General features: G+C 36.4%; 10 protein-coding genes across 14 annotated transcripts; 2 read left to right on the top strand and 8 right to left on the bottom strand.

Moving 5' to 3' along the window:
- Positions 1 to 24,001: 24,001 nt before the first annotated feature.
- On the bottom strand, positions 24,002 to 31,322 carry LOC126710608 (protein trichome birefringence-like 10). Of its 2 annotated transcripts, XR_007649697.1 has the most exons (5): positions 30,543 to 31,321; positions 28,865 to 29,254; positions 25,736 to 25,894; positions 24,495 to 24,998; positions 24,002 to 24,379 (listed from the first exon to the last, which is right to left on the bottom strand). XR_007649697.1 is itself a non-coding variant. In XM_050411159.1 (4 exons), the coding sequence occupies exons 1-4, from the start codon at positions 30,995 to 30,997 to the stop codon at positions 24,623 to 24,625; spliced, it is 1,380 nt and encodes a 459-aa protein (XP_050267116.1). In that variant the 5' UTR covers positions 30,998 to 31,322; the 3' UTR covers positions 24,002 to 24,622. The 2 variants fall into 2 exon arrangements, 1 of the variants encoding a protein (XP_050267116.1); XM_050411159.1 differs by having other exon boundaries at positions 24,002 to 24,998; positions 30,543 to 31,322.
- A 10,055-nt stretch (positions 31,323 to 41,377) lies between these two features.
- On the bottom strand, positions 41,378 to 46,081 carry LOC126708866 (F-box protein At2g27310-like). 4 transcript variants are annotated; one of them, XM_050408846.1, is made up of 3 exons: positions 45,793 to 46,080; positions 43,764 to 43,837; positions 41,378 to 42,636 (listed from the first exon to the last, which is right to left on the bottom strand). In XM_050408846.1, exon 3 carries the CDS (start codon positions 42,628 to 42,630, stop codon positions 41,503 to 41,505), a length of 1,128 nt encoding a protein of 375 aa, XP_050264803.1. In that variant the 5' UTR covers positions 42,631 to 42,636; positions 43,764 to 43,837; positions 45,793 to 46,080; the 3' UTR covers positions 41,378 to 41,502. The 4 variants fall into 4 exon arrangements, with proteins under 4 accessions (XP_050264803.1, XP_050264806.1, XP_050264805.1 ...); XM_050408849.1 differs by lacking the exon at positions 45,793 to 46,080 and adding an exon at positions 45,742 to 45,778; XM_050408848.1 differs by lacking the exon at positions 45,793 to 46,080 and adding an exon at positions 45,533 to 45,775.
- Positions 46,082 to 70,882: 24,801 nt separating this feature from the next.
- Positions 70,883 to 71,508, bottom strand: LOC126709850 (outer envelope membrane protein 7-like). The gene has a single exon (XM_050410206.1). It carries the CDS (start codon positions 71,425 to 71,427, stop codon positions 71,200 to 71,202), a length of 228 nt encoding a protein of 75 aa, XP_050266163.1. The 5' UTR covers positions 71,428 to 71,508; the 3' UTR covers positions 70,883 to 71,199.
- Positions 71,509 to 73,288: 1,780 nt separating this feature from the next.
- On the top strand, positions 73,289 to 75,737 carry LOC126710098 (L10-interacting MYB domain-containing protein-like). The gene is made up of 2 exons (XM_050410477.1): positions 73,289 to 74,788; positions 74,875 to 75,737. The coding sequence occupies exons 1-2, from the start codon at positions 74,624 to 74,626 to the stop codon at positions 75,505 to 75,507; spliced, it is 798 nt and encodes a 265-aa protein (XP_050266434.1). The 5' UTR covers positions 73,289 to 74,623; the 3' UTR covers positions 75,508 to 75,737.
- A 1,119-nt stretch (positions 75,738 to 76,856) lies between these two features.
- LOC126708266 (olee1-like protein) lies at positions 76,857 to 78,524 on the bottom strand. The gene is made up of 2 exons (XM_050408067.1): positions 78,359 to 78,524; positions 76,857 to 77,188 (listed from the first exon to the last, which is right to left on the bottom strand). The coding sequence occupies exons 1-2, from the start codon at positions 78,522 to 78,524 to the stop codon at positions 76,857 to 76,859; spliced, it is 498 nt and encodes a 165-aa protein (XP_050264024.1).
- Positions 78,525 to 80,309: 1,785 nt separating this feature from the next.
- Positions 80,310 to 85,044, bottom strand: LOC126709245 (small nuclear ribonucleoprotein SmD1b). Its single transcript, XM_050409390.1, has 4 exons — positions 84,878 to 85,044; positions 84,655 to 84,731; positions 80,706 to 80,897; positions 80,310 to 80,593 (listed from the first exon to the last, which is right to left on the bottom strand). The coding sequence occupies exons 1-4, from the start codon at positions 84,889 to 84,891 to the stop codon at positions 80,529 to 80,531; spliced, it is 348 nt and encodes a 115-aa protein (XP_050265347.1). The 5' UTR covers positions 84,892 to 85,044; the 3' UTR covers positions 80,310 to 80,528.
- Positions 85,045 to 92,461: 7,417 nt separating this feature from the next.
- On the bottom strand, positions 92,462 to 93,961 carry LOC126708925 (probable aspartic proteinase GIP2). Its single transcript, XM_050408932.1, has one exon. The coding sequence runs from the start codon at positions 93,931 to 93,933 to the stop codon at positions 92,614 to 92,616; it is 1,320 nt and encodes a 439-aa protein (XP_050264889.1). The 5' UTR covers positions 93,934 to 93,961; the 3' UTR covers positions 92,462 to 92,613.
- Positions 93,962 to 111,228: 17,267 nt separating this feature from the next.
- Positions 111,229 to 112,777, top strand: LOC126709841 (probable aspartic proteinase GIP1). The gene has a single exon (XM_050410190.1). The coding sequence runs from the start codon at positions 111,378 to 111,380 to the stop codon at positions 112,701 to 112,703; it is 1,326 nt and encodes a 441-aa protein (XP_050266147.1). The 5' UTR covers positions 111,229 to 111,377; the 3' UTR covers positions 112,704 to 112,777.
- Positions 112,778 to 121,703: 8,926 nt separating this feature from the next.
- On the bottom strand, positions 121,704 to 135,020 carry LOC126709537 (uncharacterized). Its single transcript, XM_050409825.1, has 6 exons — positions 134,854 to 135,020; positions 134,573 to 134,776; positions 122,802 to 123,113; positions 122,301 to 122,462; positions 122,002 to 122,085; positions 121,704 to 121,920 (listed from the first exon to the last, which is right to left on the bottom strand). The coding sequence occupies exons 1-6, from the start codon at positions 134,881 to 134,883 to the stop codon at positions 121,813 to 121,815; spliced, it is 900 nt and encodes a 299-aa protein (XP_050265782.1). The 5' UTR covers positions 134,884 to 135,020; the 3' UTR covers positions 121,704 to 121,812.
- On the bottom strand, positions 131,003 to 133,066 carry LOC126709536 (uncharacterized). Its single transcript, XM_050409824.1, has 3 exons — positions 132,181 to 133,066; positions 131,617 to 132,095; positions 131,003 to 131,539 (listed from the first exon to the last, which is right to left on the bottom strand). Exons 2-3 carry the CDS (start codon positions 132,082 to 132,084, stop codon positions 131,024 to 131,026), a joined length of 984 nt encoding a protein of 327 aa, XP_050265781.1. The 5' UTR covers positions 132,085 to 132,095; positions 132,181 to 133,066; the 3' UTR covers positions 131,003 to 131,023.
- Positions 135,021 to 144,179: the final 9,159 nt, after the last annotated feature.

Genomic DNA, 144,179 nt, shown 5'->3' with positions numbered 1-144,179 from the left:
ATTTTTGTAAGTGGGCTAATGAAATTAAGATCCGAAAATTTGTACCTCAACATTAGTTAAACTAGAGCTCTCATTAGTGAATAAATAAGCAATTTTAGCTATAATAATATATTCCAATAATTACATTACGTGGATTGAGAAATTTAAGCTTAATTAACGAATTCACATTATGTTTGAGAGTTTTTCTTAGGGAATTTATTAACAAGTCATAAAATAAATACAAATAGAAAGAAATTAGAATTAAAGAGAGATTAGAAAGAAATAGAAAGGATTATGGTGTTTTTTAATATATATATATATATATAAATTTTTGTAGGAAAACGCCGCTATAGGACTTTAAAACGTCACTGTAAGGCTTAAAAACGCCACTATAGATGAAATTTTTTTTTGCAAAAACTCGAGTTTTAAAGACTCGAGATGCTACTTTTCTTTATTGTTTCAAACGTTGCCTAACTAACTATATACAATTCTTTTGGACTGCTATTTTGCACATTACCTCGTTGCCCCCCTCGTGCCGATCCATTTTGTTTTATTTATCCCATTTTTGTCTTTGAGATTGGTGCCGATAAAATTTTGTGTTTGGCCATCGATTTAAGACTCACACTAAAACTATTTGAATGTTGCATATAAAATGAAAGACAAGGTTGGGCTAACAGCACTTACATGGGGTGATATTGTTGTTGTCCGCTATCTCTGGGCTTTCACAGTGTTGAGACTAGAATGATTATCACTGGTTGTTTTCCTTAAACAAAAGAAATTCTTTGACTAATCGTTGTTGCTTAAATTTAGACTACATATTATTTCCAGTAACGAATGGCCATTTGGATTTTGAAAGAACGGCAAATTGTTTGAGGAAAATGGCAAAGGAAAGTTTGGTTTTATGCATATATTATGACCAAGTGGTACAGAATTTTCAAATTGATGGTGCAGGTGTAGCATCACTGAAAGTCGTTACATTGAAACCCTAATGTGTCCATCAATAAGGGTCTAGTGAGAACGTGCCAAGAATATGATTAGCGACCCTTAAATTATGTGATTGACGATGCATTAATTTGTAAGACTTATGTAGTAGTAAAACTCTGTCAAATTATTCCATTTTATGGTTTAATGACACTGTAGAATAGGCTATTTGTATTTGGTGAATTATGCCGTTCATAGTGCCTAACATTCTGTGGTCCAATGCCCTTTTACTGTAAATAAAGGAAGATAACCACCACCGAGAAAGACAAACTAATGACACAAATCAACCAAGACAAAGAACTATTCTAATGACAATGATGGAAAAACCAATGAGACCCACCTATAAAAAAATGTCATAAAGTTTAACGACCCAAGGAAAAGCGCTAGTCACATTTGCGCTATACCTCAAAAGGACTAGTCACAATTGAGGCTCCTTGTAGTTGTTAATAAAGCTCAGATCTACCCAGTAAATACCCGATGTGGGACTCATCACACACCCACACACATCACACAATCAATCAAATTGGGGTATCACAATCTCCCTCACTTAAATCTCTAACGTCCTCGTTAGGGTCCACTTTGTGGGGTAGTGTCTTTGAGCCCACACAGGATTACCGAACCTGGCTCTGATACCATATGTAACGACCTAAGAAAAAGCGCTAGCCACATCTACATTATACCTCAAAAGGACTAGTCACAATTGAAGCTCCTTACAATTGTTAATAAAGCCCAGTTCAACCCAGTAAATACCCGATGCAGGACTCATCACTCACCCACACACATCACACAATCAATCAAATTGGGGTATCACAATCTCCCTCACTTAAATCCCTAACGTCCTCATTAGGGTCCACTTTGTGGGGTAGTGTCTCTGAGCCCACACGAGATTATCGGGCCGGCTCTGATACCATTAAAATTGTCACGTCCCGAACCCAACTATAAAGATAGGCACATGACAACCACCACACGCTTATAAAATAAGCTCCTTACAAGTGTGCAAGGCCTTCTTAGTAACTAAAATTTATCCTCAAAATTAAATCAATCAAATCCAAAATACCTAAACAATTTCCTTATGAATAGATCTCTAATATTTTAATAGGAACAAAAATCCAAACCTTATGTACATAATGCCAATTGGCCAATAAATATAAAACTATTCGAAGACAATTCAATTCCAAAATCACTAAGCTTCTTTTCTTGTTCACAACACAATATCAGAACTTCTAAAACTTATTATTCTTCATAATCTGAAATTGGAGGGGAAAAAGGGATGAGTTGACAACTCAATAAATAACCAAAATCCTAATAAATTTTATCAAGCAATAGATCTATAAAGTAATCAGATGCAATATGAGCCTTCAGAAGTTATAATACGCTATGGGTTTTCAAAAATTACTAAAGAAGTTTCATAGTCTTGAAATAATAAGTTGCAAATAGATCACATACTTTAATCTTACAAATATATCATAGATAGTATAGAAAGTAGTCAGTTTTCCATATATCAAAAGTTATAACTTACAATAGGTTCCAAAAATACATAAACAGTTTAAGTGACTCAAAATAGTTGAATGTTCAAACGTGATTCATATTCTTAACAATCTTGTGACTATGGTCACGTTATATCCTTGTGACTGGGCATTAGAGTATCAATGAATAACCCTCATTGGTTTGGATATCAGAGTACCAATGAATAACCCCAATTGGTTTAGGTATCAAAATACCAATGCATAACCCCCATTGGTTTGGGTATCAGAATACCAATGAATAACCCCCATTGACTGGGTATCAGAGTACCAATGAATGACCCCCATTGGTTTGGGTATCAAAGTACCAATAAATACCCCCCATTGGTTTGGATATTAGAGTACCAATGAATAACCCTCATTGGCTGGGTATCAGAGTAAATTCATAGTTAGATTATCCATAATCATATATAAGAATTCATAGTTTCTACCAAAAATATATCTTATTCAAATACATATATATAATCATATATTCAATATTCAAATCTATTTGTGATATTTCTATAATTCTTTACTTTAAATCAATATAGCTAAAAAAACAATTAAATAAAATAAACCTTATATTCAATGCTCATGTATATTTGTGAAAATTCTTTACTTAAAATCAGTAATACAATAGAAGTAAAATTGTAACAACTATAAACAATTTTCAGTAATTAAAATCAATTAGGATAAGGTTACTTACCTCAATCCAAAGCCTATTCAAAAATCCTTGCAGTTTCCCAAGACCAATCCAATGTAAACCTTTTAGCAAACTAAATAAAGAATTTGCTCCAAACAAATTTGTCACTTAGATCCTTGGACTTCAAATCTCAATGCCATCCAACACCACAGAGACAACAAGGCAAAGATGCTTTACACGTGAAAATACTAAATTCTTGGAAACCTTCAAATAATTGGTATTGGCTTCATCTTTTATCTATCAATAAGGAAACTTAATGACAAGTCAGTACTGCCCAATAGTGGCCAACACACATCTAGTTACATTGCCCTCAATAAGAATCATGGAATAAAAGTGATGTGCTTTTAGTGGTGAAATTTTGCTTAATTGGACATATACTAGTTGGCTTCTTAGATAGGAGAAAAGATGAGGAGGGGGGGTGGGGGGGGGGGGGGGGGGAGGGTGGACGGCAACTCCTCTTAGAAAATCTTTAGGCGTAAAAAGCAAAATACATAGGGTGGCTAGGGTTTACATGATACAATTAGGGTATATATATTGCTAACTTCAATATCAGAAATTACTAAATTACCTCTAAAATAAATCTCCTTTTGTTTATTTATTTATTTTTTGAACCGGGTATTACAATATTATGATGCCCCAATTTGATTGATTTTTTAATGTGTGTGGGTGTGTGATGAGTCCCACATTGGATATTTACTAGGTTGAACTGTACTTTATTAACAACTACAAGGAGTCTCAATTGTGACTAGTCCTTTTGAGGTATAGCGCAGATGTGACTAGCGCTTTTCCTTGGGTCGTTACATATGGTATCAGAGTCGGTCCGATAATCCCGTGTGGGGTCAGAGACATTACCCCACAAAGTGGGCCCTAACGAGGACGTTAGGGATTTAAGTGAGGGAAATTATGATACCCCAATTTGATTGACTTTTTTATGTATGTGGGTGTGTGATGAGTCCCACATCGGGTATTTACTGGATTGAACTGAGCTTTATTAACAACTACAAGAAGCCTCAATTGTGACTAGTCATTTTGAGGTATAGCGCAGATATGACTAGCGTTTTTCCTTAAGTCGTTACATAAAGGCTTTATTTTGACAAGAAAGAATTAAAATTCAAGAAAGGAAGAGACACAGAGAGATGGGTTTTCCTCCAAAATTTATGGTAGCCATAATTGCAATCTTTTGGCTGTGCAGTATTGCAAGATGTGTCCCAGACACTAATGTCACAACCGTTCTCTGCAACAGTGGTGTGTATTCTCAAGGTGATCCTTTTGTTACTAGTCTCAACTACGTTGTTGCAGAACTAGAGTGTTACACCAACATACAAAAACTATGATTACTACAACATATCACCTTATCCTAATGCATTTGCCTATGGTCATGCCGCTTGCAACCTAAATATTACAAGCTCAGATTGCACTACTTGTCTTACGGCTGCAAAGACGGTCATGTTTGGTACGTGTAAAAGCCAGATAGGTGCTCGCGCAGTGCTCCATGATTGTAATATAAGGTATGAGCAATACCCATTTACTGTTTAGAAAGATGGGTAACCAATGGTTTATACTTCTATGTAGCATGTTTCTTATCTGCCACGAAGTGTGTGCAACGTTGTCCTTTTCAATTGTGCTGAATGCTCTACTCATCGTTGGCTAATGGGTTTTCTCACTTCTTTCTTTTCATTTGGTTTGGGATTCTTACAGAATGTGTTGTATTTATCCATATAAGGCTATAATGCATCCAAGTCTTAATGCATTGATTGCTAGTGCCTAGTGATACAAAATAACTAGTCGGATAGCAATCCATAACATTAGATCAAAGTCAACTGTCACTGGCAGAATGATTATAAGTTTTTTTTTTTTTTTTTTTTTTTTATTTTTTTTTTTATATATATATATATAAAGATATTTATATTGAAATTTAAAAAAAATGAACAAAAAGCATGTTATGATTGACTACAGATTAAGCAATAGAGAGAAGAAAAGGATGAGAAGAAATTGTTCCAATGTGAGGCCAATGTAGTGCCCTCTCTTTCCTTTTTCCTACCTGCCAAATTAAAGAAAAAATGTTACACAAGAGTTTGTGAAAGCTGAGAGGATTTAAACTGATCAAACTCAAATCTATGTTATATCCTAAAAGGACTAGTAAATTTATAATTAGGACTCGTAATTACTTATACTAGTCGTATACCTGCACATTGCGCATGATAATTTTTTAGGATGATTTCATTAAATATTTTATTAATACTATAATTTTAGTTATTAACCATTGGTTTTTCATTAATATTTAAGTTAATAAAAACCTTAGATATACCTTTTTTTTACCTTTATACACACACACATATAGTGAATCTTTACACATACCTTTAAGAAAACTCTTTATATTCCACTTTTTTGGATGCATAAAATTATAGACTATTTTTCTCAAAAAAAAAAAAAAAAAGTTATAGACAACTACTCCATAATGATAGTGACTAATTAATTTTATATATATATATATATATATATATTTTTAGTGATCTCCTTTGTAACGCTTCTTACCATTATCATATATTTACTAACTAATGATTTGCATAACAAAGACGATAAATGAGAGGTAGCATTGTTTATTAGATTTTTGAAAGTAATAGTATATGAAAATTATATATATATATATATATATATTATAAATAAGGTTAAATGAAATGTCGAAAAATGGATTTTTAAATTTTCTAACTTTATTTCTTATGCAATTTCTACTACTATCAGAGAACATCTCTTTTTTAGTTATGATTAATATGGTTTCCATAGTTAGAGTTTGATTAATTTTTAATTTAAATTTAGTACTATGATTGTATTTAATTGTTGATTGTTGATTTAATTTTTTAAGTGAATTTAAAGGTTTATGTTATTACACTGTAAAGTTTTTAATGTTCTCCACACGGTAATCTCTATTTTATTTTTTACTTCTCCTTACAACCTCTTTGTTTTCCAATCAACAATTACTAATTGATGTTTGGTTTTTTTTTCTTTATCTACTATTTATTACTTTGTATTGGTTTTTTTTTTCTATACTCTCTCTCTCTCTCTCTCTCTCCATTGGCAACCTATCGTTTTCCAAAATTTGATGAGGATTCTATGACATTAAATAGGCATTATTAGTTTTTCTTTTTTTTAATTTAGTGTTTCTACCTTGATTTTTTTGGAATTTCATTCTTCCTTTGATGCATTGGGTGTGGGAATGAGTGCTTCCCTAACATTACTCCACTTAATGTGGACAATTTCATTTATTTAATTTAGGCAAAATATTATATTTTTAAATTTTTTAAAATAAAAAAAGGAGTGGAAATATAAATAATTTAATGATATATATGGGGGATGTGGCTGAATTTAAATGTTAAAGAAAATGATATGAGAAAAAAAATAAAAATAAAATACATAACAATAAACACTAACTTATCCAAATAATTCTATGTAATATAATTGTGGGGGCCAGTCAATCAACAGACCCATTAAGGTCAAGATAATTGATCTGAGGATGCAAATTCGTCCGAGGAGGCCCAAGTCAGGTCGTAAGGGTAACTACCGAGGGGGGGATAGTCAATATCACGAAAGTAGAGTTCCGTATTCATCCGAGGACATCATACTCCTCGGCAGTATGCGTCTGAGGACGATCAGGACGCAGTCTTGTTACAATCGGACCTCGGAACTATGTCACCACTGAAAATGGGATAACAGACCAAGGGTAAGAAAGAAAAGGCAAACAAATATCTATAACTACAGCTGCCTCCGCATTAATTGCCTTTTAACCAACTCTCTGGCCGCATTAATGTGGAGGTGATACCTGAACAGTAATGAAGCAGTCTTACAGCTACCCATAGGAGGTTCCAGGAGGCGCTAGATGGGACAGAAAGAAATCCTCCAAACCCAACCTACACATGTGCGGTGAAGATGGAACGAAGGGGACAGTATATAACATGAAATAATAACTTACACAAAGAGGTAGAGACAAAAAAGAAAATAGAGAGAAGACAGAACAAAAGAGAAAGAACAACTTAGAACATCACTAGCTCAAAAAGAGACTCATAAGGACCTCAATTTGAATCCATTTATAATTGCGTGGTGAATCGTTTTTCTCTTGAAGAGTTAATCTAGCCCTCGCATACCCACGCTCTACAAATTACATTGTTTGGGCTATTTACGTACGAACCCAATACTATTTCGGGGTCGTCACGAACCGAGTCCTTACAATAATAATAGTACATTCTTATATACTATTTTTAATTATTTATAATACAATATGATAATATTTAACAATCAAAGTCATAAAAAAAAAAAACACTTAAAACACAAAACTAAATCCCATCGACCAAAATAGAGTTCTAAAGAACACAAAACTTTATCAAGCTAAAATAGAGATGCAAGAAAAATAAAAATAAAAATCTACCAAAAAATTGAGGGAGAAAGAGTGGGAAATAACCACTTTTTTGTGTGAGAAAATTATGTAAAGAATCTAAGAGTGAATGGCAAATTTATACTAAGAGGATGATAATAAAAAGAAATAAAATAAAGGAAGATAAAAGGAAAGAGGAAGAGTGATATCAAGGTAGAATGTTTGGGGAGATGAAAAGGTAAAGAGAAGGAGGAAGGTTGGAGAAAGTGTAAATGTTAAAAAAAAAATGAGTACAATTTGATGAGCACAATTTTCTTTTATTTGAATTTACGTAAAATATTACATTTTTTATTTTTTAAAACAAAAGGAGAGAGAAAATATAAATAATTTAATAATAAGGAGGATGTGGTTTAATTTTAATATTGAGTAAAATAGAAGAGAAGAAAAAAGATAAGAAAAATTAAAAGATATAACAATAAATACTAAATTATCCAAATTATGCTATGTAATGGAATACTATTTTATTTTTATCTACTATCTGTAATTTGTTATAATGTAATCGGATAAAATTTAACAATCAAAGAGCAAAATAATAATAATAATAATAACTTAAAACAAAAAAACTAAATTGTATCAACCTAAATTAGAGTTCTTAAAAACACAAAAATTTATCAACCTAAAGCGGAGATGCAATAAAAAATAAAAATCCACCAAAACATTGAGAGAGAGAGAGAGAGAGAGAGAGAGAGAGAGAGAGCCTTTTTGTGAGAGAAAACTATGCAAAGAATGGAAAAAAAGTGACAAATTTATAGTAAGAGGGAAGAGATAAGAAGAGACAAATAAAGGAAGATGAAGGGAAAGATGAATAACAATATTAAAGTAGAGGGTAGTGGGGAGATGAAAAAGTAAAGGAAGAAGAAAGGTTGAAAGAAGTGTAAATATTTAAAAAATAAGTGAATGTAAAAAAAAATTATAGGAAAATTGGAAATAAAAAAGAAATATATATATAGATGTTAAAACCAACAAAGATGAATATGTAAAGTCAATGATATATTTATATATATTTTTTTTGAAAAAAAAATAAATAATAATTATGTGGCGAATGATGTGACGATAAGGTGGCGCAACAGAAACTTAGCAGTAATAAATGTCACGCTTCAGCTTTTAGTAATATATAGATATAGATATAGATAAGTGAATGTAAAAAAAATTATAGGAAAATTGGAAATAAAAAAGAAATATATATAGATGTTAAAACCGACAAAGATGAATATGTAAAGTCAATAATCTATTTATATATATATATATATATATACATATATATTTTTTTTTTGTAAAAAAAAAGGAATAAATAATAATTATGTGGCGAATGATATGACGATAAGGTGACGCAACAGGAGATCAGCAGCAATAAATGCCACGCTTTAGCTTTTAGTAATATATAGAAAAAAATAGGTATAAATAATAAATAATAATTATATGACGAATGACATGGCGATGAGATGGCGCAACAAGAGCTCAGCAGCAATAAATGTCACGCTTCAACTTTTAGTAATATATGGATATAGATAAATGTCACGCTTCAGCTTTTAGTAATATATAGATATAGATATAAATATAGATAAGCGAATGTAAAAAAAAAAATTATAGGAAAATTGGAAATAAAAAAGAAATATATATAGATGTTAAAACCGACAAAGATAAATATGTAAAGTCAATAATCTATTTATGCAGGGCTCAATAATTTGTGACCCTGGCCCATTTTTACATTGGGGCCCAAGGCCCGAGCCGAGGAGGGATATAGCCGAGGACGTGTAATAAAAGTCCAAGTAGTCTTGAGACATAACCGATGATGATTTTGTCCTCGGTATATTCGAGGTCCTCCTGAAAGAAAGGGCAAGAATGGTATAGGAACAGTTTCGGGAAAAACTTAAAATATCTATGTTAATAGAGAAAGGATCGCTGGACAGTGTGACAACCAAGGACAAAGGGAAAGCTGCCATTACTGCCATTGAATACTCTGCACCTGACAGAACCATGCTCTTCAGCTTTTACAACCACCCCCAACCACTTTGGGTATGGGCTGATGGGACAAGTATCAGTCCTAGAAAGTCGAACCTACACGTGAACGTTGAATAAGAGATACAAGCTAATATAAAAGGGGAAGTAAGCGATCTGGGGAAGTGGCTGGGAAAAAAGGCCAAGAACCAGAGCCTCCCAGACCGTATCGAGGAGAAAGACTCCTCGAAGCGAACATGGCTTACTTTTGTGTGAACACCATGGTTAACCACCGACCAGTGACCAAGGCCTAGCCTTTCAAATCCACGCTCTACAAAATGATATTGTTTGGGCCCTCTTTACGTACGAACCCAATATCATCTTGGGGTCGTCACGAATTGAGTCCCTACAATTGGCGCCGTTTGTGGGAAAGGCTTGTGTGTTGGCACAAGCGGTAGGTTGAGAAAGTCCCCCCATCATTTCCAATAGCTGGTTGTAGTGTCCTAGCATAAAATTCCAGTAGGGGCTACGTTTCTTCAATAGGGACTACGCTTCGAAGCGTCAGTAGCGCGGATGGTTCTAGGGGCTTGGCCGAGGAGCTAATCCCCCTAAACTAAGGTCCCACGCCATAGCCGAGGGGTTAATTCCCCAAACTACTTAAAAATCAAGTTTTGGACAGAACCAAGGTATTGCATGGTTCTCGGACTCAAATCTATGGGGAAACCAACTACTTAAAAAAGCTAAGTTTTGGACAGAATCAAGGTATTCCATGGTCCTCGGACTCAAACTTATGGGGAAACCAACTACTTAAAAATCAAGTTTTGGACAGAACCAAGGTATTGCATGGTTCTCGGACTCAAACCTATGGGGAAACCAACTACATAAAAATCAAGTTTTTGACAGAACCATGGTATTGCATGGTCCTCGGACTGGATACCAAAAAAGGACCAAGGTTATGAAAGTCATCAGGAGGGCGGCGAAACACTCTAGTACTTGGCGGCCTGTATGGACGGTCCATTTTTGGATCACCCATCCTCGGATGGTTACCTCCTACACCGCACCGAGCATTCAGCTGTCATCTCAGCTAGTTTGGGGTATGTACCGCATTTTTCAGGTCGGCATTATTGTGCCGGACAGCTCTAATAAGTTCATAATAACATCTTTTTCTGAGCAAGGGTTTCGACCCTAAGTATCGTTTCTTCAGATCGGCATTATTGTGCTGGACAGCTCTAATAAGTTCATAATAACACCTTTTTCTGAGCAAGGGTTTCGACCCTAAGTATAGTTTTTTTAGGTCGGCATTATTGTGCCAGACAGCTCTGATAAGTTCATAATAACATCTTTTTCTGAGTAAGGGTTTCAACCCTAAGTATCGTTTTTTCAGGTCGGCATTATTGTGCCGGACAGCTCTAATAAGTTCATAATAACATCTTTTTCTGAGTAAGAGTTTCGACCCTAAGTATCGTTTTTTCAGGTCGGCCTTATTGTGCCAGACAGCTCTAATAAGTTCATAATAACATCTTTTTCTTAGCAAGGGTTTCGGCCCTAAGTATTGTTTTCTCAAGTCGGCATTATTGAGCCGAATAGCCCGATAAGTACAGAATAACATCTTTCTCTCAATAAGGGTTTTTGCCCTGAATATCATTTGTTCAAGTTGGCATTATTGTGTCGGATAGTTTCAATAAGCGCGGAGTAAGGTCTTTTTATTAACAGAGATTTCGGCCCTAAGCATTGTTTAGAATATAAAAATAAAAAGAATTCATATGGCAGTACGTCCATTCACGGCATAACCATTGCAAAAAAGATAGAATACACAAAATAAAGCAATGTTGACTTTTATTAATATAAAGAGGTAGTACAGCGTACAATGAAGGGTTTAAACAAGCCTATACAGGAAACAAATTACAAAAGCAAGAATAAAAAAAAAAAAAAAAAAAAACAAACAAACAAACAAACAACAACAACAACAAGTCTTTCTAAACTCTGCTCCAGTAGCAACCATATTGAGAGGAGGATCCCCTTTGATGGAAGAGGAGAAGAAAAGGAAGAAGTAAAAGCACCAGGATGGATCTAGTGATGAGAAAGAAGAAGAAGGGGAGGCAAAAGGAGGCACCAGTGAAAGAAGAGAGGAGGAAGCAGGGATACTTAGTCCCTACGTCAGTCCTGACTCCTAACACGCTGGTGCCATATTAGCTATGCTCATAGGAGAGTGGTTGGTATTGATGGTGAGCAACCCAAGCTCAATTGCACCAAAAGCTTGATGCGATTAGCTCCTACTTCGGATTTTGACTGAGGGAGGATGAGAAGTATCTTGAGTCTCTGCCAACCCTACCCTGACCGAGCCATCTTAAGTTTCGGAGGGACATGGTGCTTTTGGAAAGGATGTGGTCTCTTCACCCCCGCTTCTACCTCAGACATGTCACACTATAAGCTTTAACTATCTGATAAAGAAAACTTTGAGCGCAGCTTGAGGTTTAAGGCTTTAGAAAGGTTAAAGGGTCTTTATGCGAAGGGAATACCCTCTCATCTGGCTTCTTATATGGAAGGTAAGTTCAGTGGCATTTAATCCGTACAGATTTCCAAGAAGATCTGTAAACGAGATAGCGTTTGTTTAACTCCCCAATGTCATCTATAACTGTCAGATTTGATCGGCCTCGTAATGTAAATCTATTAAAGATGCGCCTCGTACACTGAAACGGCAGGAGCGCACCGTGTGAAAATCTAGACGAATGTCTCGTAACCCGACGCATTTCCTAAGTAGATCTACACCAACATTAATGAAGGGCAGAGCTAAACGAATTGTAATAAAGGCTTGGCATACCAAAACCCTCCTCTTTGACTAAGAGGTCGGACAGCAGGATTTTGAGGGGCTATTGTGGGGCCCAATAATTTATGGCTCTGGCCCATTTTTACATTGGGGTCCAAGGCCCGAGCCGAGGAAGGATATAGCCGAGGACGTGTAATAAAAGTCCAAGTAGTCTTGAGACATAGAACGATATAGGAACAGTTTCGGGAAAAACCTAAAATATCTATGTTAATAGAGAAAGGATCGCTGGACAGTATGACGACCAAGGACAAAGGGAAAGCTGCCATTACTGCCATTGAATACTCTGCACCTGACAGAACCATATTCTTTAGCTTTTACAACCACCCCCAACCACTTTGGATATGGGCTGATGGGACAAGTATCAGTCCTAGAAAGTCGAACCTACACATGGACGTTGGATAAGAGATACAAGCTAATATAAAAGGGGAAGTAAGCAATCTAGGGAAGTGGCTGGGAAAAAAGGCTAAAAACCAGAGCCTCCCAGACCGTATCGAGGAGAAAGACTCCTCGAAGCGAACATGGCTTACTTTTGTGTGAACACTATGGTTAACCACCGACCAGTGATTAAGGCCTAACCTTTCAAACCCACGTTCTACAAATGATATTGTTTGGGCCCTCTTTACGTACGAGCCCAATATCATCTTGGAGTCGTCACGAATTGAGTCCCTACAATTTATATATATATAAATATTTTTTTGTAAAAAAAATAGGAATAAATAATAATTATGTGGCAAATGACGTGACGATGAGGTGGCGCAACAGGAGCTCAGCAACAATAAATACCACGCTTCAGCTTTTAATAATATATATATATATATATATATTACCCAGTTCAATCTAGTAAACACCAGATCTAATACTTAGCACACGTCTGTTCAAACACACTTCCAATCTGATCTACATAATCTAGAATTTCACAAGTACTACTACTCAAATAACTAAGAGCTGCAGCCATGGGTCTGCAGCTATTCCTATCTTCAGATTCTGTCCAAGTGAGATACTAGAGCAACTGTTCTTAATCTGGGGTGTAAATGCTTGTATCTTTTGCTCATCAAAATTTTAGGTGATAGTCTTGGAAATTACATGGAATTTTGTTTTGCACAAAGTTTTGCTTGATATTAATGTTTATAGTATCAGTTATACAGACCATTTGTTTCGACTTCTTGGCAATTCACCTATAATAAAGGACTAGTGAACATGGTGTTTGATCTGGTTTTATCTCCTATCAATAAAGGATGCTGCACATGAAGATCTTTTCCTTGGCCTAAGATAGCTCCCCTTGATGTAAGCAATTTGTGTATTTCTGGATTAGAACTATAGATTATTATAAAAACAAGAAGATTATAGGTAACTTTAACTAAAAGCTAAGGCCACAAGGAAGAAAAAAATTTAGAACTTTCTTGCAGTGGATAAAGTTTATAATAGACCCAACAAATTCTATATAAAAATCAATTACAAGTAGAATGATATCAACCCACTGGAGACCATAGAAAATTCCTCTAAAGACTTTGTAGCTAGAAGGTATTTCGTTAGCAAGCCACAATAAAAATTCTATCAAACAGTTTCAGGGTCAATGCTAGAAGTAGACATGTTAAACTCCTAAACAGTCACTACTCCTTTCATATTATTACAATAATTGGTTCTTGAAATAAGCCTACAAAACTGATGCAGTGAATTAAATGCACGTCATACAAAACAAAAGTGACTAACCTGGAACGAACTACATTTGTAGAAAAACTGAAGTGTTCCATTCAAGTTGCTTGGTCTACAAATAAGACAATCCTCTTCCTTAAACTGCTAAGTCATCAACTATGTCGCAACTACTAATGATTTTCATTAAGCAATGCATTTCAATTTACCTCCCAAATAGAATTTTAGATATGTGGAAGCTAAAGACACCTCCATAATTCCAACAAAGCAAATCAATTAAGCAGCATTTTCATGGGTTTCAATTTGATCAGGCCACCTATATACTGCAGTATGTGTACTTTTGCACCTTGCACAAACCAAACTTTTTAAAGCTAACTAACTGCTATAAATACTCCTGGAAATTTACTGGTTCATTAGCCAAAGTACCATTTAGGTAAAACCCCATTCAAGCAATAAGAAAGTCTGGTATTTTGTAAAGAAGATTATAAGGACTCACACTGAAAAACAAAGAATCAATGGATACCATACCTATGCAGTTGTTTCATGATAAAGCTAAATGTAATAAGATGATATCTATAGCTTACTGAAACAGAATCCTCTGATGCATTTCTCGCGTCTCATGCTAGGTGTTACAGTAACTAGAAAGAAAGCAAAATGATTAATGTCATTAAAGGTCTTCTTCCTTTATCAGTGTTAGGACATATGTGAATCATGTTAGGAACATATGTCAATATAGAATTGACTAATCATTTGACAAAATGCACTTTACTTATAATTGGGTAGATCTAGGATGTGTTTAATGCTTTAAGAAACAAGGTTTCAAGTCCAAGTGTTAAAGCCATGCAAATCTGTCTAAGAATCAAGTGAAGAAGTGCTGGATTTTAAAACTCGACAGCTATCTCGATAGATAACATCTATTGAGGTTTAAAAGGTCGTTTAAGCCTGATGCTCGATAGCTGCTCGATAGATAAGGTATTTATCGAGATTTAAGAAAATCATATTTTCAGTTTTGATTTTCATCCAATCAATGTATAGATATTTGGGCTTTCTTTTCTCATAATCCTAAACATATATAAAGATTGTTTTAAGGGCCGTCACCGCTGATGCACATCAATGCAAAGTTTTTCACAAGCATATTGTGATCTGGAGACATATGCTCTAGTTCATCTTTTTCTTGAAGAAGCTGCTGCATTTGTACGCGATAGGGTTTTGTAACCAAGGAGCTTCGTGATCTTCATCGTGTGATGCACTGATGAACTTTGCAGCCAACATCCTTCTCAAGTTGATGTGTAAGCCGCTTACTGAGATTCGCACATCGAATTGGTTAGTCACGTACTAGAAGCCGTGTATTAAAAGGAGAGATTGTCACTACAGAACAAGTATAATTGGGTATTGGGGTAAGGGTTTAACTGTAGGTTGGTATAAGGTATTGGAATTCCTTTACTTGTAACTGCTTGTTATGATAATAGTGAATTCTCGGGAATGATGACTTTAAAATCACCTGATAGGGTTTTTGCCGTGTAGGTTTTCCCCATTCGTAAACAAATCACCGTGTCAATTTATTTTATTCTGCATATTAACTTAGTTGGTGATTTTTTTTGTTTTACCATGTTTATTGCATGCTAATTGAATTAATTAATTAACTTAGCTAATTAATTGGTTAATTCATCACAAGGGATCAATACATTCTTGGCCTATCAAGTGGTATCAGAGCAGACACACTCTGATTAGTTTTTAATCTTTGCTGTGTGATCCATTGACCCCTGCTTGTCATGGATAGAGAACAGTCTCTTATTATGCCTCCTTTATTTGATGGCACTAACTATGCATACTAGAAAGTACGCATGAGAGCTTTCTTGTAGTCATTAGATGAAAATGTGTGGCAAGCGATGGAGATAGGCTGGACCAAGCCAAAGGAAGCGCCAGCCGATTGGGATGATACTAAGATCAAGACGGCAAATTTCAATAGCAGGGCATTGAATTCTTTATTCAGTGTGGTCACGAATGAGGTATTCAAGAAGATATCCTCTACTGAAACTGCTAAGGAAGCATGAACCATCCTTCAGACAGCCTATGAAGGAACTAAGGCTGTCAAGGATTCGAAGTTTTAGAGGCTTACTATAAGCTTCAAAGGGATTAAGATGGAGGAGGATGAGTCATTCGATGAGTTCTATGTCAAGTTCAAGGACATAGTGAACTTAGCCTTTAATCTTAGGGAAACCATTCTCGAACCCAAGATTATTAGAAAGGTTCTCATATCTCTACTCGAGAGATTTCATGCCAAGATCACCGCGATTGAGAAATCAAAGGATATTGATAAAATTCCTTTGATAGAGCTGGTTGGCATTTGCAGACCTATGAGTTGAGTTTGACAAGGATAGGGGAATCTAGTAAGGGAAAAAGCATGGCATTGAAGGCCAAGAGTAGTGACACTGATGAGTCTTCAAACGATAAAGATTCTAAGATGAAATCCTATATCATCAAGCAATTCAAAAAGTTTATGAAGAATGCCAATGGTAAAGGATTTGACAAAGACCGCAAGCAGTCCAGTTTGTCTTAGTTCAAGAACCAAGACAAAGGAAAGAAGGAAGCTAGGGATGGCGGTCAATACACTATTCCCTCAAGACCAAAGTGCTTTGAGTGTCAAGGCTTCAGTCACATGAAACAAGAGTGCCCTACGTATCTCAAGACCATTGGGAAGAGTAAGGCATTTGCTACTACTTTGAGTGACACCGAGCTTGAAGATGATTCTAATAATAAGGATGATGGAATCCTAAATGCCTTCACTGCCACTGTAAATCCTACTGAGAGGATTGTTGAAGATGTGGATGAAGAAGATGACTTGGTGAAGTCAAAATTTGAGAAGATGGATGAATAGGATGACATCCACATAGCCTATGCAAAATTATACAAGGTCTCGGAAAAACATGAGAAGTTGTATAGGTTGGCCACCAAAAAGATCAATGAAGTGGAGCTTGAACGAGAAGAAATCTTCACGAAATTTGATGAAGCCAATTAAACCATTGGAGCACTGAGATTTGAGAATAATTTCTTGGCTGAGAAGATGAAGAAGTTTGAGGCGGAATTGTTTCAAGTCAGAGCTCAGCTGGAAAGGACTTCAAGTGCAAAGCTTGACAAGATGCTTAGTCTTTAGAAATTTGCTTCCTATTAAACCGGTTTAGTGTATGATTTCTCTTCTTCTAATATTGCTTCTACTAGTACTACTGTTTTTGTTTCACCTGCTAATAATGTTGATTTTGAAAACAATGATGTCAAAACTATTTGAGCTAGTGAGAATATAGACAATGGTAGGAGCACCCCTAAGTTTGATAAGAAAGAGATTAAAAACCTTAGGCCTAAGAAGGGAAACACTCAAAAGCCTAAATAGAAAAAGCAACATCTCTATCATCACTGTGGAGCAATTGGACATACTCGACCTAATTGCTATAAGTGATTAGCCACTCAATAGAGTAATAGTATAATCTCGTCGGGAAACCAAAATCAGTTTCCATCCTCCTTTGCTTCTCTTGGAGATTTACTCAAAGCCCTCATATTCCTTTCAAACTTGAACGGTTTCAATTCTTCCCCCTCACCATCGGATCAAGGGTTTGCAAAAAGGAAAGGTTCTTCCAAAGTGTAGAAGGAAAAAGGCTCCAAGTGATTTAGTCACTTTTTCTCTCTCTCCCTTTCTTGTTTTTGAGTATGTATTACTTGTGTGTTTTGCTTTCTTGTTTTGAGTCAATTTAGTTTATGCTTAAATTTGTTTAAAATGTTTTTGTTTGTTTATTTTCAATTTTGTTTTATTTTGCTTTTTATAATATATATATATATATATATATATTGAAAAATCATAAAAATACAAAAACAGTTTGTGTTTGTGTACATTGGTACTTGTGTACCTTGGTTGGCCATTGAAACAAATATTTTTTTGTATCTTTTGTAGCTTAGATGAGCATCCCTATGCACAACTAAGTAAGTGAGCTTTATGGCTCGTATTTGTGATAAGTAAGATTAAGTAATCTCTTGTACCTAATACTCATATCACTCTTTTTGATGGAAAGGACTGGAAAATCCTAAGAGAAATGCATAAATAACAATCTCACCACTGTTGCTCGCCAATCATGAAATGACATCTATATACTTCGACATAGCATAAGTGCAATTTCAAAAGCTTAACATCATTGGGTATTTTTTTTTTCTTTCTCTTATATACCCATGTATGATATGCTTAACAAAAGAAAAATATGCAAAGAAAATTAAAAGAAAAAAAAAATCAAAATGCTTTATATATGATTGCAAGCGTGTCTTATAGGAGATGTAGAGTTATAGGATGTACCCCAAAGATGATAGTCTCCATCAAGCAGTTATGATTATGTGTGAGTTAAAGTGATTTTCTCATATCTCAAATTGTCATAACATGTAGACACTTGTGCAATCTTGCGATATTTTTCATACACAACATGCAACATTCTTTGCTATTCTTGATACATGTGTAGGTATAATGTGATTTAGCCATCACAAGGAATACATGTGTTAATATATGTTCACTAAACAGTCTAGACTTGTTTTTGAAATAAAAATTAGTTAAACTTGTTTAGTGTGTGTATGTGTTTTGGATTCAAATGCTTGGCATTTTTCTTGATGAAAGATGTTTTGAGAGCTTAAAATGTTGTTTGGATCTTTGGTTGAGTAGCATGTTTGATTGCATTCATGTGTTTTTCTCTTCTTTGAAAAACTATTTTTAAGCAATCTCGACAACTGTTGGACATCTCTTGACAGCTAGACTATCTATTGAGCTCTTTAACTTCCTTTCTCGATAGCTGTTATCACAATCTCGATCCATCGAGATTCTTGAGACTTAATCTCAATAGTTTTTCAATAGCTACTTGATCCATCAAGGAAGTTTCTGTATGCTCGATATCTTCTCGATCCATCAAGGTCACATTGCTGTGGACACCTCTCGATAGCTCCTCGATAGCTTCTCGATAGCTCCTCGATAGCTTCTTGATAACTCTATCTCTCTTTTTTAATTCTCGATAGCTATCGATACCTCTCGATATATCGAGAAATTGAGATTTCTATAAAAAGGGTTAGCGCAATTCTTTTCTCATTTTCTCTGATTTCTCTTGATAGAAACTCTCTTCTCTCTCTCCTAAACACCTCAAACTAAACCTCTTCACTTACCCCACTTGATCTTTGGCCTAAATCAAGTTTTCTTCATCTGGTATGATCCTTTTTCTCTATTCTATCATGCATTTCATATTTATTGACCTAAGTTTTGGGTTTTTGAAAAGTTTTTGGGGGTTTTCAAGTTTAATGAGGTTTTTGTGAAATTTTTGGGACGGGTTTTTGTTTAAATGATTTTAAATCATCATGCATTGCATCACATATGCATTTTAACTATGATTCGTGCATTTTAGATGTGTGATTATTATGTTGAAATGATGTGTGCTGGTAGGTTTGGATTAAGCTGAGCCCATGATGTCTTTACTGTTGTATATCACATGCTCATGCGTTTTTCATGCATATGTATTTTCACTTCTTTATATTCTTATATTGAACTGTTTGGTGCTTTTCTTTTTGTCTCTTTTTCCCTTTCTTTCTTTCATTAGTTGCTCTATGGCACCTAAACAAAAATCCACTCCATCTCGAAACCCTCTTCATTCCAGGGCATCTTCTTCTTCTTCCCCCTCTGATTCTACTCCATCTTACATTCGGTTCCGTGATGATAAAGCCCGTAAGGACTTTTCGGAGAACTTTGCACGACGAGGCATTCATTCGGAAAGCCAAGTCGTTCTATTGGACTTTTTCGATACTGACCTTCCTACTATCATCTACAATAGGGGTTGGGAGTCATTGTGTGGCATTCCGATCACTTGTCCCTTCGTGATCATTGTAAACACAAATTTTTTCCAATTGTAGAAAATTAAACAATTGAAAAGAAATATGGTTTGCAAATAATAATTTGTATTGATGTATAATAAGTACAATCTCTATTTCAATTCTTTTACAAAAGAATACCCCCTGATTCTATCTTTATTGAATTTGATTCGAACAAGAATCTTCTTAACTTTAATTGGAATCTTCTTAACTTTAATTGGAAGATGGATTGATCGGTCTTCACAATAAATCTCTAGCTTCGAGCTTATTGGAGATTTATTGTTCTTCAACTCTTCGAATGTGAAGGCTTTAGGGTTGAAGTTCTTTGGGGTTTTAGAGGCTTGATCCATTGAGTTTCAAAGATTTGGGTTTGTTAAGGTTTATGGAGGCTTTTTAGCTTAATTCCAATAGAACTTCAAAGAACTCGAACAATAGATCTTCTTGAATTTGGTTGGAAGATGGATTGAACGGTCTTCTCAACGAATCTCTAGCCTTGAGCTTGATAGAGATTTGTTGTTCTTCAAGTTCTTCAAGCCCTTTGAATGTTCTTCAAGTTCTTCAAAGATGCTTCAAGTTCTTCAAAGATTCTTGAGACAGAATTTCTCCAGAGCTTGGACTCCTTGAAAACTTCGTGTCAAAAATGAGAGGGGATGTCCTCTCTTTATAGTGATTTCAAAGGATAAGTTCCACTATGGATTGATATGCTTGAAAGTATGTAGTAGGCTTTTGATTGGTCCAAATTCTTCTTAGAGATAATTATCTCTATTTATCTATTTTGATAAATATCATATTTTTGATAAAGATAATAATCAATAAAGATAAATAATTATCTCTATTTAATTTATTTAATAAAGATAATTATCTACCAATTTTGAATAGAAAATTTATCTTTATTTTATTTATTTACTTATTTTAATAAAGATAATTACCCATAAATTTTGATTAGGAAATTTATCTTTATCTTGTGGACCAAATGACACTTGGCAAATTTTGATATGCCAATGTGATGCCAATTTGGATAACACATGCCATCATTTGATTTAATTAATTTAATGACATTAATTCAGAATTTGCCATTAAATTTTGATGTGGCATTTTATAATTGGCTTAAAATTTTGCCTTCTACAATCATACAAGAGTTTTACTCCAATATGTACGGACTCGATTATTTAGTACCTCATTTTGTCACTCGCATTCAAGATACGCGCATCGTAATCACTCCGAATCTTATATCCGAGATGCTACATGTACCAAAGGTAGAGTTTGCTGACTATCCTGGTTGTGAGCGTTTGAGGACTGTGTTCAAAGACGAGCTCTCGTTTCGCTTTTGTGAGACACCCTTATCTTGGGGTGACCGTTAAATCACCCCTTGCTCGGGCTTTGCAAAAGGTCTGAGATTCCTTAACATGGTGATGACATTTATTCTCCATCCATTGTCTCAGTATAATTTTATCATAGAGCCTTATGCTCGATTTTTGTTAACCCTTCTTGAGGGACTCATTATTGATTTATCCTCTCACTTTATTCTATCCCTCATAGATGTCTATAGAAATACGGCTACCCGTGATAAGCTCATTTTTCCTTCAACTATCATGCGGATTCTCCACCATTTTTCTATCTCCTATCTCGAGTCTCCTCATTTTTCGGTTATGTGTGCCATAGACGCTGCTACCGTCAGACAAAGCGAGGCCCAGCTTCAACCGAAGCGGCCATGGACAGAGACAACGACTCCTTCAGCTTTTTCCGCTCCTTCCACATCCGCTCCTTCTTCATCGGCGGGTGGTGTGACCCTTGAGGCGGTCATGGTGCAGCTACAATGCATGGATGCTTGCCTTGACACACTCAGTGATGAATTGTGTCAGGTGAACACTCGTGACAGCCGTATTGCTTAACGGCAGGCTCACCTTAGTGGCTTCGTAGAGTCTTTATTTCCTTCTCCAGAGGCATCTAAGGATGAGGACGAGGACGATGATGGTGACTCCGATGATGATAATAATGATAAGGATGAGGATGCTAGCTCTTTCGGTGACGACACGATGACTGCTTGATTTACTTACCCTTTGTAATTTGTGACAAAAAGGGGAAGTAATTTTGGATATGAGAGTAGTCGTATATATAGGAGAAGAGAGATTTTTGTTAGGGGGAGTGTTTATATTTTGAGGAATGTAACGAGGACATATTTTTTCTTCTTTTCTTCTTTTATAGATACAGTGTTCTTACTTTGTGATAGTAAACCTTATACTTATGATATTATATATATATATATATATATATATATCTATGATGAGGTTGTTATTACAGTTCTTTCACCTATCATTTCATGTGTTGGTTCTTTTCTCTCTTTATGCACATGTTTCTTATATATTGTATGCAATCTTTTATTTCTATTTTACACTAAGATGTTGTAATGAGTTTTGCTTGAAGTATTTCAAAAAACAGGTTGTCAAAGTCTTCTTACCATAAACTTTCTTCTTGCAAAAATTTTCAAGAGTTTGTATTAGGATAAATTTTATTGTATTCAACAAGTGAGTATGAGTTGAGTGATTTATGACTTCTCTTATATGTTCATTTGTTTGTTGTGGTTTTGTTACGGATTGCCAAAGGGGAAGATTGTTAGGACATATGTGAATCATGTTAGAAACATATGTCAATATAGAATTGGTTAATCCTTTGACAAAATGCACTTTATTTGTAATTGGGTAGATCTAGGATGTGTTTAATGTTTCAAGGAACAAAGTTTCAAGTCCAAGTATTAAAGTCATGCATGTATGTTCAAAAATCAAGTGAAGAAGTGCTAGATTTTAAAACTCGACAGGTATCTATAGACAAATAGCATCTATCGAGGTTTAAAAGGTTATGTTAAGTCCGATGCTCGACAGCTGCTCGATAGATAGGGTATCTATCGAGATTTAAGAAAATTAGATTTTCAAACTGATTTTCATCCAATCTGTGTATAGATGTTTGGACTTTATTTTCTCATAACCCTAAACATATATAAGGATTGTTTTAAGGGCCGTAACAGTTGATGCACATCAATGCAAAGGTTTTTCACAAGCATATTGCGAACTAGAGACATATGCCTTAATTCATCTTTCTCTTAAAAAAGCTGCTGTGTTTGTACGTCGTAAGGTTTTGTAACTAAGGAGTTTTATGATCTTTATCGTGGGATGAACTGAAGAACTTTGCAGCTAACATCCTTCTCAAGTTGGTACTAAGAGTTGTGCATTGAAAGGAGAGATTGTCACTACAGAACAAATCCAATTGAGTATTGGGGTAAGGGTTTAACTATAGGTTGGTATAAGGTATTAAGATTCTTTTACTTGTAACCGCTTGTTATAATAATAATGGATTTTCAAGAGTGGTGACCTTAAAATCACTCGGTGAGGGTTTTTACCGTGTAAGTTTTTCCCATTCGTAAACAAATCACCATGTCAATTTATTTTCCGTTGCATATTAATTTAGTTGGTGATTTGTTTGTGCTACCACGCTTATTGCATACTAATTGAATTAATTAATTAGAGAGTTTTAACCTATGGCGTCCGCTCCTGATGATTGCTCTTTATCATCAGACCAAGACATCAATCAGTTTTTGGTGTAGGCGGGGATTGAACCCCAGATCTCTTATACAACCATCAGAGACTTTACCAGTTGAGCTAACTGGAACCCACAATTAAATTAATTAATTAACTTGGCTACTTAATTGGTTAATTCATCACAAGGAATCAATACATTCTTGCCCTATCAATCAGATTGAGTAGTGTTTAGCATTACAAAGAATATATTTGGTGCCCATTCTTCCTTCTTCACCAACATGAGTATTAGAAACTCATATTCTACTTTTACCTCAAAGACAGTAGTTATAGAGAAGCATAAAAACACAGTTGAAAAGCTCACATCCATGCCATACGACCTCCAATCCAAAAAGCATGCCAAAACAAGGGAAAGTGAAGGGGGGAGGGGGGGGGGGGGGGGGTGGGGGTGGGGGAGTGCAAGAGAACTCAAGATTCTTCTCTTGCCAAAAACACTAAGAAAGCAAGGGAAAGCAGGATACTTTAGGTTAGCATAAGATATTCTAAAACACTCAATTTTCTTTCGCTTCATACTTTCCATTAACAAAACGGATAGAAATGAGAACTGAATTTTCTAGTGTTAATATTACAAACAGGGAAGCAATTAGCAATGAAATTACAATATTTTTTCTAAATACAAAATTTAAGTAAGAAATATCAGCAACATTACACCTTTTTTTTTTCTTTTCTGTTCTTTCTGAAGAATTACATCATATGCCAAAAACCAAAAACCTGTATGTGTGTATATCTCTTCACAACTATCAAGTTTGCCTCAAGAAGGCCTCCTAAACACATTCTGACACTAAATTTTAGCACCCTCCTGTTCAAGCTATGTGTCTAGAGACCAAAAATGTGCCACCAAGCATTCCCTCAAAAAGCACCCAACATGACAGACATGATTCCTCAACAGTTAATGCATATCATCTGTTGACCAGTCACAGAATACATCAGTAAAGAGGGAAAAATCTTATCAAAAATAAGAATATATTGTATTTACTGGTTTGCAACAACATTTCCCAAATGCTGAGTCAAAACGTGCCTGTTCAACTGACCAGAATGGAGCTTTCCCCAACTCAGCTTTATATTCAATAATTTCACCGGTTGTCAAACAGTAACATCATTATAAGTTGAGTTCCTCTAATTGTGCTGATGTAAATTAGGAAGCTGTCATGATGGAGGTTGAGAAGGTTTTGTAGAATTTCGTCTCCCAAAGGGTTCCCTCTTGAGGAGAAGTGCATAAAGAAGTTCATTCCATGAATCAGGGACACCAGGCAGGCACCAATGGCTGCAGTCTTGACGGCTGAGGGAGGCTGGCCCAGTCTCAGGCCCTAAATAGTAAACAGAAGCATGGCCATCTTTTCTCCATAATGTCATGTTTGTTACTTTCAATAAATCCAATTTCATTACTTGTGGCTTGTTTGAGCGCTCTGTTAACACATCATAGAGAATTTTGAAATGGTTGTCTGAATCAGAAACTGGAAGTGAGCCAAAGTCAGGTAGTGTTTCTAAGTGACAACCACCACCAGAATTCCAATCACCGCCTCTGTTACATCCAGCCAAGTTTTCAGTTCAAAATCAAATTTTGTTATAAGTGATGAAAAATAACAGTCATAACTACCAATAGACATAAAGGGAATAAAAGCATTTTATCTCTTGTGGACTAAACAACGAATCTCAGAACTGGTAATATTTTTTGGAAGTTTTCACTGACACTTGTTCATACTTGGTCAGCTATGTGACAAAATATAACGGACGAAAGGATTTTTTTGGAAGTTTTCACTGACACTTGTTCATACTTGGTCAGCTATATAACAAAATATAATGGACGAAAGGATTCAGGTTGCCACACCCTAATAATTGGTAAGAGGATAATTATAACATCCCGTTTACTTTATTTGAGATGTATTTTTAAAGAGTCCAAAGCCACAACATATCAATCTGGAAAAGTCCTCCAGTAGAAATATTTTAGAATTAGCTACCTATGGAGATATCTGGAATTAGAATCTTTTGGTGTCACCAATCATACAAATGTTACCAGCATATGCTAAAACCACAACAGACCTCCAAAGCTAAAAATTCAAACTTCTTTTTTATTCGTAAGTAACACGTGCACCCAATGGGTTTTGAACCTGACCTCACCATCCACCCACACTTGTGAGAGGAGGAAGTGCAATTGGAGAAATATTTCATTGGCAATTCAAATTGAATTATTAGGTGATATGGAGGTAGATAATGAGACAAAAATCAAAGAGACTACCAGAAAAAGGTGACAAGGAAAACCTGAAATGCACAGTAGAATAGGTTCGGAAGAGGACATAAGTCTTGCTCATGTTTACTTGGCTACTAATCCAATCCATTACAGTCTCAAGCGATCGTCGGTATGCACTTTCAACACTCATATTCATCTTCACCTCCTCACCTTCTTGGAAGTAACAACCCCTAACAAATAAATACAAATATCACACATCATAATACAATTATAGCTTGAAGCAATGATGCCTATACATCAAGAGTAGATAAATCCCTGCAAACAATGACCTTCTGCTTTAACTCCTGAGTTTTTCAGTTTCATGAGGAATACATAACCAAATGTAGACTCTAATATTTATTGCACACAGAGCCTATACAATTTTGTTTTCAAAATCTCGATACCTGTAGCCAGAAATTCTTCATATACAGTTCCCAAAGAAAATTTTAGAACCACAAAAAGAGAGATGAGAAGAAAAGCAAAAGCAATGAGATAGAGAGATGAGATCAAAAGTGGCCTTGAATAGAGTTAAGCAGAGTAATAGGAATTTCTGTCCACTATTACCTATAATCTTGAGGGGGGGAAAGGACAGTTGCCAAACATTTGCCACCGTAGGTATCCCAATACTTTAGATGACAGTCCCTTGAATTAACTGTCAGTGCTTAATGCTTATAGTTTATGAACCATTACTGCTGCTAAAACTGTCCATGTTAATTGGGAGTAAAACTTGTATATCTTACATGGATGTGGTTTAGGGGGAAAATGTTGGACTTGGATTTAATTTTTGTTTTTCCACCGTTATTTTTCTATATTAGTGAATGGATTTTTTTTTGGATAAGTATATTAGTGAATGGTGTTCCAAGTGGATTCTTTGATGGTAATAGAGGATTACTATAGGGTGACCCTCTCTCTCCTCTTCTCTCTGTTCCAATTATAGGAAGTCTTCATAAAATTGGTTTCAAGGGCAATTGAAGGGTAATACGTAAAACAGATTCACCCTTATTCATACAAATGGGGAACCTTTGATGATATCACATCTTTTTTTTTGCCAATAGCACTCATCTATCATTATTTCCTTTGCATGCTGGTGTGGCTAATAGGATGGGAAATTCACAGGGATTTTCTGTGGGGTGGTACAGATGAAGATCACAAGTTCCATTTGGTGAACTGGTAAATGTTTTGCTCTCCTATGCAAAGTAGAGGGTTTAGAGATTAAAAAGCTTATGACTTTTTAACAAAGCTCTCCCACGCAAATGGCTGTGGAGGTATGTTGTGAAGCAGGATGCACTATAGAGGAAGCTAATAGATATTCTCCACGGCACCTCTCAGGGTGGTTGGTGCTTGTTTACAGCAAGGGAGGCTTATGGAGTGTGCTTATGGAAACATATTAGACTTGGTTAGGACAATTTTGTTAAATTTGCAAGATTTGAAGTGGAAGATGGTTCCAAGATCCACTTCGCCACAAGTTGCTTCACTTGGATGGTTTGGTTGGACCACTGCCCTAGGGAAATTTTTGACAATGGTCAACTTAAGGAGACATGAAATAATAGTTATGGACTAGTGTTGCATGTGCAAAGCTAAGAGTGAAGATGTGGACCATTCCATTCTACACCATCCAATAGCTCATGAGATATGGACTCTGAATTTCTGTCTCTTTGGGATTAGTTGAGTGATCACAAGTCAGTAGTTGCTCTCATGGCATGCTAGAAAGGAAACTTGATAAACAAGCTTCTGGTGAGATTTGGAAGTCAATTCCGATGTGCTTAATGTGAAGGGAAAAAAAAAGGAAGACAAAAAAGAAGAAATAGACACACTTTTGAGGGAAAGGAATGTTCAATTAAGCAATTCAAGTTTGCATTTCTCCAGTCCCTACCTTAGCGGACATCAACTTCTACCTCTTTTTTAAGTTTTAACACCTCCACTTTCATTGACTTAGCTTATAGGAACTTTACCCAATACTATTGAACTGTTCAAGAATGACTAGGGTTTTGGTAGGCAGCAAACATATTTGATTTATCGTTGCTAAGAGGTGGGAAGAAACTAACATCGAATCTGTCCTCAAGCTGAAAACAGCACCATGAACACTAAACATGAACAGTAACATGAACAATGACAAAATGCTGAGAAGATAAGCAATGGAGAAGAGAAAGGGAGGGGAAAAAAACTAAGGCCAACGTGTCTCTCATGATTAAACACTTAATTTTTAATCAACTCTTATCAAATTCTTAAATTTTCCTAGTAGAACTAGAAATCTTACTTGAACTAGTAAACAAACTTCTAGAGGCATCAATATGATCTTTAAAAGCATCATTAGAATCTTCTTTTCTTATCCCCTTTTTTCTTTGGAAATCATATCTAGCCTTAGCTAGTTTGGAATATGAAAATCAAATATGAAACTAGAAGCACATCTCCATCTAAGTCAGCCTTCAAAAACCATACAGGCAATATCTGTTCATGATATCCTCCTCATTATTTGCTCATTGGACTCAATAATTGAACTAGATTTTGAGGGTGTGCCACGGTATCAATCCTAACCTTTCCCATATTAAAAGTTTATACGAGGTCTAATGATGTTAGATTTATGAACTATCTTTTAATTGATTCCAACTTATACCTTTAATTTATAATTTCAAATTTACACCTTTACTGAAAAATTATATTGTATGCTAATGAACAGCACCAAAGAACCTTCTTTCCAATTAATTGTTTCATCTATAACTAACACAAAATAACGTGTGTGTCGGAGTTGACTCCCCAAGTGAAGTTATGGTAACTGAATCATATGTATCTTGGCACCAATCGTCCTTACCAAGGATAGAGTAGAGCTTCTTCAAACACATCTCAATGGTGCAAATTTACTTGCACTAGACTTTTTCTCATCCTAAATTCCAACCTCTATGGAAAATTAAAAAAAGATAGTCATATGCTTTTCTCTTACTAAAGTCACAAGCTAAGACCTTGATTATCAATCAAATTGCTAAATTTTAAGAAACCTGTCATTTAGCTTGTGGGTTTTCAGCCTTCTATTTAATTTTGTAGATTCATTAAATTTCTTCCTGATATCCATATCCCTATGTTGTTGATGGGAAATGAAAACAGATATGAAATGGATGCAATTAAACCAGAAATTAGGAAAAATTTATCGGATAGAATATATTTACTCTCTTATAGTCTTCCCATAATTCCACCAATGCCCAGCATTCAAAATCAGCACATCTGCATCTCTCCACTTGTTAGAAATCCAGTCAATTTTATCCACTTTCAGAGTTACCTTCACCTTTTTTGGAGAACCAGCAGGAGCCCGACCCTGAACTACTAGAAATGGAGATCTGTAGTATTCAACAGTGCAGTTGAAGTCAACAAATTTGAACACCAAGAAGCCCGAGTGCTTTGTAATTGGGTTCCCATTCACCTCATAGATAGAAGTCTTGTTAGGAACAGCAGAGGAGAGCATGCAGAGGAGGGACTCCCATTGGTTCCTTCCAATTGAGTCACCAACAAATACAACCCGCCTATTTCGCAGCTTTTCCAACATCTTCCCCGCAACAAATCTATTCTCAAGACAAAGGAGAGAACCACAAATAAGATTTTTAGAGAACCACATATAAGATTTTCATCTTCCAACAAACTAATTATGTCAAGAAAAAAATTCTTTGTACAGAAACAGTTGAACATGGGAAAAGCTTCATTTAAGCCACAAGGTTGACAATCCCAACACATATAAGAGAAATCACAAGGACTGAATTGCAACGCTATGAGATATGAAAAGGTTAGTATTAACTATTAATTGCATGTAAAATTGGAACATACTTCTACTCACACTTGAAGACAAACAAAATGAAGACAAAGAACAGTATCACTAAGATTGTTTTGGGCACATGAGTTTGATATAGGAGACTGCTAAACTAAATAACAACAACAAACAAAGCCTTAGTCTCAAAATTTTGGGGTCAGCTATGGGTCCTCAACAGATTAGTTAGGGGCGGCCATATGTATTATTTTCCTTCATTCTACTCTTTCTAAAGTCATACTCTCTATTACACCCTTAATTGGAATGTCTTTTTTTATTACTTCTACTAATGTAATTTTTAGTGTTCCTCTACCTTCTTCTACTGCTAAACTGAATGGTACCAAAAAAGGAAAAAAAAGAAAAGAAAAGAAAAAAAAAAAGGCCTGAATTGTAGCTAACTTACACAAAGGTACTTATAAAAATAAAATGAAACAAAAAACCTCACCACTTGAAACCAAAGCTGAAAGTTCACGGATTCAGATAAGCAACAGAAGAGAAAAAACCAACAAGCTGTACAGAAATCAAAATCACTCCAACAGAAAATTGCAAGGACACAATCAATCAATAAAACATAACTTATAGAGAGGAAACAATAGACAAAGCCATAATCCTGTATTAAGGCTTAGATAGCAGTACCAAAAAAAAAAACCTCTTCTTTGTTGCAGCTTAGAAAAAAGAATTTACAACACAACTAATTGATCATAAACTAATCCACATGCATATATCAAAATAACCATATCATTCCCGATTCTACACAAGTAGTTTTGACAGATTAAAGTTTAAAACAAGGGGAAAAAGACCAAAAACAAACAAACAAAAAAAATATTGAATTCCCTATTTGGCTCCAAAGGGAGTTTAGAGGCCTCCTCTTCACAATGGTCTAATACACCTATTACTTTACCTGATGCAAAATCTCCTTTCTTTGGAAAAACCAATAAACAACATGACATTCAAAATTTGCTTAATAATGATACTATTTCTTCTAAATTTTCTCAGCAACCAAACTGAAGCTAAACAAGAAAAAACAAAGAGATGAACAAGTACAAAACCTGGGCAAGTTGCAATCTTTGGGCTGCCAACGCCACATTGTGTAGAAACTATCAGGCCTACCATTCTCAGTGCACCTAAAACCTCCATCCAAGAAAGGACAATCCTGGGACTGATAGAGTGGATAGCTCTCATCCCAAACCCAATTCCCATCAAAGATATCACAGACATCACCAGCTTCATCAAGAAAATCCAGACTTACACTCAAATTGGCTGCTGCTGCTGCTGCTGCTGATGTAGAAGAAGATAATGGACCATACAAATTAAGCCAGGGGATTCCTCTAGCAACAGTGTGGTAATCCAAGTAATAGAAGCAACTAATGAAGAGAAGGGTGACCAGAAAGAAGCCAAGAATGGCTAGTGAAGGCTCAAGAGGGTTCAAGCGCTTAAATTTCTTGAAGATATCCAAGTGAGTCATCGTGCCTTCTTGGTCTTTAGAAGTTGTGCTCTTTGTCATCTCTTTGGATAGATGATTAAAAGAAAGATGCGTATGTTATAGAATGGTCTAAAGGGTGTTCTAAAATGTCGGTTTTAGAGAGAGAGAGAGAGAGAGCATTAATGTCTAAAACTGCTTTGCACTATAGGGATTCTTTTCTTTTTCTTTGGTTCAGCTTCAGCTATTGTCTTTTTTTTTTTTTATGAACAGCTTCAGCTATTGTCAAATACAAGAAAATGAAAATGCTTTTATAAACATTCAAAACGTTGCTGTTTTCTTCTTTATTATATAGTCTTGTAACTCAACTATTAAAAAAATAATTTTCAGAAAAGGAAGACAAAGTCATAATCTTTACCAAGAAAAAAAAAAAAAAACAAAATACAAAAAAAAAATCCCAGACTTCAGAAATCTTCAAATGTAAAAGAAAGCAATTATATATTATTATCTAAAAAAATTCAAATTATTAAAAAAATGATTTTTAGATTCTTCAACCATATAAAATCACAATTTTTAAAACAAAACGAGAACTTTATAATAAGTGATGGACACAGACAGAGCCAGTTACTACCAGTTTGTGAAGGGGAGTGAGAGAGAGAGAGAGAGAGTTTGAGGTTAGTTTAGTTAAGGGGTTTGGGTGTGGAAGTGGAGTTAAGAAAGTGGACTAAAATATGAGCCCACGACGAACACGCTACGGTGACAACGATATTGTGAGAAAAGAACATAATTATGTTGTGCCACCAATACCCTTTTGGAGTTCACATATTTATTTACGGCCCCAGATTTTTTGTGAAAATTAAATTATTTAGAGTATTTTTTCGTGCACATCTTTTTTTTTTTTTTTTTTTTTAACATAAAAATGGACCCTACTTGTGCCATTTGTATATGAAATCCATATTTTTGAAAAAACGGTAACTCTTTTTTATTTAGGCAAGAGAAGTAAAAAACCTTGTAATTAAGTTAGTTGTCACCTCTGTTGTTTTTTAAATGAGATATTAATGTTCAAATCCCCACTTTCTTCTACTATCAAATTAAAAAAAAAAAAATATATATATATATATATATATATGGGGGAGAGAAAAGTAAGATATTTACCCAATCAGTTCTTCCAATTTAGAGTTTTTGAAATTTTAAGGCTTTAATGATTGGTAGATAGTTTGAGGGTTTTGATAATTGTGTACTAATTTGTATAGTGATGTTATTGTACTTACATCCAAGTCATTTATTTCGATAAAAAAAGTCTTGTAATTTTATAATATTGTCTCTTTTCCTTTATGAGAAGAATCAATATTCAAAATTAATCATCTCTCTATTGTTGTCAGTTGTAATTATTGAATTATTATTTTTATATATAAAAAAGTCATTTATTTGTATTGTGATGACCTAATTGAGGATTATGATATACTTATTACCACCTTATCAACCATGACAATAGATGTGTGTTGCAAATAATAATGCTATCTCTAACATTTTATGGAAATAAATACAACCTTACATTTTTAAAATTTTATTGAGTTCCTTAAAAAAAGTATTGAGTTTAAAATTTAAATGAGCCTATATTTTTTTTAAAATATGTATATATTTTAATGAAATTTAGTTTAATTGACATTGCATTTTTAATGATGAAAAAATTATTCCATATATTTGATGTACTAAACTTCTATTTCATATAAAAGTACGTCTCATGAGAACCACTAGTAAGAGTCACTTTTATATGAAAGGATGTGAAATAGATTAGTTGTAGTTAATAATTTTAATACTGTTAGCATGTTTGAGTGTTTTTCTTTTTTCTTTTTTCTTTTAGACAATTTTTTTTTAAGTGTTATGTCCACAATATTTTCATAACAAATCATAGGTGGAAAGTTATTATTGGTTCTAATTTGAACTCAAAACTTAAATTACTTTTTTAACCATCCATAGCAACTAATAACAACATGCCACTTAGGATTTGTAATAAAAATATTGTGGACATAGTTTTTCTCTTTTTCTTATCACTTCCACTGGTTAGTTCAATATCCAAATGAGGATTAGGTTTGCAATAACACCATTGTTAACATTCAGATTAATTTTGAAGTAATTATAAGTCTTAAATCCACATAATTATGATTAGTTATATGGATATTTATACACCTTAAATAGAAACAAAACTCAAATAAAATAAAAATAGAAACAAATCTCTAAACTGTCTCTCTAACAGCCGTGTCTTTCCTTAATTTTTTTTTTTCAAATCTTCAACTCTATATTTGCCCCTCTCATATTAAATACCGTAGTCTGAGCACCTAACTCTTCCCATTTGGCCATATGTACTATTACATTTTCTTTTTTCAGTGCTCTTTATTTGCATATTTTATTCATTCTTATTATTATTATTATTGAATCTTGGCCATCCAAGAATTTCCTATATTTAGGTGGTAGTTGCCTAGATATTTATATGCAATAAATGCATTTCTAAAACAACAAAAACTTCAAATTAGGATTTGATTTTTCCAATTTATTTATTTATTTTGAGAACAAGTTAGAAATTTTCTTTCATGATTAGTTACATCAGCAGCCAAATCTGAAGTGATCAAAATAAGGAAATATTCCATGTCAATCTTTAAATTATATAGAATGCAAATTAAGGATGTAGATTTTTTTCTTTATGAGAAGAAAATTAAGGATGTAGATAGTTCTTGTACTTTTATGTAAGGGGGAAAGAATTATTTAAAATGTAAGTGCACTGTGCACAAACATGAGAGTAGGACAAAGAAATCAAATTCTTTGTTTACATTATATTATGGAAAATAAGATAAAAAGAGTAGGATTTATTTGACCTGGTTCTGATGGACAACATTTAAGGCACGTTTTGATTGCATTTTGGCAATGCGCGTCTGCGTTTGACTTTTCTTTTTTCTTTTTTTGGTGGAGAAGCGCATTTCAAGTTTGGCAGTGGGTTCCACGTACTATTTATGAGACTCACAACCTCTTTTTCAACAAAATTTTTAAAAAAAATAGATTTTACGATACTTTTTACATATTTAAAAATTATTTGGATACAATATTTTTAATTTTCAGTAAAATAAGTGGCATCTAAACGCATTAAGTATGTCCACATGTGACATGAAAAAGACGAAAAAAAATATAATGATATTTTGGGTGGCACGGTTATTTTAAATTTAAATTGAAAGTGGGGGACTAAAAGGAATTACAAATGTACATAATAATCCAATAATTCATATGTGAGCAGCATAATAATTTAAAAAATATATATAAGTTTAATTAGAATCCAAATATATCTTTAAAAAAACCCAATTAGAATTTAGTTATATGCTACTTTTTTTTTTTTTTTTTTTTGAGAAAATAGTTATATGCTACCTTGTTCACTAGAGTTATTTTAATTAGACAGCCCACTATCTACCACTCAAAAAATAAATAAATAGAAACCTAACCATTAAAACAATTTTTTTTTTCCTTGTTTTGTTACAAGGGTTGTCAAAATCACGATCTAGATCCTACTATCTTATGATTTTACGATTCCATTTGTCCAAAATGATCCAGATGTTCAAGATCAGTAGGATCGTATGATTATGATGATCCTAAACAATCCTGATTTTTTGTAATTTTCTTTAACTTGACAGAAGGCTCAGTTGGACCCAAATGAAAAATAACATCTTAATAGACCAAGTTTTGCTATTCTAATGTAGAGAGATAGAGTGTGTGTTGGACCCAAATAAAAAATAATATCCTAATAAAGTGTCATGTTTTGAGATTTTTGGCTTTTTCAAATGATGTTTACAAATGGATATAGTGATGTATGGTAATTATATCACATTGATGCAAATTTTTGGTTTTTTTTTTTATTTTTTTATTTTTATGAATGAATGTAAAATTTATGTGATTATTTAACATACTAATGTGTATTTTTTTTTCTCAAATAATGTAGAATCCTACGATCCAAGATCTATGATTTCATCTACCTCTCACGATCCTACATATGATCCTAATTTTGAAAACTTTAGCTACACCAATTAAAACAACTTCAAGGCCATAAAATATTAAAATTACTTCTAACCCGTTTTCCTTTAAACTGTAATATTAGATACAACATCAAAGCTTGCAAGAAACGATTCTGTGAAGAATCTAACCCATTTTACTTTAAGCCTGTACTATTTAGATACAAGTATACAAGGCTTGACTAGCAAGAAACGATTGTGTGCAATACTGTATTTTCAACCTAGTTGAAACTAATCCAAATGTGCCTATTAAAACTTATTTTTAACTCAAATATAAATTTCAATGAAAATTGTTACCACGTTTTAAAAAATTAGACTTTCCTTTTAAATGTATTTATATAATAAATCATTTTAATAACTTGTTTGAAAAATATAAACATCAGATAAATATACTACATTGTAATTATACAATTTATGTTAAAGAATAATATATATATATATATATATATATACACACTACCAAAAAAAAAATTTTAAGTAAGCAAAAGGCTAAAATGAAAAAATAAAAATTGAACTAACCTCTGATATGTATCTTTTTTTTTTAGAATCCTTTAATATGTATCTAAGTAAGTTTATTTGTAAACACGTCTGTGTGTATGGAGAGAATTAAAAACTAGCTTAATTAAAAGCAAGAGACTAAAAAAGAATTAAAAAAATGTATATATGTAATAACTAAAAATTAATTTGTGGTGCACTCAAAATGAGTCGGCCGAAACTGTTGAGGTTTTATATTTTAAGTGGTGGCCAAGATCGTGATTCTGCTTCTACTTCATAGAAATTCTGATATCCGAGTGCAATCTTGAAAGGTCAAAATAATAAATAAAAGGTCAGTAATGTACTAATAAATAAATACAAAAATTGATAATAAAAGATCAATCACTTAATCAAATCCCAAACATGCCTCATGCCCTCATTGCAACATTGCCTAACACCTTAAAACTCCAATAAACTAAAGAAAAAATAATAAGATTCCAATTGAAGATGCCGAAAAATCAACAATAAGTCACACGGTCCTCACGTGTTCGAAAAAAAACCTACACAACAAAAAGAAAAGACCAAACAGAGAGTACTGGTGTGGTGCTGGCCAAATACTCTTCGAATGTCAAGTTATAACTTCTTACAACTCTAGAATGCCAGAGTTGAGGTGAAATATGTGTACCTTGGTTAGTGAGGGTTTTGGAGTTTTTATAGTAATAGAGAGTTGACATCCCTTCCTTAGTTTAGAAGTTTTTTCCTTATAAGAGCCCTCATGAGCGTATTTTGCGGAATTCTTTCCTTGTAGGATTCTTTTTTTATTAACACTAAGTGTGGGATACAAGATATTTCCTTATACACGCATGCGTAGAGACCAAGTTAAGGTCAAGCTAGAACCGTTAGTCTTGTGCGTCCCCTTTAGCTTAGTGGCGTCAGCTTTTCATCTTCACCCCAAGTTGACCCCATTAGCTTGAAGCTGTAAACTCCCTACTGTTGTCATGTGTCAATGGATACAGGATTGACGGGTTTATCTAGAGCGTCACTCTACGCCTTTCCAGCAATAAGTGTTCATATTTACAATTTTATCCTTATCACCAATAAATTAAACAAATGTTTTTTCAAAGCAAAATGGAGAACACTGTGACTATTCATTACATACATAACGTGCCTCATTGGGACATTAGTCACGTTACCTAACAACCAAAGCTTTGGTAAACAAAATAAGATAATATGATCCCAATATAAATAATGTTGAGAGTTGAATATTAGCATTTGATGTGTCTACTATATTGTATATGTTATAGTAGATGCGAAAGAGTAAGCCTATGTTTACAGATGAAATCCTTAAAAGCTATATTTTTATCTTGTAAAAGTGTAGTACAAAACTCGTGTTATAATAAACCATAACATGTGTTACATATAGTAGACTAAACTCTAGACTTCTAATACAAGTAGGAAATTTATCTTACACACAAAGTAAGATTGGTTTGTACCAATTACGTTAAGTTAATATATCTAATATATTTTTAACGAATAAAAAATATAGTTTTAAAGGCAAAATGTAATTTGAATATTGTGATTATATATATATATATATATAGAATTTATAGAGTCAAAGCTAGATGGAGAGCTTTCAGTTTCAGCTTACACAGAGATTTGGCAATTAAAGAAATCATCCAAAAAATTTTATGACAAAGACAATGAGTTATATATTAGGTGATACCACATTGTCATTAACACCTCAATGTGCCTTGCTCTCATTTTCTAATAATAACGAATCCAAAGAAATGGTCGTTAGTGATATCACATTGTATTTACAATGAATCGTGCTTGTCTTGTCAATGTTTCTATAGTGCCTGCCAACCCAATCAAAAGAAAAGGATAGGGGAGAAGAATGTGGAGCATTTTTTGCATTATTGTATTTTATTTCTGTTTTCAAAACACTGATTTGAAAATTACCGACGTGTCATGTACTTCATTCTTCTTAGACTTACGTTAATTTTTTGTTGTTTTCATTTTGGTACTTTATGTTTTAACTTTTCATTTTTGGTCTTTTACGTTTGATTTCCTTCTCACATTAACCATGTCACCATTTCCGTTAATAATTTAGTTATACCAAAACCTTTACAAAAATAGTCAATCAAGATGCAATATAAGTGCCAGATAAGTGTTGTCCGTTAAAGTATGTCACCCATATAATGTTAGGTACCATTAGATTACTAGCAAAAATGAATGGTGAAACAAATATAAAAATGAAATCAAATATATAGGGCCAAAATAAAATTTTAGAACATAAAGGGATAGAATGAAAATAACCCAAAATTTTAGGAGTCAAACATTTACTTTATTATTTTTTCTTTTTTAAATTTTTGATACAAAACTTCTGTCTTTTTCTTACCACGTATTTTGGACCATCTTTTAAGTTGTGTAAATGAATTAAATTCTCATTTTGATATGGGATGAACAAGTGATTGATGTCGATATTTGAATATTTATTTAAGTAAGATTATGTTTAAAAAAAAAGACTTAATACAAACACCCCCTTGGATCTTGAAGCTGTCCAACTTTATTATAAAATAAAATTAAGTTATATGCAAGTTACCTTAAGATGCCCCTCACGATACTTTTGTCCGGCTTATTTTTAAAACAAAATAAACTATACCAAACCAACTTTTAACTTTTAAGAGTTTGTAACTTCAAATGTCATCCTAAAAAATAAAAAATAAAAAGAAGAAGAGGAGAGAGAGATAGTTTAATTGACTTGATAAAAGAAAATAATTCTCTTATTATAAAAAACAATAATGTCAAGCTCGCCATGAGTAAGACTCTTGATATAAAAGAATTCAAGATTGTCAAAATCGGGATCCTATGTAGGATCATGAAAGGTAGATGGGATCGTGGATCATAAGATTGTAAGATCCTATACTATTTGAGAAAAAAAAATATTGGTATATTAAATAATCACATAAATTATACATTCATTCATAAATTTGCATCCATTTGATATAATCACCATATATCACTACATCCATTTATAAGTATCATTTAAAGAGGTAAAAAACCTCAAAACGTGACACTCTATTGGAATGTTTTTTTTTTTTTTTCATTTGGGGTCTAATTGACACTCTATTTATTTACATTAGAATAAAAAAAAAAATTGGTCTATTGGGATGTTATTTTTTATTTGGGTCCAACTGAGTCTTCTATCAAATTGAAGAAGATTACAAGAAACCAGGATCATTTGGGACCGTTAGAACGATCCTACCGATCCTAAATGATAGCAAAAATTCTTGAAAGATCGTTTTGGGCATATGGGATTGTAAAATCGTAAAATTATAGGATCTAGATTGGAATTTTGACAACCATGGAAGGATTGAAATATTCTTGATGTATTTATCTTGTGACTCTTGTCCTTGAAAAAATGCCACTGAATCAATAATGGTTGATTTGAATCAATTGATTTAATTTTAGAGTGGAGGATTATTCTTCTAAACTTGCCTTAAGATAATTAAATGAACTAAAATTAGATAATAATAATTTATTTTTATTCTATAATTTTACATACACAAAAGGGTAAATTACAGAGTTACCATGCACAATATTTAGTGACACTTCAATTATGAATTTTCATTAACTTTACTAGAATTATTTGATAAATATCAAAATCATCCACCGAAAAAGAATTAGATAAAAATATTGTTTTACGCAGACATTTCCAAATATCTCTCTAATTTTCTTTTTATACGGCTCATTTGTGCATTAAAGTTAACAAAATTGACCACGTAGTTAATCTTTTGTTAAGTAATTAAGGAGAATAAGAGGCGTACATGAACATAAAGGCCTTATAAGTATAAGCCCCAAACTCACCCTAAAAGAAGCACTTTTATTTTATTTTTAGAAGCATCCCAAAAGGAGTACTCATCTCCCAAGGAAATGCTTCAAGTAGATAATCACAAGAGAACTAAACATAACAAAATAAAACATGGGATGATTCCATATTTTAGCTTTTAAGGGTATACCACATGGTGATGCTGATAACTATTTGTCCCAAAAATTCAAAAAAAGTATGGAATGAGTTGAAAATTTTATTCATTTCATGATGATCTTGAGATTTGTACAAGGGCTTGAATGATAATGGTGGTTGATAATAAAGTTCAATTTATTTATTTCAAAGCAGAATCAAAATGAGATTAGATTACATAGCTTTCCCTTTCAAAATTAAATTCGACCATCATTAATCTCTTCTTTGACTTTTTCTTAGTAAATTTATATTTCCAATTTGGTACATGATGGGTTAGTTCGTGTAACCAGGTACAATTTAGGTGTTAATTATCATGTGATAGTACGAACAAATGCTATACCAGCAGGGCATACATACATTTGGTTAAGTTGGTCGACCAATCTTTATATATTTGGAAGCCTAATGAAGGTTTTAGCCCAACATGATTCCTTATATTTTATCTCTTAAAAGTTTGTGTAACAAATAATAATGTTCAAACCATTTAAGGGGGCAAATTCTTGAATCACATAAAGACTCAAACCAATTAGGTGTTTGGTTCATGCACAGCATAATATAAAAGGAAATAGAGAGGGGTAAAGTAAAGAACAATACAGTCTACTATTGAATAAATGAAGTAAAATATAAATAAATAAATAAAGGTGAATTGCATTATGAACGGAGGGTTCAAGTAAATTTAACAATAGAGTTTTAAGATCCTAATAAAATCCTTAAAATTTATTATTAAATTAGTAGTTTAAATTTTACTATATCATCCATAATTTAAGTGAATTTAAAAAAAAATATTTGTTAATATTTATTTAAATAACGATTATGTGGGTAAAATCTAAACCTCTTATTGGATCAAGATTATCTGGAGTTCTTAGGATAACTCTGCTTAAACAACACTAATGAATATTATTTTATCTGTTTATTTTATTTTATTTTTTATGATATACTAGAATCCAATCAATTCATTTCATTATGGACGTAAACTTTTAACTTTTAAGAATTCCACGATAGAGTTATCCTAAAAATTCTACAAAATCCTAATCATACTTTTATTAATTCCTGCGTTTTCAAATTGATTGGCAGGTGAATAATGTTTTTAATACATTTTGAATAATAGTCTTTTACTCATAAGCCTAAAAGTCTTTTAAAAAGCCAAGAAAAAGTCAAAAAGAAAGGAGAACCTTCGTGAATTGGGTTGCGTGCCCTTTTGGTTTGAGCTAAATTTCCTTGTGGAAGATGAAGCACAAAATTCATATTATTGGTACAAGTCATTAACACAGGAAGTGACCAATCAAACCATTAGTTATGTCTGGAGAAAATGAAGTTCACCTCTATGTGTCCAAGAAAGAAAAGAGTTGGATTTATTAGACCATATTGTTCAAGCCAAAGTCCAAAACTATTCCTATTCATAACAGGAGCTAGGTTATTGCTAGTTGATGTAGAATTATGTGCCATCCAATTAAAAAGATGTTATATTTCTACTCGTTTGGAAGAAGCTTATTTTCATTGATTTATTGGTCTTAAAAAATAAGTTGAGCACGAGTATTGTCCCTAGGAAAATTAAACCTTTGAAATTGTTGTACATAAGCTAAATAAGTCAAATAAACAGCTTATTTTTTATACACCACTTGTAGAAACTAAAGATCAGATAAAATGTTGTAATAATTCATGGCAGAGATTAATACCTCTATTCAATTAGATGTAAAATCAGTAATAGTCATTGTTTTTGTAGTTGTCAAAAATATTTATTTTGGATTTAAAAAAGAAAAAAAAAAGGAAAAAAAAAAAAAAAAAAAGAATTTTCAACTTATGTTCTTCAAGACTTTAACTAGTAATGTTGACACCCAATCTGAAAATTAAGTACAGGAAGATACGCATAAGATAATCCAGGTGTGAATGAATAGTTAAGACATAGGTAAGACTATAAGAGATATGAAATGACCAATCCAGTATCCATGAAGCAAAATTGAATATTTACATCAGAAGAGTTACAAAGATTGAAAGTCTGTTAGAGCACTCTCAGCTAACAGTGTTAATATGGAGGCTTTTCTGTTTTATAAGATGATGTACCAGAACATTACAAATACAGAAATGCCACCCAGGATAAAAATTCTGTCTAACCTGCTTTCAATTCTCATCTTCTCCTCCTTTAACTCACTCTGCACTTTCGAGTACAAATGACAAGACTCGAGGACTTCACTGTAATTTTTGCTCCTACGGCAGCTCAGTGCTTTCTTCAGGATAAGCAAACTGTTTCTTCCATTAACATGAGAACCTTCCATGTCTTCCAACTGCATGCTCAGCTCGGTTAATTTGAGAGTTGTCTGAACGTCCTCTCCCTCGGTATGGATCACTCTGAATTTCATACTAAGGATGCATTCCACCACTTGACATGGAAGAATGTCTTTCGCAGGAAGGACAGATCCAAAGCGCAACACAAAATCCTTTTCTGTTGGCCAGTGCCTTTGCCCACCAAGAGGACTCCAGCTAGCAAGATTAGCAGCTTGCTTTATTTTTCTATTTACAACAATCCAGCTAAGCCGGAGTCCATCACGAAGCTCCTGCCATAGCTTTCCATCTTTTCGTTCTCTTTCCATAGATGCAATTGGTGGCAGACCATCAGATACTGAAAGTGTAACCTCACCGTCATTCTCATCATCTCTAGCTGCATAAGTTAGAAGATCAATCCGAAATGGGCAGTTGTAGAACCAACCATCAAAGCCATTTGCATTTGGAATGCCCCAAAGGACTTTTGAGCATATTGTTTTATCTTTATATCTAATATCCACAATGGAAACAAAATCTGATGGCGAAATACTTTCAAATTCATCCATGTCACCATAGTATTCAGCCTCAGTCCATTCTTCAGGGTACTCGGGATAGTTGTTCCATTGGTGCTCAGTAACTTCTTTGTTTACAATGAGGGGAAAACAATCTGCATAGAACTTTCTGAATCCACCAATGGATGACATTAAACTTTTGACGTCTTCCCTATTGGTTGAAGGCCACATAGAAGAGCACACATTTTCCCATAATTTTTCTTCTTTTGATATGGAACAGAACGCTGCACAAGAACAAGCTGCACTTGCCAAAGTTGGACCATCAAGACGCCTTAATATGTCATAGAAGAGATCGCTGCTCAATGATTCCATACTCTCAACTGGTGCAACCGCCATAGCCATAGACCTCTGATCATCAGAGGAAAAACTTAATAGATTATACACTAATAACAAAATAATTGAGGAATCATGTTTCAAGGACACTTGTGAATATGGGTCACATCACTTTCTTTCAGTGAAAAAATCAACATATAGGAACACTTAACAAGCATAGTTTAAAAGGGTCTTCAGGCCCTTTCATTGCCTCTTAATAAGTTTAACAAGTTGCCACTGCAAGACGCAACAACCCTTCTACCTCAAATTAAACAACATTAACAATAATAATAACAACCGCAGCTATGAAAAGAAGGAGCATTGAAGTATTCTCAGTTTAGGGACATGTATCTCAACTACTCAACATTCTATTCCATCAAGCATGGCTGGCCTTAACAATGACAATTTATTTTCAGAATTGAGACTTTCTTCCTACCTACCATCTCAATGATCATGTTTGTATGTAAAGCAAGTTAACCCTGCATTAAGAGGAACTTGGTTTTATCTTGAATATAAATAACCAGCTTTTATGTAATTAGAATGTAAAAGTGTTCTAATATAGCTTCAATGCACAATATTCAATAAGTACCAAAGTCTCCCCCCCCCCCCCCCCCCCCCTCTCCCTCTGATGCATGCCCAAACCTATAACTTATAAGCAATATTTGATTAATTACCGGAAACAAAAGAAAAGAACTTCTGAATTCTGATACTCCAGCCTAGAGATCATATAATAATGAACAGTGCAAAAGTAAAGACAGTGAATTCACCAGCAAATACAAAATAATTAATTAGTTGGTATGCCCAAAGCCAAATCAAGAAAATTGAAAAATCTTCATAGATCTACCTCGACAATTAACTGCTTCATAGATCTATAATTACAGTATGCCTGAGCTGCTTAAAATTCCAAAGAAGGATTATCTAGATGTAGGTCTGCTTATGGCCTGGATCAATTTAAGTTAAATGGGAGTCTATTGACCTGCCTCTAATTTATGAAGCAAATATGAAACTTCATACATCTTAAAGTTCATAAGATAGGATGAAAAGAGAATAATTTTTGAGGTCTTAATACTCATTGTGCCTAGCAATGAAGAGAGCAGTATAGGAAGGCTGGCTTTCTATATAAAGATTCAAACAAAAAGGAAAAATGTTCAAACCATACTTACCGAATAAGGAATTTGACATGAATTTGAGTCAACACAGATCCAATTTTCTTTCACAATGAGAATGAATCAGGAATCTGAAATAAGTTAGAGACTGTGAGATCGAATAATAATAGGGTGGAGAACAACCTTTACTAGATCCAAATAAGATATTTGAAGATATTTACACGAAATTTTGTAGGCTTATCTTAAGCAAAAAAAAGCATGTTTGACAGCTGAGGACATGGTGTCTGACACTCATTGGGAGACTTATAAAAGAATTCACCTTTAGTACCAGAGAATGTACAAAATCATAAGATTTCATTCATTTTTGTCAAGAAACTTGCACATTATTATTAGTGTCATGAGTTTTTACAACCTATGGTCTGTCTGCAATCAAACTAGCACTAGAAATTGGATAAATAAACATGTATGTACAAATTTTACATTACAACATATGGCTGCATCCTGTATCCACATTTTGAAAGTTTAACGAATCTGAGACCAAGTCCCCATTTCAAAAATGTTATACGGTTCTCATGTCCAAATCCATAAAATCATTGTGTTTTCAAAAAAATATTAACTTGAGTAAAAATACATAACCTCATACATTTATTTTAGCATGCAATCAAGGGCCAAGACTCAATTTTTTTTGAATTACATGGGAAAATAAGAAAAAAACAATAACCAAACCTTAATTCCAACATTTTGGGGCCAGCTATGATTCTCAATAGACTAATAAGGATTGGTTACATGTCTTCTTTTCCGCCATTATACTCTATTCAAAATCATACTTTTTGTTACCTCCTTCATTGACATGTCCTTTTTTACTACTACTAATATTAGTTGGGTCTTCCTAACTTCTCTCATTTCCTCAACTTAAATCAACTTACTCTTCCTCACCAGTGCATTAATCACTGTCCTTTGCACATGACCAAACCCTCTCAAGTGACTCTTCCTTGTATTTTCATAAATAAGGGAGATCCCTATCTCTAAGTAAATTTCCTTATTTCAAATCCAATCTTGTATTTTCGCTTATTCATCTTAACATTCTCATTGCAGCTAAACTAATTTTTTGAACATATTACTTCTTAACAGCCCAATATTCAGTACCGTGGAGCATAGCTAGTCTTACATTTATCGAAAACTATAATATAATACTATAGTTCTAATTAAAGTAGTTTAATTTCAAAAACTAAAAAGTAAAAGTACAATAAAGTTTTCAAAAGATCATCAATTTGCTATTCGAAACAAACATTAGTGTCACTACTTAGGGACTACTTCATAGGTAAATATTAGAATTTCACATATGATGTTTTACATGCATGGGAAAGACTGGGAGATAAACAACAAACACTCCCAAACATAGATATGTGGAAACAGTATTAGAAACTCCTCTAAGAGATCAAGCCTCAGTCCATTACATGATATAAAAAACCATTTGAGAGCATGTAGCTCCACAACCATATTATATGTTTAAAGAAACTTATTGCACAAGATGGACACATAAATTGATATCCTCTAACCCATGATGGCTGTGCTCAAGTGGTTTAACACAGGATTCTAAACAGAATTATAATTTATAAATAACCATATGATAAGTGAACCAATATAACAATAAAACAAACAGAAACAAATTTAGAACTACTAAAGAAGTGGCCATTTAGAAACTAACAACTCGGCTCTGCAACCAAGAATAACTTCCATAGAATCACCTAAGAAGTAAATATCCTTTAGGGAAAAAGAAGGAAACAAATGCAATTCACATCACTTTTTGGAAATACAGATTATACCGGCTACATAACAAAACTTGTTACATGGGCATTCAACTTTTTCTTCTTCATCTTCTACCAACACAAAACTCAGAAAGACACAGAATTTCAACACATTAATCTCAACCCCAAAACAAGTATACGTAGGAGGTGAGAAATAAAACTTCCAAATTCAACATCATAAACAAAAATCAAACATAAAACCCAACCAAAGTATCAAATACACTCACTCAGTATGAAAAAGGAAGAGAGAGAGAGAGAGAGAGAGAGAGTTAAGGCACCTCATAGACTAGCCAGCTATAAATATAGATAGTTGTGAAGAAAGTGAGGACCCAGATAGAGAAAAGGAAAAAAGAAAGCTTATTTGAGGAATATAATAAGGTACACCCAGACCCAGTGAGGATTGAAGAGGATCTGATGGAGAATCCTTTAGAGATTATTTTGGTTGACAAAATTGAAATCTAAAAGATGATACATGGATTTGTCTGTTTGTTTGTTTGTTCGTTCGTTCGTTTAAGGGTCACTTTCCCCTGTTGTTGGACACAATTGTGTTGTGTGATGCTCTGCTGTGTCCTCTGTACATTGGATGGATACGCAAGGTTTCGATATTTGGCATCTTTTCTATATTGCTCTGCTCCCCCGGCCCCGCCGCTCAATTATTATTATTATTTAAGTGAAAGTTATATTAACTTATCTTCTTAAAAAAAAAAAAAAGGGTAAAAGTAATTTAAATTTTTATTTATTATTTTTTATAAAAAAGAATAATCACATTCATGGCTATATGTATTTTATAAAGAATATATGTAATAAAATTTGTAGACTCAAAAGTGATTTGAAGAATGAACTTAACATGCCACCACACATAGGCTTTATTGGCAAATGCCAGCAATTCGAATCTCCTATTCCTCTCCTTTTATGGACAAAACTTGCTTATTGTCTCTGTGGTTGTACTACTAATTCAATGAAAAACTTAAAGAGCAAAGCAATAATTTAATCTGATTAAATTATTATGCTGGTGAGATGTGATGTCTTACAAACCAAAAAGGGAGATGAGGAATTTGGGTTACCTAATTAAGGTAATTGGCCAATAAAAATCAGGAGCTTGTTGGACTCTTACATTACACCTTCCCAAGTATTATGTGCAGTGGCCATTACAATTCCTGTGGACCACTTGGGCTTTCGGACCAAGAGGAGCTGACTAATCGAAAATGACATGAGGTAGTAGTTGTTAATGCTCATTAGTCATTACAAAAGGTGTGTGCATAAATTAACTTTGCCATTTGTTAACAGGTGTCCTTAGGCCTTAGATATCGGCTAAGGTTGCATTAAATACACTCAAACAACCTTATTTTTATGCGGTTGAGAAAAAAGAAAATGACAAGTGTACCTGTGTCATAATAGAAAAATAGTTGTATCAAGTTTGTAGTATGTTGTGTTAATACTATCTCATCGTATGCCCTAAAGCACTCGTTAGCCGGACTCATTAACTTAAAGGTATTATTGTTCTGTTCTTTTGTGAAAACCCCATGTCCTCTCAAGTCATAGTTACTTGCCTATTCCAATCTCTATGAAAAATTTTTGCTAATAAAAAAATGGTATGTGCATAGACATGTGCAGCCACAGAGGCTTGTTCAAGGATGTGCCCTCTCAAGTAGGTAAGTTCAATCATACCAAATTGGTCAAAGAGATGAAGAGATGGCTTACTAGAGCTTATTGGTAGTTATGTTGTCAGTTTTCCTTCGTTGATGTTTTCATGTAGATTTTTCTATTGCCCAAAAAAATGGAAAAGAGATTGCTTCCCTTTCTATTGGTAATTAGTACCGATCAGAACTTTCTTAATTGAATAAATTTCGTGCTCTCAAGATAATTCATCATATAGTACTATTATAATTATCTGTAATATATAGGAAATCAAGACGCAGTTATAGTTAGGACAAAGTTTCCTCTAAACTTAATTGAAAAAAATCTTTCTCAACCCATTATGTAATAGTTCATAAGACTATTTACATCTATTAAATCACATAATTTATTAAATAAATTATTTAAAATAAGTCACATAATTATTAAGTGATCATGTTCATGTATAACTAAAAAATACATATGAATACTGAATAGTCTTTAAAATTTTCATGCATGAATTGGAGAAACCTAGTTCAGAAGAAAATTTTGCCCTTATATTTATAGCAGGGGAAAAGTGATTTCAATCTCTCTATCTTTTAGTTCAGAAAACTTTTATTTTTGGGTATGGGGCTAAATACATATAAGAGATTTCATATTTGGAATTAATAAATCCCCACAAGAATGGGCAGATGAGAGTAGGCCACAAGACCATGACCTCGTAGTTTGAAAGTCGAAAACAATCAATTACAAACTTTAAAATGATGAGTTGAAGTTGGTTGAGGCAACTAGAAAACACGTTTAGTCTCATCTTAAGAGATGAAATGGGACAAGAATCATTATATCACAAATTGCCTGATACCGACACATACACAATTATCAGTTTGGTAATTAATGGTGTACTCAGGTACCATGTACGTGGAAGATATTTAGATGATTTGATTTCTTTAGAAGATAAAAACACTTCCACAAATAAGGTAATTATATATGTATTTTTGGTTCGATATCGATTCAATCCGATGTATACTACCTTTCTCCATGTCAAAAACCTTGCAAGAAGTATTACTATTAATGCAGATTATTGGACATATATGGAGTACATTTTATTTTCTAAATCTTTTTTGGATTGCAATTAGCAAATATACAATCCCCAAATATAGTTCTTCTTGGTCCCATCACACAATATGCCAATTAACCCTCTTGCTTTAAAAGAATTATTGAGAAAATGATTTCATTGATCTGAGTATAATTGGGATAATTACAGGTATTTATAGTAACACTTAAGCAGCTAAACAAATCCAAAAACTAACTTATCTGATCTAACAAACTTCCTAACTAACTAACAGAAAAGTACAGCTAAGTAAAACACGTGCAAGTCACATGTCCACTAACTAGCATTATACTACATGTAGCTTTTATATTTAAACTGCATGTCGTTGATCTCTGCTTCAGCTGTACTGCTACTTGGACTTCTGGATTCATGTGATTCATTTAGCTCTTCTAGTTTCTTTGACTTCTAATACTCCCCCTCAGGATGGACATCATGAGAATGAATATTGGAGATGCCCATCCTGGTAAGAAGACCAGAAAATTGATTCCAGCTCAAAGCTTTTGTCAACAAATCAGCTATCTGACATTGGGTACGAATGTCCATTAGCTTTATAACTCCTGCTTGCACTTTATCCCTAACAATGTGACAGTCTATTTCAATGTGTTTTACACGCTCATGGAACACTGGGTTAGTTCCTATGTGAATTGCTGCTTGAGAGTCACTGAACAACAAGGCAGCCTAACTATGTTTTACATCCAGATCCTTAAGTAAATACAAAATCCATGTCACTTCACATACTGCAACAGCCATGGCCCTGTACTCTGCTTCTGCCGTGGATCTTGAAACTGTGTTTTGCTTCTTAGACTTCCAAGAAATGAGAGAATCACTAAGAAACACACAGTAACCTGTGATGGACCTTCTAGAATCAGTACATGCAACCCAATCAGCATCTGCAAATGCTTTGATATGCAAAGAGGATTGAGATGAAAAGAACAAGCCTTGTCTTGAAGTACCCTTAAGATACTGAACCACTCTATAGGCTGCCCTGAGATGAGGCTCTTTAGGCTTAGACATAAATTGGCTCAACCTGTGTACTGAGTAGGTGATATCAGGCCTAGAAATGGTAAGAAACAGCAGCCTGCCTATCAGTCTTCTGTACATACCAGCATCAGCCAATAACTTGCCTTCATCTTTGCTTAATTTGAGATTTACCTCCATGGGAGTTTTAACAGGTTTACACCCAAGCATTCCCACATCATTGATCACTTCAAGAGCATACTTTCTCTGGCATAAAGAGATGCCTCTCTCAGATCTAGCCACTTCTAAACCCAAGAAGTATTTCAAACTGCCCAGATCCTTCAACTTGAACTCCTTATTTAAGAGAACCTTAAGGTCTGCTACAGATTGAGGATCATTGCTGGCAACAAGTATATCATCAACATATACCAAAAGTGCCATGAAAGAAGCTTCTGAGTGCTTGGTGAACAAAGAGTAGTCTGCCTTAGACTGCAGAAAACCATGTTGCAGTAGAGTTGTTGAAAACTTGGAATACCATTGCCTTGAGGCTTGTTTAAGGCCATATAATGACTTATTCAACTTGCACACAAGCTCCCCCTTGCTGGGCAGGCCTGGAGGAGGACACATATACACTTCTTCATGCAAATCACCATGAAGAAATGCATTGTTAACATCTAATTGATGAAGAGTCCAGCCTTGCACAACAGCCAAAGATAAGAGAAGTTTAACAGTCACCATCTTGGCAACAGGAGAGAATGTCTCAGTATAATCTAAACCCTCTTGTTGAGTATAACCTTTGGCCACTAACCTTGCTTTGTACCTCTCTACACTACCATCTGACTTGTATTTGATTTTGAAGACCCACTTACATCCAACAGCCCTTTTATGTGGAGGCAAAGGAACAAGAGACCAAGTGTTATTAAGTTCTAAAGCTTGAATTTCAGCTGCCATGGCAGCATCCCAATTAGGATCACCAACTGCCTGATGGTAAAACTGAGGTTCCGGAATTTGGGAGATACTATTGCAAAAATGAGAGTAAGAAGGGGAAAGTTTATGACTAGAAACATAATTGGCAATAGGGTATTTGGTGGAAACAGCATGGCACTTGTAAGCTTGAAGATAAGCAGGTGGCTTAGAGATTCTAGTAGACTTCCTAGGAACAAGAGTGGTTGGAACAGGACCAGTTGGAAGGGAGTGAGGAACATGGACAGATTCAGTGGACAAAGAAGAAGAGGGAAGGTCAGGAATAGGAGTAGTAATGTCATTAGGAACAAAAACCGACAACTCCTCAAGAAGATCAACAAAATGTTCTTCAAGAATATTGGAATCAACATGAATAGAGGTATCTAATATAGGAGTAGAATGGTGAATAGAATCAGTGATAGGAAGAGGTGGAGCATCAGGAAAGCAATCATGATAAAGGGGGTCAGATTGAGATAAAGGAACAGAAGCAGGAAGAGACTGAAATGGAAACACAGATTCATGGAAAAGAACATCTCTAGAAATGAAACAAGATCTGGTCTGCAAATTTAAAAGCTTATAACCCTTAACCCCAAAAGGATACCCCAAGAAGACACACTTAAGAGCCCTAGGATCAAATTTGCCTCTATTGTGAGAGAGAGTAGAAGCAAAACATAGACAACAAAACACTTTGAGATGTGAATAATCTGGAAGTTTATTATAAAGAAGCTCAAAAGGGGATTTGTGGTTCAAAAGAGGATAAGGGAGTCTGTTTATAAGGTGAACAACAGTGAGGATACAATCACCCCAATAAGCAATAGGAATATTTGATTGAAGTCTTAAAGCTCTAGCAACACAGAGTATATGCTGATGTTTTCTCTCCACAACAGAGTTTTGTTGTGGAGTAGCAACACAACTGTGCTGATGAATGATGCCATGAAGTTTAAAGAATTCATTCATTTGAAATTCAAGTCCATTGTCAGTCCTAAAGACTTTAATAGACTTACCAAATTGATTCTTAATCATGGTATAAAAGGATTGTAATAAGGACCTGGTTTCAGACTTAGATTTCATAAGATACACCTAAGTTGATCTAGTGCAATCATCAACAATGGTGAGAAAATACTTGTGACCTGAAACAGTAGGTACCACATAGGGACCCCATATGTCACAATGCATCAAATCAAAAGGAAATTCAGAGACATGATTATGAAATGGAAAAGGAAGTCTTTTATGCTTAGCTAGAGGACAAATTTCACAGATTTTATTAGAGACAGAATTGAGATCAGGAAGTACATTTTTCAAAACAGAAATCTTAGCATCAGAGGGATGCCCAAGTCTAGAATGCCATACAGAAAAAGGAATTTTGACATTATTGACAACATGAGATTTATTTGGACTAAAAATGGAATGGAAAACAGAATGAAAAGATGGAATAGCCTGGGACTGAGTTGGAATGGCACAAGTATCAAAGGGGCTATGTTGAAGAAGATACAACCCATCATGAACTTCACCCACACCAATCGTCCTCCAGCAATTGAGGTCCTGAATGAAACAGAAGGTAGACAAGAAAATGAGACAACAATGTATTTTCTTGGTGAGCTGGCTAACTGATAAAAGGTTGAACGAGAAGGATGGAACACAAAGCACATTGGTTAAGACAAGATTTTCAGAGAGACATATAGAACCAATATGAGTTACCAAGGCAGTTTCACCATTAGGAAGAGCAACCACACAATTAATAGCAGTAAAATCAGTCAACAGATTAACAGAATACACTATATGGTTTGTTGCTCCAGTATCAATAACCCAAACATTACCACCAAAAGCTGTTCTATGTGTAATTTGGGCAGAAAAGACTGAATGCCTCAAATTAGGACAAGTATGATTAAATGTACCTGCCATGGTGAGAGCATCTATGCCACTGGAAGAAGAAGACACAAATGGATTAGGCTTGATCACACTGTTAGCCATGTGTGTTTCCTTGTTCCCCATGTTAAACTGAGTCTCCTTGCCACCAGAATTAAGATGAGCAGCTTGCATTTGAGTCCCCAACATAGTCAAAAATTGCTGACATTGCTATTGAGTGAAAGGAAAATTAGCAGAGGTATGATCATCATCTGCACAAGCCTCTTGAACATTGACTTGATTCACCCTAAAGTTCTTGCCTTTAGGCTTAAATCCTGGAGGAAAGCCATGTAGTTTGAAGCATTTCTCCATGACATGCCCAAGCTTCCCACAGTGAGTGCATATAGGTCTGTCTCTGCCTTTGGAATTCTTTCCTCCAAAAACACCAGAATTGGCAAAGAAAGCAGGAAAATTAGGATTGGAATTAGCATCAAATCCCTTCACTGCAAGAGTAGTAGACTCTATGTGAACAGAATTGCCAAGCCCTACACTCCTCTGCCTCTCTTCTTGAATCAACAAAGAGTAGACTTTGTTGACGGTTGGCAATGGTTCAATCAATAAGATCTGACCTTTGATCTGAGAGTATGACTCGTTGACTCCCATCAGAAATTGCATGACTGAGTCTTGAAGACGAAGATCTTCAAGCTTCTGAGGCAAATTGCAGGTACACTTCCCACAAGAACAAGTAGGAGTAGGCCTAAAATTCTGAAGTTGATCCCGGAATAGCTTCAATTGAGTGAAATAGTTGGTGATTGAAGAATCGCCTTGACACATTGAAGCTATATCTTTCTGAAGTTGGAAAACCTAGGTCCATTCCCTTGAGAATGTGTATCCCTGAGGTCATTCCAGATTTCCAGAGCAGTATCCCTGTAGGTGATGCTCACTCGAATTTGAGGTGACACAGCCTTCATCAACCAAGAACCTACCATGTTGTCACATCAAATCCAAGCATCAACAGCTGTTGGAGTTTTTATCAATGGCGAAGAGAGAGTAATACTACCATTGACAAAACCAAATTTATTCTTAGCAACCAATGCTTTCCTCATTGAACGAACCCAAGCATGGTAATTCTCGCCAATCAGCGGTTCGGACACAAGCATGGCTCCAGGACTTTCAGCGTGATGAAGAAACAGAGGATTTGAGATATCCTCTACAAGTGCAGGATCTTGCACAGAGGAAGAAGACGAAGTATTCGTTGCTTCAGCCATTGACGAAGCTTAAAGACTCTCAAGAACAAACCCTAGAAATTTTGGGAGAAAATAGAGCAGGAAAGCTCTGATACCATAAAAGAATTATTGAGAAAATGATTTCATTGATCTGAGTATAATTGGGATAATTACAGGTATTTATAGTAACACTTAAGCAGCTAAACAAACCCAAAAACTAACTTATCTGATCTAACAAACTTCCTGACTAACTAATAGAAAAGTACAGCTAAGTAAAACACGTGCAAGTCACATGTCCACTAACTAGCATTATACTACATGTAGCTTTTATATTTAAACTACATGTCGTTGATCTCTGCTTCAGCTGTGCTGCTACTTGTACTTCTGGATTCATGTGATTCATTTAGCTCTTCTAGTTTCTTTGACTTCTGATATGTTTCCTTCCATTATTTCTGTACCATTCTCTTCAGCCTAAAAGGCTAAAACATTTAAGAGAACATGAAGAAAAAGTTAATACGTACGTGTTTCACTGTTTCTCACCAACTTATTAAGATATCTATTGGAAAATTTCTTTAGCTTTGGATCATAACAAAATGCGAGACATAGGAAAGGATAACTTGTAATTGCGGTTATTGCATTACGAAGTGATATATACTAATACCCATTGCCGTTTACCACGGTTTGAAAGTACCCTTTCAAAAAATGATTACAATTTATATACATACTAATCAGGTTGGCTTGTCGAATCGTCAAGTTAGGACCATTTTATTAGGCCCAATAAAAAATTCTCAATTTATATAATTTAGCTTAATATTCCAATTTTGTCAAAATTGGATCTCAAAATTAATTGAAGCTAACTTTTGGAATTAAACCCTAGATTTCTTATTCAATCATTAGAGATTTTACTAGTTGAGCTAATTAGAACCCACTGGTGTTTGAAGCTAACTGAGTCTTAAAATATCAATAAAATTTAAACAAATACCAAAATCAAAAATAAATCAAACTAACAAATTTAAAATACACATTTTTCTAAACTAGTAATAGCATGGATTAATCAAGTAAGGTTGGGTACCTAACAAATAAAATGATACAAGTGGGGCATATAATTAAATTAACCATTATTTATTGAACTACTAATAATTCAAAGAAATAACTTAGTGTGCGTTTAGATTGAAATAAAAAATTAAAATTATTTCACTATTCAGTTTATTTTTACTACTATTCATTAGTCCTACTGCACTTTTTGACACTATTCATGGGTCTCATTATACTATTTTAATTAACTTTTATCTTTATCTACAGTATTTTCAACAATAATTTTTCAATTTCAGCAAAATAAACGGTATCCAAACACACCCTTAAAGAGCAAATCAATAATTAATCAATTCAATTATTATACTGGTGAGATGTGATGTTTACAAACCAAAAAAGGGGGATGAGGAATTTGGGTTACCTAAAATTAAGGTAAATGGCCATTAAAAGCTTGTTTGGTTTTAGTATCACTCAATACTAGTCCCAAAACTCAATTCCCAAGACTCTAGTTGGGTCCCACACATGTGATTAAATTTACAAAAAAGCCACCATAATTCATAATTCATAACTCAAAAACATTAAAAAGTTGTTTTCATTTTCCATCACTCTAACTCAATTTTTTGAGTTATGAGTGATGGAAATTGAGAATGAAAACTTAACCAAACAACCCAACCTGGTGTGGGATCCATGAAAATTGAGTGATGAGTAATGAATGGTCCATTTGGATACCACTTATTTTGTTAAAAACTGAAAACACTGTAACAAAATAATTTTTAAATGTGTGAATAGTGCTGTGAGATCCATTTTTAATTAAAGTTTTGTTGAAAAAAGAAGTTTGTGGGTCTTATGAACAGTACACGAGACCCACTAGAAAGCACTGAAACATGCTTCTCAATGAAAAAAAAAAAAAAAAACACTGAAACGCAGACACACTGCGTTCCAGCTGTACCCAAACGGGTATGAAAACTCCATAAACCAAACATGCCATAAATATAAGGAATCCTAGATACAAGGACTTTTTCCATAACACCTTCCAAGTATTACATACAATGGCCTCTTGGCTTGTGGACCAGGAGGAACTGACTTGTAGAAAATGACATGTTGATGCTCATTACAAAAGATGCACATAAATTAACTTAGGTATTTGTTAATGGGTGCCTTTAAGTGTCGATTAAGGTTGCATTAAATATACTAATTATTACTAACTTAACCTTTTTTTTTAATGGGATTGAGAGGGGAAAAGTGACAGGTGCATGTGTGTATCTTAAAAGTATAAAACTTGTTGTCATTAACAAATTTGATTTAGTCTTTGAAACATCATCAAATATTTAGTTTGCATCATCAAAAGCTGACCTTATCAAAATACACCTGGTTGGTTTGCAGGACCTTGACATATTACAATGCCATTTCCTAATGAAAGCTAAGAAAATATTGGCATAGTTTATTTTCTTTCTATTGGCAAAAAAAAAAAAAAAAAAAAAAAAAAAAAATTCCTTGCTCTTTGCATAATTCATCATAGAGTACTATTATATTTTTCTATCAAATATTTGGAAATCAATAGACGTTATAGTCAAGACAAAGTTTTCCTCTAAATCAGATTAAATTCATGGTGAAACCTACTATTCATGTAAGAGGGAGGAGTACGCATTTATGGTATTCCAGGAGTACCTAATAATTTTCTGGCCATAAGATCAAGACCTTGTACTTGAAAGTTGAAACAATCAATTACAAACTTTAAAATGATGAATTGCAGTTGGTTGAGGCAACTAAGAAACACGTTTTAGTCCCATCTTAAAAGAGATGAAATGGGATAACTGGTAATAACTTAAGAATCATAAAGATCACAAATCGCCTAATACCCACACAATTGCTATCCGCTGCACTCCAATAGTCTGTTAATTATCAGTTTGGTGAGAATGAAAATGAGTCCATTTCAAAGGATTAATGGTGTACTCAATTACCATGTGGAAGATGTTTAGATGATTTTATATTGGTAGAAGATAAAACACCCTCACAAGGTTATTATACGTTTGGTTACATTCAATCCCACGTCATTGATAATATGCCTGAATTATATTACAAAATAATAAATTCATCCAAATTAATTATCAAAATCTTGGGTTGGATTAGATGGATTGAAAAAACCTATCAATAAAAAGTTGACCCAACCAATGCTCAAATGAATTCCAACCCAGCTCCTGAAAAACCAACCCGAAATGTTGGGTTGGGTTGGGTTGGATTGGATCAGTTTTATCAGTCTGATGGGTTGGAAGCATGTTCTAGTGATACCCCTTTATTGTTGTTTACCAATATGTGAAAGGACTCCGTTATGGCTAATGTTTACTGTAAAGCAAAATGACAATATCTTGTCTTGCTGTGTACTTAAAACTACAACATCCTATATGGATTGTGTCCGATTTGTTAAGTTGTGATTTAAAAAAAGCATACTACGCTATTAATAGACGTCAAAATCGGCATGTACTGAAATACTGATTACGTTGCAAATCTTGGCCAATTTTAATTCATTCAAGGAGAAGTTATTTATTTATTTTATTTTTTTGAGAATCAAGACAAGGATATATTATTAGCTTAGGCCATTCAAATCAGACATGTATACAGAGTTAAGTTTTGGTGGTATTTCTTTCATCCGGACCGACATAAAAGGGGTAGAGGATGCTCGTCTAGCTAACGCATGTGCCAACCTATTAGATTGCCTCCTAACATAAGATAAACTCATCAATGAAAACTAAGACATAAAAACTTGAATATCTGCAATCAGGTGGCCATAGTGAGCCAGAGAGTTGCATTCTATCTCCAAGGACTTAAAAAGGATTTCAGAGTCTCCTTCAAGGACGATGTTGTCAAAGCCAAGCTCAAGTGTGAGTTCCAATGCTCTCCATGCAGCCAAGACCTCTACCTCTATAACCAAAGCAGGTAGGGGTATTTGTTGAGTAAGCGAAGCCATGATCAGTCCTTGTTCATTACAGATCACCACTCCTAAGCCAGTAGTCCTCTGCAAATGTAGCTCTGTTGAAGTTGACCTTGTAGGCATGCTGGGTCGATGCTTTCCAAACTGTTGTTGGGCGCTGTCGGGGTCACTGAACATCAACACTGCAAGTGCTTGTCTCTAGGATTTGATCTTGAGCAAAAGCAATCACTTGGCTGAGCGGGATTGCTAGCTTGCCCAAATGCAAATTATTCCTCCTATTCCATATTGTCCATAGCACAGTAGCAAAGAGATTGGGGTCCCTGTTACCTGTAAAAATGAGCTCAAAAATGTCAGTGAAAGAGGACCACGCCTGAAGCGTGCTATGGTCCCAATTTGCTCGAGATCTCTATACAGGCTACAAGGTTGGGCAAAGGAATAAGTCGTGAGCAACATCTTCATGATGCATCTTGTAGGCATCACAGCAGTTCTCAGTAATGACTTTTCTTCGAACTAGGTTTGTCTTGGTTGGCAATGAATCTTTACAAACTTTCTAGGCAAGGTGCTTAACTTTATTTGGGACTCGAAGCCCCCAAATCTTCTTCCATAGTGGCTTGAGCACTGAAGCATCAGATGGCCCAAGCTAGCCGTGAGTCTGTTGTTCATGCAAATATCTATATCTTGACTAGACTGTGCACACTCCATCAGGGTTAAACGGCCAAATTAAGACATCATCTTGTATTGATCTATAGAGAGGCATGTTTTTGATAACGGTTGCCTCAAAATCATAGAAAAAATTATCAATAACATCCGTTCTCCACTCCTTAAGGTCTGGATCAATCAACTCACTAACCATGCTCACTACCCTTTCTTCAATCTGTGGTGAAAGAACATTGGAATTAGCTGTGGTGAGTAACTAATTTAAACCCCAAATGTTAACAGACCTGCCCGACCTTATCCTCCATTTAGCCCCTCGCTTGACCACATCCCTACCCTTCATAATACTCTTCCAAGCATATGAAGAGTTGGCTGGAATTTTGGCCTCTATAATCGAAGTATCAGGGAAGAACTTTGCATTGAAAACATGATAGAACAAAGATGACTTGTCATGAAGCAACCGCCAAGTTTGTTTAGCCAAGAGTGCATCGTTGAATAAAGACAGATCTTTAAACCCCATACCACCCTATGTCTTTGGCTTGCAGAGTTCCAACCACTTCACCTAGTGGATCTTCATGTTATCTCCCTTTTTCCCCCAAAAGAATCTACAAATCATGCTCTCAAGTTCGTGATAGAGTGAAGCAGGGAGTTTAAAGCAAGCCATGGTATAGGTTGGGAGAGATTGTGCCACCACCTTAATTAATATCTTTCAGTCCACTTAACTGAGTAACTTGCCTTCCTACCCTTGAATCCTCTTCCACACTTGTTGTTTGATGTATGTGAAACTTTCATTCTTATTTCGGCCAACTAGTAAGGGGAGGCCAAGATATTTCTTGTATTGCCGAACAATACTAACACCCAACATGTTTTGAATCACTGTTTGAGTGTCTGTGGTGGTGGATTTACTAAAGAAGATAGTGGTTTTAGTACAATTGATTTGTTGTTTAGAAGCTCTCTCATATTTGGCCAGTACCTCAAGTAAGCTCTGACATTCTTCCTCTTTAACTCTGCAGAAAATTAGGCTATTATCGGCAAAGAGAAGATGAGTGATTTTAGGCCATTTCGGCAAAGAGATACACCCCGAATGTCACCATTGTTGGCTACTTGACTTAGTAAACCATGTAAACCTTTAGTACACATGAGGAAGGGTAAAGGGATAATGGGTCCCCCTAGCCCAAACCACGTGTTGAGGTGATATGCCCATGGGGTTCCCCATTAATTAACACCGAATACGAGGTTGTAGTGATACACATCATCATCAATTGTATCCGTCTAAGGTGAAAATCCATCTTGGTCATTACTTTCTCCATGTACTCCCACTCCAACCTATCGTACGCTTTACTCATATCAAGTTTCAAGGTCATAAAGCCAGTTTTTCCCTTATTGTGATTCCACATGTAGTGTTAAGTCTCAAAGGCCACCAAGATATTGTCTGAAATCAATATATTAGACATGAATGCGCTCTAATGTTCTGAAATAAGATTAGCCATAATAGCTTGCAAACAATTGGTTAGAACTTTAGCAAAAATTCGATACAAAACATTGCTCAAGCTAATAAGTCTAAACTCAAATACATATGTTGGATCTTTTGCCTTAGGAATTAATGTGATAAAAAAATGACAAAGGTCTTGAGGAAGAGAACCCGATTTGAGATAGTGTAGGATAATGGATGACACATCAGGCCCAAGTAAGGACCAATAACTTTGGTAAAAGAGAGGACGCATACCATCCGAACCAGGTGCTTTTAGGGGTGCCATCTATTTTAGAGCAATCTCCACTTCCTCAATGGTGAATTCGGCCACAAGCATGTCATTCATTTCCTTAGGTACAACATGTGGAACATTCTTAATGACCTCCTCAAAATTGTTAGGGCTACCCGAGGTGAAGAGTATTTGGTAGAAATCTACTATGGTGGCATGAATTTGATCTTGGCTAGATCACCATCCTCCATTAGCATCATGCAACTTGGTAATTGTAGACACTCAATTTTGCACCCATTATTTAATCAAGGAGAATGACTTGAATGACCAATCCATGTACCCCAAAAATCATAATTGCATTACATGCATCAATTTGTTCTTGCATTACATACATCATTTTGTCTTTGCATTACATGCATTAATTCATTCATTGCATATCATAAAAATGATCTTGAGATTCTAACGGTCACAGCGGTGTTTCTGGTTATCAAATCAAACTATTGGATCAAAAGATATCGCATGATTAAGTTTGCACGGTCAACATGCATTGTGTCTAGGTAGAATCGACCACACATGATCAATTTAAATTAATTCTGATTGGTTAAACGATTAAAATTAATTAAATAATTTTGTGATTGGTTGATAGTTAGTGTTTACAATAGGGACGCATGTATGGGAATAAAAGGGATGATTGGATAATAATAAAACTGTGGATAATCTGAACTTTATCAAGATTTATTTTAGGGTATTTATCTATAAGATAATTGTCCTTAAATATCTTAAATTATCCAAAAAAGAGATGAAAAATCATAGGCGGAGGATGAAAACGCGTCTAGGTACAAGGATCGGCCAAAAAACCCTAGAAGAGGAGTCCAAATAGCACTCGAACACGAAAGTGCATTCGGAGCCATAAGGCCAATTCAGCACTTTTGGATACTAAATGACACTCTAAAAGGGCTGAATTTCCTTGATGTGGGCTTTGGCCCAATGGCCTTCGGGTGACGATTATGCATACCCCTTTCAATCTTTTCGCAAAAGGATGTGTCTGAATTCAAACCCTAATCATCCGTACCTATTTTTTAGAGTCTTCTGGCCTTTATAAATAGAGACTAAACCTCATAATTCAGCACTTTTTTTTCTACGCTCTGGGAGACATACATTTTAGGCTCTCAAATTGCCCATATTTTCTGATCCCTTCTCTAAGTGTTGCTACTTAAATTAGGGTTTTTAGGTTCCAAAGAGAATTACATAAATTTTTTTGAACCCTAAAATATCCTCTCAAGAACAAAGAGTGCTCGTGCAAGAGGTTGTTTCTTAACCCTTTTTCTTATGATGTGAGGATGCATGTTATATCTCTTTCTTTTTCAAATATCCATAACATGAATTGTTAATTGTTGTTTTGTTTATAACATTATTGTTTTTTTATGTGATTGTTATAATCTCTTTCTTGAATGTCAATAATCTGCATGTGAACAATTCTTTTTATTAAAATAAAACAGATCTACATCTTTCTTAGATGTAGATCTGGATTTTTCTTGAAATAAAACAGATCTGCATCTTTTCTAGATGTAGATTTGAGTTTTTCTCAATATAAAAACAGATCTGCATCTTTTCTAGATGTAGATCTAAGTTTTTTTTTTTTCAAAATAAAAACAGATCTGCATCTTTTTTAGATGTAGATCTGAGTTTTTCTCAATATAAAAACAGATCTGCATCTTTCTTGGATGTAAATCTGAATTTTTCTCAATACAAAAACAGATCTGCATCTTTCCTAGATGTAGATCTGAGTTTTTCTCAATATAAAAACAGACATGCATCTTTCTTAGATGTAGATATGATTTTTTTTCAAATAAAAAGAGATTTGTATCTTTATGAGATGCAGATCTAAATTTTTCTCAAATCAAAACTGATTTGTATCTTTCTTAAGATACAAATCTGATTTTTTTTAATACACGCAAATTGTTGAAATAAAGAAAGAGATCATGTACTACTATGTTTGTGTTTGTTTTAATTCATGATTGCATAAATTCATTATTATGAGTGAAACTCTCTTCTTAAAAACTCTTTTTCATTCTTTTTTAAACATATAAAAAATAGATCTGATTTTTCTACTATTAAAAACCTTTTTTTTTTATCATCACAAGACAGATCTGAATTTTTATCTCTAAAAACCACTTTTCTAAATACTACAAAACAGATTTGATATTTTGACAAATAAAAATCAATTTTTCTTACCAACCAAAACAGATCTGAATTTTTTAAACAAAAGAAGAGACTTCATTCATAAATAAATTTATGTGATTTAATTTTTCATTCACATGTTCAACATATCATTCATGACATGCATAAAAAGGTACATTGGTTTCAAGAGTTTAGAAGACCAGATTCTATCTGGGCAGAATGGGTGCCTAACACCTTCCCATTCCGTAACCTATCCTCTGGATTTAGGTCTTTGGTTAAGTAGATCTATCCTTATATTTGTTTATTTTTGGGTAGAATGTAACTAGGACAACAAGCCATGTATTTTTGGTAGATTGTAACTAGATTCCAAAGCTGTGTAATTTTCAAGTTTTTCAAGATATGTATTTTTTTATTCAATTAATGAAGAGAACAATTCAGTCATGTATTTAATTTTTCTTATTTTTTTTAATAAAAAATAAGTGGCGACTTCACACCACTTACCCAAAAAGAGAGGTGCCCTAAAAGGTATCTGAATCTCTTTTTTGAGGGACGTTTCTTTCGAGGTCTCTCAGAGTAATATAGTTTCTCTTGTGGCGTTGAGAAGCCTTGCTATGGAAAAACAGAGTATTACAGTCACCATCACGGAGCCATGCAACTTTGGACTGCTACCTCCACCTTTGTGCTTCTTTATCAAGGAGTTGATTTACCTCATCCTCCAAAAACCTCATACGGCTTGAGTCACCAGACCGAAGAGCATGTTGTTCTGTTGCTTTCAATTGATTGTGAGTGACTTCCAATTGTTTCTTGATGCTGCCAAAGGATTTTTTTACTCCACCCAGACAATGCCACCCCACATTTCTCAATCTTCCTTAGTATATGGGTGTCCCATGATTCAGTGGAATTTATACTCCACACAGCTTTAACAATGTCACTACAACCCTTTTCAGACATCCACATTTGTTCAGAGCAGAAGGGTTTTTGAAAACTACAATTCATATGTTCCAGTGAAATCCATAAGGCTTTATGATTAGAAGAGGTGACATCTAGATGGTGCACCTTTGTACTTGCAAACATTGAGAACCAATCATTAGTAGCAACTGCTCGGTCTAGTTTTTCCCATACAATAAAGTTGGGATAGTGTTTGTCCCAGGTGAAAGGGAAACCAACAAAATCAAGGTCCATAAATCCACACTCATCAAGTATATACCAAAAGGCCTGCATTTGATTATGGGGTCTTGATCGTCCACCTTGCTTCTCAAATTGTTGTGCGATCTCATTAAAGTCTCCTGCACACAACCATGGTAGTGGCCCACAATTTTTTAGAGCTCATAGCTTGGACCATGCTTCATGTCTTTTATTAGTGTCCGGTTCTCCATAAAAACCTGTGAACCTCCATGCATTCTCCTTGCCTTTGTTGATGATTGTATCAATATAGTTATTTGAGTATTTTTCAACATCCAAAGGAAATCCTTCCTTCCACAAAATCGCCAACCCCCCCCCCCCCCCCCCGCCTTATTACATCTTGGAACCATAAACAAAATTTTAAATTGGATACGTTTTTGAACATATTTTAGCCTTGCTTTGTCTGTTCATGTCTCGACTAAAAACACGATAGAGGGATCTTTTACCCACACGAAATCTGCAAGTTGATCTTCTGTACGCAGGTTCCCAAGCCTGCGACAATTTTATACTAAAAGACTTATTGCTTCTAGCAGGGCTAGAAACCAGCCTCTGCCAGTATCATTTTATTATCCTTATCAACTTGTGAAACCGCATAACGTTTACTTGGTAACTCAAACTGAGCCTTATCCTAGGTTAGAGCTCGTTTAATTCCGTTGATTCGGCTCAAATGATCAACAACAGCTCTGAACATTCCTTTCCAAGAGGAGGTGTGGGTCGGGTGGGGTGGAAAGTTGGGCATGTTGGGATTGTTTGATATAGTTGCATCTCTCTATGGATTCGGGTAAGTTGGTGTGTACTGTTTGGAATTAGTGGTTGGGAGGTTAGATATCTGTGTGGTCGGGCTTGGGGTATCATTAATTTTCTTGGAGTGAGGGTGAGGCGGCATATGACTAGGTTGGATAGTGATAGGGGACGTGTGGTCATCCGATGTGTGCATGGGGATATCATATTTCCTCAAATCATGGTCTATGGATTCTAATTGCTTTTCAAAATTTTTGGTTGAGGTAAAGTCAAGTCCTAGGCCCGTGTTTAAGTGTTTAGGGTCAACTACGTTATTTTCTATATGGAAAGGATCGGTGGGCATGAACATATGAATGATTATCAGTTTGGAAAGAATCAGTATTGATTGAGTCAGAGGGAGAGTTGCTATATTTATCACTTACCAGTTACCATGTTGGTACCTGGTGTGGCTTGCTTTACCCTAGCCGCCGTTGAGTCCTCCGTCTTATTGGACTGCCGTTGGCCTAATCATTCTTCCTTCTTCTTCGAGTAAAACCCCGGCACAGTTACCACAGAGTTACGAGCTCCAATCAGTGGGGAAGCTTTCAGCCATGCCTCGTATTCCTTGTCAGCTTCAGTAAGTGATCCTTCGCTCTCAATCCAGCGATCACAGTCCCGATCATTTTGAGTGAGGCATCCACACCAATAGCAAAGGTTGGGAAGCCTTTCATATTTGAAGGAGACACAGAATTCTCTACTATCATTAAGTGTGACTACTCTCCCGCGGCATAGTGGCTGTGAGACATCCACCATAATCCTGACCCGCATAAAGCCTCCACACTCTTCAGTCCTTAAGTCTGGTAATCACACAGATTTTCAGCCATCGTCGTGTTCATGAACTTCACCGGGAGGCCATGTATTTAGATCTAGAATGGGGTGGTATTAAAGTCCAAATCCTCTATCTTACTAACCTCATCGTATTTTTGCAAAATCATTAAATGTTTGTCAAAGCCCCATGGTGCGTGCAAGGATAGTGTTAACTCCGGATTCACTTTCAAAAGTAAAGAGCACTATATGGTTACCAAGGTTCTTGATTTTGAAGCCTCTTTTGGACCACCATATTGGTGTAAAGGTGGTTGCGATGGCATCAGTATTCAGGGCTCTCTTGGTAAGGAAATTAGCAGCAATAATGGAGACAGAGGCAGCCATCTCATCCTGTAGCCGGAATTTAGGTTCTTCTCTCTAGGAGATCGTTAGTATGGACTACTGTTTTGTGAGCTCGTCCATGGAAGATATTAGTGTTTCCCACAACCCCAAAAAAAGAAAAAACCAACGAGCCTTAGGGTAACTGTGTTACTCTAAGGTACAAAAAACTCTTCCACGAAGAGACGACAATTCTACAGCCTAGAAGAAGATGGATAGCTCACCTTTGACTAGCGACAGAGAAACTAAGGACAAGTTATTTTATGTATCTAACTTAGTGACGGCTCCAAGAATTTTTTTTAGGATGATATCAATATTGGACTCAAATTAGAATCGGTAACAGCTTATCACATTGAATTTGTTGTGAAACCATTGTGAAAATGTTGTAAATGTAGCATTATTCTTATTTTTGTTGAACTCAAATTTTTGTAATTTTCAAGTCAGAGTGTTCAATATTTTTATTAGAGTAGTCATAATAAGTTAGTTTAGTATATAATATTTTTTGGCTAGTGTATATATAAAATTCTTTATAAGTCAGGGTGATCTTGTGACCACCCTGGCTTGCAAGGAGCCGCCAGTGTATTTAATTGCTCATCTTTAGTTAAGTGCATTACACTTGCGATGAGCACAAATCCACCTATTCGTTGACCTTTAGTAAGCTGCATTACTCTATATTCTTAAATCAATGTAATCTATCTCAATAAAATAAAATAAAATCACTGAAGTTACCGTTACTTTTTTCATACAATACATTTTTTTTTTTTTTTGAGGGGGGTTTTTCATATAATACATTAATGCTAGACTTGCTAGTCATTACAATGCACATTGAAACAACAAAGAAAAAGGAAGGAGCACACTACATTACACACAAAAGGAGGAAAAAAAAAAGTTGAGAAGAGCAGAATGTAAAAAACATATCTACACATGTATATCCTTGAAAGACATCTGTCCAACTAATTAATGTCTTCTGACTCCCTTCACACGAACCTTTCTTCTTGGTACCAGTTGCCTAGACCCGAAGTACTTAATTACCCAATCATGATTCTTTGCACTCACAACATGCCCAATAGTCACACCAACAACTAGCCCAAATCCATACTTAACCGGAACAATTTTCCAACCAAATTGAAGTAGAGACCCTGAATCTTGACCCTCTTCAGGGGTTAAAGGTGAAGTAGTGAAGCCTCAAAATTCTTACATTTCTTTGTCAATGGACTTCCACACAATCATGCATTTCCTTCAAATGACTTCAAATGAATTGTTTTCAAATGTATTAAATTGTTTTCCTTGTGGTATAGGCCCCACAAGATGGTTATGAGAAACATTGAAGAATTCCAAGGAAGTAAGTTGTGTTAGTTGTTGTGGGATCTCCCTTGAGAGCTTATTTTGTGAAAGGTCCAATGATTCCAACACTGTAAGGTCTCCTAACGTTGGTAGGATGCAGCCAATGAAAATGTTATTGGAAAGATTGAGCAAATGGAGACCTTTTAAATTTCCAATGGATTTAGAAATGTCTCCTACAAATCTATTACTAGAGAAATCCAGGGCTGTGAAAATTTCTAGGACCTTCTCATAAATCATGTCCACTCCTTTGTTTGTCACCATCCTTCGGTAATCATAGTCACTATCCAATATGTAAGTCTGATAATAATTGCTAGGAAGATTAAAAGTTGAGTGTACTTGAATATATGTTAACTGATCTGCATGATCAAATCTAGAAGAATTCCAATTTTTGAAAGAATTTTAATGGCAATCTTCCAGCAAAACTATTATGCGAGAGGACAAGAATTTGCAAGCTAGGAAACATATATTTCGCTTTAGAAGTCCTTATTGGGCCATGAAATTGGTTGGACCCTAAAATCAGAATCTTCAAATTAGGAAGGTTTCCTAGCCAAGAGGGGAAAGTATCATTGAATTGGTTATTACTAAGATCAAGGGCCTTCAACATTATACACTTGGCCAACTATCTTGGTAATTGCCCTTGAAATTTGTTTTGGCTGAAGTTAATCATCAATAATTTTCTCCTACTTGTCCAAGTTAGTGGGATGCTTCCTTCGAAATTGCTACTCCGTATATCCAATATGAGCAGAGAGTCATCAAAGTTGTGTAAGCATTGAGGAAGCGAATCACTTAAGTTGTTCTCTGACAAATCAAGGATCTGAAGAGAACTCATGTTGCAAATTAGCTCTGAAATTTGTCCAATGAAGGAATTGTTTGATACGTGATATTGCAAAGTGGAGAATGATGGAATTGGAAGCGATCCTTGGAGCTTGTCAGACGAAATGTCTAAAATGGCTAGATGGGTCCATGAAAGAGGCATCGGATGTTGACTAAGGTTGGTAATAAAGTTATTAGAAAGGTCGATTGACTTAAGACTTTCAATACTTGCATTCCAAAACCATTTTGGTACTTAACCATGAATATAGCTGTTGTTTAGGTCTAGTCTCTACAATTCATTTTGGTTTGCTAGGAAATCTGGAAACTTGCTCAAGTTGCAGGAAGACAATCCCAATTATTGAAACTTTTGAAGAGTTCTATTGGCACTTGTTTCACTTATAAGTAATGATACTTGATTATAAGATAAATGCAATGTGGTTAACTTTTTGGGCTTAAAAAACTTGTTTAACTCCACAGTGCCATTAAAGAAGTTATCAGAAAGATCAAGAAATTCAAGATTCTCAAGGTTAGCGATTGAGCTTGGAATTTGGCCTGTAAGATTGTTGTCTGAAAGATCCAAGAGGATTATTGTGTGAGGCTTGTAAGCTCAAAGGGGATTTGACCACTAATTAAATTATAAAATAATTGAAGGTGAGTCAATTGTGTTAAGTTTGCAGGATTTTATTAAAAAATAACTATAAAACCAAATCTATATTATTAGTTAAGCAACGTTTCAAACATATTTAGTTTCTAACAATTCAAGTTCTCTGCACTCGATTTTGCCCAGTGAATTTGCACTTGGAAATTCTCACACTCGATTTTCTTAGAGCAAAATCGAGTCCTCTGGACTCGATTTGTTTGAAATGAAATTTGTTTCAAACATTACCTAATTAATAGTATAGTTTGGGTTTTATAGTTATTTTTTAATAAAATCCAAGTTTGCAAGCTCAAAAGGGATTTGACCGGTCAATTCATTTTGACCAAGGTCTAGAGAAGAAAGGGAAATGGTGTTCCCAAAAAAAGATGGGATATGACCACTGATGAAATTATAAGTGAAGTTGAGTCAATTGTGTTAGATTTGCAAGCTCAAAAGGGATTGTACCTGTCAATTTATTATGGCTAAGATCTAAGGTAGAAAGTTATTGGATGAGGTTACCTAAGGAAAATGGAATGTGGCCCTCGTAAGTGTTACGTGAAAGGCGCAAAAAGTTTAGATGCGTGAGGTTACCAAGTGAAGATGGAATGACCCCAGAGAAGTTGCAGCCCAACATATCAATATAGTCAAAGAACCAAGGTTTCCCGTTGAAGTAGGTTATCTTACCTGAGAAACTTGTGTACGTGAGGCTCATTTCCTGAAGGGGCTACTCCGTTGAAAATCGTACAAATATCAAGTGACACCTTTGTTGTGCCTCACATCAAGAATTCGTAAATTTGGAAACTAAAAGATGTTGACTGCAATCCGCAAAAGCAGAGTTGAAAGGACATTAAAGAAGACAAATTTGCCAAGATATTAGGCACCATGGAGACTATTCTCACCCAACTCAAATCAAGCTTTTCTAGGTGGGTTAAATTTGCAACTAGACTCCTTAGAATGGGCTTCTTGAGTTTCAAACCATTGTTGGTAGACAGATCGAGTGATAACAATAGGGACAATTGTGAAAATTCTACTGGGATTTGACCAGAAAATGCAGAAAAAGAGAGATCAAGATATGTTAGTTTTGATAGATTGGCAACTGTGGATGGGATTTGAGAGTAGTTGAAATAATTGTCAGCAAGATTAAGCCTTTGAAGATGAACAAGATGGAAAAGGCTCCTGCTAGAGTTGATATAACCTACTGCATTAGAAAGTAAGCACTAGCGGAAATTCTTGGTTGATGAGGTTGACGACATGCATTTATGAAATATGACATCTTGTGCTTAATCAAACTCTTATCAGCATTTTTTTCAAAGCAAAATATGATTCTCGGTCTAGTCTTTCTAAACCCACTTGTATCAATTTAGTACATTTCTTTTTGACATGGTTTTAATGTCTTTTGGATTTATAGCCATGAGTACTAGGAATCATCTCAACATTCAACCTACAGAAGCAGGCAGGGCTTGGTAGCCATTCCTGGCTGGTGGCTCCTAAGTCCTAACTAAAGTAATGTTTGGGGTTGGTTGAAGGGTGACATTGATAGAATCGGTGTTTGCGGAAGTTGTGCTGTGGTGGTAATAAGAGTTGGTTCGGGCCTTGTTTGATTGTTGACATGGATAACAGGATAAGGATGCGTTGGTTTATGCTGCTTAGAGTTAGGACCTTTTAAAGGTCATATCAAAATTTAGTTCTTAGTTACATAACATTAAGAAGGTTTCACCATAAATAAATAGTACGTTTATGTTAAAGTTGAAGTTAATGTGCTAAGGGTTCTAGCTCTTTGAGCATCCTCCCACTAATGAAGAAATTTTGTATGGTGTCTATGACCTCCTTTCCCATAATATCCCAATACTTAAAAAGATAAAATAAAACTGGCATTCCATCGGGTCCAAGTGCCTTCAAGTCTCTCATTCCCCAGATTGCATAAATCATCATTTTCTGCCTCATCTACACACTCTTGTAAAATTCCTTCAAAATCCTCTGGTCACTCAGGATGACATGTAGTATATAGCTCTTGGAAAATTCTCGACCAAATATGAACTAATTTCATCTTCCTAAAAAATCCACCTATTTTCCTCCAATTTGATGGCATCCCACTGTTTTGCCTTCTTCTAATCATGGTGGAAATCTGAAAAAATCTTGTATTTCTATCCCCCTCCTATCATTCCCAATTGGGAATTTCTGCAAATAAGCCTAGACTCTAGAGAGCTTGCTGCTTCTAGAAGTGGTGATTGGATTAGATTCTCCTGGGGTAGGAGGGGATTTAACATGGCTACTCACTTGCTGGCAAAATGGATTGCTGAACACCAATTCAAGGGTCCTCTCATGGATTCCCAATTTCCCTTAACTTGTAAATCAGTTGGGTCTTGATGGGGCTTTAAGGTTGGATGTTTAGGTTCTGTCTTTTGTCTCCAGTTTGATTTGTGCTACGGTTTCATATTTAGAATTAGTTTGTTGTTATCAGGGTTGGTCTTTTGTCTTTTTTTCTAATACAAATCTTTCCTTCCTCCCCCCCCCCCCCCCCCCAACAAAAAAAAAGTTAATGTGAAAAGGTGCGTATGAGTCAGGTCGGATTGGGTTGGGGTATTTTCAACCCAACATGACCTCCTCAAGGTAAGAAATCTCCAACCTAGCTCATGGTAACTCTAAAAACCAATCCAACTCAAACAGTAAGGATCATGTTGGGTTGGGGGTTGGGTTGAGTTATCAAGTTGGAACCATTTTAACAATTCTAATAAAAAAATTGTGTTATTTTCATACAAAATTGACTTTTAATTCAACTATTTAAGCTCATTATTCAATAAATGAGTACAATTTATACAACTTGGCATAACACCCAAGTTTCATCAAAATTGAGTCTCAAAATAGATCAAGTTGGGGCACCATTTTAACGAGCCTAATAAGATTAGGGTTTTTTTTTTTTTTTGGGTTACCTATGTGTCCGAAGCTATTTGAGCACTTAACTATTCCTTTTACACATACACTCCAGACAATTATAGGGAGAAAACCCTTGGCGTGACCATGACCCTTAGATGTTGACTAAAAATTTTGAACTTAGGATCTCATGAATCTCATATGACTTTGGAAACAAATTCTCCATTTTTTTCGTTGAAAATATTTTCAGGTTTTTGTTTGACAAAGTTTCAAAATTCAAAATAAATCAAACTAACAAATTAAAAAAAAAAAAAAAAATTAAAAGCTAATAATAGCATGGATTGGGTTAGGTTTTATACTTAACAAATAAATCGACAAGTGGGGCATAAATTAACCACTATTATTATTATTATTATTATTATTTTTTTAACTATGGCCTTTGTACAATGACAATACAACAGCTGCCAAAACAAAAAGAAGTACCATATCAAAATCCCACAAATCCCAAGTACTAAATCTAAGTTTCCCCAATTCAGTTCACCTCCATCACGGTACTTAAAATTTTTCCAACAGACTATTACAAATTACAATCCAACACAAACATTAATTCAATTCTGATTTCCTTAGCAATTAAATCAGAAAATTCCATTAACTTTTTAATAATAATTGAAAAAAAGACAAAAACATATTCCAATTTCAAACCTCACTGATGAGCAATCTGAGGAGAACCCGCATCAGCACCAGCGTCAGCGTCAGCGTCAGAGTCAGCAGGAGGAACGACGTCGTCTGGGTCGCGGGTCGGGTCGGACTTGTCGATAGCGGCCCGGAATTTGTCGAGGAAGGGTTTGAAGGCGAGCTCAATGGCTAGCCACCCAAAAGCTAAGGCTCCGAACACTACCACCGCTTGCTTCGTAGCAGTTGATTTCCCCATTTTTTTTTTTGACTGCTTTTCGGTGCAAGAAGAAGAGCGGTCTGAACTCTGAATGAAGTAAAATAATAGCGTTCAAACCCAAACTGAACCGAATATATAAATACGCAAAGTGTGGGACCCGTTTGATTGTGATAATTTATCAAATTTCCTTACTTTGTTCAAATTAAAAAAAAATCAAAAATTTCCTTAGGGTTTAAGAAAACTTCTAATTTCTAGGATACGCCCTATACATATATAACAAAATAATTTTTAATTACTATAATGTTTTTAATTGGTAAATTAAATACGCACACAATGGGTCTTGAACCCAAGATTTAACGCTTAACCTAACACTTAGATAAAAAGATGTGTCCATTAAGTAAGAGCTTATTTGCATATGTAATAGAAGAAATACTATGGACAAGAAAATAAATCGTCGAAAATTTTACATCTTATCTCTTACATTTGCAGTGTGGTGGGCTCAAGTAAGTTGACTTTTTTTCTTTTTTTTTCTTTTTTTTCAATAAAAAAGATAGTCTAGCGATCACATTGATTAATTTTAAGGAATTCACATAATTACTAAAAACCATAATGGTTTATTTGTATTGGTTAGAAAGACTACAAGTATGGTTTGATATCTACATAATTGCTTTGAAGATTTCAATATATCACATTTGGATATATGGTGGGATGAATTTTTATATAGAGGAAACCATGTGAGAAAGGGATCAATGACTGTTCAAATTGCTTGATTTAAGTATTTTTATAAGATGGGTTTCAGTTATCTTAATTAGTAAAGTCTGATAATTGAATAAGAGTTTTGGGGTTTAATCTCCACCTATACCAAAACTGATTGGTGTTTTGCACTGATAATAAAGGGCTATTATTAAGAGTGGTTGAAAATCTCTCAAAAAAAAAAAAAAAAAGTATTCTTATAAGACAAAATAAACTTTTTTTTTCAGCTTCTCAAAAAAAAAAAAAAACCTTTTTTGTGAGATGGGCTTCCTTGAGATGGATCAGCCAAACCCACTCTTTTGCTTAAGTTTGTATTATGGAAGGAGAATCTAAATAGTAAACTATTTGGTGGGCTTATGATTCCCACGGGTATGTTGGGCATAATTTTGTGAGAGGCCCAATCCATAGGGCAAGTGCAAAAGATAATTACTGCTCCATACGAAGGATTATCATATATAGAGCCCCTGTTAAAGTGTGTGATATCCCGAGCCTGCTCATTAGGAGTCTTTGGTCCTTCAAATTCCTATTGTTTTGTTAGATTGTTGAGGTCTGTTTTGTCACTGTAAGAGTCTGCCTGAGGGTGCTTGAGGTGTATTGATCTTTGGTTGGTGTGTATGTCTTTTTATGTTTTCACTAAACACATTTCCAAACATCTTTGTATTGATGTACTAGAGAGGTTTTTTTCCCCCAATGAGGAACGAGAAAAAACTAAAAACCCTTTCTGTAATCCTATTTATATAAATATAAATCCAAATTTTAATGAAATGGGGGTCAGTAAGCTTACATACTTGAAAAAAAAAATTTTGGATAATTTTTTTTTTTTTTGGGATAACACATATATTATATATATGAGTATATATATCTTGAAATTTTGAAAAAAAAAAAAAAATTGGCCTCAAAGTGGCTCCGCCATTACCAAAAGTTCTGGTGGTATTTTAGGAAAGTTTTTTATTTATTTATTTTTAGCCATGCAGATTTGGAGGATGTCAACAATTCCAATTAATCATTTGCTTTGACCAAAAATGTTTACTAGAACTTTAAGCCTAAGCCTAAGCCTATATGGAGAGTTGGTTTGCTAGGTTGCTATTTGGAATTAATAGCGTAGGTGCAGATGGAACTCTGCTTTGGTCAGAGGGCTCTATTAGCCCAGGTGTGGTAAAGTATACTCTTCAGATGGCCATCTCAAAATGTGCTTCACAAGATAGGATGGTCTGGCCTCAATTCAAGATTTGATCACTTTGAGGTGAGGAAGGAGTATAGATTTGTTCACTGCTAGTCTACTGCAAGATATAGGGGATATCAAGATGAGTGTTTTAATAGTCCTCAACCATGGAGGAGGGAGGCTATAAAAATTTTGGATTTGCCTTATAAGCTTATAGTGTTTTCTTTGAATGTTGATGGTGAATGCTTTGTGTACTAAGATTTAACACTCAAAATAAAATCTAAATGTTAGTACTCTGGTAGCGTTTGGATTTAACGTTTTTTGCGTTTGCATATACAAATGCAAGGGACCCACGCTATAGTATGCTCACTAAACGCGCATAACCTAGCTGAAACGCATGGATGAAAAAATAGAGTGCATCGTTTCATTAAAAGCGGGCATGTGCATGTACTGTTCATGGACAGAAATGCTCAGTACTGTTCACACACAAATAACCCACGAAGAAGGGCAGAGTCACAAACACAAAACACAGCGTTCCGGCCAGTGGCTATTTTCATTCTCCAGGAGTTTCTTCTCTTAACTACAGTGGCAGATGTCTTCAATGTTCTTCATCAATGCTCCGTCCTCTTCCAAATCAATGAATTGCACCTACCCACCAACCAAAAACCCATCAAAACAGATGAAACACCTACATTGCAAACCCGTTACACAAAACAAACCCACCTCATCCCCTCTATTCTTCCTTCACTCGAGCTCACCTTTTCTCTGCTTGTGACGTCGTTGTCGCCACTGTGGGTCTCTGCATTCACGGGTAAGTTGTGTCTAACTTCTCATATTCTCTGATATGTTGGTGTGTGGTTATATTGTTTTCCACGAGGTTTCAATCTGTGGTTTTTTGTGTTCAACGTTTGTGTGTGATTTTTGTGTTCAACGTTTGTGTGTAGTTTTTATGTTTTCCATGACACTAGTATGTGGGTTTCTCTCTTCTTCGTGTAATTTTTTGTGTTTCTCTTCCTACCTATGTTGTATTTGGACTATGTGAGTTTACTTTACATTTTTCATGTGGGCATGTGTAACTGATTATGATATGCACATGAATTGTTTGTTGAAATGCCTCAATGAGTATAGAAGGAAGTTATAGCAAAAATGGGTAAGGGGAAATCGAAGGACGGTGGTAATGATGCGAGAACTGATTGGAAAGAACCAGCGGAACTAAAAGTTTTTTGTGATTTGTGTGCTGTTCAAGTCCTAGAGGGCAAGAGGAGTGGAGGATTTTTTTAAAAAGAAGGGGTTGATGTAGTGATTAAGCACTTGGGTGAAATGGGAAAAGTGGTGACTCACACGCAGTTTAAAAACAAATGGGATCATCTGAGAAAACGGTGGAAGGATTATAACAAATGTTTTGAGTGTGAGACTAGGTTGGGTCTTGATCCTGGAACTGGGCAGCTTAATGCCAGTGATGAGTGGTGGACCCAAAAGATTGTGGTTAGTTCACTTTACATAATTGTAAAAACCTCCACTATCTACAACTATATATTATTGTTTTCTAACTACTGGTTATCCACATATAGGCATGCCCCAAGGTAGGAACCTTTAAAAAAAGAGGTATGCCAAATAAAGACTCCATGGACATCATGTTTGGAGGCACAGTTGCAACAAGGAAAAATGCATTCTGCACGAGTGGTCAAATATCAAAGGAAAGCACTGAAGTGTTTAAGGACTCCGTTGATAACAAAGAATTTGTTGACCCCCAATGTCAACCCTCTGTGAATGTTGACCCAATGGAGGTTGAAGGCCCATCATTGTCAAGGGCAGGACTGGCAGTGAATAAGGGGAAGGGCTTGGCAAGCGGTGTCCACCTTTTCAGGCCAATTTGCAAGAAACTAAGAAAAAAGCATTCAGTTGTGCAAGAGATGTCTGACTCTTTGAAGAGCATCTCAGATATTATTGTTGAAAATAGAAGTGTAAGTACTCGTACACCATGTGCTTCCAAAGCAACTGCTGAGCTTAAATCAATTATGAACATGGTGTTAAGTCTTCCTAGGGTGCAATCGGGTGATCGCCTTCATCTATTCATCACCCTCTTCTTCATGGAAAAAGTAGAGGGTAGAAATATGTTTATAGCACTTGGTGATAAGAAGGACGTTCAGTTGAAGTGGCTAGAGATGCAGTACCAAAGGAACCCTAAATTTCATTTTTCCTGAAGGAAAGAGGATTGTTTCAATAGGTTTGCTTAGGCTTGGTATTGTAGTAATTGGATTTTCTTTTTATGTACCTATTGCATTCTTTTTTTTTTTTTTCTTTTTCTTTTTTATTGGTAGAAACTATGCTTACCATAGGTGTGTATGTAAGACAATGGTTACTAATTAATTGTCATGTAGTGTATGCTTACTTGTTCCTTTTTCTTCTGCTAGTGTTTATAATTGTCATTATGTTTTTTAGTGAACATTCTTTCTCTTTTCCCTGTGGAGGAGTCAGCTTAATCAGCTGATTGGTTGATTGTGTTGTGACCTGATCTGCTTAACTTGCAGTTAAAATTATACAAGTTACCCACACAAATGATTTCCCTTACTTGTGTTGACTGTTATCTGCGCATTAATTTTATCATTCCAGATTATGTATGGCTAATAACTGAATTCTATAAATTTATAATGACACATCATTGAGCACTTTTCTATTGTTCTCATCAGTTAGAAAATCTATAGTGTTTATGTTGGCAGGATTATTTTTAATGAACTTTCGAAGCTCACGTCAAAGCTAGACTTAGTGGTGAGAATTCATTTCTTTTTTTCAATTGTTTTTGATTTCCATTGTTTAAAATGGACTGCTTGTTTTGAATAAAGTACTCATTCTTTAAAATAAAATAAAAAATAGAAACTTAAAATGAAGAATTCCCTACAAGTTTGAGGGATTTTTTTTTTTTTTTTTTTTTTACCACAAAGAACAGGCAGAGAAAGGATATGCTGACTTCAAATTGGAAAAGCATGGTCTGAACATGCTTATTGCTGGCCCTATATTTGTGCATGGATTGACATACACAACTCATGTCTTAGTAGCTTGTGGGCATCTCCAAATCACATTTTTAATTTGAAGTTTGTTGTTCATAGCCTGTGTAATTTGCAATAGCTGCGAGCAAGCTGAATCGATCATTTTTGAGTTAGGAATATATCCTCTTACACTCGTTAACATAAATTATTTTACATCAATATCTACAATTAATACGAAAATGTCTACATTTATAAAATATCTATATTTTAACACAAGAAAAAGTAGATGTAAAAGTAAAACAAAGGAACATAAATAAAACCCCCTATCTGTATAGTTCTTATGGTCAACAAAATACAATACATTCAGTTCACTTAACACCATTTTAGAATGGTATTGGTTACATTCAGAAAAGATGATAAACTAGAGAAACGTATTTTTGAGTAGTATATGTCAAAACTTAGTCCATATCAATATCAAAAGTTTCTTTTAAAATGAAGTGCAACGGTTGCCAATATAATAATACATGTCATAGTAAATTTACGTAGGCAAAGGTGCTAATGATTTTTCACAGATCAAGTGGGATGAGACCCATTTCAGCAATAATTTCAAGGCAATTGGGGAGAGCTTCCTTAATCATGAACCCAAGGGGGTTGGGATAGCGAGCAATGGAGGCGATACCATTTTTCTTGGTAAGTGTGATTCTTGCTCTTTCATAACCAGCCATGAGGTCAGAGCAATCAGCCCTGGAGCTCTTGAGGGCCACAACCTCACATATCTCTTCTTCATGATCACCATCCACAGGAAGACGATAAGTTCCTGTCGAATTAGTGGTACCGTCGAATGAGTATGTCAACTCACCACCCTCACGTTTTCTACATTCCAAGCGTACCTTAGAATCTGCAAAGGATTATACCATGTAAGGGTTGATTTCATACTTGAGATTTTATATCTTTCATTTAATAATCTACATGTTACATAGTGTTATGTTATTTAAAATTGTAAATAGAATGACACTAAATTTAAATTTATAATATTTTATTTGAACTATTAAGTGCATCCATTTGAAATTAATGAAGAGGATTTGAAGAGCAATGAAAATCTACACTACTAGACCCCAAAAAAAAAAGATTAAGCTTTGGCCGCATATTTACATTATAATTATTAAAAGCCATCTAGTTTATGGAAAAATTATATGACATACACCATTTTGGTGATAGTCATTTTTTTTTATTCGATATGCTAAGGTGTAATTTTTTTTTTTGAATTCTAAAAGTTTTTGTTGAAAACTCTAAAAAGTATCTTACACTCGGTTTGTTTAGGTGAAAATGTTTTTTAGAAAATGAGTCATTTTTTAAAAAGTATTTTCCATAAAACTATCTCACTTTCCTATGTTTGGTAATAACCTTAAATAAGTTGAAAATCAATCTTCTAACTTCCCTTATTTACTACCGCACACCCTTAGTGCAGTGGTCACTCCACAAGTATAAATGCTTGTGGGGTGTGGGGGGCAAGGGTCGGGGTTCAAGTTTTTAGGAGGGAATTTCACACACATATACACTTAGATTAGGTTAGAGTAGAAATTCTATCTTATAAAAAAAACTTCCCTTATTTAGCTTGATATAAGATAGAGTTGTTTTCCAAAAAAATTTAATGAAAAACAATATCTCAAAATAAGCTATACTTTTTTATGTTGACCAAAGATAGTTTTCCTTTGACTTATTTTTTCTGATATTACCAAATACTAAAAAACACGAAAAACTATCTTTACACAAGGTTTTTCATTGAAACAAATAGAGCGTTACATTTAATAATTTAGAAACTAATTTAGAGAGAATTTCTCACTTGTACTTTAAGCCATAAAACATTTAATATACTTAAAGGGAAACAATAACACATTGCTGACTAAGTTCTCTGACAAAGTTGTGCCACTAAAATTCATAGTTGTGTATACATGTAGTACTATTTCTACAATTTGATAATGTTACAAAATCATGGTTTACGAAGTAATATCCTAATAATTTTAGTAAAATTAATCAAAAAAAAAAACATTTTGTTGTGACAAATTACCTGCTAGGGGTTGGCTGATTTTGGTCTCAAATTGGACACGGCATGTGTCACAGTACACCTTGCCTTCAACAAAGAAGGTTTCACTAGTGGCTTGGGCAAGGTTGAGGAGGGAAGAGAAGCAAAAAATGGTGGCAATGAGGGCAGCTACTGCACAAGTCTTTGCCATTTTTGTCTCCCTTTGATATCACTCTGTTTTGGAGGCAATTAAAGTCCTTTATAAGAGAATAGAAAAATAGAGGGGGAGGAGTGGTTAATTTTGTGTGATTCTTAGTGAACTTTTCTATTTAAGGCATGAAGAGAGAGAGAGAGAGAGAGAGACTCGGTCCTTATTTTTGCATAAACACCAATACATGGATCCTGGTACCTACTAAACCAACATGATGCTCAACAAGACAACAACAATTGTGATTCGAATCGTTTTTCCTTTTTTTTTTTCAACCAATAATGTGAAAATCAAAATCAGATTGAAGCCCCAAATTTGAAAAAGATTTAACAGAAGTTCTAAACAGCCATCCATTCCACCCTAGTTTGTTTGTTTACAAAAAAAATCATCTGTATTTATTAGGTAAATTCATCTGTTGTTGAAGTTAGTTCAAAGTTCTAACAAAATGTGTATCATATGTACCAAACTAGGATTGAGAATCTAAGTGGACAAACTAGCGGCTTGTTTTTTTATTAGTGATTGTAATTCTACGAAAAACATGCCAAAACCATTGTAAATTAACTAGGAAGCGAATGTACTTCACAAATATTATCAATATCAAACAAATTAACGATAATCTCTCTCTCTCTCTCTCATGAAAAGAAAATAATATTATTTAGTCTGAAGTGCCTCAAGTCTCGTTGTATCATAGCATCTTAATAAGTAAAGAGTCTAGAGACAATAGTAAAAAACATGCAAAAAGAATTATAAGTATTAAAAAGGATTTTTAAAAAGAAATGTATAGTTAATAAAAACATTGTTAAGTATGCGAATGTCTTTGTTGATACTTGCATACATAGGATCTTTCAATTGATCGTTATTAATTATTGCACAATCCCAAGATCTAATATATTTTCTTTTCATATTTCAAGTCCTTTTTGTATAAATGTTTGAGGGTTAATACTTTAAGTGAGGATTTGTGAACTTAAATATTTTTTCTTTCTTCTAATAAAATTAAAATAATTGTTGATATTTATTGTTTATTGAAATAAATGCAATAGAATTCTATTTGCATGACAATAAGAAAACAAAAATCTAGGGACAACCTTTGGCACACATTGTTCAGTAGGCAATAAAGCTTTAGTCAGTACTTGCATAACTCACCTACTTTCTAGCGGGGTCTTTTCTTTTTCTTTCTTTCTTCTGTTGTTACATTTACACAAAATCATGATCTGCTATAGCCTATAGTTCTCTTTTTGTTGATACTACAAAACCCAACGATTCAATTCCTTTCCAACCAACATAGGAAAGAATTAAATTCAGATTGAAGCCCAAAATTTGACACACATGTCACAGAAGCTTTAAACAGTCATCCATTCTATCGCTTTAAACAGCCCACACTATTATGGTTTATAACCAAGGCCATCATGCTACCACTTTTGTTGCCACCAGGTCTACCCTAACAAGGGTTGAAGATGACGCCAGTAGCCTTGTAGCCAAGTAAATGTTTAAATAATAATAATAGCAAGCACTGCTGCTACCTCATGTATAACTTAATTGAAAATTGAGTTGAAAGTAAAATTAAAAGGCAAATACTCTGCAAATTATTAAAACAAGATTATAAACAACTGGGAAAAAGGATACATAAACATAATTGCCAAACAAGCAGGATCAATTTCAGGCAAAATGTACCAAGTTATGGGGACCCTGTGGTTTAAACGAAGCCAAGTACGAATGGTGAAAAAAATTTTGGGGATGGTAGGGGCACAAAAAGTCAAAGGCTTGAGTAATAACATACGCACCGTGAAATTCTACGATAATGGGGTCTATTTATAAAGTTTCATGAGGTTATCAACACCGACTTCTTTGATAGATATTTTAAGAAATTTCAAAGGATAGAACTCAGAATACAAGATGAAATAGCGAAAACACTCTTTTCATGTCCCTAAAAGCTCCAATAAATTCTCCCTACAACATTGGCGTTTACATAACCAAGTGCCACAAAAATTGAAACCAATGCAGCCTGGCTTAACGACCACCACGTCCACGCCCACGTCCACGTCCACGGCCACGTCCACGTCCCAAAGGCCTCCCTGAAATTTAGAATAGTATTAGAATGATTACTATAAAACCTCACCACGTAACAACTGTGTAAACAAAAGGCATCAATATGAATGGTATTTAAGTCAGATAGAGTCCCAATACCGGCAGTAGGCTTCTTGGGCTTAACCCTAGGCGTCTCTTCAACCAGTAAAGTCTCAAGATTCAAGCTGTCAGGAAGGATGTAATATCGAATATTGTTACCCCTCACACTGAGATGATCCAGCGTCACTGGATTTTTTCCCTTCAATGTAAGTTTCACCGTCTTCAAATGTGTATTCATACTGATATCAACACCTGCATCAAACAAGTCAATCCACTAGTCAAAACAGCTATATTTTCCATGTGTACATGTGTACTTTCTACTCAATAATCAATTGCTCCAGTTAGGAAAATGAAACACCATCCAACAAGTCCAACAGCTTATCTTTAACTTAAATGCATGTAATGAAATAATGGAATTCTGCCTAGTTTAAAAAATCACAGCTTAAAGAAAGTGGGATAATAGAAATGTGCAATAACAAAACAGCATAATCTTTTCAAAGATATTGTAGGTACTCATATATTTAAAGCAAATACAGATTGCAAAAATAGTACCTTACTGCTGCAAAATTCCTAATAGTTTACAATAACGTTCAATCAAATTAATTTTAACGCATTAAGAAGAGCAGAATAGTGTACATGTCCAAAGGTGAACAAAGCATGGAACAATGCTAGCTTCTAGAGTTCACTGCTTTTCCCAGACTGGAGAAGGGCTTATACTGCCAATTAAATTATAAGCCCCTATTAATCGCCACATACAATTCACTCACTCAGTAATGCTAAAAATTAGAAGTTCACCATGTAGACATCCTACAAGCTACAGACACAAGATTTGTGGAGTAGGACTTCTAAATAAAAATGGAACTCTAGTCTAAAAATTAATTGCCACATACAATTCACTCACTCAGTAATGCTAAAAATTAGAAGTTTACCATGTAGGAATCCTACAAGCTACAGACACAAGATTTGTAGAGTAGGACTTCTAAATAAAATGGAACTCTAGTCTAAAAATTGACATATTTACCAAATAAATATCAAATTAAATGCACTAGCTAGAGCAACATACAGGACAAACATATTTGGGGTGAAGAAAAAACGTCTTTATGGCTTTATTTAGTGGGGCTTTCCCCTGTAGGCATGTTAACTTGTAAAAAATGGAAGCTACCTCCATCTCATTCAGCAAACCAAGGTACTTCATGTTTTTGTCAATTGTGAAACAGCTCATGCTTTTTAAGCAGCTTTGAAGAAGCAAGCAGCTGAGCTTCTCATGTTTTTGAAAAGCTGCAGCACTCCTAAACTAGCCCTAAAATGTCTGTCCCTCATCACATGCCATTTCAAGGAAAAAAAACCTTCCCTACATTACCTTCAAATGAAAATTTTCCAAACATTACTTTTGTTCTCAATCTTCTTTTTTATTGGGAAAAAAAAAAAAAAAATATATATATATATATATATATAGAGGGGTTACTCCCGACAAAAATTTCCTGATAATGAAAAAGCAGTAATTTATTCATCCGCTTTATCATTTTCCTTGGGCACATGCCAAACAGGCTGATCTCTTCTATACATAACAACCATACCAACAGGGAAGCACATTATTTCCTAGTCATAAAACTTTATCTACCTTTTTTTTCCCAATCTTGCAGCATAATCAATCATGAGTTAACAACAGGCATCTTCTTACTAATCAACAAAGAGAGAGAGAGAGAGAGAGAGAGAGAGAGAGAGAGAGAGAGAGAATTTAAGATATTAACACAGTTCCTTTAACTATGGACTTTGTAATTAAAAACATGAGGAATTTGATTTACTAAAATGGCATTAGTGACTAAAAGATAATGAGGAATTTAACATTCTAACTCTTGGGAATAAAACATCTCTCAAAAATATGACTCAACAAAATTAGGAAACAAGAAATAAACAAACTATCCTACCGTCTTCTAGTCTAATCATGCAAGGATTAAAGTTTATTTCAAAATTCTCACAGTGAAAATGGCAATACAAAGATGTTATATCCATCAATCCAACATGAAAAAATACCAGAGTAAAAAAATTAAGTAACACTTACACTGTGGATAAATTTAAGTATTCACAATAAGATAGGTATCATATCAAACACACATGACTCTACCTAACAAGGCAACACTTGAAGATGGTGAGAGTACTAGTAAATGACAAGTACTCAGACAGATCCTGGTGAAGGTAAAGCCAAACCCGTAGACAAAAGTCAATAAATGGTATGAGGAAAGTATGATGACACAATGTTAAGAGTCGAAAAAAGCCTTAAAGATAATTTTTCTTTTTTATAATCTGAGTAAAACTGTACCCTTAGCACTTTGCCCCGCACACTTTTATGTGCCACTCAAAGACGACACCACATGCAAGCCTACCAAGTCTGGCTCTAGTCCAGGGATGAAATTTTCCTCTAACAGGCACTCCACATATAATTACAGTTTTATACTATCAAGAAAAAAATATATATACATTTTTCGTCCACCCATCTTACCTCACCTACCCTCAAAACATTTTTTTTTTATCAGTAAATAAGTATTTCATTAACCCCTCATAAACTTCTTTTTTTCAATTCAAGATTTTATGAGTTGGTATATAAGCTTTTATAACTCCTCATCAATCTTTTTAGATAAATCCCACTTCCCATCATATTCTAAATACTAAATAGTAACTTTCTTTCCATTAGGAAGGAAATGAGTGAATAGTGGAAAGGTAATTGTGTTAAGGATCATTATATAGTCAAGTGCAAAAACAAACTCTTCAGGGAGCACAGTGGGAAACTCAAATGTTCAATGTTTTTGAACTCAAGTGTGTCGTGCACTAACATAAAATTGGTTCATATTGATGTCGTTGATGCTTCTGAGTGGAAAAAAACTATTCAAACAGGGAGAAACGGAACAATTACTGATATACATACTTCAATAGAGAATAAGCAAGGCAAACATTGTCACTCAAATAGTTAATCCAACCACCAAAATGGAACCAAACAGGGGCTTTCCACCTCCTAGGCAGACCATCCTTTTCTCCCAATTTCCCCCCCCCAAAAATACTTTGAATTTTGGCTATTTATTGCTCACAAAGTTAAAAAATTCTACCTCGTTTTCTGCCACAATTTCAAACATTATGTAAGCAAAACTATCAGGACAACCCCATTAACATTTTAACAGCCCTTTTCTTGAATCCACAGAGATAACATAAATTTAGACAATTCTTTTTTGAAAAATAATTTTTAAAAAGAAACCAGCAAATTAAAACTAGCACCTTCTTCATTCCATGTCATAAGATTCAACCAAAAAATCCCCAGTTATATTGCACAACATTCTCAAGTAATATTCAAAAAAACTAAGAAAAAAAATCAACAAACTTTAAAATAGATAAATAAATAACATAGGGAACTTTTGTAAAGAAGAGCCTTTTGGACTAGCCTCTAGCCAGTAAAACCTATGGGCAACCGACCTTACCCACCAAAAACAGTTGCCAGGTTCACCCTTGACGGGCCAAGCAGTTTATGCTCATACCCAGGAGCAACGAAAACTCCACCACCTTAATCTCAAATTTTGGAGTTGGCTATGGATCCTTGATAGACTAATCAGGAGCAGCCCAAAAATCAGGCTCCCTGTCAACTCCTTAATTCACATGCCCTTTTTTGTTTATTGCTATTTCAGCTTCAAACCCACTTAAAAAAGGACCTCTTCATCAATCATTTTTTCCCAATTGCTGTTCAGTTTCCACATTCCCAGAGACCCCACAAAAGCTTTTCAAACATAAAACCACACCACAGAAACCCCAATTAGGCTCCATTCATCAAAACCTCTATATTTGGCTCAAGTACTAACAATCTAACCTCCCTATAAGCACAAATCAAACACCAAAATTTGCTAGGGTTTCTAGCCAATAATTCCACTCACTAAACTACCACAAAAAATCAAAAAGAAAATGCATATTAAAAAACCTAGGGTTTAACAAAAACCCTAATTATAAAAAAACAAAACCAGAGAGAGACCTGTGATGGTGCCGTGAACGACAGTGCCGTTCTTGAGCTCGATCGAGACGGTCTCGTTGTTCAGCTTCATCAAAAACCTGTACATTGTTTTTTCACAAATTAATTAATTTATAAAAAATTTTAAAAAAAATTGTCGAAAATTAATTAAACGCTGAAATCACATTGTTTTCAAAAACAGAGAAAAACCAAAAAGAAAAGAAGGAGAAGGGTGAGAGTGAGAGACCTAACGAGCTTCATTGTGGACGAAGAAATAGGGCTCTGTATGGGTGTTCGTGTGTGCTGCAATGGACACACAGACAGGGAGAGCGATTTTTGAGTTTTAGGGCTCGCGCTGCTACTAGTACTTGTGCTACCTTGGTATCGAGCAAGGCCTTTTTGTGAGCGAGACTTCTTTAAACGACGCCGTCCCGGGACCTTTTTGTTTGTGGTATTTACTTCTATACCCCTGTATTTATTTATTTTATTTTCCATTCTTTTTATATATATATAATTATATAAAGACCTTTTTTTTTTTTTGTTGAGAAAAGTGTAAGTAAAAGGGTATTTATTTATTTGCTATTTATTTTTGGTGAATTAAATAAACTCCAAATTCAATTGAGGAGTTTTGGAAACTTCATTGAGGTAATTTTTGGTGTATTTTGTAGAGTTTTAAATTATATTTAAAAAAAAAAAAAAAAAAAAAAAAAAAAAAAAAAAACTCAAAGTTTAATTGAGAAGTTAGAGACTTCATTGAGACATATTTATTGGAAAATTTTTATATAGAATCCATCTTTAATTGGAAATATATTATGTAATGTAAAGAGGGAGCGAAGAGAATTTTGATTTTATTATGAAAATGAACTTACACTTCCATTAATCATAATGTGATATTCATGATCAACCTTTATATCTAGGCTTTGCCCCCTAGGAGATGAACTTACTATAAAGACTCTTTAGAAATTACAACATTTCTAAAATATTTTATATATTATATGAATGCTTTAACAACTAACGCATATCTATATTCACAATCAGGATCTCTAACTGACTCCAAGAACCTCTTGAAGATTTGCTCTACCTCAGTGATGCATTGAGTTTGTGGCTTCAACTTCTTGATCATCAACTAATACAAACCTAAATAAAAATGATTTGTTGTTCTCACAAGTTCACTAAGAGGGAGACTATATTTTTCTCTGTTTGCTTTGAGTGTCTATTTCTCTCAGCCACAAAAAAAGTCATGCAACATAAGAGTCTTTATATTGTAGACTTGGTAGGGTTTAAAGAGAATGACACTGACTTCAATTAAAACATGTTAAATTCTAAATACATGATATTTGATCAATCAAGTCATTTTCAAGCGTAAAATATGAACTCACATTAACTTTCTCTACCACGCTGCTCTCTTTGGAGATCGTGGTACGTAGAACTTGGTTATCTTCCTCGGAGTGATATTCTCTTCCCTCTATTAACACTATTAGCAGTAAGGCTTTGTTGGTTTTTTTCTTTTATGGGATCTAGGAAACACTTTTCTTCTCTCGCTTTTCTTTTCTGAACCCTAAAAATTGCATCCGACATGGAAGATATCCTTAGTGAATGGAAAAAACTGTCCCTGACTACTAAAGAAGGGACCAAACTCAGCTTGACAAAATCAAAAAATCTGAAAAGGAAGGAGTATGTATTAGCAGCAAAGTTCCTAACAAAACGTGCCATTAACGTGGAAGTTATTGGACAAACCTTTAAACCCTTGTGGAGAGCCCGAAATGAGTTCAAGATTAGGGAAGTAGGTGACCATGTACTGCTCTTCATATTTGAATTAGAATCTGATGTTGAAAGAGTTTTAGCGCAACAGCAATGGTCCTTTGATAAACATCTAGTTCTATTCTAGCGCTACGATTATAAGACCCCGGCCAGAAATTTGCGCTTTACAAAGGTCAAATTTTGGGTGCAAATACATGGTTTATCAATGAGATTACTGGACCTCGAGACAGCAATAGAACTAGGTGAATCAATTGGAGAAGTATCAGAGACGAAGAATCCAAAAGAGTTAGTGGGGAATGACTTTGTCCGTGTGAAGGTGGAAGTAGATATCTCAAAGCCCCTATGTCGAGGTCATAAAATTGATATAGGAGAAGATAACGAATGAAGGGTGTCTTTCAAATACGAAAAACTACCCAACTTTTGTTATTGGTACAGCTTGGTGTCCCATGATGAGAAAGAATGCAAAAAATGGCTCACAAGTAGAGGTTCTGGCTCTGAGGAAATTCAGGGGTATGGTGCATGGCTTAGGGCGACACCGTACAATCCAGGAAAATCATCCTTTACCACTGTCCCAGGAATGGGTGATGGCCTTGGAGGCTCGAGTGCCAAAAACACGATGGCTCAACCAACCAAATCGGGAAAGAAGCCGTCGGTGGACACATAAAGTGACGGTCAGACCCAGCCCATCAATGAGTCACCGCCGAGCGTTGACCAACAAAACATTTCGAATATGGATATCGCAGAAAATATGGATGATCTTGAGCAGATTCCACGCGAGAATTTACTCCAAAATCCTCAGGTAATAAATCACATTCCTATTATATCTCTATCACCCCATCCAAAATATTTTGAATCCCAAATTGAAGAGGTTGATATGGCTCATAAAATTTTTGAATCCCATGATTATAGCTCACCAAATATGACAGCTGGATCCTCAACATATGTGGCCACTAGTGGAGACAATTTAGAGAATACTATGGATAGGTTGGATAGTGGTGGAAATCAGAATTTGGCACACGTGGCTGGTCAAACTTTAACTAATATACCCAATACTATTAAACTTAGGAAGTGGAAGAAATTGATACGTAATATCCCTAAGACAGACGCAGATATTCAAACCTCAATAGCAGCAAAACGGGGAAAGGAGGAAGATGATGAAATCCAACTCGAGTTACCTTGTAAAAAATATTAGGTTTCAAGAGTGGATGGGCATGACAATTCAATGGTGGAGGCTGTTCAACAGCCCCGCCAATCACCATGAATATCATTGTATGAAACTATCATGGGCTTGGGAACCTGCGGACAGGGAAGAAGCCTGAAGTGATGATTCGAGCTAAAGATTCCTCTGTCGTGTTTTTAGCCGAAACATGGGCGGATGAAGCCAAGCTACAAGAGATCAAACGCAAGATAGAATTTGACAACTTATTCTTTGTGGAAAGAAATAATAGAGGGGGCGGTCTAGCTCTATATTAGAGGAATTCTATTGATGTACATGTTGATACTTTTTCCAAGAACCATATTGATTCCATTATTAATAAGGGAAGGGATGATGAATGGCGTTTCACAGGCTTCTATGGAGAACCAGTTACCCACAAGCGATATGAATCATGGAATAAGCTCCAATAGCTCCAGAAAAAATTTAATCTCTTTTAGTTGTGTGTCGGGGACTTTAATGAAATTATTAGGAGCTCTGAAAAACTTGGAGGAAGTAATAGAAGCCAAGCACAAATGTAGCTATTCTGGGATATGGTGGATGAATGTAGTTTTATTGATCTTGGATTTTTCGGCCATCGATTTACATGGTAGAAGCACTTCTCTACAGGTCATTCTATATGGGAACGGCTTGATCGGGCTTTTGCAACTAACGATTGGCTTTTGAGATTTGCATGTACAAAAGTCCATCACCTAATCGTAGACTCATCAAATCACTGCCCATTACTGATCAACACTATGGGACTTGATTTCCACAAAGCATGGAAACTCTTTAGATTCGAAGCGATGTGGCTATCTGATCGAGGATGTTCTGAAATAGTTAAAGCGGTCTAGGATGCTAGAGGCATAGATGATCCAACCTTTAGAACGGTGTAAAAGATAAAAAAAAAAAAAAAAGAATGTGGAAAGAAGCTACTGAAATGGAACAGGGACCACTTCAGTAGCGTCCAAACATTGCTGAAATAGAGAAGAAAAGACTTAGCTCATGCAGAAAATGAAGCCATGCAAATTGGTCAAAATTTTTGGTTGTAGAATTAAAAAAAAAAAAAAAAAGATTGCAAGTCTGGTGGACAAAGACCAACGAATGTGGTTCCAAAGGTCCAAAGTGTTATGGGCTTCACAGGGAGACCAGAACTCTAAATTCTTCCACAGTAGGGCCACTTAACGAAAAAGGAAAAACACAATTCAAAGGCTACGAGATTCAACAGGACAATGGAGCACATGCAATGAGGAAGTGGCTGACATACTAGTGTCCTATTTTCATGGGCTTTTCACTTCGGCAGTAGGCACACAATGTGAGGAAGCCACCAATTCAATCCAAAAAGTGATTAGTGTTGACATGAACCATCAACTATCAGTAGACTTCACAGCTTGGGAGGTGCCAAAGGCTATCAATGAAATGGCCCCACTAAAAGCCCCTGGACCAAATGGCATGCCACCATTGTTCTACCAACATTTTTGGAGTACCCTTGGTAATGATGTCTCATAATCTGTTTTGCACTTTCTTAATTCTGCAACTCTCCCTGAACATCTTAATCATACTTTTATCTTCCTCATCCCAAAAAATAAATCCCCTGAGCATGCTTCAGATTTTAGACCCATAAGTCTTTGCAATGTGCTTTATAAGATTTTCTCTAAAGTCCTGGCTAATAGACTCAAAAAAAATTTACCAAATATTATTACTGAGAATCAGAGTGCTTTTACTAAAAGTAGGCTTATTTCTGATAATATTTTGGTTGCTTTTGAGTCTCTCCATAGTATGCAAAAACATAGTGGAAAGGAGAATTACATGACAATTAACTTAGACATGAGCAAAACCTATGATAGGGTGGAGTGGCCCTACCTTGAATCTGTTATGAGACGGTTGGGTTTCACTGAAAAATGAATTAATCTGTTGATGTTGTGTGTCAGAATAGTTTCCTATTCTATACTTGTGAATGGAGAACTTAAAGGAATGATCAAACCTTCTAAAGGTATTCACTAAGGGGATCCACTTTCACCATTCCTATTTTTGTTATGCATTGAGGGCTTACATGGCCTCATTAATAAGGCGGCAGTACAGGGTGATATCAAGGGTTATTCTCTTTGTAGAAATAGCCACAGACTAACCCATCTCCTTTTTGCAAATGATAGCCTACTGTTTTGCAGGGCCACAATTTAGGAATGCCAACAGATTATGAACATCCTTGAAATATATGGCAAATGCTCGGGTCAACAAATCAACAAAAACAAAACCACCATCTTCTTTAGTAAATCCACTTTTGAGGAAATCAAGAATCACATCAAAATTGCATTGGATGTACCTAAGATCATGCAATATGAGAAGTATTTGGGACTACCATTGTTAATAAGGAGACATAAGAAAACCAACTTTAACTTCATAAAGGAGAGGGTGTGGAAAAAACTTCAAGGGTGGAAGGAGAAACTTTTGTCTCAGGCAGGAAGGGAAATCCTTATCAAGGCAGTGGTTCAGGCAATACCAACTTACACAATGAGTTGCTTCAAACTTCTTTTGAAACTTCGTGCAGACATTAAAAGTCTCACTAGGAAATTTTGGTGGGGGTAGAAAAGAGATAGAAGAAAAGTACATTGGGTGAAGTGAGACACTCTTTGTAAACCCAAATCTGAAGGGAGTATGGGTTTCAAGGGCCTAGCTAATTTTAACGATGCACTTTTGGCAAAACAGGCATGGAGATTACTCCACCATAAAAACTCCTTATTCTATAGAGATTTCAATGTGAGGTTCTTTCCCCATTGTTCCATCTTGGAAGCCCCAAATTCAAACACCGAATCCTATGCATGGAAGAGTATCCTAAAAGGACAGGATTTATTGTTGAAGGGGTTCGGTAGAGAGTTGGTTGTGGAGAGGATATAAGTGTGTGGAATGATGCATGGCTACCTTCCCCAACACAGCCACGAGTCAGCTCACAAGTTATGCAAGGTTTTGAAGATTATCGATCCAGCCACACATAAGTGGGATAAAAACCTACTGCATGGACTATTTATACCCCAAGAGGCAGAGCTAATTGCAAGTATTCCTCTTTGTTTGAACAAGCTGAAGGACGTAGTGGTTTGACCTTTTACTCCTTCAGGTTGTTACACAGTGAAATCAGGATCAAAGTTCCTAGCCACGGAGCATTTTAGAAGCCAACAAACAAGCCCTACTCCTAATGATAATGGAGTGTGGAAGATGATATGGGGTCTCTCTGTCCCAAACAAGGTCCGCAACTTCTTGTGGAAGGCTTGCCGGAACGCCTTTCCTGTCAAATACAACCTACAACGGCGGAACATCTTAACTGAAGATACTTGTGAACTTTGTAAGGTGGAGGTGGAAGACATACACCATGCATTATAAGGATGTAATCAGCTCTCACAAATATGAGATTCCATTCCTTCGTTCTCCTTCAGATAAAAACTTTCTCATCAATTCGAGAAGTGCTTGTCTTCACACATGAGGAACAGAAGAAAGTGGAGTCAATGGCATCAGTTATATGGACCATTTGGCATCTTCGAAACCAGGTACAAATCTCATCCATAGATTACCCGTTGTTGCAAGTAATTCATGTAGCTTCACAGGCACTTGCCACATTCCACCAAGCTGTTTCTGACGCCCCAAAGTGGATCCATCACAGCCTCCCAGCTCCGATCAGGTGGTCTCCTCTTCTGGTAGGAAGGGTCAAGGTAGACTTTGACGAAGCTTTATTCAAAGATATAGGAAAAGCCGGCATAGGAGTGATTATTCGAGATAGTGACAGGCAAGCAATCGCCTCTCTATCCAAACAAGCTAGTCTCCCTTTTTCCCCAGAAATAGCTGAAGCAATGGCTGTAGCCAGAGCATTATCCTTTGCACAAGACCTTGGATTCACTTCATTCATCTCGGAAGGAGACTCGGCCAACGTAATAACCACCCTGATCTCAGATGAGAAGTCCCTCTCTACCTATGGTCACATACTCAGCTCAGCAAAGTCCACGTTAGTGGCAGACAGTTGTGTTTCATTTTACCATGTTCACCATTCGAGCAATAGTGTAGTGCATAACCTAGCTAAACATGTTAGACATGTTAGAAGTTTCTCGGTGTGGACAGAGGATGTTTCTCCACACTTAAATTTTGTATTTCTTGCCGACCATGGCTAATTTTCTTAATAAAGTTTGATGTCTTCTTTCTCCCAAAAAAAAAAAAGAAAGTCATTTTCAAACATCATTCGAACAATATTTTTTAAATTGATCAACCGCAATCAAAAGGCTATCAAAACTTGAATTTTGATCGATGAAGTGGAGATTGAATGTCAGTCGAAATCCTGACATAATTCTTCTTTAAGCTGCATCTTCATACTTTAATCTTGAATATTGAATAACTCATAGAAATTTTGGATTATTTTTCCGGTACAATATTGATTTCCTTGCATCTAAGACAGTGGTAGGGGTCAACAGTGCCTAATCTTAGTCCAAACAAAACCTTCACTTTCAATTAAAAGCGATGTTGTGTCTATGGGTACAATTTTGTCATTCAGATTGATAGACTTCACACCAATACTCAGGCTCAGCTGAGGGCTCTCCTTGATAAAAAAGCGGGGTGTAAGTGAGGGATTGAGACTCATCAATGTTAGGAAGTAGCACAGAAGGCCCATCGAGAGTCATCAATGTTAGGAAGTAGCACATAAGGCCCATCTCCATAGAATATAACTCCTTGTCTTTTTCTGATGGCCCACAATCATATGATATCATCATAATTTGGTTTTTTATTCTTAAAGAAAGAGTCAAGCAACCATATCCAATGCAATCATGTTTGGTCAGCGAAATTTGACTTGCTTGCTTGATAACAATTTGATTGGTACTCAAATAATCAGATCTTATCGAGTTATACAAACATCAAACTCTTTATTATTATTCAAAAATCATATCAAACAAAGATTTTTGGGCTATATACCCAATTAATTATTCAGACTGTAACACATACAAATATATCATAGAATTACAGAAAATAATTCTCTGTCGATTCATAAGCACCCTCTAGGCGTTGGAGGTGAAGTTGAAGTTTGAGCATGTAGTTCGTCTACCAAAGAGAAGAGAGCTAAAGCCTAGCCTTGATTTTGCCAAGTCAAACTGCAAGAGATTGTCCTCCAACTGGTGCCCTCCAATAACGATTGAAGTCCTGGGATTTTTGCCTCCATTTACAAATCCGAGGCACAGCACATTGTCACTAACCTGTACCATTGAGTTATCACCAAATATGCTCCAATACACATTCTTATTCTGCAAAACAAGATAGATTGTAGGCACAGAAGGCCCAAGAATTGTGCTAAACACGTTCTTTGAGCTGAAACACACGTCGAATGGTGCCACGGAAGCCACCCTAGTGATGTTCCTGGCAGCAGCGGCATTGATAAAAGCCTTTGTCAATGCATTGTAGATGGAAGTCTCTAAGACAGTGTAAGGGTTGACAGTGCTAATCTTAGTCCCACCAAAACCTTTACTATCAATTGAGAGCAATTTTGAGTTTATTGGGACAACTTTTTCACTTACGTTGATAGACTTCACACCAATAAAATACTCAGCTGAGGGCTCTCCTTGTGAATAGGCTGAGGCTGTGCTTACAGGGTTGATAAATAGTGGGGTGTATGTGAGGGATTGAGAGGCATCAATGTTAGGAAGTAGTACATAAGGCCCATCTCCATAGAACATAACTCCTGGTGATGCGGTTGAAGTTGTGGATGATAAGCAAATTGCAAATTTCCTATGGAAGCTAAAGGCAGAAGCAAATTGTGAAGGGAATGCAATTCTAGTCCTGCCTAGTCCAGCCATGCCTGAAACCCCACTAGCAAGACCTTTCAATAGGAAAGTAGGTGCACATGAGAAAAGGAAACGTGGCACGGTCACAACCCGGCCTGGGTTTGACCCGTTGGTTGATTGGACCGACACAACATCCGTGGCAAGTTCACCGCTCGTGGCGGTGTGCGTCACGGTGTTGCCAGGTGTGACACCACATGTATTGTTGTTGCAGCCTGGCTTAGGGGCTGAGAAGCAATCCCCACAGCCACTAGCTCCAGCAAGTGAGCATTGGGCTGAGTGGCAACGGACCGGGTGGTATGTTGAGGACACATAATTTTGCTCACAATTAACCCACAAAAATTGGCCACCAAGATCAACCACTAGGCTTATTGGAACAAGTGGGGTTCTTTGGTTAATACGTGTAATGTATTGAAGAGTGGTGGCATCTTTGGAGACTGGAACAACTAGTGCTTTTGGCCTGAAAGATTGTTTAGCCAAAGAAGGAGCAATGAGGAATAATAAGAAGGTAGAGAAGAGGATATATTGAATAGAGCTAGCCATGTCTATAATTAATGCTAAGTTACAAGTTTGAAAGAGGTATATATAGGAAATGGGTGTGGAGGAATAATAGTGGTGGGCAACCATGCAAGCTCTATTTGATTTTGTCGTCATTATTATGCTTTGATGGGAGATGTGGCGCTTGGATAAGCTAGCCGACGCGCAAAGCTAGCGTCAAAAGAGGCTGCTTAGCCCACTGTAATCGACATTTCAGAAGGTGGCATTTCTAACATTGACTTTGAAAAATTAATGATATATATAGATATATATATATATATATAATTTTTGGAGCGTATTACTAGGTCACGTAACATTATTATAATATATTATGATGCATCTTTTCTAATTCCCTTAAAATATGTATGAACAGAAAGTCTACTTCACATTAATTGGAGTGGCAGATTGTTCAAACTAGTTTTTTTTTTTTGGGAGAAAACTTGTTCAAACGAGTTGAGTATTGGGAATGTAAGTAATTAATCAAATTAGAAGAACAAGATGAAAAGATATTAGTATTTCAATTATGCCTTAATCCCCAATCAAATTATGTGATCATGTCTATATTCGAATTAGACATGCAGAGTTAATGCCTATATTCGAATAAATTAATTAACTTATTTCGAGGATTTTTTTTTTTTGGAGAAAAATGGGGCTTTTAATCTGAAGCTACCAAAGAAAATAAAATAATTCTAAGGACCGATTATGCTTATTGCCTTATTTGGTCTTGGTTTGTTTGCCAAGTTAATAAAACTTGGTTTTCAGCCTTTCAGTGTCTTCTTTTAATTATTATTTTCTTTTACAGGGTCTTTAAAATAAAGAAAATGATATAGTTATTATAATTTTTTTTAGGAAGGTAATATAAATTTTATTATTATATATTTATAAACTCGTGTGAGAAGGAATATAATTAATAAATTTCAACAACTTTAATATATAAATATTTGATTTAAAAAAAAAATATTATGACACATCAATTTGTACATCAAAAAGATATACTTTTGGTCCTTACATTTTTGGGCCAATTTTTATTTTAGTTCTTAAATTAATTTTGTGTCTACCCCAGTTCCTAAAAATAGAAATCGTTTCATTTTGGTTTTTACAATCAACTCACTAATAGAAAAGCCCTACACGACAAACAAAGTGCATAAATAACATATTAGATTCTAACGTGATTAATAAAATAATATTAAATAACACTACGTAGTATTTTAAATATTACAGAGGTCACATCATATTTTTTTTCTTTTCTTTAATTATTTTAAAATAAAATAAAATATTCTTTTATTTTAAAATAATTGAAGAAAAGAAAAAATAGATACAAACACAAACCCACTGACCAAGAAGAAAAAGAAACACCACGAAAGAAAGTGAAATAGATACAAACAAAAACACACGGACCACGAGAGAGATAAATGAGATTATTAAAATGAAAAAGAAAAAAAAAATGAAAAGAAAATTTTATTTTAATTATTTAATTATTATTTAAATAATTAAATAATAACTAAAATTTTTTATTTTAAAATAAATAAAGAAAAGAAAAAATAATGATGTGGTTTTTCTAATATTTAAAATGTTGATATTGCATTATTTAATATTATTTTATTAGTCACGTCAGTATCTAACATGTTATCTATACATACTGTTTGCCATATAGAACTTTTTTGTTAGTTAGTTAATGACAGGAACCAAAACAGAGACGATTTTCTATTTTCAGAGATTAGAGTAAGCGCAAAATCATTTTGGAAACCAAAATGAGGGCCCAAAATATAAGGACAAAAATTGTATATTTACCTTATTTGATTACATTATATATGCTTAATTATGCAAGGGACTAGTCAAACACAATAATTTGAAAATGTCTTATTTCAAGAGTACTAGTGTGATGCTTTTGTATTACAGTCAAGAATGATTTGATTATGATAAAACTTTGACATCTTACGTTATGAATGGGATGGAAACAGATTTACAAAGCCTTTCCAAATCTTTCAGGAAAAAAAAAAAAAAAAAAAAAAAACCCCTCCAAATCTCAAATTCAGGTATGCTGGCCTTGCTGCTAAGATTATTTTATTAAAATTATTGTCCAATTCTCTATATTATCAGTCAAATTGACTAAGCATATATAATTGAATTCAAAGTTCTGTGATTCTGTGAGCTAATAACATATCATCGGATATGATTATTAAATATATATATATATATATATATATATCATCGGATAAGATGGAAGACTGGAGGAGTATTCATTGGCTGGCAAGCATCTTTAATTATTTAATAATGATAATAATTAATAAACACTTCTTTTTTAAAAAGAAATCAAGGAGATAAACAGTTGTGGTCATGTTATTAACTTTGTATCCTTGACTAATGAAATTTGAAATATTAAAAAAAAAAAAGTAATAAAGAACCTATCTCGGTCAAAGTCAAAAGCATGCAATCTTTTTGATGGGAAGTGAATTGGCATAAATAAAGCTAGCTCCGGTTGACTTTAGACTTTGGGTGTCCCAGAACCACATCTCCCAAAACTAGCACCTCCCTAATAAGATAATGTTTAGTTAAAATTAAAAAAAAAATTATTTGATAAAACCAAAAACTAGTTATACAGTGAGATTCATGAATAATTTAGAAAAGTGTAATAGAACTTATAAATAGTAAAAAAATTGGCTTTTTAAGTCAATGTCAAACACATACGCAATGTACAAAATATTCTTTTTTACATATTCCATGGCTACCTAATAGGTTATTATTGTTTTTTATATAAGCATAATTAACTTAATTTTATTATTTATAATTAACAAGTTGTCACATTAACGATTGTAATTTAAAAAAAAAAATTGATAGTGGCAGTATATTGATATATCTAAGTGAAGGATAGATCCTCAATGAGGATGGTTGAACTTGAAACTCATGGTCATGGGGGAGTTTTCTCCACCCAGAGTAATGCTTTTGTATCACACTCATCAAAAAGAAAAACATGTCAAACTCTTGAGATCAATTCTGTAAATATGCAATCAAATCCTACCAAACTCATCAGCCATCAATGTAGAGCGATTAATCACTACTATATTGCTAATGACCTTTAGGTTCAATGGTATTTTTTAGTGATTCCAAGTCCAACAAACATATTTAGGATTCAAATTCCCCACTTAAAATGTCTACTGTTAAGCCTGTTATTTTACTAAATGAGTATTCATCTTCAAATGTAGTTGTATGATACTATATGATTCTCAAGTTTTAAACCGGAATAAGGAGGGATGAAAAAGAAAAAGAAGAAAAAAAAAGTCTTAAACTGGAATTGTCCTTGAGCCCCCAATTTTGGGTTTCTAAGATTTAAATTAAAGGTAGGTGACCTTTTCCTTGGTACCGTTTTATTTTACTAAAAGGTAAGTGACCTTTTGAATAGATATTTTGTTATTTAAACACTGGTTCGACTATAGTTTGACAGTTTCCTTTTCCTATGGGTATTAAGAGGTTTATTGTCATTTTATTTGTTTTTTTAAAATGAAAATTGCACATATCATTGTATATAGTAGGGTCACAGTCACCTCATCTAGAATTAGATATGATAGGACAAAGCTTAAGCTGAAATTTTAAAATGAAACTCACTTCCCAAATTTTCAGAAGGTTTTTGTACTTGTGACAAAAAAAAAATATTTTATTGATTTATATGAGAATCAGTTTGGGCCTTATGCATTAAATCCATTGGAATGTTGACATGTGTCAAACTTTTGCCACACATCCCCATCTTAACAAATCTAATACACAGAAACAATGAACTCAATCCTTTCCCAATTTATGTATCATCAAGCAGTGTATACTTTGATACACATTCAATATTTTATTCCACAAGTGGATACATGTTAAATTTTAGGATTAACTAACAAATATTAAGGGAAAAGACATGAGCAAGGGAAAGGTAATATTTCTTTTTAACATAGAGCAATCAAATATATCTTTTCGAGAAATGCTATGTCCATATTATTTTTACAATATTTTCACAACAAATCTTAAATGGTAAGTTGTTACTAGTTGTTATTGTTGGGACAAAAAAGTAATCTCAGTGGTATATTCAAATTTGAACCAATAACAACTAATTACCTATGATTTGTTGTGAAAATGTTGTGAATGTAGAACTTCTCTCTATTTTTAGGGCAGTAAATGAGTTGAGCTAAGTTGAACTGAGAATTAAAAGTTTAAATTTGTTTATTTATTATTATTATTTTTTTTTTTTGAACACAAGTTGAGCTTAAGCTCATTACCAAATAAGATTTTATATTCAAACTTTGCTCATATTCTTGTCGAGCAAGCTCGAGTTTGTCTACAAACTACTTGATTAACTTATTATTTTCCTATATATTGAGAAACTATGACTAAAATGATTTATCTCTTCACAATTTTATAAATTTTTATTACAAAAAGATTTTTTTGTATCATTAATGTGGGGACTATGGCCCAAAGTAACGAGTTGGGCCTTGGGCCGTCTGAGGACGCCAGCCTGTCCGAGGAGGCAATGTGGCTTAGATGATCCATGTTAAGTCTTATCACGGGAAACAAAGAAAAAAGGTCCAAGGAGGAATTCCTCCTCGGACACTGAAAATCCGGAGCGGAGGTACGTCCAAGCCACTGAAGCACATCCCCTAAATACATGAAAAGGAAGGAAAAACAAAATATCTAAGCAAAAACTGCCATCACCACATTGAATGCACTACAGCTACTTTCCTAGCCGCATTAATGTGGAGAAGACCCCTAAACAGTGTTACCTTGGCTACCACAACTCACAAAGGACTGAAAGAGGTGTCTAATGGGATAGGTACTCAAGTGGAGGCTTGAATGATCAACAAGTGTAAAACCCAAATGATAAGAAATGGCCTATATAATGTATAGAAGCCCCCATAAGGAAAGCATGGAAAAAGGAAGGTAGAATACTGTAGCATGCAAAGGAACCCTAATGTACTGGTCTGTATACACAAATTAAGTTTTTAGTCTCCTCAGACCGTGAGATCTTTCAACGCAATGGCTTTTGTTTTTGTCCATGTGTTCCTTTATCCCATGCAAGCCTCTGTTTAACTTATCTAAACCTAGTTCTTTGACTTATACTCTACTAAATTCATTGTGTTGGGCTTTTTTGGATCAAGACTTCACAAGATAGTGGTTTGGGCTCCAAACTGTGTCCCCACAATTAAGAAACTACAAATAATAATTTAATATCATATGGATCTATAAAAAAACTTATAGAATCCAATTTCAAGTATATATTAATATATTTTTAGACAAGTATACATATATAATATAATATTATATATAGTTAAATCAAGCTCTCATGTTCATGAGCTTGTTCGCGAAAACATTACTATATTTGGGTTTGGCTCATTTAATAATCGAGTATAAACTTAAGACTTAAACTTGGCTTATTTTCTAAACAAACAAACATAAATAAGTTTTTTCCTAAATAGAGCTTGAGTTATTCACAAAGAACTTAATTCATTTATAACCCTATATATTTTAATCTTTAACATTAAAAAAAGAAAGGTGTGGGGCCCGGCCCAAAAATGATGGGCTATTCTAAGCTCAGGCCCGTCCGAGGAGCGTCCTGTCCAACGAAAAGCCTCATATGAAGTGCTATTCAACCCCAATAGCGTCAAGGAAACCTGTCCGAGGAGTAACTCCTCCTCGGACATCGCGAAGCCCAGACGAGAAACTTGCCCCAGCCATTTCAGCTCGTCTTCCCAACATATAAAACGAATTAAATTCAAAATATCTCACGGAAGGTTACCACCACATTAATTGCGCCCCAACCACCCTCTTGGCCGCATTAATGAGGAAAAGACTCCTGAACAGTACCGCCTTGGCCTCTGCAACTCACAAAGGGTCTGATGAGGGCGTCTGATGGGACAGGTGCTCGAGTGGATGCTTGGATGATTAACAGATGTAAGGCTGGGATGAAAAGAAGAAAAATATATAATGTAGTGGAGTCCCTCAAAGAAGGGGACGAGAGAACTGTATCAGAAACAAAAAAAGAAATAAAATCAGACTTGAGGAATCCTTCTTTACGTTCTTATTTCTTTCTGCAAACAATATACTACATGCATTAGACCTGCTAGTTTCACTGAGGCCAAGTTCTTTAACCCATTCTCTACAAGTATTTATTGTGGGTTGTGCTTTGGGCCAAGGCCTGATCAGCAGAAGTTGGGCCAGGAAAATCGTGCAACCACAATTGGCGCCGTCTGTGGGAAGAACTAGGGCATCAGCTAGTGCAACGGTCAAGCATGTCAGAACTAGACCCGCACCAGGAGGATCCTCACCAAGCTAACTCCCAACGGACACGACATGCCGAGTCCCAAAGGTAAAATAACCCAACTGGCCCAGGTGAAAGGGGGAATCGTGAAGGGAGTGTGCATACCACCCGGACGAGCCAGAGTCACACTCAGACAGGAAGTCACGTGTCTTAGAGGCGAAATAGTCACCAGGCCATGCAGCGAGAAATAGACGACTTAAAAAGGAAGTTACGACGTGCGCAGCGAAGACGATCTCCCTCTGACTCAGGCGAGTCTTCTAATCAGGAAGACGTGAGTTACAGACGAAGGTCAAGGACCCCCCCAAGCGAAACCTTTTCTTACGAAAAGGAACCACGCCTTGTACGAAAGTATGAGCGCCCGTCCAGCAAAGGTTCGGGGAGCGACGCCATGAAGAAGGCGTTGGATCAGGTTTCAAGATCACCCTTCACGAATAGAATCGAAGGGGCTAAGATGCCAAGACGCTTCAACCAACCGGCGTTCGCCATTTATCACGGCAAAGCAGACCCGGTGGAGCACGTGAGTCAGTTTAATCAAAAGATGGCGATTTACTCGCAAAACGAGGCCCTGATGTGCAAAATCTTCCCCTCTAGCTTGGGATCGATGGCAATGAGATGGTTCAACAGCCTGAAGCCAAACTCCGTAGGCTCCTACAAGCAGCTCACTCAAGTTTTTTGCTCCCGTTTCATTACAAACACCAGAGTCCCTCGACCTCTCAGTTCGCTGCTGTCCTTATCCATGCACGAAGGAGAAACCCTGAAAGCGTACTCGGATAGGTACTGGGAGGTGTATAACGATTTAGATGACAACCATGATAACGTTGCTATCAGCACGTTCACAAGCGGCCTCCCCACCGGGCATGGCTTAAGGAAATCCCTCACCGGGAAACCAGCTACTAACGTCCAACAGCTGATGGATAGGATCGACAAGTACAAAAGAGTGGAGGAGGATCAGCTGCAAGGGAAGGGCAAGGAGAAGGTCATCCCCTTTAAAGCAAATGATTTCAGAATGGAACGTTACAATCCTGGTCAGCCGAGGAGAGATTTTCCGCGACAGGCTGGGCAGAGCACCCCGCAAACAGTGAATGCCATATTCAGAGAGCCGGTACAACAAGTACTGGAGAAAGTAAGGGATGAACCCTATTTCAGATGGCCGGGAAAGATGGCTGGAAACCCTGCCAATCGTAATCATAACTTGTATTGCCAATATCATCAGGACCACGGGCATACTACTGAGGACTGCAGGAATTTGTGGAATCACCTGGATCAATTGGTCCGAGAAGGAAAGCTACGTCACCTGCTGCACCCATCGAGCGGCCATCCCGGCCAAGCGACACAAGAGCCTCGAAGGGACGTGTCTTTAAGACCCCCCACCGGGACGATACATGTCATCCTCGCTGCACCCGGAAGAACTGGGCCACCCATCCCCAGGGTATTGGCCGTGGACCACCTTCCCTCCGAGGGCAGACAAAGGGAACCCAAAAGGATAAAAAAGGGAAGCTCTTTGATACTGGGATTCTCGGATGAGGATAAGGGAGGAACAATTCAACCTCACGATGACGCCTTGGTGGTCACCTTGCGGATTGGGGGTTTCGATGTGAAAAGGGTATTAGTAGACTCTGGAAGTGCGGTGGAGATAATGTACCCCGACCTATACAAGGGGCTGAATCTGAAGCCAGAAGACTTGACAGCTTACGACTCCCCCCTCCTCAGCTTCGAGGGGAAGCTTGTAACGCCAAAGGGGCAAATCCGACTGCCCATACAGACTGGGGCGGAAGTGGTGGAGGTGAATTTCATCGTGGTCGACGCTTATTCACCCTACACCACGATAGTCGCAAGGCCATGGATCCACAGCCTAGAGGCCGTGACCTCCACACTTCACCAGAAAGTGAAATACCCATCCAGAGGACGAGTGGAAGAGATCCGAGGAGATCAGGCCGTGGCCAGGAAGTGTGTGGTGGCCGCCATTTTACATCGGCCCTTGGTCGAGACCTCGGCCCCAAAGAGCTTATAGCAACCAACCTCCTCGGCAAAGCAAGACGAGGGGCTGGCCGAGGAGATAAGGTGTGAAGGTTTAGATAAGGTTGCTGTCAGCAATGACCCGGAGAAGTTCTTTCAGGTCGGCTCTGAATTGCCCTCTCAGGAAAAGGAGGAACTGGTCAGATTTCTCAGAGAAAATGTCGACGTATTCGCTTGGGACGCCTACGATGCCCCTGGAGTTGATCCCAGCCTCATCTGCCACCACCTGAACGTCAACCCCTCTTCCACTCCGAGGAAGCAACCACCCCGACGCCCTTCGAAGGAACACGCCGGTGCCGTGAGAGACGAAGTGGCCAAGTTGAAAAGAGCAGGAGCTATCAAAGAGGTCTTTTATCCTGAATGGTTGGCGAACACAGTGGTGGTAAAGAAAAAGACGGGGAAGTGGAGGGTCTGCGTGGACTTCACGGACCTGAACAAGGCGTGCCCCAAGGACCCATTCCCCCTACCCAAAATTGATCGATTGGTGGATGCAACCGTGGGACACCCTCGAATGAGCTTCCTGGACGCCTTCCAGGGCTATCATCAGATACCCCTTGCGCTAGAGGACCAAGAGAAAACGGCTTTCATGACGCCCATCGAAAATTATCATTATAAGGTGATGCCATTCGGGCTAAAGAACGCGGGCTCAACCTACCAAAGGATGATGACTCGGATGTTCGAGCCGCAACTGGGCAAGATCATTGAGGTGTATATAGATGATATGGTTGTGAAGAGTAAAAGGGTGTCCGAGCACGTGCAAGACCTTGGAACAGTCTTCGCTATCTTAAGGGAGCACCGGTTGCGGCTGAATGCCTCCAAATGTTCATTCGGGGTCGGGTCTGGGAAATTCCTAGGGTACATGGTCACCCATAGAGGAATAGAAGTAAGTCCTGACCAAATCAAAGCCATTAACAGTCTACAGACTCCTCGGAACCCGAAGGAAGTGCAGAAGCTCACTGGCATGATTGCGGCATTAAGCCGGTTCATATCACGATCGGCGGATCGATGTCGGCCTTTTTACCTCCTGATAAACAAGTGGAAAGAGTTTAAATGGTCGGAGGATTGCGTTCAGGCTTTCCAGCAGCTTAAGGACTACCTGTCCCGACCACCCATCATGTCCAGTCCTGAGGCAGACGAGGTGTTGTTTGCCTACATCGCCGTAGCTCCCCACGCCGTAAGCCTGGTATTAATACGGGATGATAATGGGGTGCAGCGACCGGTGTACTATGTGAGCAAGTCACTACATGAAGCCGAGGTGCGATACCTACCCTTAGAGAAGGCAATTCTGGCGATAGTGCATGCAACCCGGAAGCTTCCTCATTACTTTCAGGCGCACACGGTCATCGTCCTGACTCGGCTTCCACTTCGAGCCGTGCTTCGAAATGCTGACTACACAGGAAGGATCGCCATGTGGAGTGCTCTTCTGGGGGCTTTTGATATTAAATATATGCCCAGACCCTCCGTCAAAGGACAGGTCCTCGCGGACTTGGTAGCAGAGTTCGCTGAGCCCTCTATAGAAACGGTGACCGAGAAGAAAGACCTGTGCGGAAAACTGGTCGGCGCGATTTCGGCCGGGGAAACCGTGCATTGGAAGGTTTACGTGGATGGTGCGGCCAACCAGAGAGGATCAGGAGTTGGGATAGTATTAATATCGCCAGACGGCGCTGTCATTGAAAAGTCATTAAGACTCGGATTCTCGGCTACGAACAATGAAGCCGAATACGAAGCCTTACTTCAAGGAATGGCAATGGTTCAAAGGTTGGGTGGAAGAGTAATAGAAGCCTTCTCGGACTCCAGATTAGTGGTCGGACAAGTGATGGGAGAGCTGGAAGCTCGAGATACTAGGATGCAAGAGTATCTGGGACAAGTCAAACGGCTACAGGAGAGCTTTGAATCCTTCAGTTTAACGCACATCTCCAGGAGCGTAAACACTCATGCAGACTCGCTGGCCACTCTTGCCACGTCCTCGGCACGTAATTTGCCACGAGTGATCCTAGTCGAAGATCTAGTTAAGACCAGTCCCATCAGTGGAAACCCGACCCAAGTCCATCAGATAAGACAGAGCCCCAGTTGGATGGACCCCCTAAGGAATTTCCTCCAAGATGAGATCCTACCGGAAGAAAGACTAGAAGCCGAGAAGATACGTAGAAATGCTCCTCGTTTTTGGCTATCAGAGGACCGTAAACTTTATCGGCGCTCCTACTCTGGACCGTACCTGCTCTGCGTACATCCAGAGGAGTCCGAGTCTCTTCTTGAAGAGTTGCATGAGGGAATTTGTGGAAGTCACACCGGAGGAAGGTCGCTGGCGCACAGGGCACTCACCCAAGGATACTGGTGGCCGAACATGCAGAGACAAGCCCAGGAATACGCTAAGAAGTGCAATCAGTGCCAAAGATTCGCCCCAAATATCCACCAACCCGGAGGGGTTCTCAACCCACTCTCCAGTCCATGGCCGTTCGCGCAATGGGGTCTTGATATTGTCGGACCTTTCCCCAAGGCTGCGGGGAACAAGCGATACATAATAGTCGGAACCGATTACTTCACTAAATGGGTGGAGGCTGAGCCTTTGGCCAACATCAGGGACGTGAACGCCCAGAAATTCATCTGGAAGAACATTATCACCCGCTTCGGAACTCCGAGAACACTCATTTCCGACAATGGTCTTCAGTTTGACAGCAAGAATTTTAGGGAGTATTGCCGTGAGTTTGGGATCATTAATCGATATTCCACCCCCGCATACCCCCAAGGAAATGGGCAAGTCGAGGCCGTAAACAAGGTCATAGTGAACAGATTGAAGAAAAGATTGGATGAGTCAAAGGGGAGATGGGTAGAAGAACTACCGCACGTCTTATGGACCTATCGGACAACGCCGCGACGTTCCACCGGTGAGACCCCCTTCTCAATGACTTACGGGGCTAAGGCTGTGCTTCCGATCGAGAACAATTTCCCCACGTTGAGGTCTAGCTCGTTTACCCCAAGCGACAACGATGAGTTGCTAGGAAGAAGTCTGGACCTAGCCGAGGAAAGGAGGGAGAAGGCCACGATTCACATGGCCTATTATCACCAGAAGCTAAGATAAGGATATGATTCTAACGTCAAACTGCGGCCTCTGGGTCCAGGTGATCTCGTGATGAGGAAGATTCTTGGCAGCGCAAAGAACCCCTCTTGGGGCAAGTTGGGGCCCAATTGGGAAAGACCATACCGTGTCACATCCGTGGCCGGAATAGGCGCCTACTACCTAGAAGATTTGGATGAAAAAGCTGTACCTCGACCATGGAATGTAAATAACCTCAGGAGGTATTATTATTAATAAGAATGGCTTAGCATACGTTCTCTTTCATGACTATCTGCCGCTTGCCAGTCTACATTACAATTATTTATAAGTTTTAAACAGAACCCAAGTCCTGCATGGCTCCTCGGACCACAGACTTGGGGGAAATTAATACTTAAGCCGATTATTTATAAGTTTTAAAAAAGAACCTAAGTCCTGCATGGCTCCTCGGACCACAGACTTAGGGGAGAACGATACTTAAGCCAACTATTTATAAGTTTTAAAAAGAACCTAAGTCCTGCATGGCTCCTCGGACCACAGACTTTTGGGGAAATTATTACTCATGAGAGTTCATAGTTTTAAACAGAACCTAAGTCCTGCATGGCTCCTCGGACCACAGACTTTTGGGGAAATTATTACTCATGAGAGTTCATAGTTTTAAACAGAACCTAAGTCCTGCATGGCTCCTCGGACCACAGGCTTTTGGGGAAATTATTACTCATGAGAGTTCATAGTTTTAAACAGAACCTAAGTCCTGCATGGCTCCTCGGACCACAGACTTTGGGGAAATTATTACTCATGACAATTCATAGTTTTAAGCAGAACCTAAGTCCTGCATGGCTCCTCGGACCACAGACTTTTGGGGAAATTATTACTTATGATATATTGGGAGATTATTGCTTAAAGGAAATCATTTTTAGTGCGCGCGCGCAGCCTAACACTATCGCAATTGTCAAGTGCACTGTGCCAAAAACCCATTATTGTTTTGACTGATATCCTGTGTCTACATTGTTGCAAATGTTTAAAATGAAAAGAGCATTACTGACACGCATCCGAAGTAAGCAAAACGAACGTCTTATATTAATATTCCAAGTACATTAGCAAGAGAGGTCCTTACAAAAAAAAAAAAAAAAAAAACTATTCACTAAGGTTGATAACCTAGAAGGCTAAGCTTCAGCAGGAGGATCTTCTTTCTGCTCGGGCTGAGGAGGAGGAACCTCAATGGTAGAGTCTGTGGCAGGATCCTTAGCCACATCAGGCACAAGGACGGCATCAGGCACCGCCAGGTCTTGCTCCGAAGCGACTTGGGCTTCATCAGGGTTAGCTCGGATCTCCGGAGGATAGAAGATGCTCTCGGGCAGTCTTAGTGCCGAGTCCGCAGGAATTCCTGTAGCATCAAGAGCATGAGCCCATGAAATACTGCAGTAATCCCTGCATACCTCGGGAATCTCCTCAGATAGCCTGGCCTCCGTCTCTTCGGCCCCAAGCTGTCGAGCGGCCTCCTTCTCGGCCTCTGTTGCCTCTCGGATCAGCTGAGCATCCTCCTTTACCCGCCTCAGCTCATCCTCTACTTTTTGCAGGGCAGTTTTGAGGTCCTGCACTGCCTGCCTCTCGGTGTTAAGGTTAAGCTGAGCCGTGTACAGTTGTTTGCGCTGGTCCTCCGCCTGATCCTCGGCACTCTTCAAGCCAGACTCTGCACTTTTACGTCGGTTCTCCGAATCCTTGAACTCAGCCGTGAGTTTAATGTGATCATGCTTGAGGGACCCCAAGGCTTTCTCCACCTCTGTCCGAGCCTGGGTCTCAGCCTCAGCCAGATTGCGGCTATTACAGCAAAACTCCTCAGCCACGAAGACCTGCTGAGTAATCTACAGACAAAACAAGAGTGTTCTTAAAAGAAAAATATATAATCTAACAGGAGCAAGTAAATGGACAAAGCAGCAAAAGGATTACTTACCAGCGCGAGATCCCTTTTAAGGGATAGGAAGAGCTCGGACTGAGTGCACCGCCTGTAGGCCTCCATGTCCCGAGGAAGAAGTAGGGGCTGCTCTAAGGCCTCCGCCACGTACCCTGCCCGGCCACGATTATACTCTCGGACCGAAGCAGTGTAAGGAATGGCGAGCCCATCCAGCTCCAACTTTGGGTCCCATGGACGAGGGGAAGTGCGCACTTCAGCGAGGTTCCCCTCATCCCTGCTGTCCGAGGAGGTGCCCCTTCTGCTCCTTGGCGCCCGTGTGGTTTTCTGCTGCTTGGACGGCTGGACAGCCACCTCGCCTTCCTCAGGCGTGTCCACCGGCCTCTTCTTCTTCAGGTCCGGGATAACCTTAAGGCCAGGGTCCGAGACGCCCTGGGGGACCACAGGGGGAAGGGTTTTGACCTTTGATGGACTTGGTCCCTTCGATGGCTGAACCTTTGATGACTGACCTTTCCCCCGAGAGGTCATCAGCTCCTTTAGAGACTTTCCCTTTCCTGCCATGGGCTCTACCTCTTCGTCTGAAGTATCGTCCGAGCAGATAACGATTGAGGGAACACCAACTGCGGAATGTTGGTCCTGCTCTACTTCGGGATTAGAAGACTCCACCAAGGGGTTTTGCTGAATTTCCTCCTCGAAGTAAAACTTATCTATCTCCTCTTCAAGGGAAAGACGAGATGATTCAGCCTCTTCTTCAACCAAAACAGCAGCACCAGGCTCGTTTACCGGAGGCAACTGCTCCGCTAAGTAGGGATTTCTGACACCTGGCAACACAACTGGTGGCAAATCGTGGTCAGCTAGGAATCCGTCCCGGGACACGTCAATTCTGGCTAGCCTCGGGCTGCCAGCCCTTATAGCGTGACCGATTGCCTGGAAAGCGCTGCTCAGAGGTTGATAGCCCAAAACCAGATGGGCCGCACGCAACTGTCCGTCCTCGGTAACGTAAATCTCCGACCTGAGAAGATAGTTCAGCGCTGGCACGTTCACAAATCTTATCCGAGGAGCAACGTGACTTTTGTCTGCAAACAAACCAAGAAAAGTGAGGTCAGATCATGAAATTTTCCAATTACAAAGAAAGCCAGAAAAAATAACCCCTCAACACTAAATCCTTTCCCCAAAAAGGATCAATCCTAAAAGCGCCGCACCTGGGTTTCCTGCCCGTGTTGGACAGTGAATACCGTCGAACCACTCCCCAGAAGCAATGAGGAAGTCATTCTTCACGGTCTTATTGGAAATTGGAAGACAAGAGATCAACCTAACGTCCTCGTTCCGGGATTTAAGATAATACCCATCATCCCCGAGGCGGTGGCATTCGTACAAATAAGCCACATCGTGCCAAGTGAGGCCTAGATTCATCCGCTCGTTTAAGACATCTACACAGCCTAGTATCTTGAACATATTTGGGGCACACTGATACGGCGTCAACCTATGGTTGAACAGGTATTCCCTTGTGATCCTGCGCATGGGAAGTGTCATCCCTCCCTCTATGAAAGCAATCATGGGGATAACGACTTCTCCCTCAACTCTATCGGTCAATATTCCTTCAAGAGGACAGTGCCGCAGCCCAACCCTCGGGGGAATGTGGTATTTAGCCCTAAAGGCTTCCATAGCGGCAGGAGTTTTTACTAATTTTTCGAATCTACCCATCTGAACTGAACTGAGGAAATGAAAGTAAAGACTGAAAAGAAAAGTAGAGTCCGAGGAGGGAATTGAAACGGAGAGAAAGGCGAAATGTACTGGTACCTTCACAAAACGCTCAAGGGGACGCCTGGGAATCTCTCTTGGACGAAGCGCTTCACAAGAACGGCTACGGCGGCGTAATGGACGCAAGTGTTCGTATATCTCTGGGATTCGATGGAGTTCTCTGGAGTCTTTTGAGGTTTGCGAAATGCAGATGAAAGAAGGAACTGAACCCCTCTGGCGTCTTATATAGCCGGGAGGAGAGAGAAAAGATCATCCCCGCCTAGAAATACGGGAAGAAACGATGGCCGTTCGATCCACGCCAAGCCGTTGGATGAAGAGAAGATAACGCCTCCAGAAGTTAATGGCCACGTCTCGTAAATTGTAGCGCGTCAAAAGTAACAGTCCGCACGCGCGCCCCACGATCTCCTTATTTCCCTCCACTCACAAACATCAAAACCCCGTCTTTCCCCTCGGAGGGAGGTAAAAACCGGAGTTTTGAGGGGCTATTGTGGGGCCCGGCCCAAAAATGATGGGCTATTCCAAGCTCAGGCCCGTCCGAGGAGCGTCCTGTCCAACGAAAAGCCTCATATGAAGTGCTATTCAACCCCAATAGCGTCAAGGAAACCTGTCCGAGGAGTAACTCCTCCTCGGACATCGCGAAGCCCAGACGAGAAACTTGCCCCAGCCATTTCAGCTCGTCTTCCCAACATATAAAACGAATTAAATTCAAAATATCTCACGGAAGGTTACCACCACATTAATTGCGCCCCAACCACCCTCTTGGCCGCATTAATGAGGAAAAGACTCCTGAACAGTACCGCCTTGGCCTCTGCAACTCACAAAGGGTCTGATGAGGGCGTCTGATGGGACAGGTGCTCGAGTGGATGCTTGGATGATTAACAGATGTAAGGCTGGGATGAAAAGAAGAAAAATATATAATGTAGTGGAGTCCCTCAAAGAAGGGGACGAGAGAACTGTATCAGAAACAAAAAAAGAAATAAAATCAGACTTGAGGAATCCTTCTTTACGTTCTTATTTCTTTCTGCAAACAATATACTACATGCATTAGACCTGCTAGTTTCACTGAGGCCAAGTTCTTTAACCCATTCTCTACAAGTATTTATTGTGGGTTGTGCTTTGGGCCAAGGCCTGATCAGCAGAAGTTGGGCCAGGAAAATCCTGCAACCACAAAAGGAAAAAAATGTTATTGAATGTTTTAAAGGTATTAATTTAAAAGCTATTTTTAAAAGGGTAATGCTAACGAATGCCCTTAGGGTATTTTTTAATAATCCATTTAAAGAAAATTTTTATGGGAAAAAAAAATGTTTAGACAACTTTTTTCATTTCCTATAAAAGTGGTGTTAAACTTTTTCTAAAATATATTGTTAATCAATGCCCTAAGGGCACTCGTTAACATGACTCTTTTTAAAAATATTTTATAGAAAAATGAGAAATTTTTTTTGGGCAAATTACAATTTACCTACTTGTGATCTGACTAAAATTTAAGTTGCCTATTCATGATTTAAAATTTGACATTTTTCCGACTTGAGATTTGACCTAAATTTAAAATAACTATCTACGGTTTAAAATCTCACGATGCAAGTGTTCTACTAGATTTTATTTTATTTTATTTGATCTTATATATTTATATATATATTTTTTGTTTTTGGAAAAAAGACTAGAGAGACATAAAAGTGGAGCAAAATTACATATTTAGTTATGTTTTTAACAAAAGTAAGTTATAGAAATCTAATTGAGCTAACTTGAAATGGAAAAAATTTAGATTCTTTTGGATATACACCACTGTCAGTTTATTTAAAACATTTTCTCATTTCCTTGTGTATGTTAAATACTTAGTATTCTAAAATAAAAAATATAAAAAATTTCAAATTTCAACTCACATATAAACAACTTAAATTTCAATCCAATCACTGAGTAATTGAAATTTCCCCCAAAAAATTTAATTTTGTTTGCATGACCTAGAAATGAAATAATAATAATAAAAAAAAATAGCACAATAAAGCATGTATTTAGGGAGGTAAATAGAAGTGCTCATGCACTTGCTAATAAGTTATAATTTGCAGAAAGATCTTGTATTTTATTAATTATTCCCCATTTTTGCTGCCTTAGTGAGTGCAGACAAAAATGGAGAAACATTTTGTAGGCATGTTGCCAACTTAGCCATTTTGGCCGCAAGATTATATATATATATATATATATATCCTTTAAACCAAAAAAAAAAAAATAATAATAATAATAAAAAAGTAAGTGATCGAATGATTTATTGCCCAACAGTTAACAGTAGCACCTTTCCAGCATTCCAAGGTTCATCTCACGCATCCACATTCACCCAACGCTGCTGATATGATTTCTATCACCATTCACCAGTTCACCGCGTGCAAACTCCTCCTTCCTATAGTTTCTCTTCTCTGTCAACAATGTTTCTTCTCCCTTTCCTTGTTCTCACTTTCTCACTTGTTTTTGTTCTCTCTCACCAAACAGCTCTACTAGCACCTATTACAAAAGACCACACCACCCACCAATACACCATCCAAGCACACCTCAAAACCCCGCTCCAACCCACCAAGCTACTCCTCCACCTCGGCGCCTCCTTCTCCTGGCTCGACTGCTATCAAAACTACACTTCCTCCACCTTCTCCCACGTCCCCTGCAACTCCTCTCTCTGCTCTTCCTTCCACTCCCTCGCCTGCTCCAACTGCTACAGCCCCCAAGGTCCCGCCTGCGCCAACGACACCTGCGCCCTCTTCCCCGAAAACCCGCTCACTCGCAAAGCCACGCTCGCCAACGCGCTCCTCGACTCGCTCGCTCTGCCCACCACCGACGGGTCCACTCAGTTGAGTCAGCTCGGCGGACTCGTCCCCGACTTCCTCTTCTCCTGTTCCCAAACCTCCCTCCTCCAGGGCCTCGCCAAAGGGGTCGCCGGTTTGGCCGCGCTGGGCCGGTCCAATTTCTCGCTCCCGGCGCAGGTTAGCAGATCCCTCTCTCTGCCTCGCTATTTTGCGCTTTGCTTGTCCGGTTCGCGGTCTGAACCCGGCCCGGTCTTCTTGGGTTCGAGTGGGCCCTACTTTTTCAACTCCAAAATTGACCTTTCCAAGTCGCTTATTTACACTCCTCTCATTCTCAACCCGGTTGGGAGTACTGTGATCACGTACTATTTACAGCCGTCTGATGAGTATTTCATAGGTTTGACTTCAATCAAAGTCAACGGAAAAGCCGTTCCCATCAATGCCTCGCTCCTGACCGTTGATGAGAACGGTTTTGGTGGGACCAAGATCAGCACCGTTGATCCCTACACGGTGTTAGAGACGTCCATTTACAAAGCGTTTAATGATCTGTTTGTAAAGGAAGCCCTGGGTTTGAACTTAACGGTAACGGCAAATACCGTGGAGCCATTCGGTGTGTGCTATGCTGGAAAAGATATCATGAGTACTCGCGTGGGACCGGCTGTCCCGACCGTTGATCTCGTGATGCAAGGTGATGATGTGTTTTGGAGGGTTTTTGGGTCTAATTCGATGGTTAGGATTGAGAGGAGCGATGCTGACGTGTGGTGTTTGGGGTTTGTGGATGGTGGACCCCATGCAAGAACTTCAGTCGTGATTGGTGGGCATCAATTGGAGGATAATCTTCTACAATTTGATCTTGAATCAGAGAGATTGGGATTTAGCTCATCAATTTTGGTTAAAGGGACCACATGTGCCAACTTTAATTTTACATCTACTTCTAGTAAACGCATAGTCAAATAGAGTGATCATATTCCAACTCTAAGTTACAACTTTTTGTATCTTTTGTATTTTTAATTTTTATCTTTTTTCCTTAATTACCCTTTTGTTTCTTTGGTATTTTTTAACATGGCCTTCTTGATAAATTAAAAAAGAAATCATTGGCAGCGCTAAATAATTGATTACTACTAATAAGTAATAACTAGGTTTTTTCCGACTAAAATGGGTCAATTCGCAGACAGCAATTATGATACCATATTACCATTGCATTTGCAATGTGGGTTTTTCAATTAGTTAGTTAAGTCTATGGTTGACTGAGTTCAAATTTTGTCTACATCCAAAGTTAATTAATATCTTGACCTAATAATAAAAGAAAAATAATCATAAAACGAGTACCATAACTTTAAATCCTATTAAAAAAATACCTTAATGATAAAAACAAATAATTATCGTAAAACGAGAACCATAACTACAAATTCTACTTTAAAAAAAATAGTACTATTGCATTTTAGCGACCCTTCATGCTAGCTACTTGAATTGATAGCAAATGGACTATCAAATATTTGAAAAATATATATCATAGACACAAATATTCAACTAAAAATAAATACAAACACAATGTGTGGGGACCCGAGAACAAAGGAAAGGTTCGATATGTTGTTATCGTCATTATTAAAGCATCATAAGCCTGAAGAGAGGATCCACCTGAGGATGGGAGGGGAAGAGACAAGAGACTTCTGGGAAGTTCAGACGAGGAGGATAAGGTGTAGAGAGAGAATCATGGAAAGTAAGGGAAGTCTTTAGTGAGAGTTATCCTACTACCTTCGCATTAAATGACTGGCAATATCTTTATCAGCTGTATTAATGAGGAAGTGACCTGAACAGTGGAATTCACAGCTAAACAACTTCTTCTACCACCTTCAACAGAAGTTTAAGGGGACAAATGTCATAGTGAGAGCCTGGGTAAGTGGAGATGGAGGGCCAAGATGTATATAATATAAAGGGCTGAGAAATATATAATATAAAGGAACTTCCAAGTGAAGGGGAGTGAGGAGAATGCAAAATGTCATATTTTTCTCCCTTAATGTTTAGTCTTTTATACTTATTTGGTGTCTAAATGTACTCATTATTCTTATATTTGAATTAGGATGCGAATGGAGGCATTAAGTACAAAACGAAGCTAATTGAGCGATTCTAGACAATTTTGACATCGCTTCATAATCTGGGTATAACTCTCTCATCTGAGCTCCGATTAAGATGGTTCAAGATGCTATGGAACGCCAATAAAAATCTCTACAACTTTCATGTTTTGAGTTTTGTGAGATATTCACTGTATCAATTTTGAAATCGGGCTTGAAATTGCTACACCTGCACTGTTGATGTTCTAGAACATTCCTTAGCTTGCAATTCTAATACGCGAATCTGATACGGTTTATTTTCGGAAGTTTCCAGATCTGGTGCACAAAATTTCCAGCTGAAAACACCACTTTCTTAGTTATATTAGGACTATTTTATTTTTTATTTTTATATTTTCTTTAATTAGTCAGATTTGGATGTTGTTATTTAAGGATAATATTTAGAATATTTTTAGAAGATCTTGTGGGCTTGGAAAATGGGGAATTAATGTGTAAAAGGGAGAGGAAAAATCAGACTTGACATAGATGTCTCTCTCCCCTCTTCTCTAACTTCTCCTTTGAGTTTTCATCATTACTCTGCGTGGCTAAACTTTTATACTTGGTCGAAGGAAATGGAAGCTTCGGAATTAATAAAACTGTGAGATCTAATTTGTTTTTATTGTCCAGAGAAAAATAAGGGAAAGAGAGAAACCAGAACAAGAGTATTGAGAGAAGAAAGTGAACAGTGTATCATTCTGTGTAAGAATTGCCTCCTCAGGCAAGCTTGTGATAAGCCTTATATATATAAACTTTGATCCGTAGTGATTTTCTCCCTATTTTTGTCCTCGAGCTAAGCCCCCTCCTTTTTTGTTTAACCCACTCTCTTACAAATATCTATTGATTTGGGTCTAGCTGAGCTGCACCATCCTCACTATTCTAAGTGGGCTTAGGCTGTTTGATGTTTGTGTCCTTACACAATATATATATTTCCTAATTGCCTATTATAATGGATGTATAATGTGAGTAGTCCTTTTAGTTTTAGGTCCTGCTCTTTTGTTCATAGTTCAAGATTTTAAGAGTTGTGGAGTCTTTGGAGGGAATTAAGCCGAATTCCAACCTATGAGAAACAAAAAATAGAGAAAACACGCGCCAAAGAAAAAACAATCACACGTATAAGACAATATTTACGTGGTTCGGCAATTTGCCTACGTCCACGGAGTTACAGAGATTTCACTATTTTCAGGGAAGAATACAACACCAGATGCAGCTACAATATTTTCTCTATATATAAGACACGGCAACCGACTCTATAAAAAAAAAAACTAATTACAAAAGGCGGCTCCACAATGGGCTAAACGGGCCAAAAAAAATTTCCCAAGGGCGTTGCCCCTGGACCCCAGAGGCTTGTCCATGAGCGCTCCAGCTTGGGCTTATCGGCTCAAGCCTCCGCTCCATAGACTAAGCCTCAGTAAATCTCTCATTAAAAACCACGCAATATTATTCGGGGTCGGGTCGGGTCGTCGAACTAGATCAAACAAAACTAGGCTCCACAAAGCCCAACAATCTTCCTTGAAAATGTAAATTTTGAATTAGAAAGTCTTTTGGCCATTTAAAATCTCATCTATGTCCTATGATACACTTTAAAATAATGTTATACAATCTAATAATTTTTTAGTGGACTAATCTATTGAAAATCACACAATTTGATAGCATGTTCTCTCTCTCTCTTAAATACGAAGAATTGGATAACTGTAAAAGAGGAATTAAATTCATCTCCCCAAAGGAAAACATAATAGATGACCATAAAAGAGGAATCAAAACCATCTCCCCACAAGAGCATAGAACAAAATCTGACAAATAAGAGTTGTCAATCATTCCTTAAGCTTGAAGCTTGCAAATGGAAGCCCAAAGTGCAACATAATTATAAGCAACATTGGGTCATTTACCCCTTTAAGGCTAGGAACAAAAGAACAAGAAAGGAAAGTAATTGACAAATATATGAACTAAAGTATTGACATATGTCTCTTGCCATCACTTAGTTACCACATAGTAAATGTTTCATACGAACATGCTTGGTATTGGTAAGTTCCTATATGTCATATTTATCATCATAACCAAAATAAAATTTTACGAGCATGAAAAGGCAGGTCAGGGAAAATATATAACACCAAGAGTTTTGTAAGTTGTAACTCAGTGGCATAATTTTCTCTCATTTGTAGGAAAATCATGGTTCGAATCTCTCTTGCCCTATTGTTATAAATATCGAATTATAAAGAAAAAAAAAATGATAACATGTAACATGCATTTCTAACATAATAATGTTCACATACATAAAAAGATGAAAGACAAAGCATTTTGGTTTATTTCTATTTGGGGTGAAAATTGTTAAGCATACTAAAATAAATTGGTTTTAAGATACAGACTATGTTAATTGATAAAATGTTACCATACATGGAAAGACTATCATTTTCTAACCTAATTTCAAAATTTTCTATATATGAGAGATTATGTAGGATGGTGCCCCACCAAAGTTGATGGTTCTATATATATTGCTTTTGTCTAATGATTAATTTTTATTGTAATTTAGACACTTAAATAGATTAAACATATGTTATATATCTTATATCAAAGATAAGTTAGTAAAAATGATTTAAAACTTAAACTTTCTAAAAAAAATAAAAGTTATTTTGCTACCCATATACGTAATGCTAGTCACAAATTTAATAATAGTATTTTTTTTTATTCTTTTTTTGTGAAAAGGCAAATATAAATATAGTTAAGCTTTAAATTACTATAATTTATTAGTTTAAGTATAATTTCAAAATTTTCTATTCTTATTCTTTATAGCTTTATTTCAATCATACCTTAAAAAATCTTACACATTTGTTGAAAGGTAAGAAGAGATAAAACTTAACCATTGTATGCAACGAATCCCTTACAGCAGATGAGATCCACAAGTATATTGGCTTTATATGCTATGAGGGAGCCGCTAGGCAAATAATTTCCCATAACGTTGTGGAGGTTTCGAAGATCATTGGCAAAGTCAACATTTTTCAATTGAGATTCCTATAAAAATAAATAAAATTCATATGAGATTGTCATGACGAAATCAAAATCTCTACACACCCATATATAAGTGAAGTAGAGTTGTTCCATGTCTTTAGAAACACACATTTGGAATGCAGAAGAAAATACCTGTATATCTCTAGAGTTTTGATAAAACTATACAAGTAGTCAAGAATAGCTTCACGGTTTGAATAGTCTTTAAATAAAAACAACATTGTAGTTAGTTTTACTGAGAAAAAATTTTGTGCTTAATTCTTCTTTAACACATCCCTAAGTAATTATATATACATTGAATTCAGAAAGGTGTTTGTTAGTGAAGCCTCCTTAGCTTTTAACCTAACCTCTTTAACAGACCATACTTTGTCATTCGATTAGTGCTATGAAGCAAGCAAGGGATGTCACAACTACACCAATGGGACCGAGCGTCCCAACCATTGATCTCGTTATGCATAGACCCGATGTTGTTTGGAGGATTATTGGGTCGAATTCAATGGTTAGGACTACAAGGGATGATGCTGACTTGTGGTGCTTGGGGTTTATGAATGGTGGTCTTTCTATGAAGACATCGATTGTGATTAAAGGGTATCAAATGGAGGATAATCTTTTACAGTTTGATCTTGAATCAACCAGACTCGAATTCACCTCCTTTCTTTTGCTCTAGGGAACCACTTGTGCTGACTTCACTTTTACTTCAGTTACAAATACACAACCACATTCAAATAAGCCTAAGCACCCTTTTGTGTCTATACTGTTTCATTTTTTGTTTTTTCTCATTTTTCTCTAAGCACACTTTCATTTTAAAGCAAAATTACACTTTCCTTTACCCTAATCTTTGACCTCCATTACACTTACTGAGCTATTGTAACGCACGATCGACCCTTTAATTTAAAAAAGACTATCGACAGTTACCAATTTATCTATTTACTGTTTGTTTTGGAGAGGTATAAATTGGTGTTTCAATCTATCATACTTAACAACAAAAGTGATGGTCGGGGTTATTTTGAAACAAAGTTACAACTTTTGGGGGTCAATCATACATTTTCTTTGTTCCAGGGATGAAGTGTACTTAGGGTAAAAGTTAAAGTGAAAAAGTGTAATTTACTGTATATCTAGTGACTTTAAGAATGTTAAAGACTACTTCAACTATGGTTTGATAGTTTCCTATTTTGTTTTATTTTATTGTTTCCTTTTTTTTTTTTTTTTTTTTGCCTCATTTTTCTGAGCATCGTTTTATTTTACAAGCGTAAAAGGTTACTGATGACCCTTGGAATAAACATTGTGTTCTTTTTTGTGACTACTTCGAATCTTTGACAATTCGACTATAGTGACAATTTTTTGATATATAGTTTTCATGGGCATTAAGAGTTTAAGGTGATTTTTAATTATTTGGTTTTCAAATGAAAATAATCCATTTGTTTTTGTTAGTATATAACCATATATAATGTCACATCATCTAAAATTAGATATATATAATCATTCAAAACTGATACGAGTATTCTATCCCAATATATATACTTTGAACTAAAAACAGAATACTAGCAGGAGTTTTTGATTCACATCAAGAAGCGAATACTTTTTTATACACATTCCTTACTCTAGTTCATAAGTAAACGCATCTCATTAGTTTTATGATTAACTAACAAATTTAGAGGGAAGGAAATACTTAATTCTTAAATATCATGAAACTTATATACATGAGCAAGCAAAGCGTAAAAATTTGAAACAAAAATGTAACATAATCCCACATCATTTAAAATTTGAAATAAAGTTGCATTTAATATATTTCTAAATTTGTAATATTTATTGTGAATCATAAAATACATCTGTTTCAAATTAAATGAATTATTTTCAACTCAACTCACATCACTATGCATTTTTGCATGTCACCACATGACACATCAGAATAGTGAGCATTGAATGGTTGTGATGTGGGAGGACCTTGGGGTTGTCCTTGTGGTGCATATCCATATGGTGGATAACCCTGTGGCTGTGGAACATGATTGCTTGGTGGTGATGGTGGTGGTTTAATGAATTCAATGTTAAAAGTATGATGATGGGGCAAGTTTTTCATTGCATTACAGTTAAGATTTTCACAGCCACCACCACCACCACCATAGCTAGAAGAAGCCTCACAATGACTTGAGCCAGCAGCTTTTGCAGGCTTAAGGTTAGGCCCATCCTTCTTTTCACTTTGAACATCACCAATAGATGCATTTGCGTGACCCTCTTTGTAATCATTAAATGTCATTTTCAATGTCCTAGATTGAACAAGCTCCACGTTTTTCAACCTCTCAAGTTTAGCCAATTCTTGAAGTTCTGCTATTTGGAAATCTCTGAATTGCTCTTGTCCATTTTGGTTATTAGTAGCTGCAACATGTGTGTTATGGTTAGGCACAGGGTGTGGTGATGGAATATGCATTGTTGCACATGGTAGCTCTCTTTTGTTATATATTCCTTCAAGACGGTCAGCAAGTGTGTGAGGATCTATTTCAGTTGTAACTTTTACTCTCCCGGATTCTCCATCAGCCTCAATAGAATACACTCCTAGCAAAATAATATATAAAAGGTTACAGTTTTGCAATTTTGACAAAATTTAATCATTAAATAAAACCAAAACTTGAAGTTACCATGAAGTTTTGACAACAATTGCCTCACCCTCCTTTGACATTTCAGACAAGGTAGTCTGAAAACGTAAGTCTGTAACAAAATCATTTAAGGAGATTTTATAAGAGTTTAAAAACCAAATAAAACCTATATCATATAATTTCTTTGAAGTAAAAGTTAAGGTATTAGTGAAGAGCCTTCTAGCTCAATGATGTTGCTCGGTTTTCTCAATCGAGATAATTTGGATTACTCCATCCCCACTTCTTATAAGGAAAAAAGATACACTCATGGATGTATAAATACGTGAACGTTTACTAATATATATACTAAAAAGGATCCTTAATTCCTTAGTCCTAAATTTTGTATAGTGAAATATATTGGAGAAAATTAACACAAGATTAAAAAAAAATGACATATTATACTATAAATCGTATGCTAAGTAGAAACAAAAGGACAAAATGTTGTCTTGCAGCTTGTGACTTGCTTAGAGGACCAACATGACTATCATAAAATATGTAATAAAACCTTACACTAATGCTAGAGGAACTAAAGAGAAAAATTCATGAACCAGACTTCTAAATTCCATGCAATTATCTAAATCCTGTAGCATTCAGCAAGCTACCTGAGGAGCAGTATGGGAGTCCATTACATGTGGGTGGTAGTACTCCGTTACTCCATTAAAAGTTGCTTCAAAAACTTCACAGCCAAATACAAGTACAGAGATCTTCTGTTGCCTTCAAATTACTTATGTTGTTGGGTCAGGATATACTCGGGAATTCTTGCAAGTGATGAAGAATTTTAACAAAAAGGCAGACAGAAATTCCTTGCAATATGAAGGAAATAAAAAGGCCAATATTTATAAAGGAGAAAAATGATACCTTTCTTAATTTAGAAATTAATTATTGATCTAATGTCGTTAAAACGATGATCAAATCTTCATGAATCTTATTTATATCCAAATTAAATGTCAATATGGTGTCTGATTTCATTTTGCTTTTGAAATTTTAGGTGCCTATTAGGAAAGCATTAATTGGTATAAGATGAAATCTTATGTTTAATGAGTAAAGATTTGGTGACTATAAGGACTTCACCTGAACTATAACCTGAAATTTTTTGTAATATAATATATCATCAAAATTTGTAGCTATAAATACTGAGGGCATGAGGATTAAGATAGTATCCTCAGTATGATCCCCTGAAGCAAATCTTTGGATTAAATTATTGGATGGAGAAGATCATTTGCAATTCCTATGGGGAAATGGTTGTGTAAGTTTTGCACAAAGTAGTCCTAATGGAGGAAGAATATCAGGATTTGTTACACGAAAGACAATCACTATTAACACTTCTAAAACAGAGACGGGTATGGGTATGACATAATGACACGATGACGAGAGTGTCCGTGCTTCCTAGACTTCAAAAGACAATAAAATTTGCAAAAGAAAGGAATCAGCTATGTCGCTTGTTTAATCCCATTAACTATCATTGATGTAAAATTTTCTGAAAATCGATTAATTTTTCAGTAACTAGCTGTGTTGAGCATAGATTAAACAGGAGGATAGTACTGTATATGTAATAAGTTTGGGGAAAGAGGCCTAGAGAGTCGACCAAGAGCCCATTGATATATATAGTTGAGAAACTACTTTAACCCAAAATCGTGAACCAATGGATTTGGACTCTTTTTTCTTAGTCCATTTGGGCTCATTGTTAAGACCAATTCACTTGTTCATTAGAGATCTTGTATCAATTTGTTGGGGGAGTGGGAGAGCCTTAAACTAAAGGACCATGGTCTAATACTCACTATTATTATTATTATTATTATTATAAAGTTACTTGTATGGTTCCAAATCAACATTTACATAGAGTATGTCTATAAGGAGAATTCTAATGGACTAATGCATACATTTTTTTTGGTATGTTACTGTTAATGATTAAAATTAAATAAGTTTAGGCTCTTTTAGATATACACTACTGTAAGTTTCTTTAAGACCTTCTCCCCTCTTCCCGTGTATGTGTTAAAATATTTAGTATTCTAAAAAAAAAAAAAATTAGATAAGTTTGATAAATACATTTTTTTTCAATGTGAACCACATAATTAGAGGGCATGTTTGGTAAAGTATTTCAAACAACGATTTTCAGTGTTTAAACAACATTATATATATTTTCACATTTTTTCACTCACACGTATTTCCAAAAAATACAAACAACGTCACTAGAACAACATTACCAAACACCCCCAGAATGACCTAATAAGTTGAAAATCAAATTCCAATTCCAAGTGATTCTTACACCCAGTTACCATTTATTTCAATTGTATAAAAAACAAAACATGGAGTTTCAACTCCAAATATCTAAACTAGAAGAGACCCTTCCATGACAGTAATGGCTTTTCCTCGCAGAAGCACTGTTTGGTTTTGTTCGTCTAAATGAATGTTTAGTACTCCACCTCTAGGTGATGCCTGAACAAAGTAAACAATGTAAATTATACAATGAAGACAAAGATTACATAAGTTTCAATGCACTAGAGATAGCAAGAATACCGCATAAGCAATCAAATCACACTTCCCCAATTTTTTGCTCCAGTATGGTGTTAAGGCACAATTTGCACTCCCAGTTACAGGATCCTAAAAGAGAAGTGATAAGTAAGAGGACTCCCCACTAGTTCAATTTCAATTTTAGACAACAACCGAAAGAGGAGTTACTTTTTTCCCCTTTCCTTTTTTAGTTCTGAATTCTAGTAGCACCCCAGAAACTAAAGGATTTCTAATGTTATCTAGAAATTGATTTATAACATCAAGTTTTTGAAAAGCATTACATTGTTTGAGACCAAATATTTTACCTCATTGATCCCAAATTTTGGGCCGAAATATCGATAGTAATAGTCAAATCCAGATCCTAGGGGAGCAACCCCTGAAATAATTATCCCCCTTCCTGGACATTTGCGTATTGCATCAAACTGTGGCTGTAGTTCTTCAACAGCTTGTCCTGATGGGAGAATGACCTGCAAAAGACTATTATCTTAGTTCCTAGTACTCAACAAAAATTTCATCTGTCAGTCAAAAAGATGCCACTTTTGCTTTGAGAATCACTTAGGCACACAAAGGTTGTTAGAAATATTCCAACCAATTATACATCGAATCTAATGATCATGTCAACAGATAAGACTAGTCATGATTCTCAATTGGGTCAAAAACAATACACACAATAGTTCATATCATTCATGTTAAGCCAACATTATATTCTCTCAGGGAATTTTCAAATGCATATATTACTATATGATACTCAAAACTTATGAGTAAAAGAAATATTAAATCAAAGAGAAAAAGTATGGAGGCATTACAACGATATCATCTTTAGCTGTTGTCCTCTTTATATCAATCACAGAAGCACCATTCAGGGCATTGGAAATTGTTGAAACCTCAGCAGAATTTAAATCAGTCATTGGGGTGGTAGGAAAATTCAATTCAATAAGAAAGCTCTCATGTGATTCGCCATTCTGAGAATTCAAACCATCGGTTGTTTTGATTTCGGGAACCCTTCTAGCAGTCACAATTCCGGATACAGTGACAAATTCCACAATGCTAGAATTCATAAAACTAGAAGTAAAGATTGTGTGTGCAGCAGCCAATGTGGCATGACCACAAAGCTGAAGCTGCAAAAGGTTATCAAACATTGCAGTGTCAATTACTCTTTAATCAACATTTGGCTGCTATAAGATTCACATGCAAATAAATCATTGTAAGATATTGAATTCCAAAAGAAAATAAACAATCTTAAATAGATCAAGTTATGATTAAGCCTTAAATGAAATCTAACTGATAATGAACATAAATGGCATGCCAATCGAAATCATATGATCCGTCTGGTGTTTTTTGTGCACTTTAAGCCAAAAATTGGGGTGTCTACCAATTCTAAAAGAGTTCTTTCAAGAGGTCCTCAAAGCTCTAAAGTTGAAAATTGGAACTTTTAGGGAAAAAACTCTATAATTCACTATTAGTATTTTATAATTTTTTCACTTTTCCATCTTTCCAACCATACGAATCCTAAGGGCCTAAAACACTATTCATTGTAATTTGACGAAAACACAAAACATTAAAGTTGTATATCACAGTATCTCTATTACTAAAGTTCTACAATTTTTCTAATTCCTACAATATGTCAAACGGGCAAATAATGCTGTCACAATATAAAAAAGTTCAAATTTTTATCTAGAACTATATTACTTGGCAAGCCAAATTTTTATCTATCATAATAGCCATTTGGATTAGCTTTTAGCTTTCAACTTTAAGCTTTTTAACTTATTTACTTGTGTACATTTTCTTTAAGTCCCAGATTTTCTAGATACAAATATATTATTGTCTTTTTCTTTAAATAATAATAATAATAATAATAATAATGATAGAGAAGCGGAAAATAATCCATCTCCAGCTCGTCCAAAGGGTTCGTCCAGAGCCTACAGCGCAGATTGATCCAAGAGTCAACCCAGAAGGAGAGACGTCCATTAAATAATAGCACCACTCCATAAGTTTAAGTCTCCCAAGGACAAAAAGATCGTCCATGAGGTTCGTCCATGAGAAGTCGTCAAATATCCTTGGACGACTAAGCCACCCTACACCAGACGGACGAACCCTCAACACTTAGACTTTCAGCAACCCTCAACTATCTCGACAAACCCTTCGAATAAATTAACCTCCATTTAGCAGTTACCATTTTATATTCGTTGAAGGAGGTTACTCCGGAGTTGTTGGATTCCACAAAACCTGGGGAGGTTATCGAACAAATAACCGCCCCTGGCTCCCTATATAAGAGACCGGTCTGGACCCGACAGAGGTAAGTCTTTTCTCTCGAACACATTTCCAAAACACTTGGAATTTATTCTTCTACAAATCTAACTTCGCCGTCGGAGGGGGTTCGACCGGTCTTCTCCGGTCTCCTCTTTTGATTGCATTCTCTTCCTTGCAGGCCATCAACCGCTTGAACAGCCCACCGAAGCCGGGCCATTCTACCTTACTGATTTCGAACATTATCAGTTGGCGCCGTCTGTGGGAATCGAAGGTTGTTTTGCGATTTTCTTTTCCGCGACAAAAAGGTTAGGATGGTCAGGACCAGGTCGAGGGCTACTAGCCCTGGCCGTCAGGGAAGCAGAGGCGCTTCAAGTGATCCTCAGCGTGATCGCCAATCCGCACCAGTCATGCAAACGTCTTCCGTTCAAAATATGCAATCCATGGCGGCTGCAATGGCGGAATTGACTCGCCAAAACCAGGAGTTAAGGATGGAGATCACTCACAGGAGACAGACACGTGAGGAGCATGCAGGGCAGACGCAAGGCCATGGTGATACACAGAATACTGAGATTGGAAGTCAGTTTAGAGGCACCACTTCACGGACAGTGCCACACCTGAAAGAGGAGATGGATCAAATGAAGAAAGTCATGGAGGAGATGAAGGAAAACATGAGAAGAACGAATCCTATAGAGGATTTGGTCCACAGGACTGACTCTCCTTTTACGGCTTCCATCAATGGCCACCCTCTACCATCAAAGTTCAAACTACCTTCCCTGGACTCGTATGACGGGACGCGTGACCCCTTCGATCACATTGCAACATTCAAGACAACAATGCACCTTCAGGGGGTCCCTGATGAAATCATGTGTCGAGCCTTCCCTACTACCCTTAAAGGCCCGGCACGGGTTTGGTTCAGTAAAATCCCCCCAAGTTCCGTAAGTTCTTTCGAAGAGTTAAGCAAATTGTTTGTTAACAATTTCATCGGGGGACAGAGGCACAAGCGCTCTTCGTCCAGCTTACTGACCATAGAACAAGGGGAGAACGAAAGCTTGCGGTCATTCATCACTCGCTTCAACAGAGAGGCCCTTAGTGTGGACGAGGTGGACGACAAGCTTCTACTGGCAGCCTTCCACAACGGGATTAATTCGGATTTATTTATCCACAAGCTATATGAGAAGGAGCCTCAAACCATGGCCGAGCTCGTCCATTCGGCTCAGAACTTCATGAATGCAGAAGATGCAATCATAGCCAAGAAGAGGAAAAGAACTGAAAGGATGGAAGCGCACCCAGCTCGACACTCAGAACAAGCCCCTCGTCCAAAGAAGGGACGGACGGAAGATAGGAAGGAACGAGATAGCAGGAAGACAGGTCCCTCGGGAAGAAGCCAGAACTATACGCCCCTGAATGCTCCACTTAATCAGGTGCTCATGCAAATCAAAGACGATCCTGCTTTAAAATGGCCAGAGAAGATGAAAGGGGATCCCAACAAGCGCAATAAGAACAAATATTGTCGCTTTCATAGGGACCATGGGCATGACACGGATGAGTGTTATGACCTAAAACAGCAAATAGAGAACCTTATCAGACAAGGAAAGTTGAAGCACTTTGTTGGAAGGGATCGAACAGATGAGAAGCTGAAAGGCAAAATGGAGGAATCATCCCGGCCCCCACTAGGAGAAATAAGGATTATCGTTGGGGGGAACTCGACGGGGCAGTCTTCCAAGTCAAAGAAGACGTATCTCAAAGCGGTACAAAGCGTCCAGCTCTCTGGACGATCACCAAGGACGAGATCAATGGACGAGCCAACCATTTCCTTCACCGACGAAGATGCTGAGAGGATCCATCACCCGCATGATGATGCGATCGTCATTACATTGCTCATTGCAGATTATACAACCAGGAGAGTGTTGGTTGACAACGGAAGTTCAGCAGACATATTGTATTACCCCGCCTTCCAACAGATGAGGCTTGGACGAGATCAACTTCGTCCAGTATGCTCGCCACTGATAGGATTTGGAGGAATGAAGGTGCAGCCTGTGGGTACCATTACATTACCAGTTGTGGTAGGGTCGTACCCGCAGCAGATAACCAAGGAAGTCAATTTCCTTGTGGTAGATTGTGCATCTTCATACAACGCCATTATTGGAAGGCCCACTCTTAATAGTTGGAAGGCGGTAACTTCGACCTACCATCTATCAGTCAAATTCCCTACGGAGTACGGGATAGGACAAGCACAAGGAGATCAGTTGGCAGCTAGAGAATGCTACTTAGCCATGGTGGCTTTGGACGAACAGGTGCAGACAATGAGCATCGAAGAAAGAAGAGTTATTGCAGAGCCCACGGAAGTGTTGGAAGATGTTATTTTGCAGGAAGATGATCCAGAGAAATTTACCAGAATTGGAACATGTATGAAGGATAAGGCAAGAGAAGACCTCATCCAGTTCCTGAGGAAAAGTATCGACGTTTTTGCATGGAGTCATGACGACATGCCTGGAATCGACCCAAGTGTGATCACTCATCGGTTGAATGTATACCCTTTTTTTTAAGCCCATTCGTCAGAAGAAGAGGGTATTCGCTCCCGAGAGGGACAAAGCAATCAAGGAAGAGGTTCAAAAACTGACCACAGCAAAGTTCATCAAGGAAGTCTATTACCCGGATTGGTTAGCCAATGTGGTGATGGTGAAGAAAGCTAATGGAAAGTGGAGAATGTGCGTAGACTTCACGGACTTGAACAAAGCATGTCCCAAGGATAGTTATCCTCTACCACGCATTGATCAATTGGTGGACTCTACTGCCGGCCATCAGTTGCTGAGTTTCATGGATGCCTTCTCAGGATATAATCAAATCAAGATGGATGAAGCTGATCAGGAGAAAACTTCCTTCATTACCAGCCAAGGCTTGTTTTGCTACAAAGTAATGCCCTTCGGCTTGAAGAACGCAGGGGCAACTTATCAGAGGTTAGTGAATCACATGTTTCGTCCACAGATAGGACGGAATGTGGAGGTTTACGTCGACGACATGCTTGTGAAGAGCATAGACGAAGGAAGCCATCTAGATGACCTACAGGAAACCTTTGAAACACTTCGGCGATATAAGATGAAGTTGAACCCAAGCAAGTGTGCATTCGGAGTGTCGTCGGGAAAGTTTCTGGGGTTCATGGTCTCGCAAAGGGGAATTGAAGCAAATCCGGATAAGATCCAGGCTATATTGAACATGGAGCCACCGAAGAGTATCAAGGAAGTCCAATCCCTCACAGGACGAGTTGCCGCTTTGAACAGGTTTGTTTCAAAAGCCACAGATAAGTGTTTACCTTTCTTTAAAGTCCTCAGGAAGGCATTTGAGTGGACGGACGAATGTCAAAGGGCCTTCCAAGACCTGAAAGATTATCTTACAACGGCCCCATTATTAAGTCCATCTGTGCAAGGAGAAGAACTGTACCTATACTTAGCGGTGTCCCCACATGCCGTAAGTTCAGCTTTAATCAGAGAAGAAGGGAAAATACAAAAGCCAGTGTACTACACTAGCCGGGCACTCAGAGGAGCAGAGGGAAGATATCCGCTCATGGAGAAATTGGCTTTCGCACTAATAACGGCTTCAAGGAAGTTAAGACATTACTTCCAAGTTCATATCATTAATGTCATGACGGACCATCCGCTTAAGAAGGCAATGAACAAGCTGGAAGCCGCAGGACGACTCGTTCAGTGGGCAGTTGAACTTAGTGAATTCGACATTCGGTATCAACCGAGAAGTGCAATAAAGGCTCAAGCCTTGGCAGATTTCATTGCGGAGTTCACTCCACGTTATGAAGACCTGGGGGAAGGCGAGTACAACAACAAATGGGTCGTCCATGTTGATGGATCGTCTACATTATATGCTGGAGGAATAGGAGTTGTTTTGCAGTCGCCAGAAGGGGACAAATTCAAATACAAGGCCCGTCTGCAATACCAGACTACTAACAATGAAGCGGAGTATGAAGCCCTTTTAAAGGGGTTGGAACTGGCCAAGTCTGTAGAAGCAGACTCAATACTTGTCTTGGGAGATTCTCAACTGATCATAGGCCAAGTCAATGGGACATGTGAAGCGAAGGAAGACAGAATGAAGAAATATCTAAGGAAGGTAGTACGCCTTGTGAAGAAATTCAAAAAAGCAGATTTTGTTCAAATCCCAAGGGAAGAGAATGTGGAGGCAGATACTCTGGCGAAGGAAGCATCTGCGAATGAGGCCTTGGACGAGATGAATGATGTACACTACATGCCAAGCATAGACCTTCCAGAACTGATGCAGATAGAGGGAGAAGGAAATTGGATGACCCCGATAGTGTCATACTTAAAGGACGGAATGCTTCCAGAAGAGAAGGATGAAGCTAGAAAGCTCAGAGTCAAGTCAGCAAGGTATGTGCTTATGGACGAGGTGTTATATAAGAGAGGTTTTTCCCAGCCTCTCTTAAGATGTTTGGCTCCAGACGAGGCAAACTACATGTTGAGGGAGGTTCACGAAGGAGCATGCGGGAACCATTCGGGAGCCAGGTCACTCGTCCATAAAGTCATCCGAAGTGGATTCTATTGGCCAACCATCCAAGCTGACGCTAAAGCATATGTCAAAGTCTGTGATCAATGCCAACGCTTTAGCAACATTCCCAGACAGCCAGCAGAATATCTCACGCCAATGATGGCCCCTTGGCCTTTCGCACAATGGGGGCTAGATATTTTGGGGCCCTTTCCGACTGGAACTCGGCAAATGAAGTTTCTGGTGGTGGGAATAGATTACTTCACAAAATGGGTGGAAGCCGAACCCTTAGCCAAAATTACACAGCAGAATGTCAAGAACTTCGTCTGGAAGAACATTGTATGCAGATTCGGAGTACCTAGAGTACTAGTGTCTGACAATGGACGACAGTTTGACAACACACCCTTCAGGGAATTTTGTGAACAACTTGGAATGAAGAACCATTACTCCTCACCCTCCCACCCACAGGCCAATGGCCAGGCAGAAGTAGCGAACCGATCCTTGCTAAAGATCATCAAGACTCGGCTTGAAGGGGCAAAGGGGATATGGCCGGATGAATTACCAGGTGTTTTATGGGCTTATAGAACTACAGCGAGAACTCCAACAGGAGAAACTCCTTTTAAGCTAGCCTACGGAAGCGAGGCAGTTATACCAGCAGAAGTACACATGACGAGCCACAGGGTCAGGAAGTACCAAACTGAAGAAAACGACGAACAGCTCCGTCTTAACCTTGACCTTATGGACGAGGTCAGGATGGATGCAGAACAGAGGACAGCAAGGTACAAAAATCTCATGGCAAGACAATATGATGCTATGGTAAAGCCTAGGCGTTTCAACATTGGAGATCTCGTCTTGAAGAGGGTTACCTTGGCAACAAGAAACCCGGCCTACGGGAAACTTGGCCCAAATTGGGAAGGACCTTATAGGGTTGTCAACTGCAAAAGGCAAGGATCCTATTATTTGGAAGCTTTGGATGGGCGGAGGCTGGAACACCCTTGGAATGTTGAGCACCTCAGGAAGTACCATCAGTAAGTGCTGACCCTTCACCGGTGTCCTTGGACGAGATGTATGGACGAGAAGAAGTATTTTACTACTGTTAAGTGTTTTTAAGTATTTTAATAATCCCCTAGAAGGTACATTAGTGTTTTCACTTTTGTGCTATTCATGGACGAATTGGTTTGTATTTTAAATTCAATAAGGCACTAGCTAATAAGCATGTGCCATGCCTGTGGACGAATGATTACATAAGTTTGGGTTTTCAAATATATATATATTGTTTTCAAATATATTATTGGAATCCTTATATGTTCATTCAGATTGATCCGCAAAAAGAAAGCATGGACGAATGAAATCCTTGGACGCAAGGATATATCGTCCATGAACCTTTCTCCAAAGGAAATATGAAAAGTTTCATCCGTCCAGAACATGGGACGAGGTGAAACCTAAGCTAAAATACGGAGGTTCATCCGTCCAGAACATAGGACGAAGATGAAACCCAAGCTAAATACATAGCAAGTTTCATCCGTCCAGAACATAGGACGAGATGAAACCTAAATACAGAGGTCCATCCGTCCAGAACATAGGACGAGATGAAACCCAAATACATAAGTCGATCCGTCCAGAACACAGGACGAGATGAAACCCATGCGAAAAATAAAGCATGATTCATCCGTCCAGAACATGGGACGAGATGAAAAGGGCATACTCGTCTAGACCCCAAGACGAGATGAATTCCCAAAAGTATTCGTCCGAAACACAGACGAGCCAAGACTTCAAAATTAGCTTAACAATCCATTACCTTGGACGAGAAACGCTAAAAGTCTAATCATCCAGGACGACAAAATGATCGTCCATAATTTCGGAATGATGGAAAATCTAGCCAAAGGAATCAACATACTTTATCTTGGTGATGTAATAAAATTCACCCCCATGACCAAGATGAGGTGAACTGAATTCCTAGATGGACGAACCACATTGCTGATATAATAATAAAAAGTTCATACATAAAGCTGAAAACATATATATTCAAGCAACAATGGAAGTGAAAATAGAATTATTCATTTCTTTCATTTAAAGGGTGGACGACCAACGTCCAAAAACCCATTTAGTTTTGAATGTATATAAAGCTCGTCCACAATCCTGGACGAGATGATTGTACTTGCATGAGCTTTAAAAAAAAAAAAAAAAAAAAAAAAGGAGAAGTAAAAAGCCCAAAACAACGGGCACTTCCATGAAAAGCAAATAAAAAACAAATTCTCTAAGGAAATAGACTTCACTTGGGTTCGTCCTGAGTAACTTCAGTGTTAGCATCGTCCATGATGTTGACGTCCTCGGAACTCGTCTGCAACACAGAACTCTCTGTAGCAAGAGGAAGCTTGAACGAGTTAAAGTCCAAATCAGGATACGCGTCTTTGGCATCAGCACGGAAGTCTTCATAACCAGCTGCATAATGACTGTCTAGACGATTCTTATACTCGTCAGACTTCTTAAAAGCAGCAATTGCTTCTTCACGTGCCTTCTCCAAGGACGAGGTAAGCTCTGCAACTTGTCCTTCTAGATGGACGATGCGGGTATCCTTCTCTAAGTTGTCAGCTTTGAGCTCCTCAACATCGTTCTTCAGCTTCGTCTCGCTTCCCAGCAGACGATTAAAGTCCTCGGTCAACCTAATGACCTCCCCCTTCTTGGATAAGACCTCATGGCTTAGCTCCTTAGCCTTATCCTTGGCAGTCTTGGCCTCTGTAGCAAGCTCCTTGGCCTGGCAAGTCGCTGTATAAAACTTTGACATAGCCTGCACTTGGACGAAAAGGAGTTAGACATTTCATTCAAAGTTAAATGTTTACACACAAGGACGAGGAAAAAACTTACCTTGAAAAGGTCATGGATGCCAGAACGCTCAAACTCCTTCACTGACATGTTGTAACATTCGTTAACTTCATGATCAGTAACGATCCCTTTGAACGTCCTCCATGCATAACCCTCGTCCAGAACCAAATTAGAGGGACGATCAGAAGGCTCAGACGGGCTAGGCTTGTAAGAAGTTTTGGGAGCAGGGGGAGGATCAGACTGGACAGGATGAACTATTTGGACGGGCTCCACGTCCACAGGCTCGTCCAAGTTCACTGTTGGTGGTACGAACTTTGGAACCTTGGGAAGGGAATTCTTACTTGGTTTTTGCTTCTTGTGGCCACGACGACTGGGAAGGTCGTCCAGGTCCACATTGCTTGAAATACCCTTGGACTTCCTCTTCCCAGCCTGGACGGAAGCCACTTTGGGAGTTGGAGCAGCAACATCCTCGTCCCCGCTAGCCACTGTTTTTTCCTTGTTTTCCCTCATTGTGCTTATCCCTATGACGAGAAAAATTAATCAGAAAAATTTAAAAAAAAAAAAAAAGAAGAGCTGAAATAATAGAATATTATGGACGACACTTACTTCGACGAGTGACCTCCTCGTGACTTAGGTTCTCAGCCGTAGGAAGTGGACCAAGTCCCCAAGTTGCTAGACGACTAAGAGTGACTAAGTCGTGGAAAGTCCTTCCTGGAAAGGTGCGAACCACGTCTATCCGGTCCAAGGAAAACTTGTCCAAGCGTGGACGAACAACAGCTGCATCACCAAGATAAATGGTTAGACGAGTAACAGATAAGAAATTTTAAGGGACAAACAGGGTAAAATGGAAAGAAAGACATACCCTCAGGACGAAGACGACCTAGAGGGCTGGTAAAAGGTGGGAAGAGGGGAATACCCACATCAGCTGGGTCCCCAGCCCAATTTCCAGAAATAATAAAAAATTCTTTTTTCCAAAGCCGGTCAGACGAACTACGGCCCGTTATTAAACTGTAATATGTACCTCTGGACGAAAACTGGTAGAACCCAGCAGATTTTTTGATCTCTGAGGGCTTATAGCAGTAAAGGAACTCGTCCACTGTAATTGGACGGTTCCCTTCCAATGCCTCACGCCATAATACTTGCATGGCAACAATCGTCCTCCAGCCATTGGGGTTGAGCTGGTTTGGCCCAATACCCAACCTTTGGAGGAGTTCTCTGCAGAAAGAGTTTAAGGGAAACCTAAGGCCAGCTAATAGGTAAGAAGTATATACCCCTAAGCCAGAGGAAGGGGAACAACACCATTCACCAGGCTGGGGTAGACGAGGGTTAAGCTCTTTAGGGATTTGGTATCTATCTACAAGAGTTTTTAACTTAGCGCCGTCTAAGGTGGATGCTACCTCTGGGGCACAACTATAGATTACATCCTCTTCGTCCTCCTCTTCGTCTTGAGGAGGACTAGATGGCTCTCTGGACGAACTAGCCTTTGATCCAGAAGCTGCCCTACGTCGTTGTTCCTGAAATTCCTCTAAAGGAATGCCAGGAACCCCAGACGAGTAATGCTCGTCTGAGGAATCACTACAGGACGAACTACCTATACTACCCTCACTCTCAGAGCCGTCCAGGTAGTCGTCTATCTCTCTCTCTAAACTAGACGATGAAGACATGTTTGGAATGTAGAAGACTTAAAATGAGAGCCTAAAAAAAAAGAAAAGAAGAAATACCTGATGAAACTAGGACGAGAGCTAGACGAGAATCTTGGACGAATTGGCAGAAGAGAGAATGAGGAAAAAAGTGAGGGGCATGAAAGAGAATGTACTATTTATAGGCCCCAGCAACAGGGTCAACGAAACGACGTTCGCCACTCAGAGACAGACACGTGGCGATTCTTTTGGGAAACGAGATCGACAGGACTGGCCAACCAACAGTCTCGCGACACGTGGCGTACGAAAAAGTGAAATTTAGCCAAAATCACAACGATGTCCTGGACGACCCTTTGAACAAAGGGGCAACTGATAGAGAAGCGGAAAATAATCCATCTCCAGCTCGTCCAAAGGGTTCGTCCAGAGCCTACAGCGCAGATTGATCCAAGAGTCAACCCAGAAGGAGAGACGTCCATTAAATAATAGCACCACTCCATAAGTTTAAGTCTCCCAAGGACAAAAAGATCGTCCATGAGGTTCGTCCATGAGAAGTCGTCAAATATCCTTGGACGACTAAGCCACCCTACACCAGACGGACGAACCCTCAACACTTAGACTTTCAGCAACCCTCAACTATCTCGACAAACCCTTCGAATAAATTAACCTCCATTTAGCAGTTACCATTTTATATTCGTTGAAGGAGGTTACTCCGGAGTTGTTGGATTCCACAAAACCTGGGGAGGTTATCGAACAAATAACCGCCCCTGGCTCCCTATATAAGAGACCGGTCTGGACCCGACAGAGGTAAGTCTTTTCTCTCGGACACATTTCCAAAACACTTGGAATTTATTCTTCTACAAATCTAACTTCGCCGTCGGAGGGGGTTCGACCGGTCTTCTCCGGTCTCCTCTTTTGATTGCATTCTCTTCCTTGCAGGCCATCAACCGCTTGAACAGCCCACCGAAGCCGGGCCATTCTACCTTACTGATTTCGAACATTATCAAATAATAATAATAATAATAATAAAATAAACTGAACTTTTGTAGCCCTCATAAAAAAGCTATTCAAAGGCGCATTTAACTGTTTTTTTTTTTTTTTTAAAACTAATTCCTTTTTCTTTCAAATTTCAAAATTCTAATATATCTTTTTCTTTTTTTGGGCGGAAAATTAATATAGCCTCCCCAAGAAAGTAGTAAATTAATAATAAATATCTTTTCTTTTTATAATTCTCTACTTTCTTGTTTACCAACTACAAGTAGCATGCGTACATACACAACAAAATTCTTTTTTTTTTTTTTTTTTTTATCTGATTTGCTATTTCTTTATTTTGTCAATGAGTTACAAGCCAAAGTACATACCTCAGCTACAGGGCTGAACCATCTGATACGGAACTGAGGAGTGGGTGAGTCAGAGTGAGTGAGCTGAGTCAAGTAACACGTAGTGGAGATGTTGAACTCGGCTGCCACCAGTTGAAACCACTTCTCGTCCCTTTGATCTTCTTCCTCTAACAAACATACGGCTGCCGGGTTCCCCTTGAACGCTGACTCAGTGAACGCGTCCACCTGCCAATTAAGTCCCACTACAAACTCAGAATCCCATTCATAAATATGTAACACAGATAGAGAGAACTGAGAAGTACCACGTAGTACTTGACAGGTTTCTTTGCCATGTTTCAATGAGAATCACGTTTTTCAGATCGAAGAAGTGAAAAAATGGAGTCTGTCTCTCTTTTTTTCTCCCTAAGTCTAAAGTATATGGTATATTGGTCAACATACGTAAACAATTCACAAAAGAGACTAGCCAGTATGGGACAATTTAGGTAGGTATACTTAAAATAAAGCTCAATTCACAATTATTAAAGTACTAGGAAAAGTTCAATTTGGTTACTACTCTACTGTACGTTAATAGTGTCAATATTATTATTAGTCCTTGAACTTTCAATTATGTTTTTTTTTTTGAGAATGAACTTTCAATTATGTTGATTTAATTCCTCAACTTAAAATCAAGTCTATTTTATCCTTTGATTTAATTCCTCAAAGTTTATATACGACCTTCTATCATGACTCTTGACCACATGTAACACAGGAAAAACATAAAAAGGGCTGGTTACATAATCATGTTATTACCCCCATTGATCGCTAAGCATTGACGTTTTCTCACATAACTTTTCTAGAAGAGCTTTATCCTGGTGCCTAAAATTACATGGAGAATCACAGGAGGCGGAAGAAAATTCTATAAAATAATTTGGCTAGGTGCACATGAGGATTGCAAGCAGAATATATATCATTATCATATAGAAACTTAACAAACTCCCCCTTTAACAATCCGTGACAAAACACATCACAAACATGAAATGCTCAAAGTTACAAATAGCCCAAAATACAATTCAACATAACTACTATCTATCAGTTGCTAGTGTAGATAGTAGCCACAACTGAATTAACCTGTATATTCTTGAAACACTCAACAAACACATAAACGCATGTGAGGAAAATACAAGTAAACGAAAATAAACAAACTAAAGCAAATAACAAATATGCAAACTAACTCTCCCCCAAAGTTAGATACATAAAAAAATTTATTTTCTCCCCCTTTCAAAAACAATTTCAACTCCCCCTAAACAAAACAAATAGGATTCCCACATATTCCAACATTTCATCTAACTCTCCCTCTTTTTGTCACGTATTGACAAAGACAACTCAAACAAAGAGTAAACAAAAACATACGCAACAAAAGGCAAGAAAAAATAGAGAATTAAGGGATACAAAACAATTCAACTTTATAGAAAATAGAGACAACTCTCCCTATGAACAATAAGGGTTAAAAACAAGCTTTCCCCTACAAAAATAGGAAAAACAAAACAAGTTTTGGGGAAAATTTAGGAAGTGGGGATAAATAAAAACACACATCAAACTCAAATTTTTTTTTTTTTTTTTTTTTTTGAGGTTAAACATGAACACAAATATTCTCTCTTTCAATAAATGCAAACTTGACACTATGTGACCCATAAACAGTTGCATGAGTATAGAAAATATTTGCACATTATTATCCATCATATCTCTTAAGAAGAGTATTTCTGCAGTTCACACATAAAAAATAGCATATACTAAAATGCAAACTTGACACTATGTGACCCATAAATAGTTGCATGAGTATAGAAAATATTTGCACATTATTATCCATCATATCTCTTAAGAAGAGTATTTCTGCAGTTCACACATAAAAAATAGCATATACTAAATTGTACAAGGACTCAAAAATTAATCAATCAATTTTGAAATCAAGTTGAGTATCCAATTTAGCAAAATGTATGCATGTTATGTGTGAAAACAATGAGAGATATGACTGCAAAACTGCAAGATGGATACAGAACACAATGCAATGCATGTAAATCCTAAACATAAATGATGCATGAAAAAAAATTTGGTCAAATACTTAAAAATTGAATTTTTTTTTTTTTTTTTCAGTTTTGATCGATCGAGCATCGATTAAATGCCAATCAAGTCAGGCAGATTCAAATCAAAAAATTTTAATTGCAATTTCGATTGGTCGAGCAACAGGTTCGATCAATCGAAAATTTGGAAAAATTAGTTTTTTTTTTTTAAAAAAAAACAGAGCATTTTAATGCAGAAACTCCTCAAAGCACATTGTATTATGAATAAAATGCATGAGTATGAGATGAAAAGTTTTTAAATGATGCATAAATGATGCATCATTTATGATGCATGAAAAAAAATTTGGTCAAATACTTAAAAATTGAATTTTTTTTTTTTTTTTTTCAGTTTTGATTGATCGAGCATCGATTAAATGCCAATCAAGTCAGGCAGATTCAAATCAAAAATTTTTAATCGCAATTTCGATTGGTCGAGCAACAGGTTCGATCAATCAAAAATTTGGAAAAATTAGTTTTTTTTTTTTTTTTTTTAAAAAAAACAGAGCATTTTAATGCAGAAACTCCTCAAAGCACATTGTATTATGAATAAAATGCATGAGTATGAGATGAAAAGTTTTTAAAAAACACTTGAATTCAACCCAGATCTTCCAAAAACAAGATTTTCAATCTTTTTGTCCTCAAAGCTCAAATATTAAACACATTTTGCATTAAAATCAAGGAACTTTTAATCTTGGATGGCCACAACAAGATTACACACAATATCATGTACTAAGTTTAGCAAAGAAAAACTTGTGTAGTGTGTGCAACTAGCAATAGCTTGAGATACATGTAAGGTGATATATAAATAGTAATCAATCACAATTGCTACAAAATTCATCACATAAGTTTGAAAGAAACTATCACCTAAAGAGTTACATCATATAACTCTCACATCTCTTAGAAAACAAGCTTGCAATCATGTAATTTTCTTGTTTTACCTCATAATGTACATACCAATTTTATTTGATTTGGAAAGTATTAAAATAGCCAAGATAATGTACACACCAATTTTATTTCATTGTGAATTAATTATATCCCAATAATGTACACACCAATTTTAGCATTAATCCGAGGCTACACCTTATGTTCTTTTTGTGTATGTGCTACACTTTCTCGAGTAGAGAATCTTACGATATGCACTAAGGTATTCATGATTGGCTAGTAAATAGTGGTGAGATGGTTATTTATGCCTTTCTCAATAAGTTCAAGTTTGAAAATCAAAGACATGTGACTTCAAGATCAAGATCATGTAATCAAAAACTATAAACATCTTCCCACACAATATGCACTACAAAACTCAAACTAGTAAAGTGCAATAAATAAGTTCATCCAAGCTAAACAAGGTACATAAACATGTTATGTAAAGATAAAATAGCTAATCCTTGATTATAAATCCAAGATGTGAAATACAAAATACAAAAATCTTTTTGGTTTTAAAAAAAATTTATGACCACAAACAAAAAGCACACATTATGTTAAATGAACAATGCAAATGCAATGCATGACAGTGCTTAACTAAGCTATAAAGGGTACACAAACAAAAAATATCAATTTCTTAACCCTTAAGTACATGTACAAACTAGTACATACTCACACAAAATTAGAAATAGCTTAGCACTTATATAACACACACTACTCAAGTTTCTCCACAATGTCAAGCATGTTCTAAATCAAGAGAGAGATATCACAATTCATGTAATCCTCAAGAAAAATAAAACTAGACACAAAATAAAATATTTGTCTTTTTGAAAATTTTCAATGTTTTTGGATTTTTTTTTTAATGAAAAACAACCTAAAAAACAAAAACAAAACATGTCCACAAATAATTGAAAGAATTAAATCAGGGACAAGTAAACAACACTCACCTTAGAGAATCTTTTCTCACCCATATAGCACGAGTCTTTAGCTTTGTAGGTGAAAATCCATGAGAGGTAGAGTGTATTTGAGGGATTACACCAATCTTCTGAGAGAGACTGAAATCCTGTAAATTCCTTTCACAAGCCAACAAGCTCAAATTTTTCAAAAGAATATGAAACAATTTATATGGACTTATGACAGGAGAAATATTATCACATATCCTAGACTGAAACACAAAATGCTTAAATTTCAATTTATAACAATTAGGACGAATGTGACCGGAAACACCACAAAAGTGACAAACAGGAACAAATTTAGGAACATCAGTATTCCTAACAACAAATTTAGTCTCAGATTTTGGTTTTGCCTCAACAAAGAACAATTTGGTCTAATATGACCAACAACACCACAAAGGTGACAAATAGGCACAAAAACAGATTTATTATGCTTACTAATAGTAGGTTTAGACATAGGTTTAGAAACATCAACGTCTATATCAGAACTTTTACCTTTGTCTAACCTAGCAAAATAAGCATTTTCTTTATTATTCCTCTTGAAATGAGGGATATAAACTTTCTCAGTTTTAAGCTTAAGAGAAATAGAAACACTTCTGTTATCAACAACAAGCTTGGTACTAGTCAAATTATCAATTTTAGCTTTAGATTCAACTAACTCTTGTTTCAAGCTTTTCATCTTCTCATCTTGAGAGGAAATTTGATTTCTCAAAAATTCATTTTTTTTATTAGATTCATCTAATCTAACAACCAATTCCTCTTTTTCAAGATTAGCCAATTTTAACTCTTCCTTAAATCTCTTAGCAATTTTCATAGATTTCAATAATTCCTTACGGAGAGTTTCACAGACATCAATAAGATCAACAAAAACATGAGCAGAAACATGATCAGAAAGACACATCAAATTATTCATGACAACAGGGGTCAAGGATCAACTCTTAGATCAAAAGAGCTACCCGCTCTGATACCACTTATATGTTTTTAGACCCCTTAAAACACAACCAGATTAACCTAGTTATTTAGCCAAGTGATTAACTTAGGTAAATTATGCAATCTAGGTTAACGCAAATATCATATTATTGTAAAGTGCGGAAAATAAAGAACACAACAATATGATAACCCAGGAAAACCAAACCAATAAAAACTTGGGGAGGATTTAACCTACCTATCCTCAAGGTAAAATTAAATCCACTATAAAAGAATTGAAGTTTACACAATAGCGATTTAGACTACTAACATCCTATTGCTACCTCAAGTAAGAAACTTACTACCACGACCCCATAATAGCTCTGAGTCCATGGACTACTTTTTTCTTGAATTCCCAACAAGTACAAGCATTCCTGCTTGTGTATCTTTAAGCTCTTGAAGCAGCAACTGAATTGATTACCAAGCTCTCGACATCAATCTTGAGATTGGAAACCCTAAGTGTATATGAAAGCAAACACCTCTAGATCTCACAAAAGATTCACACACATAGCATAAAGAGCAACCAAGTCCTTAGAGAGCTTTTGGGTACAAAACCCTAAATACAAAAGAGGCACACTCTTCTCTCTCTAAAAAACTTTAAAAAAATAAAAAACGTTTTAGGGTTTCCTTTATATATAGGAGTGTTTTACTTGAAACCCAATACGTTTAAGTAAAATTTGAGCTGAATTAGAACTCTGCAGAAAAATAAATCTGCACGTGGTTCGATCGATCGAGCCTTGCAAATTTAGTCCAATAAATTCTTCAATCACTCAATTCCAATTTTACAAATAAACATACTTTAAGCAAGTCTAAACCTAGACTCAATGTTTTAATCATGGTTTGCCATCATAATACAAATTGAAGTTCTAATACATTAGTTCCTAAAGTCTTAGAACCTAATAGTGGTTATAGCCAAAGCTAAAGCTGCGTTTTAGAAATGCGGCTATAGGAAAGCTAAATCCATGGGTTCTAAACACAGCTATAGACATAATTTATAGCCGCATTTAAAAACATGGCCATAGGTCAACTTAAAAAAAAAAAAAAAAAAAAAAAAAAAAAAAAAAAAAAAAAAAATTATTTGGTTGGTCCTATAGCCACGTTTTCCAAACACGGCAATAGGGCCTAACCTAAAAACGCAGCTATAAACACATATAAACGCGGTTGTAGACGTGTCCTATAGCTGCTTTTAAAAACACAGTTATAGGTGAATACTTTAAACCATGTTTTAATAAACGCGGCTCTAGGTCGCCTATAGCCACGTTTCTGTAAACGCGGTTAAAAAAAATGCAACTATAACCCGCATTTTTTGTAGTGTTCCCACTATGCATGCCACCATAGGAAAGTTAGTACGTTGGTCATTCATAGGTGCCTGAGTTTGACACATGTCAAAATAAGTCAACCTTTACGTTTCAAGACGGGGCACTTGTAACAGTGAGAATAAGAGAAAGGCAAAGGAATAACTCTAATACCACATTAGAGTAAGAAAAAACTAAGAAAGTGCCGGCCCTAGACATTTTGGGGCCTAAGACGAGAACTAAAATGGGGCCTTACTTATGTATTAATTAAATTAATATTTATTTTATATTTTTATATTATAATTTATTTCATTTAAAATCTATTTTTCTTGCCTTTTGAGATGTAAATTGACTAATTAAATTTTTGTATTCAAATTCTTCTAATATCTCATTTTCAATCCACTTAATCTTTCTTGGGACATTGTTGATCTTAGATATGATTTTATTAATTTTAATTTTGAAAATCTTCTTTCTGTAGAAGCTACTGTAACAGGTATTATTAGTGAAATCCTATAAGCAATGCATGTATTTGGAAATGAATCTAATCTTTTTATATAATTTAGTATGTCAATTAGAGTATAATCTTTTATTTATAAAATTTCTTTTAAAACCTTTAACTCTGAAAATAAATCTAAACCATCAATATCATAATAAACATCATGTTGGAGAAAAGATTCAAGTTTAAGACAGTATTTTTATAAACTATCATCATCTAGTGATTTCAATTTTGTGAAGTTAAATTGAAAACCAAAAATATCTTCATATATTTGAAATTGTTGAAATCAATTCTCAATTGAACTAATTGCTTTATCTACTATATATAAGAAATAATCAATTCTAAAAGATTCTTTAGCAGAATGTGTTGTCTCATTATTTTCATTTTCTTTTAAATTATTTTGAAGTTCATTATCAAGATTTGTTGCATTGCAAAATTGAACATCATTGTTATCTTGCAATTGTATCATTTCATTATCTTCTAACTCTTTTTGGTGAATTTCTTGTTCATTTGTGATAATTTCATCTAAATTTTTTGTTATATTTTGTTTATTACTAATAACAAATTTATCCATTGATCCTTTTTGAGATTCAATTAATTTTTCTTCGTTTTTTTTTTTTTTTTTTTTTTTTTTTTTTTTTTTTAATTTCATATCTAGATGCATATTTTCTAGTATACATTTCTAATCAAACAATATATTTATAAAGACTAAAATAAAAAATAACTTTCAAGTGTAGAGTAAATGAGAAATAGAACCTGATTTATATAAAAAGTATTGTTGTAGTTTCACCAAATAATAACAAGTTTTTAGCAATCTCAACTTACATAAATAAATATTTATTCATTATATTACCAATAACTAAAATATATATATAAACAAAAGATTAAAATTTAAACAAAAAAAAAAAAAAATTAAGCACAGCACAAAAACAAGCCCAGCCTAGCCAAGAAAATGCCTGCCAAGACCCACCCACAAAAAACATAAAATAAAAAAATAAAAAATAAAAATCCTACTACACCACCTATAACCAAAAAAAAAACTTAAAGGCCCAAATGTGAAAGTGTGAAATGTCTAGCCACAGCCCAGCCCTCTTAACAAATCTAAAGTAGAAAGCAAGTCTTATAAGTTATACCTTAAGCTCATAAGTCAAAACCCATTCTGCAGTGCAAAATGCCAAAATCAAAACATAGCACAGTAGCAACGAAAAAAGAAAAAGAAAAAAAGGCAGTTGGCACGGTAGTCCTCACTCCTCAGAGTTTTCAGATCAGATGCGATCAAATGATTTAGATCGGAGGAAAGGAAGCTTGAGCCAAGCAGCCAGGCTCAACAACAGTGGAGAGAAAGAATGAGAGAGTCGGAGAGCAAGAGTTGAGAGAAAAAAGAAGAGCAAGAATGAGAAAGAGACGGTAAAAATTTTAGGGATTTGAGGTTTTTTATTTGTTTTGATTATTGATTGTTTTGTGGTTAATTTCTTAGATTGGATTTGTAGTTTATCTTGTTGAATTTTGGTTTGTCTAGAGGATAATGATGTTATTTTTGGGACAATTGATTTATTTAGACCAAAAAAAAATTTTGTGCTACCAATGTTTAACCGAGTATAACTGAAATTTTGTTTTTTTGTCATAAGGATGTGCCGGAATTTTTTAGATTCATCTGAAACCAAATTTTTTTTCCCCTACTACCCCTTCTTTTCTAAAATTTTGGGGCCTCCCTTCCACTTGGGGGCCTTAGGCAATTATCTAATTGGCCTAGTGGAAGGGTCGGCCCTTAGAAAGATTATAAAGAATTAACATGGCCTAGCTTGGATCTATAAGTTTATCGCAAAACAAAACCTCTAAACGGCTACACTTTCACTATTTAGCATTGTGTAGCCACTCTTGGGTTCTCTGATCTTCCTCTAATAAACACACCACTGCAGTGAAAGCGTCCACCTACCCACACCAACTTAGAATCCCATTCATAAATACTTATATTTGAGAGTGAGACAGAGCGTGTATAATAGTATTGTGTGTGAACTAGTTTTTAGCCAACAAATAAATTGACAAAACTACTCTTTTAGGACACAAGTCCTATCGAGTTGAGTTTTTAGCTGTGGCCATCCAACATAAAGAGATTGATCACATCGAGTTGAGGTGCTGTTCAAGACTACAAGCGGTGATTAGAATCAGATGCAATTTATATAAAGGTCTCATTAGCTATGAAGCACGGATGCATTTTCGAGTGCAGGTGAAGGTGTGGGTGCGGGACTTGGCAATTTTTGAAAAAATTGGGTGCGGGTGCAACGATTAAAAAATTTCTAAAAACATTTTTATTTATATTTTTAATATATTTCTAAGCATACTTTTTCACATTATATAAACTGAATGCTCAAAAATGTGTTAAAATACAAGAGTTGTTTAGACCCCCAAATTAAAAGTTACGGCTCGATAGATTTTACTCTAACATATACTAAGTGCAGAATAGAGTAAATACGAGCGAATAAACAAACAAACTACTCTAAGCCATATTTAATATAACACAGCAATAATATGAAAGCTAAAAGAGTAGGAAAGAAGAATGCAAACACAAGATAACACACCGATGTGTTATTGAAGAGAAAACCGAAGTACTCGGCGTAAAACCTCTCCACCGCCCTCCAAGCGGTAATCGATCCACTAAAAAATCAATTGGGATACATGGGTTAGAAACAGACCCTCCAAGCCTAATCTACCCGATGCACCTAAGCCCTCCAAGCTCCTACTCTAATAAGACTTCTCGGAATCGTGTCTTGTCTAGCTCTCCAGATCCCGTAATACTCCCGATTGCATCTGCCAAAGCCTGGCTTCTTCCAATGCTTCCAAGCAGCACCAATACCTCACTGAACACTCTGAAAGGGTGTGGTAAGTGTTTGAGTTATCAACCTC

This window comes from Quercus robur, chromosome 12 (genome assembly GCF_932294415.1).
Source record: "Quercus robur chromosome 12, dhQueRobu3.1, whole genome shotgun sequence".
NCBI lineage: Eukaryota > Viridiplantae > Streptophyta > Magnoliopsida > Fagales > Fagaceae > Quercus > Quercus robur.
The sequence above is the reverse complement of the archived record's forward strand: the minus strand, read 5'-3'. Positions and strand labels throughout refer to the sequence as shown.

Coding starts and splice junctions, on each gene's coding strand:
- LOC126710608 (XM_050411159.1), bottom strand. CDS start 30,997: ATGACAAAGAGCACAACTTCTAAAGACCAAGAAGGCACGATGACTCAC. Junction 29,255..30,542: donor AAAGATTGCAACTTGCCCAG/GTTTTGTACTTG, acceptor TCTTGAGAATAG/ATTTGTTGCGGGGAAGATGT. Junction 24,999..25,735: donor TATTCTACTGTGCATTTCAG/GTTTTCCTTGTC, acceptor TGGATGTAACAG/AGGCGGTGATTGGAATTCTG.
- LOC126708866 (XM_050408850.1), bottom strand. CDS start 42,630: ATGGCTATGGCGGTTGCACCAGTTGAGAGTATGGAATCATTGAGCAGC.
- LOC126709850 (XM_050410206.1), bottom strand. CDS start 71,427: ATGGGGAAATCAACTGCTACGAAGCAAGCGGTGGTAGTGTTCGGAGCC.
- LOC126710098 (XM_050410477.1), top strand. CDS start 74,624: ATGGGAAAAGTGGTGACTCACACGCAGTTTAAAAACAAATGGGATCAT. Junction 74,789..74,874: donor GGTGGACCCAAAAGATTGTG/GTTAGTTCACTT, acceptor ATCCACATATAG/GCATGCCCCAAGGTAGGAAC.
- LOC126708266 (XM_050408067.1), bottom strand. CDS start 78,524: ATGGCAAAGACTTGTGCAGTAGCTGCCCTCATTGCCACCATTTTTTGC. Junction 77,189..78,358: donor AATCAGCCAACCCCTAGCAG/GTAATTTGTCAC, acceptor AATCCTTTGCAG/ATTCTAAGGTACGCTTGGAA.
- LOC126709245 (XM_050409390.1), bottom strand. Junction 80,898..84,654: donor CGTTCACGGCACCATCACAG/GTCTCTCTCTGG, acceptor TGTTTGATGCAG/GTGTTGATATCAGTATGAAT. Junction 80,594..80,705: donor GCCCAAGAAGCCTACTGCCG/GTATTGGGACTC, acceptor TCTAAATTTCAG/GGAGGCCTTTGGGACGTGGA.
- LOC126708925 (XM_050408932.1), bottom strand. CDS start 93,933: ATGGCTAGCTCTATTCAATATATCCTCTTCTCTACCTTCTTATTATTC.
- LOC126709841 (XM_050410190.1), top strand. CDS start 111,378: ATGTTTCTTCTCCCTTTCCTTGTTCTCACTTTCTCACTTGTTTTTGTT.
- LOC126709536 (XM_050409824.1), bottom strand. CDS start 132,084: ATGAGGGAAAACAAGGAAAAAACAGTGGCTAGCGGGGACGAGGATGTT. Junction 131,540..131,616: donor GCATCCATGACCTTTTCAAG/GTAAGTTTTTTC, acceptor GTCCAAGTGCAG/GCTATGTCAAAGTTTTATAC.
- LOC126709537 (XM_050409825.1), bottom strand. CDS start 134,883: ATGGCAAAGAAACCTGTCAAGTACTACGTG. Junction 134,777..134,853: donor AACCTGTCAAGTACTACGTG/GTACTTCTCAGT, acceptor CTTAATTGGCAG/GTGGACGCGTTCACTGAGTC. Junction 121,921..122,001: donor GTGATTTGATTGCTTATGCG/GTATTCTTGCTA, acceptor TACTTTGTTCAG/GCATCACCTAGAGGTGGAGT.